We start from the raw sequence: 144179 nt of genomic DNA, 5'->3' as shown, positions 1-144179 counted from the left end.
AAATCTGGAATGTGTTCCCTAACAGTTGGCACAAGTGGCTTAGAAAATTGAAGAGCCAGGAGGGCTGGATGTCTGTCTCAGTCTTCATCAACCCTGGGTGTGTCAGTCCACAAACCAAAGGAATGAGGTACATCAGTGCCAACTGTCATCAATGACCCTCTGTCAAAGTTCCAGGCAGAGGGAGAGGGTGATACAATTTGCAGTGCTCCTTTTCATTCGTGTTTTCCTGTGTCTTGGTGTCATAATAATCAGAAAAGCAGCAAACAAACGAACAAACAAACAAACAAACAAAATACACTCCCTGAGTATTGGTTTGAAAGGGCACAGAGTAGCTAAAACCTTAAGTTTTGAGCAAGGTTACCATTTGCAGCATTGATCGTTTTCTTTTTCATCTGACTGGCAATCACAGAACTATTATATATAAGAATGATAATAATAATAATATTATAATGATAATTTATTGGGAATTCACTGTATTTTAGATATTATTCCTAGTATCTTATAGATAAGCAAAATAAGGTATAAAAAGCTTGTACAGCAAGGTCACACAGCTCTAAAATAGTGGAACTAGGGTTCAAATCCAGGTCCATTTGATATCAGAGTATGTTTTCTTATTTTTGTTGCTGGTATTTCCATCACCTATACTATTTCTTTAAAAAAGTTTTTTTTTTTTAAATGTTTGCTTATATTTTAGAGAGAGAGAGAAAGAGAGAGAGAGACAAAGCATGAGCAGGGGAGGGCATAGAGAGGGGGAGACACGGAATCCAAAGAAGGCTCTAGGCTCTGAGCTGTCAATACAGAACCCAATGTGGGGCTTGAACCCATGAAGTATGAGATCATGACCTGAGCTGAAGTTCGATGGTTAACCAACTGAGCCACCCAGGTGCCCTTTTCACCTATGTTACTTGAATAGGACTTAATGACTATTTCACTATTGCTAGCTTATAGTTCTTTGCAACCACATGGACAGACCATCTATAAATAGGACCGTGGGAGGAATACTACCCTTGGTCTAGATACGTTGTTTTCTTTTCACCTTAATTTCTTTGTCTTTAAGCAGAAAGGGTATCTTAGTTAGTGTTCCCTGAAAGCAGAGCCTGAGATAAGTACTTGGGTAAAAGCCTTTTTTTTTTTTTTTTTTTTTTGGAGGTGAATTTAGGAAGCAGATGTCGAGAAGCAAGGAAGGAAGAAAAGCCAGTATAAGGGAACATTACTGAGGTCATTGCAGCAGGAGGCAGGGTTCAGTTCTCCTGAGCAGAATACCATATGTGGCCCAGTATCATCCACCTGAAAGATGGGAGACTAGTCCCATCCCCTGTTTGCTGAGGGTGCCACCCAGGGACTCTCCTTGCATGTTCAGTGAGCTGACCCCAGCGCAGAATGTGGAAAGGCAGGGCATATGCTTCAGGTGGCAAATTGGCAGTACAAAAGAAGCATAAACTTTCACAGAACTGTATATCATAGTTGCCGCAGAAACCACTTGGTAGGCTTAAGAGAGGTGATGTCTGTCACACAAAATTAGAATAGATGCTCTTTAAGGGGCTCCTGGGTAAGTGTCTGACCCTCGATTTCATCTCAGGTCATGATCTCACAGTTTGTGAGATTGAGCCCTGTGTTGGGCTCCATGCTGACAGCATGGAGCCTGCTTGGGATTCTTTCTCTCCCTCTCTCTGCCTCTCCCCTGTGCATGTGTGCACTCTCTCTCCCTCTCTCAAAATAAATAAATAAACTTAAAAAAATAGATGCTCTCGGGGCTCCTGGGTTGCTCCAACTTCGGCTCAGATCATGATCTCACTGTTGGTGAGTTCAAGCCCCACGATGAGCTCTGTGCTGACAGCTCAGAGCCTGGAGCCTGCTTCAGATTCTGTGTCTGTCTCTCTGCCCTTCCCATGCTCGCACTCTGTCTCTCTCAAATATAAAAAATAAAGCATAAAAATTTTAAATAAAAAAAGATGCTCTTTAAAATGTTTTTCAATATAAAATTTATAAATGCATGCAATTTTTGATCTAGAGTTATATGCAAACACCTAATATAACTCTATTTTTCAGTTAGGAGCCGTGGTCCAAAACATTTATCCAAATCCCGCTCTGAGTTAGTGGATGAACTGAGCCTCAACTTCACATCCCATGAATCCTGGTCACTGCAGCTCTTGGCCCACTTCCTATCTGATACTAATTAATGCATAATTAATGATTGTTGCCTTGTAGTGGGTCTGGAAGTTCTGAATATGGTTATCTCCACTGGCTTTGTAGAGCCTTTTCAGAAGGTATCCCAGCAGGATTGCCTTATCCATGTTGGCTAATTCCTCCTGAGACTCCAGGGTAAGAGGGATCAGGATGGTAATTAGGGAGAGCAATGCAGCTCCTTCCCCAGAACCGTGCATCTCTCATATTGCCTGTCGCTACCCCTTGTAATCCTCTCAGCTGCCATTGCCGGTTGTATTTGCATACATCTATTGTACACAGCAAAGGCTGGGGAGTGATGAAGAGGGGTTGCCAGGATGTGAAATCCAATAAGGATACTGAGTTCCATCTTCTCAACTAAGGAGCATGGTAATTAAAACAGTATTTACAATGCAATAAAGGCAGAGCTAATTACTGGCAAATGAGATTGAGATGATGCTCTTTCCCAGTGAAACTAGACCGGGATCGGCCTTTACTATAAATCCTCCAACTGTCTCCTTTGTTAATTATGATCTTCATAATTCCCTTCTTGGCAATATTTCCCTAATTTATTGCTGCTCAATGGCAATGAATTAATGGAAACTGAGGTAGGAGTGATAGAGAGAGCTCAGGATAGCTGCTTGGGCCCTGGATCACTAACATGGACATAAAGACTTGGAGAACAGGGCTATTGGTAATAATCATAAGGCAAAATGAGGGCATTCTTCTGAATAAGCAGCAAGACTTGATCCTTTGCTAAGTTGCGTGGGACTTTATATTTGATAGCTGTTTCCAGACCACATACAGATGTGGCACATTAGCAGATGCCTATTCATTATCTTAATTATTAAAAATGTATCCTGAGTTGGGCCTTTTGGCACAGTGTTTGAGCAATCAGTGCTATAGAAGCAGAATTGGAGTCACCATCCCTGTTCTAAGAGTGCTTAGTGTTCAAATTATTAATCTAGAGGTCAGCAGACTTTTTCTGTAAAAATATTTTTAGTAACTATTTTAGGTAGTAAATATTTTAGGCTTTGTGGGGCCACATATGATCTTTGTCACATATCCTTGTTCTCCTTCTCTTCTTCCTTTTTATTCTTAACAACTCTTTAAAGATATAAAACACATTCTCAGCCTCCAGGTCATATAAAAACAGGGCATGGATGATTGTGAACTGGCAGGCCATAGTGTGTTGACCCTATAGTACGTTACATACTCTTATCCTTGGCCAAAAACCCCTACAGGTGCAGAACTAGATAATCAAGTAGTGATATCCTATCCATATACTCATGTAAAGGTTAAATTTGAGGATGAAGTAAGATGCAGAATTAAGGGAGGGTGAAAAAGAGTTAATTCTAGGACAGGGGTGAGCACTATTATCTTTTGTATGATGTTCCTTTCTAGGTTGACCCTTATTTTTTTTAGTTGTATTTAAAATCAAGAAATGTGATATATGTACCTTTAAGAATTCTCATATTATTTTCCCTATTTACTCTCTTTACCCTCATTATTTATTGTTTATGGATAAATTTTTAGAAAATACAAAACTTGTACTTATTTCAATACCCGAAGTGATGCTGGTTTTCCACAACACTTTTTGTGTCAGAGGAGTGTGATTGTTTGAGGGATTGAGGGGCAAAGAAATAATCTGAAATCAGCATTTAACCATAAGCTTGGGACCAAAGGACAGTTCTATGGCAGTATTTACCAATAAAGGAATTGGTATCTTCATTTTTTTGTGGGACCATCTCTTGAACCACCTTTTGATTTCTGATCTCTTTCCTGTAAAGGATAGACCTCCAATCCATATGATAAAAGCAACACTTCTCACACCCCACTCACATATCCAAATCCCATCACTACTACTACCTGGGTAATGGACATTGGGCAGTATCTCCCAATGCATGGTTGAGAACCAATGAATTCTTCAGTTCTTAGGTGCTGGGGATGCTATATGAAAGGTTCTCATAGGTCATTGAGAATGTGGCTGCAGTGAGAAGACTTGAAATTGGTGGATGCAAAGCTCTGTGCTAAAGATTATTCCCCTTCTTTAATACCATTCTGTATTATGGCTAGAGGACAATATTCTTGCTGCCAACCTTAGGACAAGAGTAGCATCCATTTTCTTATGTCTGTGTGCCCTATCATCCACACTGTCATATACTAGGTGAGCAAGGTTTGAAAAGTCACATCATTGGTGGCCTGTCCATAGCTTAGTCCAGTGTGGTCCCGGTGGTGTACAGGTGGGAGAACTGCCAGAATCCATGGATGGCTTTCTCAGTGTGTGCGAAGAATGAGAAGATTACATTATGCTGATATATATTTTCAGGTTTATATTTCTGAAAGGTGATTGCATACCCAGAACTAGGTGAGTCACAGGTGGCTATTCTAGGGCATTTGAAATTCTATTTGTGCTTTTGTGTCTCTTGTTCATTGGGAGAGAGCAAATGTGGCTGCGCAATGAGCCTTATATTCGCCATTAGTTATGGCTCAAGGATAAGTGCGAATAAGAGATGGCCATTATGATTCAGTGTCAACAATAGCTCCTTATTTGAAAGTGTTACAGCATGATGTGTTGAAAGAGCATGTGTTTTAGAGTTAGAGAATTATACATTTGAATTCCTTACCTATCATTTGCTAGCAGAGGAACCCTAGGAAAATTACTCGACTTCCTTTAATCTCAGAGATTATAAAGCTTTCTTGCAAGGCACAGGAGAAGATGATTCGCTATGAGTTAAATGTCCAGCGTGAGGCCCAGCCTCTAATAGTTATGCAACACTCCACTGCTGTTGTTAACAATAAGTATAAATCAGATGACCGTATGCACAAGAGCAAGGCCTATTGATTACTCACTATTGACTGATGCTAACTAGTGATAAAATAGGCGTTATGTACATACCTAGGAGTGCAAAGTGAGGGTCACTCTCGTTTTCAGACTAGCATCCTGTTACATGTGATTTTCAGCACAGAGCTGTGTGAGGTGGTGTGGCATTGTAGGTGGGAGATACCTATCTGTGTTCTAATCCTAGGTTTGCCTCTTCCCAATTCTGGCTTTGGAGGGAAGTGTTTCAATCTTAATATAACTTTCCTCCTTCTCTGTAAAATAAACATATCTAAATAGATCTCCCTGGATAATTGTGAGGATTAAATGTGACAACTAATCATTGGCTGTGGCATCTAATTCATACCATATACTAATTACTCAGTACAAGTAGATTGTTTATACCTTCCTGTTTAGGGTTTGTCCTTGTGAAGATTTGCGATAGACATGTTTGTCTTTAACTCGATCCCTTGCTTCTCCATACTTTCTTCTTTCAGAGTATTGAATTTTTTGGTCTCTGAGGCACCCAGCAATAGTCCATTCACATTAAGGTGAAGGTAATTTCTTACTTTTCTCTTTCTTTCCATTTACCACGCAGCAGTTGAACCCTATCTCCGTTACTATTAAAGAGGTATTATACAATTTATGATCACCAAAATAGTGACAATATATCAGGGTCAGGTATGAGAGGTCCCTTTGGCCATTTTGAGCCAATATTGAGCCCCTGGATAAGTCAGCCTCACGTGGGGGGTTGGACTGGAGTTGGCCACATACTAGGTGAGTCAATGAACCGGGGCCACAGTAAGACAACACATCAACCCGCACTGAAGTTGGCATAAGACAGATCTTGAACAGTAAGGCAGAAGGAGATAAAGAAGAAAGTTGATAAGATCTGTGAATTTTATCAGGCTTATTATATTATTATAATTATATTATTTTACAAGTCTATAGTTTCTTATCTGAAACTCTGGGGATAATTGTGTTTTGGAATTCAAAAATGCTCCCAGTTTTAAAAGGTGCCACAGTACTTTTAGTGCATATTATATAAAACCCCCTGTGAGGGCTGGGGCAGCACCCCACTACTGAACACACTATTACTTTCTCAGCAGAAATATGGATATATATTCACAACAAATTAGGGTAAATAAAGATTTAAAATAACCTAACGTCAGTCCAGGTCAGGTTTTTTCACCAAATTAGATAGTCAGGCTGTATTTTGACACCAAATGAATTAGGAAAATACTTCTGTTTTTCAGATGTTTTCGTGTTTTTGGCATTGCTAATAATGAATGGATGGTGAACCTGAATTAGAAAGCAGATAGAAAATTGTTTTTAAATATGAGTTAAGATAACAAAACTTCTCACATCCTTGCACCTGAGTTCATCTATCTGCCCAATAAATACTTATCAGGTGATGGAAACAATATGCCAGGCCGTGGATAAGACCGCAAACAAGATGGATGAAACCTCTGCTTATATGCCTCTTTTACCTCTTCCCTTCCTCTTTCTTTTCCTTTCTCTTAGGTAAGGAAACTGATCTCCTTCATCTGCTTGTACCTTTTCTGTGTGATATCCTGGGCTTATCCAGGAAGAAAAAGCCAGGATGCATATATTTATTGTAGCATGTAGCAGAGTGTGATCTTTTCCTTTCCCATCTGACTCACCAGTGAAAATGTAAACACTTGAGAAAAGAGGGTTTTAAAGCCTGGATGCCTAGTCCAGGGCCTTGTACACAGTAAGTGCTCAGCAAATACTTGGTATATAAATACCTGTTCCTCTGGATGATTGAAACACCTTCATATCTCAATTTTATTGAATTATATGGGGACAAAAAGATAATTTAGTCAATCCCCCTTTTTTTCTGGCTCTCTGATTGATTGGCTATTTTTTCTTCTGAATTGTTAAGTTAGAACCAAGTAAAAATGTGTATTTTTAGCATCACTCACCAGCAGTGAGTTAATTTTATCTTTTTCACTTGTCTTAGCTCTACAACATTATTACCCTTTTGCACTATCAGATATTAAAATCATATTAATAATCAGGAACTGTATTAAACTGTCTAAAAGTTAAATAATATAGTAGCACATTTGAAGGTTAGTGGTACCCGTTGGGTGTAATTCACCAAGAACAAACTTAGCCCCTTGCTTCTCTGGAGATACAACAGACTGTATTGTTTTTTAGGAGATTAATTATCCTTATGATATCTTGGAATATGCAATAAAATCAATGTCATTTTGGCTGACTAGGCTTTTTAAGTTACAAATTAAAAGCTAAGATCATGGAATTGCCTGAGGCCGGGTATAAGGGCTGCTTACTTTAGAGGGAATGTCTTCTTGCCTTCCACATTTCCCTCTTGTTCTTTGATGTGGTTAGGATTAAGAATCTGTGAAGAAGCTCGGATGCTAAGTCTTGAGGTCTCACTTATCTGTATCTAACTGGCTATGCATCTTTGAGCACTTATTTGTATAGGACTTGATTTTTCTATTTATAATGGAGGAGAAACGTGTTTTCCCTTTTCCTCTCCTGATAATACTGTGAAATTGAATGTGGTTATTTCCTGAGAATTTCTTTTCAACTCTTGAAAGGATAGATATGTCCATTCAGATGCAGAGTGGAGAGAATTCAGGGTCTGTTCTGATGCTCATTTATTATGCTGTATTAGGGGAGAGTCTTGATGTCTCTTTCCCCAGTTTAGGTAAGATTAATAAGGGAATAACAATTTTTATCCTCCATTTTGAGGGACTGTTATAACACACAACTGTCTGCAAAAGTATTTTGTAAAGTCAGTTAGTAAAAAAAAATAGTATCTATATTTTTTTTACTGATAATAAGATGGATTTACTTATGTCATTGCTGTTTATGGTTCACCCTCATACACTCAGACTGAGTCTGTTGACTGGTGGAAGCTGACTTTTTCACAAGTGAGGTGACTCTCTGAGTTGTCTTCAAATATGAAGACCACCTGGCTGGCCCCTATGAGAATTCAGATGGGCTTTAAGGACATTGGGTACACACTGTGTTTTCAAGGACACCAATCACATGTGTACTTGAACAAAGACCTGGTTAGCACACTTTCTGGGACTGCTTCTTGCAGCATGAATTGTAGTAGATGACACTAGGAATCGATGACCTAGCTTTCCTTTTTGTGAGCTCAGAAGAGATTTTCCCATTAGGAGGCAGGGGTAGGATTAGCCTATGAGTCTCAGAAAGTAACTAAAGTTCTGAGACTTTGAAGTCAGTCTAACAGGTTGACTCAATAAAAAATAAATCAAGTAAAAAAAAAATTAACAAGTCAAAATAAATTTGACTTGCATCAAGTCAAAATAAATTAACAAAATAAAGAAAGAAGATTTGGGGGAGAAGTCAAAGAGTCTTTCCAAAGATTTATTACTGTGAATCTTAGAATCATCTTGTATCTGTCTATAAAGCCCTAACTTACAGACTTGGATAAATTATCATACACCTAGTCAGAAAGGAGCCTTTTTTTCTGTCAAGATCAAGGTGGATTAGCTTAAATCTTCTGTGGTTTGCCGAAGCTCAACAGTCTTTGAGATGTTGGTGAATCTGGAGGAGGGAGTTCTGTTTCCGGGATTTTCTCTGCCTAGTGTCTTTTTCACACATGATATCTGTGCTGTCTTATTTCACTCCAGGAAACTATTTGTGAACCTGGACTTTATCAAAGATTTGGAGTTCCTTTGTGCATATTTTATAGGCTCTACTGGAATATGTTGTGTCCACTGGGCTAAGACTGGGATCCCCTCACTCTAACCATTATTGGCTCACTAAAAAACAAACAAATGAACAAAAAACAAAACAAAACAAAACACCTTTTTTTGTTACTCAGCAAAGCAAAAGAAAGTAACAGGAAATAAGAGTTTGTCAAAAGAAAAATTACATGGGACTTAGAAGGTGGAAGTGAAGTGGAAACCACTGCTCTCAGAAAGTTGTTATGGTTAGACAGTGACATGTAGATAAAGGGGTGCCCTGAGCATCCCAGCTTGTCTTTCTAACTGCTGGCTCTGGTGGTAACTGTGGCCCCAGGCCCATCACCAGGCCACTGTCCGTGGGCCCACTGAGGAGCCAAGAGCTTCTCCCAGAAGTGATAATGTTCATCAATTCCAGCCATTCATTTAATCAGCTTCTGCCACAATTGTCTGAAATCGAATTCCTGTACTACATCTTTGTTCTTGTATTCTTTAGAGTATCTTGATGGATACACAGCCTTGACTGTAATCTTGGCTTCTCTCTCTCCCCTAACTCCACTCATCTATCACTTCTGTCTCATCTTCCATTCCTTTTCTGGAGCATCAAAAACAGTGTTTCCTCTTTGTTATGCCTAAAGAGCTTGTTGCTGCCTCAGACCTTCAGGGACTCTGCTTTTACTCCAAACCCATATCAAAGTATTGCTAAAATTTAGTTGATTTCTTTCTTTAGAGAAATATGAACCTTAGATATTTATATTTCAGCATTTTACCTGTGGTTCCATGTATTTGGGGGCATGCATTGCCTTATGACTTTTCTTCATTTGTTTGCCTATGGATATTCCTGCTAGATTAGCATACAAGGCATTTCATAAGACTTATATGGTAGGTTGAAAATGGCTCCCCCCAAAGGTATGTCCACATTCTGTTCCCTTGAAACTGTAGATGCTACTGCATTTGGGGGCGAAAAGGGTCTTTGCAGATATGATTAAGTGGAGGATCTTGAGGTGAGGAGATCATCCTGGATTATCCAGGCGGGCCTTAAATATCATCACATGTAGCCTCATAAGAGAAAAGCGGAGTGAGATTAGACCATCATATGAAGATGAGGCTTTGTGACAACTGAGGCAAACATTGGAATGATGTGGACACAAGACTAAGAATGCCAACAACCACCGGAATCTGGAAGAAGCAAGGAATAGCTTAGATTCTCCTCTAGAGCCTCAAGAGGGAATATGGTCCTGCTGACACCTTGACTTCAGTTCGGTGAACTGGTTTCCAAGTTCTGGCCTCAAGAATTGTGAGAAAATAAATTTATTCTGTTTTAAGGCACCAAGTTGGTAGTAATTTGTTACAAAAGCCATAGGAAACGAACCCACTCTAGTGTTGTTTTCTGTGAGTCAACTGCTTGTAAATCCTAAAGCCCGTCCTGCTCACCCACGCCTCTGTGCTCTCACATATGCAGTTCTTCTCCTCACTGGGCTGCCTTCTTCAAACGTGTTCATTTATATAACTTCTCTTTTCCCTTAACAATTCAGCAGAGATACTGCTGTCTCGGCAAAATTGTCACTGAATTTTGATTTGGCTTAGGTGCCCCTCCTTTGCCTTCCAAGGCCATCCGTATTTCTCTGTTAGACACCTCGTCATACTCTACCGTAATTATGATAGTTGACCTTTTCAATCATCCCCATTGAAAGCCCTTGAAGACAGGAACTATGTTCTCTGTGATTCTAGAATCTAACATTAGGCCTGGAATACATTAAAAACACAGCAAATGCTAGCTGAATGAAATAATATAAGAATAAATGAGACTGTGTATAGAGTGAAGGAAGCAACTCCTGTTGAATTTTTTGCTACTTGTAAATTGCTTCAGGAAAAAAAAGATTTGCTAGAGCGGTGTATACTGTGAAGTTGAGGGATTTGTTTGAGATTGTAATCATCTCTGATTAAGCCAATCTTTCATTCACATGGATTATGAGAGATGACTGAGAATGAGCTTGCTCCAAGGATTGATTCACTCTTCAGTGTATTATTCCACTTACCAAACACACAGTGTACATCTAATGTGTGAAAGACACTGTTGGAAAAAAAAAAAGTGAGTGAAAAAATGATTCTTATCATTCACGAGTTTATATGGTAAGGAAATACAGTCTCTTTTGAGGTAACTATGGTAAAATGCTATTTGTTACATGTGATATAGTAGTTCATTGAAAAGAATGAGAATTCATTGTAAAGGAAATAGTTTAATAGCTGATTTTGAAGAATGAATAGAGAAATAGAAACCAACCAGTAGGCAAAACACATATGGAAGGGCATGCAAATGAACAATGCCAAGCATTTTCTGGAAATGGCAAGTAGCACAGTCTTCTGGATTATGTCTTTCAAAATAGGAGACTGGCTGAGGACAATGTTGCAAAGATGGCCTGGGTTAGGTTATGGGAGACACTGAATATTAAATTAAAGAATTTGGATTTTACACTATAAGGTTATAGGACTTATCAAAAGCCCTTGATGAAAGAAGCAACATTAGCAGAATCATGCTTTAAGGTTCTTTGATCTATTAGAAGGGGCAGAAATTGTGTCAGATGGCAAGAATGGGAGGCTAGGAGGTCCGTAAAGAGATCTTTACAGAGAAGTGCAGGTAAAAAAGGATAAATGAACAGAAAGGATAGGGGACGAGGGAAAGGAATGGAGAAAGGTTATAGGATTTGCTGTTTTGACAGGGAGCATGAAGGAGATGCTGTAAGATAAATGTGGTATTTTGATTGTATGAGATTGGTGATTGTTCAAGTCCTGAGGAGAAATAAAGAAGCAAAAGATAAAGATGAGTATAAAAGATAATATTGTATACAATATTGATAAAAGATCAGTCAAACCCAATAAAATTCAGTGCAGTGGACCTGAAGTGACAATTAAAGCCAGTTTCAGACTCATATATTGATCAGCCTTCTTATGCTATTTTCCAGAGGATCCCTGACTGAACTCTGCATTGGCAGCAGAAGCCTGCACTGTATCATAATACTCATTCTTCTTGACTAGGAAGCCTTAAAACCAGGCTTAGCGTCTTCCCAGCTGTGTTGTAAAGAAGCATTGGTTGTAGCCTTTCTACTAACCGCTATTAGTGGCTCCTCCATTGGGAATAACACAATTTTAAAGCCCAGGATGTATCCTTCTCAAACTCAGAGTATCCTCACCATCCACTCATCTTGGGTTTGCCATGGAAATCCTCTTTTGCATAAGTCTCGTCCCCTTTGGTCCATGAAGTTTTAACTCTTCACTCTTGACATTAACTGGAGCACCTCCCTAAGTCTCCCACTGCCTTACACTTAGTTAACTGCCCTATGCATTATTCGACTTATGAGATGTTATCATTTGGACCAGAGGATTTTTGAGGTTCCATTGTTTCTTTTCTTGCATTAATCTCTGACTACAGTCTCTTTTGGAATGATTCTTATATATTCAGTATCCAGCTTACAATTGTATTGTGACAATCAGGAGAGAAACAAAAGCTAAAAGCACAAGGTGACTAAATTGCTTAAGAAGGGCGAGTCAATACACTTATTTTGCATGCTAGCTTTAGTAAAATGGAAGTGGCATTTTGGAGCGTTGGGTTGAGAAGCATTTCTGAACTCAGTGGAAAAGAGTACCATAATTGATTAACTATGTGTTTCTTGTGAACATGAAGACAGAAAGATAACATTCATGTAGAAACATGCCATTCTTGTCTTAGAAAGCTAAGGGTGGACAGAAGTCTGAAAGAACCTTGGGAGGCTTCTTTGTTAATAGGTATGATGGTTAAATTGTATGTCAACTTGGCTAAGCTCTGGTGCCCAGTTGTTTGGTCAAACATTGTCCAGATATTTGTCAAAGCCTTGTCCAGATATTGGTGTGAATATGTTTTATAAATGTCATTAACATCTATAATAAGTTGAATTTGAGTAGATTACTCTCAGTAATGTGAGTTGGTTTCATCCAATCAGTTGAAGACCTTAAGAGCAAACATTAGGTTCTCTCAGAGAAGAAATTTTGTGTTAAATCAGAACATAAAAATCCTGCGTGAATTTCCAGCCTGCTAGCCTGACCTACAAATTTCAGACTCAAGACTTAAACAGCAACTCCTTGTCTGAGTTTTTAGCCTGATGGACTACCCTATGGGTTTCAGATTTGCTAGTTTTCACATTTGCATGAGTCAATTCCTTAATAATTTTTTTATCACACACATACACACACACACACACACACACACACACACACACACACACACACACAGATATACCGCATTGGTTCTGTTTCTCTGGAGAACCCTGAGTAATAGAAGAGGGGTCCATCCTTAAAGAGGAAATCAGGCTAGAGTATGATATGTCTAATACCAGCTATTCCTTTAATAAACTAAAATGTTATATCTGCTACTAGTTTAGACAATGCAAGAAAATTAGCACTTACTATCTAAGAAGCAGCTACATTAAGGGATAAAAGTTCTCCTTCAGATCCCTTGAAACTCAGATGATACCCTGTTTTGGGGAAATAGAATTTATTGAGCCACAGTGGACCTTGGTTCTGCAAAGTACTTCTTGCTGGTGTCCATGCATCCCGCACCAGTAACGCTAGTGATAAAGTTCAGAGGTGTTGATTAGATGAAATATGACAGATAGCAGACTTCCTTTCCCTCCATATTATGCATTCCAAAAGACTTAAATGCCACTTGGATTTCCCAGCCAAGTTTGCCAGTTTCTGTTACTGAACCATATTGTTTCCATGTGACCTGCAACAGCTGTTCTTTCACCAATTATACCATTTCTTCCTGATAAATTAAAAACAGTTCTAATTAAATGGTATAATGAAACTATCAATCTATGTTACTGAGGCAGAACTGTAATGTAATTAGTTATTGATACCACGAAGCATAGCTTTGTTAGGATGTGTGTAGGATGGGTAGCTGGCTCTAGCATTCTCACAAGGCACGTAGTCATTGTTGGAGATATATAAGTTATTCAACTGGTTGTTTTCCCAAAGAACATTTGCTATGTCAATGTGGTCCATGGGAGCAGTATAATAATGCTTTTAAATAGGATGCAATAGTTCTCAGTCCTCCCAATGAGTCCTACAGGGACAGAATAGTTATTTTCCTTGGATAGCCTTAGTAATAAATAATTTTCAAGGAAAGAACAATTGATTTGAGGGATGAATAGAAATTATGGAAGTACAATGAGAACTTCTCATTTGGATACAATTTTTATTCTAGGGAAATGGCAATCGTGTGAGCTACTTGATAACTGGGACTATCTCCTATTACTCATTTTGTGCATTTCATCTTTGCTACCCACTGTACATGGAAAGTCATCAGTAATTGCTCACACAATGTGTGCCTTTCGTGTTTAGAGTAATTGTATTAGGCAGCCCCATTTCATCTTCCTTAGAACCGTATTAAAATGAATCACCAGCAATAAAAACTACCTGTAAACACTCCTTCTTTTAATAACTCAAAAATAGATGCACCAAAAGTATAAACATGAAAAAAAGAAGTGAAAAATCTATTAGCCAACTAATATTGGGTCACCATGTTGCCTGGACTATGTGGCAAATGCTAGTGTTTTAAATATTTGCTTTTTGACTCTCCCTCTTAGAATCTTAGTAACAGTGTTAACGTGTCAACATAAATGAGATTAACTTTTTTTTACATACACGTGTAATATTGTATGATTAATTATTTATTTGTTCAGCAACTATAAAAGTGTTTTGCACTGCAAACAACATGTAGTTTAGCCAGAAAAGGAATTTATAAAAGGTTACTTGTAACTTATGACTTTCCAGGAGGGTATGAGAACTAGTTTCTTGAATCACCAACCAATTGAGGGACTAAGAGAACTCTTAGTCCCACTAAAGGACCTTTAGCAGGGAAAATGCCACCTCATCATCACTCAGCCTATGATGCTCTATGATTGGATGCCAGGAGCTCTGTCACTGTTATCTGTAAGGAACCAAGTGTCTCTCTCACCACAGTTGCCAGAATATCAATTCCTACGTGCTCGGAAGTGTGTCATCTCCTTTGGAACCCAGCTGTGCTCAGGTACATGTGAGTGGCAGAATCCACGTCACATATCTGTACCCTGGTAGCAGTGAAATCTGGTAATGCAAGTTCCCTAGCTCTACCTTGGAACGGCAAGACTCCTAAAAGTAGAAAATGACCAAAATATAAGGAAAGTGCACAAGCCATGTTGCCGATCCACAAATGATGCATTGGTCACTGCACAAAGGCAGTCCAGATGGATGATTTGTACACACTGTTAGAGGCTTATGGGCTGTTGAAATGTTTGAACTATTTTCAAATAAAAGGCAACATTCACTAATCTATAAATCATAGCTTCATCAAGCTATTTATAGTCGTCCCAGATGAGTGCAAGTTTGGATTTTTATTGTAATGAATGTGGGACAAAATGACCAAATCAATAAGAAATTTCTGATATTGTACGATACAAGAGACACACGTAGACATTGTCTGACTTTTAGTGACACTTTCTTTGTGAAAGAATTTATAAACTCTAAAGAAAAATAGCTGAATATATGACATTGGTTTGGAAGGGATTAATTTATTAAGGAGTTTGAAAAGAACTTTATCTGTATGACTTAGAAAGACTTCCAAGACTATAGATGCTGGAGAGGATATGGAGAAATGGGAACCCTCTTACACTGTTGGTGGGAATGCAAACTGGTGCAGCCGCTCTGGAAAACAGTGTGGAGTTTCCTCAAAAAATTAAAAATAGACCTACCCTATGACCCAGCAATAGCACTGCTAGGAATTTACCCAGGGGATACAGGAGTGCTGATGCATAGGGGCACTTGTACCCCAATGTTTATAGCAGCACTCTCAACAATAGCCAAATTATGGAAAGAGCCTAAATGTCCATCAACTGATGAATGGAGAAAGAAATTGTGGTTTATATACACAATGGAATACTATGTGGCAATGAGAAAGAATGAAATATGGCCCTTTGTAGCAATGTGGATGGAACTGGAGAGTGTTATGTTAAGTGAAATAAGTCATACAGTGAAAGACAGATACCATATGTTTTCACTCTTATGTGGATCCTGAGATACTTAACAGAAGTCCATGGGGGAGGGGAAGAAAAAAAAAAGAGGTTAGAGAGGGAGACAGCCAAAGCATAAGAGACTGTTAAAAACTGAGAACAAAGTGAGGGTTGATGGGGGGTGGGAGGGAGGGGAGGGTGGGTGATGGGTATTGAGGAGGGCACCTTTTGGGATGAGCATTGGGGGTTGTATGGAAACCAATTTGACAATAAATTTCAATTAAAAAAAAAAAGAAAGACTTCCAAGGGCAAGGCAAGGATGACCAGTTGTTGATCTTGGATATATTTCATAGAGAGAAAAGTTCAATTTCTAATAGTGAGATCTATTGAAGAAAACAAAGATTTACCCCTAAAGATATTTCAGGGTATATCATGAAGTCTATAGAAGAATATGGCATAGGATAGAAAGCTTTTGTTGCAAGTTTTTCTATTTGAAAGAGTTTCAAAGTTCAGTTCTAGAAGATTGCTTGGAGGCAGAGAGATCAGCAAAATCAGAGTGCTTTATTCTAATTTATGCTAATTTCTTCCACCTGACCTCAACTTTATGCTAATTTTCTTCCATATAACCTCAAAGACATTTTTCCTATTTCCTGGGAAAGTTTGAAACATTAAACAATTTTTTTCCCTCCCCCTTCTGATAATTCCATCCTTCTGAACTTTCTTCTTATTCAAACAGCTAGGGCGTCCTAGGCCATTGCCTCTGGAGAAGGATGTAGCAAGCCAGAAAGAAAAAAAAAATAGCCTGCCAATCTCTTCTTGGCATTGGTTTACAGCCTAAAGCACTTAAGAGAATTGAGAGGGCTCCAAGCCCACAAAAAAATGTTTGGAGAAACATAATGAGACAGAGGAAAAGTGCTCTGCCTCCCCTGCTGACTCTGCACATTCCATAGTCCCATCCTTCCTATTACCGTGACCATCTTTTCTAGAATAGAAACTAAGCTGAACTCTTTGAAGCAGCAGATGCCCAGATGCTTGTTGAGTCAAACCCAATGGGGTCTTTCCAAAGCCTCAGAGAGTACCCCAAAGTGAACTAGAAGCTGAATGGCTTCTCTAACACCAAGCATTGCACTAAAGCAGCAAAGACTGTACCTACAGGGTTCCTGTAAATGGAAGAGAGGCATATCTCTCTGTAGCTACTTGTGTGGACCTACAACCAAAGACAAAAAGGATGATGGATTTATCAATCAATGCCTACATGGAGAAATGACAGCAAGGGACAGAATCCATCACCTTGACTCATGCAGCCTATATAAACCCTATCTGGAACTTGAAAGCTTCCCCAGGGAGAAAAAAGAAGAAACATCAAATTGAGGATTTCAAGATATTATCCAGTTCTTGAAAGATAAATTATGTTAATGTAGAAAAACAGAGAGTTTCTTTTGTATGCCTGGACTGTGGACTGGGATACCACCTAAACAGAAAAATAGAGGAAGTTTTGTTTATTTTTTATTAGAATGAATTTAAAATGCAGTCCTTTTATTGAACACAAATGTATCTACCTGCCATTTATAGAGCTGAGGATTCTGCTTGGATAATATTATGTATTTATTCCTTTACTCTTTATATTTTACTGGGGGATATGTGATTTTATATTTATTTATATGAATGGGAGAAAACTCAAAGGAAATTTTTTTAAACATTTTTTTAATAATTGTATTAGAAAAACTCCCAAAACTTTTGCATAGGTTTTATTTTTATTTTATTTTATTTATTTATTTATTTATTTATTTATTTACTTACTTACTTACTTACTTACTTACTTACTTATTTGAGGTATAGCTGGCAGTAAAGTGTTCTTTATAACTAACTACTCATTGACTAACATTTTAGGATCTCCTATTTGTCTAGCGCTATTATTGGCCTCTTGTTTTATACTTTATTTGAATAATTCCATTATACCTGGATCTAATAATTTCTTTTTGAATGTGAGCAAGGTAAAATAATAAATACCGCCACATTTTCTAGTAGAAAAGTATAGACTTGAAGATATCCATGTATTAAACTATTTATGTATTTTAGAACTAAGTTTGAATGAAACCAATGAACAAGGTAGAACATGTTCCTCACTTCCCACTAATTTTGACTATTTTAATCTAGGATAAATACTAGATTTGAAAGGAATACTTCTTTTGTCCACATGATGTCTTTTGATCCCATGTCAGAAGTCTTTCCAGGACTCACTCTTAATTCTGTCTTTCGTTCTTTGAAAATTTAGAGAACTTTTACTAATCTCTCTCACTTCTTTCTCTCCCTTCAGCCTTTTCTCTTCTTCTTTTAGGTTTTTTTCTGTCTAGATTTCAATTTTCCTACCACAAAAACAAACAAACCAGAAACTCTTTGATTTCCTTTTACAACTTGCTGGGGAAAACCACTTTTTATTTGAAAATTGTCTACTCTTATCCTCCTACCTTTCTCTTACGTCCTAATTAAGCAAGAAGAGTGATAAAATAAATTCCATGATGTCACTGACTGCATAAAGCACTGAGATCTGGGAAAGCAGACCAATTTTCCATCTTTCCATAGAAGTAATCTGCTCTTATTTTCCTTCTATTCTTAACTTTATCAGAAGCTTTTATAGATATTAGTTCAGTTGATGAATGAGGTTATATGTATGAATGAATGATTGAGTGTCTATGGAGAACCAATTTCTTCACTGAAATCTGAGTTGAGCTACAATTCTTTATTTACTTTTATGAGTTCCTTATAACACAGTCTCCTTTAACAAGTGAAAAAAAGCTTTCTGTTTCCATCCAGGTTTATTCTGCTTTTAAAAAATACACTTAAACATTTTTTTTTTCATGTTTCTAATATTTATGGAAGGCTCAGTATCTACAAGCTACCAAGTTATGTCATGTCTGAGATATAAGGATAAAGAAGATCCCTCCCCTCAAGGAGTCTGCATTCTTGTAGAAGAGATAAGACTTATACACATGTAATGCTACTAAAAGTAGCAAATGATAAATTCCATGAGAGAGGTGTAGATAAATTGCTATGGGTGTGACAGGCTATGGAGATTACAGAACATAACAAGGTTTTAAAAATAGATATAAAGTGTTCCCTTCAAAACATAAATGCTTTAAAACAGTGTGTATATTTGAACAGTATGCCTCTTGAATATATCTGACTACATTGTTGTTAATTTTTTTGCTCTAATTTTCAAAGATAGTCTCCTACTTCCTTTGATACAAAGTTTGTTTTTTCATTTGGGAAAGGCTCTGCCATATTTGCCCGTGGCAATGATGCCTGGAAATATCATTGTACTCTGCCTGGGGATGGGGGGTACCATTTTGATGTGCTGGAGGAGTCTGATCTCCACCAGAACATGGAATGCAGTAATAAAAAGGGGTGTTTTATGTGTAAGGTATTCATTAAGCTTGATGAGGACAGGTGGGGAAATAACTTTTTATTGTATTGAACCACAAATCTCTTTTCCAAGGGCAACCACCTCATGAGAGAACTATTATAATCCAGGTGTAAGGTTTTCTTTTCTGATGTTCACCAAAATTTTAGTTTCTATTTGCTTGTTGAACTTGAGGAATTTGAACAACTTTTGGCATTTATAAACTCATGGCACAGAAAGGTATTTGAAACTTACAGAAGGAAGGGCTTTTCTAACAGGAGACAAATGGGATGATTTGTTGTAATACACCATGTGTTCTTGGTTGGCCTAATAAGTCCGAGTATGTTGACTCCCTTTGGCTTATACCAAAAAGGAATTTATTTTGAAGCAAAAGAAAAAAAAGGAGGGCATTGGGACTAAAACTCAAATTTGGTTTCTATGATTTGTGCTTGTAATAGTTAAGATGATTTCTCTTGCCCATAAGCAAAATTTTGCTCACATCAGCTAAATTAAGAACAGGAATTTATTTACTTATGTAATTGAGGAGGCCAGAGTTTACATTGCTCAGATATTTATCTAGGGGTTCAGAAGTTACCATCATTCTTAAGATTTTCACCAACTCTCATCATAACTGCCCTTGTGTTGGTTTCTTTTGTACACACTCAATATGGTGGCCTCAAGTCTGAGAGTGAAGAGGTTAACTCTTAAACTAGTCCTGAGCTTCACTCTGATTGTACTTATGTGGGTCGTACGTCCACTCTTCCTGAACCAGTCGTAGTGGCAAGGGAATTCCTTTTGCTGTTTGGCTGAGACTGGGTAATGTGCTCCCTGTCAGGAAATAGGAGTGATGCCTTACCTGAAGCTCACAGACTAAGAATGGGGAAAGGTTAGTGAGTGGTCAGAAAAATAAATGTTTCCTATAGTGTTCTGAAAGCCTTGCTACTTTTTATTCTGGATCAGATTCTTGCTAATAGCAAGGAGGTCTAAGGATCTATATACATAAGAGTTATTAAGAACCACGAAAGCAGGCAGCTCTAAAATAGAGTATATGGGTATGTTTGTGTGTATGTATATGTATACAGAGAGGGAATACAAAAATATGCATACATATTTGATAGGAAAATTCTGAAAAAAATGTGAATATATCTAAAAGTGATATATATATATCTAAAAGTGATATATGTATCTATAAAAGATAGATATCTTTTATATATATGGCCCCTAAATTATTCAAATAATAGTTTAGTAATACTAAATATAACTGACTACTAACGAGTTTAGTAATACTGAATGCTAAATTGTGACACCAAACTATATATACATCTTCCTTGACTTGATGGGATTATATCCCAATAAACTCATAAATTGAAAATATCTTAAGTCAAAAATGCATTTAATATACCTAGCTTACCACACATCATAACTTAGCCTAGCCTGTTTTATACATGCTCAGAGTGTTTGTAGTAGCCTACAGTCAAGCAAAATCATCTAACACAAGTGACTATCTTGTGTAATGTATTAAATACTGTATTGAAACTGAAAAACAGAATGGTTGTCTGGGTACCAAATGGTTGTAAGTGCAACGCTTGTTTACCCTCCTGATTGTGTGGCTGACGGGGAGCTGCCACGCATTGCCAGTGCCCAGCATCACGAGAGGGGATCCTACCACTTAATTGCTAGCCTGGGAAAAGATCAAAATCAAAACTGGAAGTATGCTTTCTGCTGACTGCATATTGCTTCTTCAACATCATGAAGGTGAAAAATCTTAAGTCTAACCATTGTAAGTCAGGGGCCATCTGTGTATGTATATGTATATGCATATGTATATATGCATACACATATGAAAACATCATTCATATGTGATTTTAATTTTTTTCATCTTATCTGAATTTTCTGAAATTTCTTTTTTTTTTAATTTTCTGAAATTTCTATAATCATCTATTGTAACTAAAATAATAACTAGGGCAGTGGAATTAAACCAAATAATAGTCTACTGAACTATTATTTGAAGTAAATCTTTTTTTCAGTGGACTTGCATGTATAAAACCAATCTAAATCTTATAACGAGTCTTACTCACACCTGGGAGACTCTGAATTACAGCTCTAAGCCATGCTAAATTGTAGTCATCCCTTCCTAAGTCTTTTAGTCACTCTCTTAGGAGGCAGGAAAATGATCTCCCTTTTTTCCTCTATGAATTCTTTCCAATGAGTGGGCTTGCTTTTGGGGCTTTACTGTGTATCTATGTTTTCTCTGTCCCTTAATAATTAGCAATAGCCAAAACCAAAAATGATGTACTAGCAATGAGAATAGTAGTAGCACAGCCGCTATGATTTATCGAGCAGTCTCTATATTCTAGGTACGGAACTAAGTGCTCTGTAGGCTTTATCTAATTTGATCCATTCAACAACTTTAGCATTCATTTAATCCTTAATCAAGAGATACTTATTGAGCAATACCACCTTCCAACAAATGATCTGCAAGGTGGATATTTCCTTACAAAGCTGAATTGGTCAAAAAGGGAAGTCACTAAGTAATGGAGGGTGGTCCATTCCCAGAACAAGATGGGTTCAGGTGCTAAGAACAGTAGTGACCTACACCCAACTGCTTGTAGCCCCTTAGAGGTAGGTAGCTGGAATTCTGATGGAGGAGAGGGGTTATTCATGTTTAGGGACTGAAACATTAGTTCCATGCTGGACTTTTTCCATAGGAGCCTAAGAGAGATTGGCTTTTGCTTTTAAGAGTAAGGTCATGTTGTCTTTTAGTTAAAGCTTTGATCTAAGTTTTGTGCCTTCTTTTTCTTGTAACTTTGTTTTCTCTCTGTGAATCTTGCAGGTTATGATTCTTGCTTAATATTTAAGAGTGAGGGTACTGGTATTTAAGAGACGTGAGTTCAAAATACAGATCTGCCAGTCACTATCTGAGTGACCTTGGTGAAATATCATAACTCTTCTAAGGCTCATTTTCCTAGATTGTAAAATTGGCTTAGTGTAATTGTTAATAACATTTGGAAAATATCCAGCAGAGTGCTATGCAGAAGCAATATAGTTCAGTGGTAAACCGCACGGATTGGAGTCAGATTGCTTGGTTCAAACCTTGGATCTACCTCATACTAACCGTGTGAACTTGGACAATCTACTTAAATTTTCATCGCCTCAGTTTCTTCATCTGTGAAATGAGGATAATAAAATGAAGAGTTTCTTTCTCAAAGTATTGTCATGTGAGTTACATGAGTTTGTGATGTGCTTAGAACAGGCATGGACTTACTACATTCATGTTTATTCTTAATATGTTAGCGCTTTCTTGTAGGGTAGTTGAGAGGACTCAAAAGAGGGACTGTTGATCAAATGGCACTTAGCATAATGCTTCCACACACTAAGTGCTGCGTTTTATATTGAGACTAAGGAACCATAATATTAAACAGGTTGATACAAACATTTGAGGCTAACAAGCACACTCCAGGATTCACCCTCATTTCTGTTTTCAAATTAGGGATTTTATCGTTCTTTTAAGACAGTATTGTTTCCATGATGAGATCCTGCATAAACACTTTCTTTTGTAACCTCTTGAAGTCTGGCAGTTTGTTCCAGGGCATCCCGATCTTCCTATCCAGTATTTGTTTCTGCCACCCTTCCATTCCTTCTCAATATCCATCCCTGGTTCTTCCTCTCCATCTTCCTCTACTTTGTGGGATAAAAATTACATGATTTAGGAAATGAGAGTCCTCAAAATCCCTACCTCTACTGCACTTTGGCTATATGTGAGCAATATAAGTTCAGGACAAAACGTTCACCTTTGAAAAAGCTTTCCTCTCTTATGAAGGCAGTTTGCATGGTGGTTATGCTTAAGCACTTAAATACCAGACTGCCTTTGTTCAAGTTTCCCTTTACCATTTCATAGCTAGGTGATCTTCTACTACTTCCTAAACTTCCTGCCTCAGTTTCTCATTTATAAAATGGAGGCAGTAATTAAAATATCTTCCCTGTGGAGTTGTTCTGAGAATTATATGAGTTAATATACCTGAAGAACTTACAACAGAGCTTGGCACTCAATAAATACCACATGTGTTATGTCTCGTTACATGTGAAAAGAAACTGGTTCTACCTCTTGGTATCTAGGGGATCCTCAGGGAACCTTGGCTACTTGGGGGAGATCTCCCTGATGAAAATCAATCATTGTACAAAAGAGTGAGCTGGGATTGGGATGGTATTTGCATATATACCAGTCATCATCATAACAACAATAAGATGATGATGATGATGATGATGATGATGATGATGATGGGATTCTCAGTGAACAATCTCCCTTCGACTTCTTTTGACTATAGGTCTCAGGTGAGAAAATGGAATACCAGCTGTCACAGGACCAACTTGGAGTCAGAGAATTGAATACACGAAAAAGTGAGTTATGAATTGAAAGCCTTGCATGCCCATCTGCCATTACATCTAAGGGGTATGCAGTGCTCCCACTCCTTTGGTGCTCCTCTGGTCTCACCTTCTTCTGTTGAAATTCCTCTTCCTTCTCTGCCTCTTGGCAGATGGTGAAAATCAATAGGAAATAATAGGTGGGAAATGGCTGTGTTCCTTGGAGGAATTTCTGAGATAAGCAGGAGGCCATGTAGTTATTATATGACTAATGAATGCTGTTTTCCCTCACTGCACTCAAATGTGGGCAGTATTATTGAACCTGGCCTTGGTCAACTGTGGTATTGATTTTCTTTTGTGATTTCAGATTCTCTTTTCAAGTAACCTTAACTAAAGACTTGAAAGAGGAAAACCAATTCAAATTAGACAAAGTGTGTACTGAACTTCAGGCCTAAATTTTAATTGGTAATTTTTGATAAAATCTTAGGTTGACTTCTCTCATATATTTATGTATTTATGTATGTTTATTTTTAATGCTTTTTGATTACTCTTTTTACTATAAAGTGCCCTTTATCAATATCTATATGTAGCAAATCATCTTTCTTTTTTAACAACGTTTATCCAGATATAATTTATATACCATAAAATTCGTCTATTTAAAGTGTATACTTTGATGTTTTGAGTATTTATAAAAGGTCATGCAGCCATCACCATAATATAATTTTAGAATATTTGACACCTTAAAAAGTAACCTTGTGCTCCTTAGCAGTTATTCCTTATCCCCCCACCATACCCTCGGCAAACACTCATCGACTTTCTGGCTCTACAGATTTGCTTATTCTGGAAATTTCCTATAAACGGAGTGACATTTATGTAGTCTTTTGTGTCTGGATTCTTTTACATAGCCTGTCATAAGTCAGCTTTATTAGGATCTCAGCTTTTAAATTGATCATGGCAAAACCCTGAAATCATGACTGATTTTCCATTCCATTTGGGTCACCAGCACTTTGAATTGCTATTTGAAGTCACTTTTCTGATGCCTCATCCTGGTGAATGTTGGAAAAGACTACTATATATGAATATTATTTCCCCTAGATCTCTTCTCAGGTTCTGGTGGAGATTTGTATGTATTTGGAGTCACTCAGAGGAGTTATATTTGGGTTTCAAGGACTCTGGTAACCTGCTAAAAGGTTCAGTAGGTATTAACAACGTTGCCTTGAACTTTTCCTCTTCCCTCTTCTACAGAACTTTCATAGATGTTTGTGAGTCTCACAATGGTTCTGTGCAGTAAAGATCATCTTCCTTGTGAATCCTGGGGTCTTTCTAGGGACCCTTGGGTGTCTGCTTATAGAGGCTGTCAAGTTGACTTCAATCTGGAGGAGAGGACATGGATCATTAAAATCTGGTTTATTGCTAAAAGAGGAGAGTCTTCTGACATTAATCTGATTATATAGCAGTTGGTGAAGACAATATCTGATGACTTCTATAGATTATAGACATGTCTGAACATTCCCAGGTGACTTCTCTGAGCTCTCTATTTCCTTATCAAGGAGACCATGAGACAGAGTGTAAGGGATACAGGCTCAGAGAACAGTCAGACCTAGGACTGAATCCTGGCATGGTGACTTACCTCACTGATTTTTGTCAAGTTTTCTTAGCCTCATTTTTTCATGTGGGAAAAGTAGGCAATAATGTCATGGAGTTGCTGTAAACGTTCGGTTAGGTAATATATGTAAAGAACTCTACACTTGGTAGGTACTGAATAACCACCTACTGTTTTTTTTTGTTTGTTTTTAAGTTTATTTATTTTTGAGAAAGAGACAGAGAGAGTGAGCAGGGGAGGGGCAGAGAGAGAGGGAGAGAGAGAATGTCAAGCAGGCTCCGCACTGCCAGCGTGGAGCCCGGTGTGGGGCTCAAACTCACAAACCATGAGATCATGACCTGAGCTGAAACCAAGAGGCAGACGCTTAACCTAGTGAGCCACCCAGGAACCTCAACCATTTCCTGTTTTTAAAGACAGTGTGATCTAGGAGAAAGAACTAAGGTTGAGGAATCAGATGAATAGTATTTGAACATTAGCTTTCAATTTACCAGCTATGTGACCATGAGCAAGACGTTTTGTCTTTATTGTCCTCCGCTTACTCATCTACAAAAGGGAATAATATATTTTTTGAAGAGTTGATGTAAGAATTAAAGACAGTATTAATAAATTGCTCATTCCTGCACCTGCCATTATAGAAAGTTGTCAATAATTAATAACTATGATCATTTTTATTGTTATCAAGCTGGCCATGGCCAGTGAGCATCTCTCTAAATCAGTGTCATAAAATACCTTCAATAAGGTGCCTACCTAGGTTGCAGTGATATTAGTAATGGTATCCAAACACATTCAATCCTTAGGGTTGGGACACTACTCATGCGTCCACTCTTCTAGCATTCTGGCTGATGGAACATACGTACAAGGGTGCCAGAGAGCAAAGTGCAAAATATATATATATATAGCTAACTCCATTGTGGGACTTTCTCATAAAAGCTGGCTAAGACAAGATAATGGACCCAATGCCAAAGTGGGGCTTTTTATCTTCCATTTTGAATTTACACTTAGGGATCTGCAAAGTCAGGCATGTCCAGGAAGAGAGCAAGAATGAGAGTGAGACAGATTCGGTGATAAGGCTGAGACATAGTAGCATGAGTGAATGTGAGCATGCAGGGCATCCTGAGTCTACTCACCGCACCGCCCCCCCCCCTTATTGTATGGTGGGTATTGCCTCATCTGCCAAGTTAGAGCCATAATCAGGAAAAAATGGCAGGGTGGGCCCAACCCTGTATGCTTATTGCATGGGAACAGAATACAAAGCAGAGTAGGCCATACCTGAGCCCAGAAAGTGAAAAGAAGGAGTGAGTGGGAACCAGCATTTTGCCTATAGGTGACCACATACATGGGCTGGCTGGTGTGGGTTATAAAGGCTAGGCCCACTTGCTCCCATTTGAAACAATTCTGAAGGGCCATCCCAGTTCCAAAACTCCCCATGAGGTCTTTGAAGCCATTTGTTATAACTACGGGTTGGTTCAGCATCACTTCTCAGTCCTGCTTCTTTCACTGCCCCAAAGTGTTGATCCTGAGAGCATCCTTAATAAGCCACCTACATGTAAACCTCCATCTAAGAGAGTGCTCCTCAGATAAGGGGACCTAGGAAACCTTCACAAAGCCTTTCCTCACCCATTCCCAGTGAACCTGGGTTTTCCTTTCTTTAAAATCTTCTAAAACCTTTTAGATACCCCTCTTATAGTGTTGGTATATTTCTGCCTTGAAATTTCTAAAGCTTATTTATTTACTTTTGAGAGAGAGAGAGAGAGAGAGAGAGAGAGAGAGAGAGAGAGAGAAAGCACAAGCATGGGAGGGACAGAGAGGGGTTGGGGGGACACAGAATCCAAAGCAAGCTCCAGGGTCTAAGCTGTCAGTGCAGAGCCCGACACGGGGCTCAAACCCACAAACCATGAGATCATGACCTGAGCTGAAGTGGGACACCTAACCAACTGAGCCATCCAGGTGCCCATTGAAATTTCTATTCAAGTTTTGTCTTCCTCATTAGATCAGTAGCTTTCCAAAGATGGGATTTATATCTGATCTATTTCTATATATTCACCAGACCCAGCCTTTTGCCTTGCATATATAACAAATATTTGCTGAAATAATTAAGTCCAGATTGCAATATGAGTTGTCATCCCAGGGTTATCTCAATAACTAAATTTTAAAGTGTGATTAGGAAGCATGAGGAGAAAAGCAACCTATTTAAAGAAGTAGGATGTCTTCCCAGGTTAAAATTAAGGTTTCAAGCTTGATTACCTCCAAGGTGAGCAGCTAAAGCACATAGGGAAAGTGTAGCAAGTGTAGGAAAAGAAGTCACTGGTGAACTCTGTATCCTCTGACTGATAAAGAAGCTACAACTGGGGAGCCTGGGTGGCGCGGTCTTAATCTTGGCTCAGGTCATGATCTCACATTTCGTGAGTTCAAGCCTTGCATCAGGCTCTGCACTAGGAGTACAGAGCCTGCTTGAAATTCTCTCCCTCACTTTATCTCTCTCTATTCCTCTCTCCTCCCCTCCTTGCTCTCTGTTTCAAAATAAATTAAAAAAAATTAAATTTTAAAAAAATTAAAAAAAAAAAAAAGAAGCTACAACTGCCATAGGGGTTATGGACTCAGTGTTGTCAAATTTCCCCAAGTCTTTCAAGAGAAGATAGAAAGCCAGACTTTATGTGACATTATTTAATCTTTCAAACATGTGCAGGCCAAGCAAATAATATCTATGAATTGGATTTGGTCCTGGAGGGCAACAGGTCTGAAATTCCTAGGAAGGACCTCTTAGGTTTTATATACCTTTGTTTTTCTCAATTGTGTGTATCTGTCCAAAATCGTTGTATTTCATGAGAGAATGATGAACTGTATTTATTGGAGGGCCATTTTTATCCACTGTTATGTACTGTTTTTCTCACTGAGAGGACCAGAGGAGGATGGTTATGTGCTGAGCACAGGATTTGGACCATAATTTCCAGAATGTTTTAAGAGTCTCAGAGGAAAGGTGCAATACAGCTGTAAGATAATTGTTGTGTTTTTTAATGCCTCTTTTTTTCACCTTTAAGATAAGCATGTGAAATGGGTTGGCTAACAGTCCTGCTGTTTATTGAAAAAAGCAGCCAGGTCATTTTGTGCTAGCATTATTGCATTTGTATTGCAAGGATACATAAATAGAAAATCCAGTCCCAAATCTAAGTCCTTTCTTCTGCAATACAGGGAAATATATCTCCTTTGTCTTCCATCTGATCACTCCTGACATCTGTGCAGTAAATATGGATTAGATAAAGACGCAAGTACTAAATTTCTTTTGTTGCTTTTAACTCATAAAATCAGATTATTAGTGCGAGTAAGGAAAGAGCCTTGTTTGTGAACACATGGCAACTTAAGGGTGATCCTGTAAATGAAGGAGGCACGTGTGTGTGTGTGTGTGTGTGTGTGTGTGTGTGTGTGCGCGCGCGTGTGTGTGTATGCGTGTGTGTGAAGTATCCAACCTCAGGATATGTGGGTTGGGGATACAGTACTCTTATGGTGCAAATGATGGGAAATTCAATAGCATATTGTGCGAAAAGGCAGGAAATCCTAGTATCTAACTGGTGGGGAATTCAGATCAAAGAGTTACATTTTGTTTGCTAAGGAGAGAATTACTAGGTTAGAATCTGATTTACTTAATTTGGGATATTAGAGTGGGGCTAAGAAAAAAACCTAATAAATAAATATCAACACTTATGATTTACTGTGCTAAAATGGTCAGTGCAAAATGCACAGAAAATTCCTTATTTAAGGTACATTCTTATTTTGTGCAAAGGGAAATAAATGACACATATTATGAACTGTTGCTATTTATATGGAATTAAAGTCTGACTTATGAACATCAGTCTCAGGTACACAATAAAGATCAGAAGTATAGGACAAGAAAGCCTTGTTTAATTGATTGTAATCATATCCCTGTTTGGATTAAGATGTCTTACTTCCAGTAGAGCAAAATTCAGTAAACAAATTAAATTTAATATAATATTATCCAAAGGTGTTCTTAAGCTTTACATTTTGTTTTACAACATGTGGATTTGGTCTCAGTCGATATTCTTTAAAAATCATTCTTTATAAGTAAAAGCATTAATTCAAGTAACAGAATTTTAACTTGCATGGTAAAGCTATTGATTTGATTGTAGTGACCATGCTAAATGTCCTTACTTGTTTCATTCGCAATTTCATTGATTTTGGGGAAGAGATATATAAATGTCTATGAAATAAATCTATGAAGGTTATTTTAAAGTTGCCTTTTGGAAAGCACCAACCATTTTATCTCAATGGGGTTTTGTTGAATCATAGCCTGCATTTTAGGAAGTGGGGTAACAGGCACAAAGAGAGAATGAAACCAGTGTTTTAGAGTTGAGGAGATAAGAGCCCCTCGGGTTTCTGTGGCCCTCCATTGACACTGGTCAACATCCTTTTTTCCCAGATGATATTTCCAAGCAGCATGGCTGACTGAGTAGTATTCTCATGGAAGGAAAAGTCTGTCTCCTTTGAAAAACAATTTTTTTTCAGCCAGTAGGAGGTGAAGAGTGGGCTGGAACTAGGTGAGGTTATCTCTTGTCAGACCCCTTTATCCGGTCCTTAGAGGTTTGTAGCTATTATAAAGGGAAAGTCGAGGCATTTGGATTCAGTTCTCCAGGTCCCTTCCAGACTAGCCTGTTGCCTTAAAGATGTGACTGTCTGAAGACCCTGACAATAAGGTATACCGGAGAGAGACCAACAGAAGCCTTTCAACTTCTGAAGGTATTGTCAATTGATGTCTACACTTTCTGTATTCAGTGTCAGTAGAAACATGCCAGAAGCGATTACTGTCCCGGATCTCTGTGTAGAGGTTCCTGAATTCAAGGATCTTTGAAGCATGACTACTTACTTAGTAGTCCCTTACTTAAGTGAGTCCTCATGGCTCCTTTAAACAACCTGGACATTTGTTCAGACCTTCCCATGAAGGTTCTTCACCTGCTAAGAACATGTCTGACTTATGCTAAGTAACCATGCTTTATCCTAATCCTAATTCTGAAATACCTTTCCCTCTAACATAATCCTCCTCAAATTTTCTCACCAAAGTATCCTTCAATAAAGAGGAGAGTGAATATATATTTTTAAGTAGGATGGGGAAAGGAAATGGAAGAAATTGTGAGTCCAACATAAAAGGTGATGCTAATGATACCTGAAGGTACATCCCAAAGGTTGATTTTTTACCAGTTGTTGCAATTTGTCTTACAAATTCCTGCCACAGTTTAACATCCTATCCCACAATATACAATGTCAAACTATAAAATACGGTATATAATTTTAATATTTGGCACTATTTAACAATGTGTTAATAAAGAATACATTAATGTTTAAAATAATGAGTCTTACTGGTTTGATATAAAATATTTCCTCTAAATACATGAGTAAAACTGATTATCCAGGATGTTGTGTTAACTTCATCCAGTGGTTTCATCCAAAGACTTTTCCTACTTTTACTGTAGATTCCTCCCCAGCCTGTACCCACCTCTACCTAGAGGTATAAGGGATATGTGATGAGAAATATATTTCATCAGGTATGCTGGCTGGCTAACTAAATATTGTGTTAAATATTTATTCAGAGGCCTGGGATTTTATATTTTGTGCGGTTTTTACTTTTAATGTAGCACATCCCTTACCTCTTGAAATAGGTCTAAAGGGAGCATCCGAGTAAAGTCACAATTAGGATTGTTGTTAAATGTAATTATCCCAGAACTGGCAGCCAGGAAAAAGGCATAGAAGGACCTCAGAAAGGGGTGTTGGAAGTGAGCTACTTTATCTTTTTATAAACTGTATGGAGATTAGAACTTCATGTAAAATAAGAAAGTAAATCTAAAAAATAATAGGATATAGTTAAATCAATATCGATATTTAGAGCGAAAATGCTTTATGGGAGGCAGTAAAATCTTTTAGGATCCTGGAGGAAAAATATGGGTGTAAGAATGGAATAAATTACTACAGTTTAATCACTTAGTAAATAACTAAAATACTGTTGCTGGATTTATGGTGTCAGAGAGCAACCTCCTATTAAATAGAGAGCACGTTAGTGATTCAATGGAGCTAGATTTTAGAGAAATCGTGGAGGGGCCATGGCTGTCTTCACAGCTTACCTTCAGTATTTCTCTTCATTATTCTTCCCTGCATGTGGGTCCATTTTAAAATGTCTTGTGTTGGTAAAACCATAAATTCTCATTTAAAGGGAGTCTGTCAGATTCTGAAACATCCATTTAAGAGCCTTACTTACCTGTGCTACTCACACTGCTGATCATTTTCATCAAAACCGTTTATGACTTCAGTTTACTCTTCTCCATTACAACCAGGGTCAGCCTTTTGGCTTCAACCCTGTGGCTGTATTTGACTCCAAAGTGTTTTGTGATGACTGCTAGCGTTATAATTTTGTGCAAGTTGACACAATGGGTCTTCAGATATTTACCATTTTCTGGCTCCCACTAGCATTATGATGGTAAAGCATTGATCTGAAGAAGCACAGAAACTGGGCTAGTAATAGCACCTCTTATCAAAACTTCGGTAAAGCTAGACATTGCCTCCAGCAACACGCAAGGCAACACATTTCTATTATCCCTCTCCCCGACATACTTTGCCGACGTCTCTCTTTCCTGAGCAATTCTGAAAACTTTTCTTTTTTTTTCTCAAAATTTTTTTTAACATTTATTTATTTTTGAGAGACAGAGAGAGTCAGAGTATGAGCAGGGGAAGGGCAGAGAGAGAGGGAGACACTGAATTTGAAGCAGGCTGCAGGCTCCAAGCTGTCAGCACAGAGCCTGACATGGGGCCTGAACTCACAAACCACGAGATCATGACCTGAGCCGAAGTCGGACGCTCAACTGACTGAGCCACCCAGGTGCCCCTGAAAACGTTTCTTAACCTTAAGGGTATTAATGTATCCTTTGTCCCATTTTTTAATTAATTGACTAGAAAATAGTGACAGATTAAGTCTCACTGAATAATAATTAATAAAATAATGACATTTTAATTATATTTTATATTATGCATATTCAGGTATTTATAGCAAAGTAACAAATATAAGGAAGTACAAAATGTTAACATAATGTACAGAGGAGGTACATTCAATTAAGTATAGCTGTTTTCTCATACCCATTTAAAAATCATTTTCTGATTTTCAGCAAATTGTGTATTTTTTCTTAAATATGATGTTTCTTTGGGCAAATGACCTTATATCACACTGAACCACAGAGATTGCCGAAATTTGAGTGCACTAGTTGGGGTTCAACCCAGAGAAAGAGAACCTATGGGAAGCATAAATTAGGAGATATACTGCAAAAAAATAGACATATGATTGTGTGGACAAGCTAGGAAAGTTTCAAACCCTGGGGCTGGCAACCAGGAAGAACTGGCTGGAACCCTCAGCACAGGCTGAAGCTGCTATCCAAAGGCAAAATTTCTTCATCAGGGAAGCTTCATCCCTGTTCTGAAAGCCTTTCAACTGACTGAATGAGGCCTGCGCTGATAACCTAGGATAATCTCCCTTTCTTAAAACCAACTGATAAGAGGCCCTTGGGTAGCTCTGTTGGTTAAGTGTCCGACTTCAGCTCAGGCCATGATCTTGTGGCTCGTGAGTTCGAACCCTGCATCAGGCTCTGTGCTCACAGCTCAGAGCCTGGAGCCTGCTTCAGATTCTGCGTCTTCCTCTCTCTCTGCCCCTCTGCAGCTCGTGCTCTGTCCCTCTCTCTCAAAAATAGGTAAACATTAAACATTTTTTTAAAAAATCAACTGATGATGAACTTTATTCATATACACCAGATATCTTCCCGGTAACACTTACCTTATTGTTTGATGAAATTACACAGGTGCTGTAACCTAGCCAGGTTGACACATCAAAGGACCTCTATGTGGACCCTTTTTGACTATAGGAAAGGTAACTAAATGTGGTTTGACCTAATATAATAGTGAAACAGTTTCCCAAGTTCTTCCTGTGTCTGTATGACTTAGCTATTTTAGGACGTCAGAAAATCACTCTAAAATTACTATAAACTCATCAATGGGAAAACATTTGATACCTTCTTAGATTTTCTTCAAGCCCCCTGAATCATATTAGAATGTTGTTGTTGTTATTATCATTATCATTCCACATGAAAACCCTCTTATTATTTGAAGGCCTGCTTTTAATGTTCCTTTTTTTTCTGGAAATGACTAGCTTCATTAATTGGGCTTTTTTTTTCTATTTAATTCATGATAAAATAATGAAACAGTGTCTGTTATATGCTTTACAGAATGTACAGTGCATTTTTACTATAGAATTTCTTTGTACTCAGCATAGGAGCACAATAATAAACGAAGCAATAATTCCAATTATATTCTAATCTTGAACCAACCAGATATCATACTGTGTTCACATACACTGAAGGACCAGGGACATATTTCTCTTTTTAAATAAACAATATGCTGACTTGGCAGTGCTCAGAAAAAGAAATTGCAAACCAGATCCTTGACCCAACTTCTGAGAATAGCCTTCCCACAATAGGACAGCTCCCTACTTCTTCCTCAGGGAGCGGGTGAAATAAGAGTATTGTATATTGGGGCACCTGGATGGCTCAGTCGGTTAAGTGTCTGACTGTTGGTTTCATCTCAGGGCATGATCTCTCATGGTTGGTGGGTTCAAGCCCTACATTGGGCTCATGCTGACAAGGCAGAACCTGCTTGGGATTCTCTTTCCCTCCCTCTTTGTCTCTCCCACGTATGTTGCCTCTCTCTCTTGGTCTCTCTCTCAAAATAAACAAACTTCAAAAAAGAGTACTGTATATTGCTCTCTCTACTGTACCCAGAAGCTTTTAAGACCTAGCTGTGCTTTTTGGATCAAATGAGCCAAGGTACCAGTTTAGCGAAGGAGAGCTTGGTAAAAGTGTCATTACGGTCAGTGAGAAATAGCGGTTTTAAACTTCAGACTCTTAAAAAAAGATGTTAGAAAAATGTCAACCCTGTGAACAGTTGACTGCCAGGACATTTTTGCCTTATACGTTTGAGTCAGTTATGTTTCCAGCATGGTTGTAGTTATGAAATTTGGAGTCAGCAAATCTGCATTATTTATGGCGAACGGCACTATATATCCTCACTTTGGTATTCTCTGTTTGCTTTGGTCTCTTAGTGACTTTTGCTAATTGCATAACATGGAGTTAGATGAGCATACAAATTAGTTTTTTGATGATGCTGAACCACAGGCCAAAGAATTTATCAAAGAATTCTCTTTGCTTCTCCATTTCAACTTCTAGTGAAGGCTTTCATGCTTTTATCTTGGCTACTATATATTCTTCTTACCACTGACCTTTCCCGTTTCTTGAGGCTGCCACTGCTAATTCAGCATGAAGGTACAACCCCGATGAATTAGTGTAACAAATCAGACATCTTTATACTGTATAAATTTGGTTAGCATTTATTAATCAATTCATTACTCCAATCAGAGGTGCTGATGCTACAACCCTTGCTGCCACTGCTGGTGAGCCAGCAACATCCTGGGGGCCCGGGGGAAGGCGGGATGGGTTGCTCCATGGAAACTTGGGACATTTTTCAGGGAAGGTCTTTAGCCAGAAACTCTCAGTGGATTAATGCTATGCCATGAAACATCAGATAGCAAGAGCTGTTATTATATATTATGCCTCTGCTTTTAATATAATGTCTTGTTTTACATTTTTATTGCCTTTTCCCTGATTGGGAATTGTTCTTAGAGTCGAAGATGCTTTTCATGAAATTTCATGATAAATATAGAAAAAATATACCTGTAGTCTATAAACACACAAATATCTAAGTACATAAATACATAACACAGATGAAACGGGTTAAAGTTTTTTAGTGTTTCTTTATTTTTGAGAGAGAGATAAAGATAGAGTGCAAGAGGAGGAGGGGGAGACACACACACACACACACACACACACACACACAAATACACACACACACACACACAGAATCTGAAGTAGGCTCCAGGCTCCATGCTGTCAGCACAGAGCCTGATGGGGGGCTCAAACTCACAAACTGTGAGATCATGACCTGAGCTGAAGTTGGACACATAATCGACTGAGCCACCCAAGCACCCAGAAACAAGTTAACTTAAAACCTTCATTGATTTAATGATATTTATAAACTGCATCTAAGATTTTTTTCCTGTGATTGTCAAAACACTTTCATGCAATCTGGTATTTTTTTTTTCAGCATTCAGGGAGTGTTCAGGTTTTAGATGTGCAATTACCATACTGAAGAGCAGGGAAAAACATCTGGAGTGAGGAAAGGGGCAATGGTGCACAGAAATAGAAGCTCATTTATCTTCAAGCTGGAAGGTGGGAAAAGGAAAGTATACCATTCACACCTGGGTGTATAAATCAGTATCTATTACATTCCATTAAAAACGCTAGCAGCCCCTATTATAAGGCTGGTTTGAATGTATAAGGTAGATCTGCTGTCAGTTTTTGGTGTAATTTAATAGCTGTATTATGGAGTGCACCTAGTATCTAGGGCAGATAAGACGGGGGTATAGTGAAGCACTTTTAACAGGATTTTACTATATATGTTTTGAGTCAACTAATAAAATATGATTTCATATCATCCAATCATCATTTCTACTACTGAAAGGATAGCTTCTGCCATGGGAAACACATTCCCAGAATCCACTTCTGGTCTGGTATTTAGGGACCAATGATTGAATTGGGCCTATATTACAGGTAACTATAATTTACAGGTAACTAGATAAAAGTGTTAGTAATGACGCTCATTTGGGACACACATTGCTAAAGGTTGGGGACCTCTGCTGGGAAAAGGAACTGCCAAGCCGCTTGTGTAGTTTTATTAAAAAGTAGTTGTCCAGCACTGAAGGACATCTTTCCTTCCTTTTTCAAAATAAGGTTGATTCTTTCATGATCAATGCTGTACTTGTGTCTCTAGATTTGGCTGTTGTTTAATTATGTATTACCTACATATTATCTTGACAGCATAAATAATATATAGGCAATTGGTCTGGGATATTTATAAAGTCTGGAAAGATAATATTGATCAGTGTTTCCTAGACATGACTGAGTCTCCATGGTTCATAGCTGGGGAACACAGTACAAGTTTTATGTACAAGTACTTGATGAATTCCAGAATAGGAATTGACTTTCTTCTCACTGCTTTCTTGCTAGACTCCTGTATACATCTGTGTGTGTGTGTGTGTGTGTGTGTGTGTGTGTATGTGTGTGTGCCTTGATTGTAAGCAAATATGTTTATTGAAAAAAGTTAGAAAATATGGAAAGTCACATGAAGAAATTTAAACTACCCATAAACTCACTACCCAAATACAAACATTTTATAACTACCACTGAACATACATTCATTCATCAAATATTTACTAAGCCATCATACTACACACAGGTAGACTTCTAGGTGCTGGGAATACATGAGTGGCCAGAACAGAGAAAAAAGCCCTATCCTCTCAGAAATTACATTTTACTGGGGGGAGTCAATATACAAACAAATAAGTAAACTTTGCAGTTGTTGGATACTTTCCACCTGGGTACTTCCACACTGCTCTGTGGAAGGATGGACTTTAAGGACCACATCGACCAGCTCCTTTGTCCTCTGCATGCTGGTTGGCTTCAGAAAGTGGGAGGCACTGGCAGGAGATCAGAAAGTGGAAGGCAAGAGATGCCAGAGTATTTATTCCTGCTGAGCCATGGATTCACAGTGGCTTTGTTCCCGCTCGAAGGCCATAGCTCCTGCCCCGCATCCTCTTGTGCAGGTACCACTTTGTCTCCAGGTTCTGGTAACCGCACTCCCCTCCTGCTCCTTCATTTACAGAGATGGCATTGCCCCTACCGTCTCCCCGCCCCAACTGTTCCTCATCCTGGGATATTTTGCAGTATCTTGCTGATTTTCCTTAACTCTGCTTACACCCTTATAAATACTCCCTGTACTTTTTTTTTCCCAATTATTATACTCTGTGTGCCATCTGTTTCTTTCCAGGACCTTGACAGATACATTTAGTATGCTACAGAGCTATAAATACTAAGGTGGACAAATAAACATGGGTATGGGGATTGAAGTACTTGAGAAGAGTGTGGGTGTGAGAAGGGTATGGGGATTGAGAAGAATTTGGTCTTTTAGGTGTAGTGTGTGCAGGGAAGGCTTCAATGAGAAAGTGATTTTAAGTGAGATCTGTAAGGAAAGAGTGAGCACCTTCTACAAACACACAGAAAGAAAGAGAAGTGGGGAGGGAGAGAGGGAAATTTCTAGGAATATACACATTCCTGTATTGCAAGAATAGAATCGTATTATTGCACACGGTGTTCTGTAACTTAACACTGCAGGAGCGGTTCCCTATACCATCAAATATGCTTTTATTATTCTATTGTAATGATTATATGGAACGTCGTTTTAAAGTTATAGCATACTTTATTTAATTGATCCCCTGCTTTTAGACAATTAGGCTGATTTTACAACTCCATTACTATAAATGAACCTTGTTGACAGTCCTAACTTCCTGAAAGCATTTTAACGGATTTCCAGGGCCTACTGGGTCATCTTGAAGGAATCGCTGTTTTGCTCTTTCGTAAAATGGCAGACTGGGCTCAGTCCTGGGAGCTGTTAGCGTAGAGCTGTTGGCATCAGTCTTTGGGAGAGATTCATCATTGGTGCCCAAGGGTAATTTGCAAATGGGTGTGGGGTGTGTAATTACCGTATTGAACAACAAGAAGCACCATCTAGAATAAGGGGCAAGATTACAAAGGGAGTGATAGTTCTTTCTTTTCCTTAAACTGGAAGCTTATGTGGTGACATGTAAGTACAGTATTCATAACTGCAGCCCTCTTTAACCTGAAGAAACTTCTCATCACCCACGTGGTCACTCTTCCTCAAGCTGATGGAGAAATGAAGAAGTCCTGGAAGAGCTAAGTGGTTTGTTGGGTAAGCTTCTCTCTTTGGATGAGCTGAGCGTACATAGATTGTGTCGGCAGGCATGTGTGTTCATTTGATTGAGTTTGAGGACAGGAGGGTTTTGCTGCTGGCTGTGTCTGGAGTCCTTGGTGAAAGATGAGAACGTGAGAATGGTCCCCTTTGATTGGCTCCATCCCACTGGCTCTGTTGTGCTGCCCCATTCTCCAAGGATATATGTCATCCACAGAATCAGGTTCTCATAAAAGCATAGTTTTGTTAAGACCCTGTATCTTTTGCCTCAATTGTTGTCTGTGGGTAAATTGTACTCTTCACTGGTCTATTTCTAAAAAATAAAAATAATAATCTCAGAAAATAACTTTTTGCACACATTTCATAAATATTCACTGAAATTATATCTGAATATAGTTCATGTTCTTTAAATTTTTTCTTCCTCTCTCTCTCTATTTCTCAGCCAAGATCCCTCTCCTTAGTGAGATGATGTGGAAAGACACCTCAAAAAGTTATTTAGAAGTCAACCCAGAGTGAAAAGGCAAACTCCCGCACTTCTTCTGGCTTTCAAAAAGTTCTGTTTTCTCTTGTCTTTTTTCATATCTCAGGCATACCTCCTGAGACTCCGAATGCCAGTATAAATATAAACACAAGTCACTAAGTTTCTCAGGCGCCAACACAAAATGAATCAACAATGGCAGCCCTGCACTGCTCAGACTGAAGGAGCATTCGTTGTGAAGCCAAGTTTGGATCAGAGGTTTTTCTCTCCGAGGAGATTTGTTGTCTCTTTCTAGCTTTGGAGTGGGTTATAATGACAGCTCTGGGGTATAGAACACAGTAAGAGTCGGTGTAATCCAAGGAATCCCACATTCTCATAAGTGATATCTTTGCAAATATTATTATTGCCTATTCACAAGTGAAGAAACTGGGGCCCAAAGAAACTCAAGACTACAGGGCTAAACCATCAATCTGAGTATGACAGAGCATTCACCATGATGACCAGTGTGTAGGTGTTCCATGTTGTATTGTGATGACTCCAGAGAAAATTGGAGAATTGAACTCATCTTAAATGTCCCACAGGAGATCCAGTAGGCCTGTGTTAGGACTCCCAATTGATCATGAAAAGATTCCAGAACATTTCCAATTTAATATCTCTAGGTCTGGCTTTTGTACACCATAAAACCGAAAAAAAAAAAAAAACGTTTCTCAATATACAGTTTACTTACTTTACTCATAACATTGGATGTTTTTGCCTTTTCATGTTATTTTAGAGCAGCTCTTCAGAGACATATTCTGTCATTACACTAAGTTATTGAAGTACTTTCAGTTTCCTGAATATTCTAATTCTCTCTTTGCTGCTGGACGTTTCATGTGTTTTCTTTTTGAACTGTTCTCCATGCCCCTGATTGCTTTTCCATAACACTCTCTTTTGTATATATGCTTATTCATTTTGCTTGACGAATTCGTATTCATCTATCAATTCTCACTTCAGGTTACCATATTTAAGTTGGGCAGATATTCCTCCTTGGTGTTCTGTTCCCACCACTCCCCAAATTTTATCCGTTGTATTGTGTATCACTTAGTAATATATAGTTCTCTGTATTTTTCTCTATTTCCCATATAATGGGATAGGTAGGGATATTGTATGTCATGTGTGCTGCTGTATCCCTAGCACTTAACAACAGATGTTCAATACATCCTTTTAGAATGAATGGATAGATGAACTCATGAATGGGTGGACAGAATAAGCAGATTAATCCTTCCAGTAGTTAAAAAAGTTCTTTTTATACCCTTTGCATTTAGAGCCACTATGTTTGGGTCACTCAGTTCTTGAAATATTTACTTGATCCAGTTGAACAGCCATCCTTTAAAAAGCTTTTAGGTCCCTGTTTATATTACCAGTAACCATGTTTGGCCATCCGGACTTTAGTGTGTTCCCCATGCTGCCTCCTTGAGATAACTGCCTTTGTAGCCACCACACAGAATGGAATGGACCTCCACCCAAAATTTGGTTCAGAAATTGAGATCAGTGACACACATATACCATATTGCTCACAAAATGAGACTCTCTGGGGAGGCCAAGGTGGATCCTGAGAAGGTCTGAAATGGCTTGAGGTTTCTATGGTGTTTTGGGTGGGGGGGGTCTGGAGTGAGGGTTCTTATGTGTGGCCTTGGGCTTGTGTGGTTTGAACTTCCTGCCAGTGTCAAATGAGGGAGCACCCAGGGGCTTGCCCAGATATGGGGAAGAAGGGAAAGAGTAAGGGGTGAGGCATAAATGTTGTCAGGAAACAAACAAACAAAAAAAAGAATTATTAGGGGAAACTGGCTAGAACCATAAAATCTGGGGGCAAATTAATTTTTTCTCAGGGAAAACTAATGCTAAGTTAGCCTGGGCTGGAGGTCTATTTGTTAAGTAGCATTAATGTAGGAAGGTAATGTAGATCTCCTTTCGAGTCTCTGGGAAGCAGTACATCTCTTTGTTTATCCCTTGTATAATTCATGCAGGCCTTAATTGTATTAGGTAAGGGGTGGAGAATTTAAAACTAAAAAGGTTTCAATGATTCTGGGAACGTACATTTATTACTGTGATGAAAGAGCTGGCTCTCCCAGTCTCTATTTGCTGCAGTGTTTCAGTGCTTCTCATCTCCAATAAATCAGAGGCTGGGATCTGGTCCCTTGGCTGAGAACAGTGCCTGAAATGGATGCTGTAGGTTGCCTAGTAAAGCCTTCAGCTCGGGGCTTCCAGTTTTGATCATGACCTGGAATGTATATCTTCCTGTGGACCGATATCCCTTTTCTGGCCTTGGTCTATCTAGCTTCTACCTTGAACTCAAGAATATATAGGTTTTCCCCAGTATTCTTGGAAATGAGGCATATAAAAGAAGGGCGTCATTCTCATCCTAATAAAAGGTAATGATGATAATGATGATGATAATAACAATGAGAGGAATGCCATTAGAGCAGACACTGCCTAGGATCGCCTTCTGTTTGTTCACACATTCACCCCTTCAGGCTCCCCTCCTGCCCCCCCCATCTTGTCATGTCACTCTGCCCTCAGGGTACTCCAGCTGCTTTGCCTGCAGATGTATACGGAGCCAGAAGGGCCTGTGAGTTTGCGTTGCATCTTTCCTCACCACCCCAGCCATGACTTTTATTCAATGACTGGACGGGGCAGGAGTATGAAGGCCCATGTTCCTTCTTTGCAAAGGAAAGTGGGGAGCATGGAAAACTCTGAGGTATACGTTTTATACTCTAGGCTTCTGCAGGATTAGGCTAGAGCTGGGACTTTTCCTGAGAATGTACCTTTGCTTGACTCTTTTCCCTTCCCTGCCTTGCATCACCCACCCCCTTCTGATATTCTCTTGGGAGCACACATCTTCACTTCATGGTCTGCTTCTGAAGAACCCCACCTCCAGCAATCACCAACTTTTAATTGACGATTTATTGTCACATTAAGTTTTTTAATTCTCAGAAATCTGTTTGTAGTAAATGTCACTAACCCTGAACTACAGAAGAACACATGAACCTACTTTCCCAAGTAGCTAATAAGTTTTGGAGCCCAGATTTGAACACAGATTCACGCAACTCAAAGGACTATTCTTTGAATGTGTGACATGTGCCTCTCAATAGAAGAAGTCTGATGTTAAGAGTCAATAGTTTCTCAATCAACTGATTAGTGCATAAAGACAATGGCTCCACACACACACTGGAATATTATTCACCATCAAAAAAAGAGTGAAATCTTGCCACTTGTGATGATATGGATGGAACTAGCATGTATTATGCTAAGTGAAATAAATCTGTCAAAGAAAGACTAATACCATATGACTCCACTCATGTGGAATTTAAGAAACACAACAGATCAACATAGGGGAAGGGAAGGAAAAATAAGATAAAAACAGAGAGGGAGGCAAACTATAAGAGACTCTTAAATACAGAGAACAAACTGAGGGTTGCTGGAGGGGAAGTGGGGGGGGGATGAGCTAAATGGGTGATGGGCATTAAGGAGGGGACTTTTGATGACCTCTGGGTGTTGTACATAAGTGATGAATCACTAAATTCTACTCCTGAAATCAATACTACAGTATATGTTAACTAACTTGAATCTAAATAAAATTTTGGAAGAAAAAAAAGAGTCAATAGTTTCATCATAAAATAGTAGCTGAGGAACTGATTTACTAGTCAGAACATCTGGATTCGTATCACCCTTTTAATGATGTGTGAACTTAAGCAACTTGCTTCATTTTTCTAAGCGTTAGGAAAGAACATAATCTTTTGATGTGGCTTTGATGCTTGATTTAACAACTAATTAGCAGAGTGGTCTTGGACCAAATCGTCATCTCTGTGAGCAGTGTCTGCTTCTGTAAAATGGGGATAAGCATGCCTTCTTCATGGAGGTGCTTAGAAGGGTGAAGCTGTTTTGTAAATTCTGCTTCGAAAGGTGGCTCTGTCCAGTGTCTGGCACTGGGTAGTTCCTCAATAAATGGTAGCCATGCTCACTCTCTTTTTTATTTCACTTCTTCAGGTAGGTACTTGGACTCAGAAATAACCTAGAATTGTCACTTTTTCCCCTGCCCCTTGCTCACAGAGGGAGATTCTCTTTGTGTGTGTGTCTGTGTGTGTATGTGTGTGTGTGTATACACAGAGGCATATTTTGATTAAGCTTTGCTTTGCTTTTATCAGTTGGTACACTCTCAGTTTTGCTGTCTTTTCATGTATATTTTATTCCCAATCAATGTCAGAAACCTTATGCAAATATCTTGTTTGTTTCTATATTATTCCTTTATCTACCCAGCTCTGTGCTTTTATGAAGATTATTGTTCTCTCACTGACTTCTTTTAATTTTAATGTGTTTTAAATCAGGCACTATGGGGGGTAGGTGGAAATGTGTGTTCAATGCATGCATGTGTGTGTAGGGAGGGGAGGGGGGCACATGCTTCCTGGTGACAGGGCTATGCTCATGCAAGTGGAATCCTGAATATTTGGCTATCAGTCCCCAGTGACCAAGACTTGCTTCCTGGGAAGTATCGTAAACATTCAGAGAGAATGACTTAAAAGACTATTTGAGTTTCTCAATTACAAATAGAAAAATTGAGAGGAGGGGAATGGCTTGTTCAAGACCAGAGTCCAGAACCTCTTACTTCATTTCCAAAGCTTTTTTGCCACACTTGCCTTTGAGACATGTAAGAGGTATAAAGTACCTAGAGAAAGGATTCAGAAAATAGTGATGGTTGTTACTCAGAGTATATTTGTAAAATTTCTTCCTTCTGTTCTCTTGCCAGCTGTTCAGGCTTTCTGACAATACGGTTTTGGTTCAGTTAAAATTCAATCCTTTTGTAGTTCCTGATATCGCCAACTTTGTTAAAGATTAGGCAGACTCCAGGAGAGTTGGACTGGCTTTGAATTGTAGCTCTCTGCCTGTTCCTAGTTGCACAAACTCGGCAGCTTATTTCATCTCCCAGTTTCTTCATCGGTAAATTCGGAATGATAATATGTGTTGAAGGGTTGTTGAGAGGCTGAGATTTTATAATGTAGACAAATTGTCCAATTTAGAGGCACGCACATTAATTACTGATAAACGGATCCAAGAACACTACGAACAGCAGACGTTCTCTCAATTACAGAATAGGTTTGGTTCTCCGTGGAAGTAAGGATGCATACAGTACATTTTGTTGTAAGACGAGTTGGTGGGGGGAAGTTTAAAAAAGTTCCAGTACCCTAGACAGATGCAAAATTGCTGTTTACCTCTTTCTTAGGTAAATAAAAAATGTCAAAAATGGGCTGGTTTACCTTATAGCAGCAATATCAAGATAATGAAGGGCCTCTCCCTGATCTCCTCTCTTTCTGCAGGACATTAAGGTTGTTCATTTTATTTCCTTTGTTCTTTTTAGTCTGGGAGCCGCACGTGGGCACCTTTGCTCCCTGAAGAGTTATATATGTGGCATTGAATTTGTGTATCCCTGTGCCTCCGTACTCCAGCCACCTGAATGCATCCCAGTGCAAAATAACTGGAGAAAAGGAACCCACTCCTTAGTGAGGATGTTGCATGTTTGGAATTGCCCTGGGTGCTATTTATTCAATATTTTATTCAGTTTTCACCACAATTTTATGTTAGTCAGAACTCCTGTGTTGAAAAAATGAACTGAAGAGCCACAATATTTTCTGGAAGAGGCCAGATGATAAAGATTTATGGTTTTGCAGGGGCGCCTGGGTGGCTCAGTCGGTTAAGCATCCGACTTTGGCTCAGGTCATAATTTTGTAGTTTGTGAGTTTGAATCCCACGTCAGACACTGTACTGACAGCTCAGAGCCTGGAGCCTGCTTGGGATTCTCTGTCTCCCTCTCTCTCTCTGCCCCTCCCCAACTTGTGTTCTCTCTCTCCCCCCTCTCTCTCTCAAAAATAAATACACATCAAAAAAATAAATGAATAAAAAAGATTTATGGTTTTGCAGGCCACATGCGTCCTGCCCAGCTCTACTGTTGTACTGTGTGCAGTGGCCATGGATAATATGTCAACAAATGGGTGAGGCCATGTTTCAATACAGCTTTATTTTCAAAAACAGATAGTGGGATGGATTTAGTCCATAGGTTGAAATGTGCCAACCTCTGCTCTACAGTGATTATGAGGTCAAACCAGTATTTGAAATGAGTTTTGTTTGCCTTCAGAGCCCATGTACTTTGCGCTAATCTCTACTCTCTCCTTAACTGATTTTGAGATTAGAAAGGAACTCAAACATATCCTGGTGGTTCTCAGTTTCCAAGGTTTAAGGATAGTCCATAGCTTATAAACTGGCAAAACACCTTGCTCAGGGTAAGTTCCTTGAATTAGAGGCTTTGTATCTGAAAAGAAATACCTGTGTCTCTGAGGTAGGTCTTGCATATTTGGCCCTACTGAGTGAGGACAAGCATGATACCAACAGGCCAGATGCACTCTGATTGTGCCTTGACACTCTGTAGCCTGGACAAATGATCCTGTCAGTGCTTGGGGTTTATGCTGAGGTTTCCAGAAGGGCTTCTCTTTGAATTACTCTAAATTTACCTCCAAGCAGTCAACGAGTCTGACATTATTCAAAGGATAGGTTCTTAGGAAAGAACCTAAAGTAACACCCAGAGCAAGTAAAGAAGAATCTGGATGTGGCCAATGCTTCTCAATAAAGTCACACTCCATTGACTTTGAAAAATAGCCCAATTATCCTCAGTTTCAGCATGCAGACACACGATGTGGCAGAGTGACCTCATACCATACATCCCACACACACAAACACTGCCTATGCGATGGGTTGTTGCTCTAAATTGCTCTCCTCTAAGGGAAAGGAATAGTCACTTCTATCTATCACCCTGGGGAGACTTCAGTGAAGCAGTCACAGAGTCAGACCATTCTCTGCTGTCTCAGTTGTCAAAGAAGAGAAAGGTTGGATTTCTAGTTTAGTGAATGTGCTACCTATCAGAGCACCTGTAATAAAGCACAGCATAGTAATGGAAAGAACACAGCCATTTGTAGTTCATCAGCATGCTTTTACCAGCCAGAAAGGGTGGGAGGAAGGATCCTGGAATTAAAGATCAGGACACCTGGTTTCTGTTTTTATGTGAGATCTTGGGCAACTGTAGAGGGAAGAGTTCTGGGTCTGGAGTCAGATTATTTGCTTTAAAGTCATAGCTCTCACAGTTATCAGCTGGTGGGCCTGGGCAAAGTCCCCTCATGTGGCACAGATGGCTCTTAGTTCGTGCAAAGTCATTCTCTGCTCTTCCTAAGCACACACGTAGGCTGCTTTTCCTAGGCTTCTTCAAGTTGCTTTGGCCATATGGCTGCATTCTGGTTAATGGGATGTGTGTGCAAGGAAGGAAGGCCAGTTCCAAGCCTAGACTGTAAAAAACCTTTCTTCATTCTCTCCCTTTCTTCATCTGTAGGCCAGGTACAGGGTGTCCTTCCAGGGGACCCCAAAGCCCTAGAGGCTAAATGAAGACCCTGCTTCCTTTTTTTTAAATATGAAATTTATTGTCAAATTGGTTTCCATACAACACCCAGTGCTCATCCCAAAAGGTGCCCTCCTCAATACCCATCACCCACCCTCCCCTCTCTCCCACTCCCCATCAACCCTCAGTTTATTCTCAGTTTTTAAGAGTCTCTTATGGTTTGGCTCCCTCCCCTCTCTGACCTTTTTGGTTTTTTTCCTTCCCCTCCCCCATGCTCTTCTGTTAAGTTTCTCAGGATCCACATAAAAGTTGAAACATATGGTATCTGTCTTTCTCTGTATGACTTATTTCACTTAGCATAACACTCTCCAGTTCCATCCACGTTGCTACAAAAGGCCATATTTCATTCTTTCTCATTGCCACGTAGTACTCCATCGTGTATATAAACCACAATTTCTTTCTCCATTCATCAGTTGATGGACATTTAGGCTCTTTCCATAATTTGGCTATTGTTGAGAGTGCTGCTATAAACATTGGGGTACAAGTGCTCCTATGCATCAGTACTCCTGTATCCCTTGGGTAAATTCCTAGCAGTACTATTGCTGGGTCATAGGGTAGATCTATTTTTAATATTTTGAGGCACTGTTGGTGGGAATGCAAACTGGTGCAGCCGCTGTAGAAGACCCTGCTTCCTAAGTGGAGCAAAGCCCATTTAGATCTCCCTACTCCCCCTACCCCCTCAGCCCAACATCTGCACTTTATATAAGCGCATTAAGCCCCTGAACTCCCAGAATTATCTGTGACAGTAGTTAGTGTTAACCTCTTCGTCACAATGGCGATAGTAACTGCTGATCTTTTTGAGCCTTTACACTAAGATAGGCATTGGGCCCCCATGAACTATCTTTTATGATTTTTAAAACAGTAACTTTATAAGTTCTATGAATGTTCCTATTTCAAAGTTAAGCTGAGACACACAGAGGTAAGATGCATTGTCTAATCTCACACAATTAATATGTGGTGGAGCTGTGACTGCTTGAAAACTCAGTTCCTCTGCATAATGAAGATGGTAATATCTGCTCCATCTACCCCAAATGTTGTCATATGTGTCACATGAGTTAAGATATAGAAAGGCACTTGGTGAACTAAAAATATCATATATATGCTAGATATTATTATTATTATTATTATTTATTATTATTATTATTATTATTATTATTATTATTATTGATCTTCCTGCCCCTCAGTTCTTATAACATTGTTCTACTTTACAGCTATTTTAAACACAGTAAACATTTATGTGGTCCATAGAGGCAGGTGATGGTGACATTCTAACATTCCTTGCCACATGAATGGCATTTAGTGGTGATAAGTGTTAGAAGGAGCAGGGAGCATGAGAATAAGTAGAAAGATGAAGTAGAAAGAAGCACTTACAAGGATTCTTATCTCATTCTCCTCTCCTCTATTCCTTCCAACTAAATATTTCCTCCGGTCTGTAATTAGGAATGCTATTACTAACTATAAGATGGCATCGTAAATGACCCCAAATGACCTTATTATTTACCAAGTGGCTTATATAATGGAAGAAAGACCAGGCTTTAGGATATAGGAGAATGGGAAAAAAAATCAGCTTTTATGGGTTTTCTTTTTTCTTTTTTTAGAGAGAGAGAGAGTACATGTCCATGAGTGAGGAAGAGGGGCAGAGAGAGAGAGGCAAAGAAAGAATCTTAAGTAGGCTCTATACTCAGCATGGAGCCCCATGCAGGGCTCAATCCCATGACCCTGGGATGGTGACCTGAGCTGAAATCAAGAGTCAGATGCTCAACCAAGTGAGCCACCCAGGCACCCCTATGGGTTTTCTTTTAAAGAAAAGATAGAAAATTATTATCACACATGCTAGTTGATACCGATATTCAATTCTGGTGTAATTCTCAGTCCAGACCAGATCTTAGGACATAAAGAAATGGGGAAGATCAGGTTTTATGGTTTTTCCTTTAGAAAGGTCAGTTATTATGCCATATACCAATTGATTCTGAAATTTAATTCAAACTGAGAAGGGAAAAATTCACAACAGATTATTGAAGTACATTTTTAGCATGTCTGTCATCTAGGTTTTAATTCAAAGATCACAAGTTATAGGGCTCTGCTAAGTCTCTGACTCACAGGAATATTTTGTTTAACTCAGAGTGAAATTCATAGACTATTAAATTGGTATCAGGAAATTTCTTACATGCACACAATCTGGGTCTGCTTGGCAATGAGAAAGATCTAGAAATTTTGAAGCTATGTTCCTGCATGACAGTTGTCTGAAACAGCAGACTGCTGTACATCTAGATAGACTGTACTCTGCTTTGCACAGTCTTTACCACCCTAATGCCTCTCAACATGGGAGCCAAGTGTCCATTCCCATTTAACCTCTTCCATCTTGACTGTTTGTCTCCTTTACAGTGATTTTCTGCTTGCTATACTAAATACTACCTTTGCTTTAGAATAGAGCTTCTCTGGAAATACAATATTTGGTGTTAATCAAATCAGACCCATCTTCTCCCCATTGCTTCTGGTGCAGAGAGAATATATTACTCACTCTGGTTATTGCCAGTGTCTTTTCAGGTACTGTGCATTTTGCATAAAAATCCTCCCTCACCATCTCTTCTCTCTTTGAATATCCTGTGTTTATCATTCACACTCACCTTTGGTGTCACCTGCTCCAGAAGTCTTCCATAACCTCAACCACCTTAACAGGCTGGGTTGGTTTTTCTTTATATGTTTTCATATGAAATGAGCACCATATGCTCATTTCTGTGAAAGGACTTATCATTGCAGTTGTTGATTTACTTGTTTACCTCTCCCACTAACACATAAACTTGGAGGAATCATTATCCCTCCTAAATACATCATGTTGTATCCAGTCACCATGACTTTGCATATGCTGTTTCTTCTCCCTAGAATGTTTGCTCCTGTCTGCAAGACTCTCCTTGGCATGAGTAAATGCTACTCATCTTTTAGGGCTTCTCAAGAATTGCCTTTTCAGGGAAACGTTCCATGGAACTTTTAACACTAGCTTGGTTCCCATAACCTACACTCGTATAATGTGATTCTAGACCACAGTACCACCTATCACAATGCACTCCACCTCTCACATCATACTGCCATCCTCTTAACATGAGGAAGATCCTTGAAGGAAAGAGAGAGTTTCTACTCTCCATAACTTTAGCATTAAGTAGTATGCCTAGGACATAATAGGTTATATATACAAATATATGGAAGGAAAGAAGGAAGCAGGGGAGGGGAGGGAGGAAAGAAATAATTTATTTGTGACATAATAGACTCTTAACTGTGTTCTTAGTGTTCTCTTCTACTCTCTTCCACTTTGGTTCCAGGAGGGCTTTTGCTCAGTGCTCATTGAATACCACTGATATGACCTGGGCTGGTTTCCTTCCTCTGTTGTCTAATAATTTCTCATGAAACTATTATGCAGCATCTTATTTGGTCAGACAACCTCTCAATGTCTTTCTTTATTGCTTGAGTCTCCCTGTCTTGCCTTTGGAAAGATCCCAGGTAAATATCTATAGTTTTGTAATGTAGTGATTTTTATCACTTTGTTGTGTAATTTAGTGATTTTTATCCCTCCTTGTTCTCCAGGCTCTATCATCTCCTGTATCTTTTGTCAGAATGGTCTTTGCAATAATTAAGACTCTTTTGGAAAAAGAGTGACAAAAATCCATTTTGAGCAAGCTTAAGAAAAAAGGAAAAGATAGGGACAGGTTTGCAACCTAACCTAAAAACTTTGGGGGTCATCATGACAATCTCTTTACATTAATTTTTTCCAATAGCTCTAGCTAATCAACTTGATTCACTGAGTCCCAAGCCCAAAAATCCTAGGAAAGATCTATGTTTAGCAGTTTGATTATGGTTTCTTTCCCTTGGACCCATCAACTCCAGTTAGGAGAAAGTGACACGTCTTATAAAGTGGCTACCTCTGCATTTGCCCCGTGGGAAGTGGAGGAAGGCCAGGAAAACAGGGGCAGGTCAGACAAAGCAGTATGTGCATTACATTCCCTGTCTAAATATTTGGGAATCTATATCCATTTAATTGACAGTCATTTATTGAGTACCTACTCGGTCTAGATACAAAAACAAAACAAACAAACAAAAAAGGCAGCAATGAATAAATTAGATTCGATCATTCCTATTATGAAATTGACAGTTTTTCCATTCACCAAATATTTACTGGGCACCTACTCTATACACAGACTCTACTGGGAACTCTGGTGAAGTGAAAATGAAAGATGCAAAGATATATATGTAACTAAATGGCAAATAGTATGTTGGAGCAAGTAAATGTTACAAGACTGGACAATTAATTTTAGCAGACACACTGTGCGTGCCATTGTGTGAGACACTGAGGATATAAAGATGAATGAGAAACTGTTGTGGTTAATAAGATTTTCATAGTCTAGAACAGGACTTTGGCATATAAACTGTTAATTCCAACCCAGGAAAATTGGGTATTTTCTGACAAAGCCATATAAAAAAGGAGATACCTATATGAAGCAAAATGTTTTAAAAGAACCAAGGAAAAAGAGATCATAGAATTGTCAGAAAAGCCTAAATAGAAAGAATACACCTAAACCCAAATGGAAGTAGCTGAACAAAACTGCAGAAGCAGGAAGGCACAGGATAGATTTAGAAAATGGTGACAACCAGTCAGGAAATCTTAGGGATGTAGAAGATATATCTGGAAATGTAGATGGGGCCAGATTATAACATGTTAATAAGTTCAGAGTTTTCTGTTTAATAATGAGAAGTCACTGGATGATTTTGAACAGGCAGTACCTTGATCAAAATACATTTTTTAACATTTATTTTCGAGAGAGAAAGAGAGACAGAGAGTGAGCGTGAGCAGGGGAAGAACAGAGAAAGAGGAAGACAGAATCTGAAGTAGACTCCAAACTCCAACCTGTCAGCACAGAGCCTGGCATAGGGCTCAAACTCAGGAACCGTGAGATCATGACGTAACTCAACTGACTGAGACACTCAAATGCCTGGACATTTCTAAGTGATTAAAAGATAGGCTACTTCTTGGTGTTCCTGCTGGTGGAGGGAGTGGGGTACTATTTGGGGGATGGAAAAAGGCAAAGGGTCTGCTTAAAAACTACTGTAAAGGAAATTATTTTTCTCCTTTAATTTCTATTACATTTCACATCCCTTGAGGGACTCACCTTATTACAGCTCTGTGTTATCATCTTTCCGAATAAACTGAATGCTCTTTGGAAATAAGAGGTGTTGTTCATTTTCACATCCCCTGGAGCCTTACACAGAGCCCTGTTTAAAACAGGTTCTAAATAAATACTTATTGAATGGATGCAAAAATTGATGGATGGATGAATGGGTAAAAAAAATGAATGTCTCCAGTAGAGGAATTTAAATATCCTCCATCCTGAGTGTCCCTAGTATTTGTTCAAACCTTGAACATCATAGGGAGACAGCACATGATGATGCTAGTCTTGACTGTTACTTTCTCGATGTGTGAACTTATGTAAGTGTCTCTACTCCCCGAGCCTCTAATTACGATTATTATGATTATTATGGTGACAATGACTGAGATGAGGCTAATAATTCACTATTTCACAGTGGTTGCATAAAGATGGAAAGGAACACTGTGTATAAGGCACTTAGCTTGTTACTAGCACAAAGTGATAACTCATGCAATAGTATAGCTTAATTGTTTTTCAGTAACCTACTAGTGCTAGGGCCAGAAATGGCCCATGGCCTTTTCCCATTTCTTCATTTCTTCATTCATGCATTTAACATTCAGTGAAAAATATTAATAAATGCCTGTTATCAGGACTGAAGGTACAAGAGTGAAAAAGACCCAGCACGTCAGGCTCAAAGAACTCACCATGGAAGGCGAATACAGGTGAGTAAACAGGCGTTTACAATACGATGGACCAGGTACAACTAACAGGGAATGCAGATTTTGAGCAAACCTGTGAGATGGGCCCGGCTAGTTCAAAGAACTGGGAGTACACTTGAACCCCTGTGGTTTTGCTTTCTGCCTTCCATGCCTTCCCCTCCCTGTGGTCCACTGCAGTCTGGAAGCAGATGATCCTCCTTCTGAAAAGTGATCGGGTCAGTAGTAGCCTCAGGCTATGTCGCACCGCCTGCCTACCCCTCACCTCACTTCCTCTCATCACTTAAGCATTTTATCATCTCAAATCATCACAAGAGGAAGCGTGAGTACAGTATAATAAGATATTTTGAGACACCCACATTCACATAACTTTTATTGCAGTATTTTATGTCAGCCTAAAATTGTCAGAAGGCAACGATTAAGCGAAAGTGTTTATTTAGGCTCAAAGAATTGCAACTCAGGGTACACAGATTTGGGCACCAACCCAAATCGTGTCCCACTAGGGAGCAGACGTCAGGCGTTTTTCAAAGCAAAGAAAGGGAATGCCTGTGTAGGTTGTTTACAAAGAATTTTGATTGGTGTTGGCAGCAGAAAGCTAATCTTTGCTAAACCTAATTGGTTGCTAAGGCTGTCACTAAGCAAAAGTCTGTTACTGTAACAAGTTGCAGGTGTTCTTGCAGAATTCTTGGAATTTTTGCAATTTGGCCCAGTTCAAAAGTTCATGGTTCCACCTGGCGAGGATGAGGAGGTGCCTGAGGCGCATCTTCTTAATAGACTCTATTAAGTTCTATTTTAAAACTCCTTGACATAAGTGACTCCATTTTATTTCAGTTTTCACAATAGATATGCTTGTTCTGTTTTATTATTAGTTACTGCTGTTAATCTCTTACTGTGCCTACTTTATAAATTAAATTTTATCATAGGTATGCATGTAGAGGGGGAAAAAAACATAATATAGAGAGAGTTCTGTATTATCTGAAATGCAGTTCCTGGCATTCACTGGGGGTGTTGGAACATATCCCCTGTGGATAAATGGGAACTACTGTAATCCATTTGGCTGGAGCTTCAAGGCTACGGAAGTGTCATGAGGCTGGAGAAGTGAGCTAAGTCACGTCATGGTTTTCGTGTCAAAGACTTGTTCATTTTTCATAATGTTGAGAAGAGAATCCTAAATTCCCTCTGGTTTATTTACTTCAACCCCAAATATCTTTTACTTAGGTCTAGCTCTCAGATCCCTTTCTCAACACAGACTAACCTATGTCTTAGGAGGTATAGAGGATTCTCAAAAATCTCCACCGTGCTGGATGGTGGATTGCTCTTTGCTGGAATCCAGCTGCCTCTTTGGGCCTGATTTTTTCAGCAGGAGAAAGGATCCAGCTGGGACTGACTTGAGTCAACTTGCGGAACTCATTCTACACACATGTGTTCTCTGAGAGCTGACTAAGGAGTCCTTAGCTGGGGGTGTTAAAAATCAATATTTGTCAATCTGTTTGAATATGAGAGGTCTGGTGCTGGCTGTGCATGGAGAATCCGAATACAGCAAAAGAATCACAGGCATCAATCGGTTTCACTGAGCACTGAGAGTCTTTAAAAATTAAAGTTGTGTTTTCTCTCCCCCAGGGTTTTTAGTTCCCGAACAAAACCATCATTCTGTGGTAATTAAACACAGGAAAGACAGGGCTGTGTTGCTGTGTTTTACCATCCAACCTTTTACCCTCCCAGATGTTATAGTACAACCGGTTTGACCTTATAGGGCTCTTCTGTTCATGCTTTCTTCCTTTGGAATGCTAGCTGGGAAATTGATTTATTTTTTCTTTTTCTGGGTGAGTGAGGTAAGCAAAACATGATTGGACTGGGGTTAGGGGGGACGGGGAATGACTTCACCAGACTCACCTTCCAACTCTGCTAGAAAGATGAAAAATGAAGTCCAGATTAGGATATATCCATTCTGATACTTACTCTGAGAAATAGGCACCATCATCTGGTTGGTCACACGGATTCTGCTCTGTCCACACTCGTGGTCTTTGCGGAGTGGCATTATTTTCAGAATTGATGGTGTCATTCACCTGTGGCCACCCAGCTTCAGGATTTTGGAATATGCGTGAAATAAGGTTGGGTAAACAAATGCTCAGGTGTTTTTATTCTGGATTATCCACAGCCAAGAGGACAACCCCCCGGCAGCTTGTGATCTGGCTGAGATGTGCCAAATGTGTGTCTTCCAAGGTGGTAACTAGCTAATCTGATAAAAGCTGCTGACATATGTGTTTGGCACTTGACCTGTTCTGGGGCCTTTACCTGTGTGAGGCTATTTGGTCCTCACTGCCATCCACTGAGCCATGTGATATTATTATTCTTTTACCAGATGATAAAAATGGCTCGGGCCAGTGATCTTTCAATGATTACGAGTCTGTACTAGGGGAGTTTGATTTAAATCTGAATTTATTTGATTCCTCAGCTTGTGTTCATTCTACTACACCCGGAGTGCAAAAGGTAGAGAATTTGGTGGGCATTCTTACTCGTACCTTTTTGAGACTGTTGCCCCTCTCTTTGTGTGTCTGTAGGAGTGAAAATTTTAATCTTGAAGAGAAAGGCAATATACTCGTAGGCTGCTGAGTGGGGACCTTGTGCCGGCTAGAACTCCAGGCTGCTCTCTGTCACAAATATTTTTGGAAAGAATCCAGGTTCAAATAAACCAGTAATTTCTCCTCAGTTGTTCACAGACACAGTATGAAGATCCTAGAATCTAATAGCAGCTTGAGACAATTGGAATTAGGATTTTTGGATATAAGAATGAGCTGTAGGGCACAGATTCAGGTTCCATTTCTAGATAAACATTTTACTTGCTGTATTTTCATGGGCAAGTTACTGCATGTCTCTGAGACTCAGATTCCTCACCTAATATAATGGTGCTATGATATTACTTTTTTCTCAGTTATTTTAATGATTTAATGTGCCAATTAACATAAGTACTTAGCACATAATAGGTTGTTCATAAGTGGTAACTATTATTGTTAGCTTAAAGTCAGAATATTTGGGATCTGATTCTGGTTCTGTTAAACCTTTGCTTAGTTACTTAATATTTATGTGGCTACTCTAATGCAAAAACAATGCAAAAAAAAAAAAAAAGACAAAAACTCAAAAGAAAAACAAATAAAAAATACCCCATAAAATAAGGGGTTTGAATTAGTTCCCAATATTTTCACAACCAAGTATTCCTTCTCTTAATCTCCATCTACCACTTGAACTGCATTTATTAATACTTAATTTGTTTTCCTATCATTACTTAATCAAAGTTTATATATACATACATATATGTATGTATATCTATCTATAGATAGATATATGAGCATGCAACATAAACAGTAACTATTAAGCCAATAAAAAGACTAAAGAGAAACAAAGCAATGATAAATCTTATTAATGGATCCATGTTTTCATTAGCACATGAAGCCTTGTGTAAATACTCAATTTCTAACAGTTATTCTTTGAATATCTAAAAAAAATTCAGAGATCCCCATTGATGCTTTCTTAGATCCCTGGAAATATGAGAACTCCAGATTCTGCACTGTTGGTCTTGTTTAACATCCCTTTAGCTATATGGTGTCTTCAAAATCCTGGGCCGGTTCCATAAATGTCCCTAATTTTCTACTTTTTTCCCTTCTAATTTCTGTGAAACTAATACACTGTTGCTAGCATCCATGTTCTCTTGCCTCCCCCCCCCCCCCACTTTTTTGCTATTAGGGCACTGTGGTCACTCTGGATCCTTACTACACAACACTGGTCACTCTGGATGCTTACTACACAACACTGTGGTCTCTCTGGATCCTTAGTACACAACACTGTGGTCTCTCTGGATCCTTACTGCACAAAAGCAAGGTCTGTGGACCAGCAGCATCAGTATCACCTGGCAGCTTGTCAGAAATGCTAAATCTCAGATCCTACTCCAGACATACTAAACCTGAGTCTGTTATTGAACAAGATCCCCAGGTGTTTATATACACATTAAATTTGAGAAGCACTGGATGAGAATCTAGATTAGAACTGAGCATGGAACTGAGCATGATTTCTCTAGTAGATCAAATTCCTGACTTACTGCCTTGCACAAGCCGTTCAACCTTTGTGAGCTTCAATAAAATAAGGATAATTATGTGCCCCCTTATCTTACCTGGAGGTGTTGTTGTTACTGTTAAGAAAATTATCAATAATAAAATATTTCATAAGCCTGTTAACTGATCTATAAACTCAAAGTGTATATTGTTTCTTAATTATTATGTAACGTTTCCCCCACCTAAGAATTAAGATGAAAAACATACTTAAAAAATTCCTTTTTTCATTCAGAATTACATCACCACTCCTCTGTATTTCTCTTGGAGATTGTGAACCTCCTTCTCAGCTTTGTCCAGATATAGTTAGAGTTATCTGTTTACCCATCTGCCTCCTCCTGAGATTTAGTAATTCCTTAAAAACATTGATATGGAGGCCATATTTGACTCACCTCTGCACTCTCCTTCTCTGTGTTCCTCCACCTCCTGCCTTTGCCTAGAACAGAGTTGGCTCTCCATACCCACTTGTCGAATGAACAGTATATACATTGCTACCTGACAGCATCTTTGTGAAAAACAAAATGCGGCCAGTTCAAGTGGGTACCCGCACCACCTGTTTAATAGGGTTGTTAAGAGAATCAAATGAGACTGAGCATGCAGTGGCCCTAGTGAGCTGTAAAACACTGGATAAAAATAAGAGAGTATTATTAGGCATATGCGGTCTGGCAGGGTCTTACAGATGGCAGTCACCTGTCATTATGAAAGCTGTCTTTAACCAAAGCCGAAATGGTAGTGACTTCAGTAGCTCTTGAGGCAGTGAATTATAAGCTGTTGCCTCTGCTCCATCCTTAGCTGGAGATTTCATTTGCCACGTGTATTTGCTTTCAGGCTTTGTGTCTGCTGGTGTGCTGGGATAGCATAGCCACCTTGTTAAGCTGGCGTGCACACCCTGCTTTTGGGAGCTGTGGGTGGCCTTCTGGGGTGCCGCATTTGGTTGACAAGGGCTCTCCTGTGCCATGTGCTTGCTGTGTTTATGTGCTGTGTTGCTTCATTAGGGAGACTTGCTCAGATTGTTTCGCTAAAAAACAACGTCTGCACTGGGATAGAGCAGAGTCAAGTAGACATTTATCTTTTTACAGGACAAATCAAAGAGTAATTTTCTGGTTTGAATGCTATATTTAATACTCTGGGGAAATGCTGTCAACCATGTCCTACTTCAAGGTGGATTTATTAAAAAGATTATAAAAAATTTTATTTAAGATTCCTAGAATATTCTTTTCTTTTGCTTAAACGTTTCCAGGGAGTAGTTGCTTTCCACACCCTGATCCTGATGTGCATTTCTCTTAGAAGTATGCCATGTACTGACAGCATGCAGGTAAGCTTTCTTTGAATGCCATGAAGTAGGAAGGCGGACAGGCTCTTTACTTCATCAAATTCAAAAGCCAAGCTCTCTCCTCTACTGCATGTCAAAGACAAGGATGGAAAGCCACTTCTACCTGTCAATAATTGGCCTACTGCCCAAAGCAAAGGAGAGGAGAAGAGGGTTGGGGGGGAGGTCCACGGATGACCAGTGCCTTGTGTTATAAATGGTTGAATCGTCCACTTGTGGCTTGAATTCCTTTTAGTAACTGCATTACTTCCAATTTGTGACCTAAGTGGCCTCAAGCTTCAGTGTCTTTTTAAAATGTTCAACTTCTATTCCAGCATCCCAAAGCTGAATCCTTTTGATGAGGGAAACAAAGGCAAGAGAAATGTAACATAAATTAAATCTCCTTACAGCTTGCAGCCCACTGACAGACCCCTGAGCATGCAGAGCGTGACCTTGCTCAAGGAACTCATGGCTGCCTTACTTCTTTAATGTTTTTGTTTTACTAAAGACTAAAAGTAACCTTATCTTAACAGTAGCTAGCCCCTCATAGTTCTGAAAGCCTTGCTTTCAAATTCCTTAGAGACTTAGGCTATCCCTAACCCCCACTAACTTAAAAGTATATATAATGAGTCACTCCTCACACCCCAGTGCAGCTTTTTCTGCCCACAGGTCCTATCCCTGTGTTTTAATAAAATCACCTTTTTGCACCAAAGACATCTCAAGAATTCTTTCTTGGCCATTTGCTCCAGAACCCCATTACTTTCACCTAACCCCATCAGTTACAGAGAACAACAACAACAAAAAGGAGGCTTAGAGAGGTCACATGACTTGTTCAGTCACACAGCTAACATAAAGCTGGGACAACATCCTCTGCTGGTAAATTGGCCTCATTGTCCTCACAGAGGAATAGCTAGGTGCACAGAAGCTGGGAGGACAATTATTTTCACTGATAGAACCAAAGTTTGAAAAGTAGTTGTAGCTGTGGGAGAGCTACTTTTGAATTATTCCAAATCAGAGCTACATCTGAATTATTCTAATCTGTAAAATGAGATACCAGTAGTAACTGCTCCGTAGTTTGTGTGCGAATAAGCTCATGTTTGTAAATTTCTTATGATGCTACAGGAATGTTGTACAGGTATAGAGACTCCAAACAGTTCCTTCCATTTCTGACACATTAGAATTAGAGGCTATACAAATACAGAGTTGTCATTCATCATGTATTAGAAAGTATGCCGACGTTACAAATAACGCAACTTGGAGAGTGTGATCATATAACATTAAAACAAATTTCCTTACATTTAGCATGGCAACATAAAGAGATTTTAGCGCTTATTTTAGAAACTCTTCAATACTGTTTTCAAAGAAAGGTCCAACAGCAGTGCAGCGGCCCTCTTTGACTTGGTAAATTTCAAATATGGGAACTGTTTGTTTTTCTCTAGGGAAAAAGGGGTCATTCATATGATTTAATCGGATTCCATTCTTTGTGCCATAGTCACATTGGTACTGACGTAGCCTGATGCAGGACGACGTGCTGTAGGACCAAACACCAAGGAAGGCAGGCTGTGCCATAGAAACCAATGTCGTCCTGCCTCCTTGGCCAGTGCACTTCCTAAAGCTCCTGGATTTGCAAGTGATCCGATTTCTAGGCACTTTGTGGAGCTCAGGGACTCCGTGGGAGCAGTTCTTACAGTCAGCTGTAGATGGCGATGTTGCACCAAGAACTTCCTCCACGGAGGCAGTGGCAGGCGGTGGAGCGAGCATCCAGCTGTGGCCTGCTGAGGCTCAACTCTGAATCCTGTTTCAAGTTCCTCTGGTTGGTCATAAAGCAGCAGTTTCCCTCTTGAGCCCCCTGCTGACCCATCATTCTCACCCCCACTACAAGCCAGGAAGAGGCGCTCTGTCTCCCGTACCTCCTCCCCGCTTTCCTTTCCTTTACGGAAGTCTGTGATTAATGGCAGCGCCCGGGAACAATTGAGAGGGAGAAGGGACTTGCGTAATGGAACAGCAGATAGATTAAATGCAACCGGGTGCCGAACCTCTTTAGCAAGAGCATCCTTGCAAATTTGTTTTCCCTTCCCTCCCACAGCGGCCCCCTCCTCAGAGCAGAGGCAGGCACAGCCACTTCATTAATCAAAGAGCTTTGCAGGGGCCGATGAATTTTAACAGCAAATTGTCACTTACAATCCTTTGCTGTCTCATGTATCCCTGAGCACTGGTTATTTCATCGTCACCCATTAATCACGGCAGCCACAGAAGCCACCTTGGAGTTCATTAGCAGAAAACAGGTTGTATCTTCCCCAGGGACAAGCTTTTTCTGTTATTTCAAACGTGAAGAATACTTTTGCTTTAGTTTTTTGGTTGACAGACACAGCCCGGTTGCATCTTATGTTCCTATCTTTCTAAGTTGATCATTTATCAGACTTTTCCCAAATCTTACTACATTTCCTTGCTGTAAGAACTGGAGCACCTTGAATGCACGGTTGACAGAAACCAACCCAAGACAAGCAACCTTTTTACCAATGATGATCCTCAAGCCTGGCCACATCTGAGAATTATGTAGCGAGCTTTCCAAAAATACCCAGGCCCTTAGGCCACATCAGAGGCAAATTATGACTGAATTTCTGGAGCCATAATCTGGTGGGCATGGTTATTTTAAAGTTGTCTCATGTGATTTGTAGACTGGATTGAGGACTGTTGTATAACCCGTCCTTGCTTACCTGTAATAGGTGTGCTCATTTACAAAGTGAGGGATTTAGATTAGTGATTTTCACAGTAATAGCATAATCCTCTTTAATTCCCAAAATAAATATTTTGAGGTGCTACATTGGCAGAAGCACTAACAAGTGTATGTGTGTGTGTGTGGGGGGGGGGGGTAGGTAGGTTCAGAGCTGCTTTAGTGACATCTCCTGTCCCTTTCCTCATCACCTTTTCCCAAGACAGAACAGCTTTTGTGGCCAGATATTTGCATAATGAATTCCTTCTCTTCTGTTCATTCATTCATTTGTTTCAACAAATATCTTGTGAACATTTTCCTCTGAGCCAGATAAAATCTCCACCATCAAGGATCTTAAAATTCAACAAATACACAAGCTACATTTCGTTACAATTAGAATAAGCACAATGAAGTAAAATTCAGAGTGTTCTGAGAGCATTTGCTGGAGAGACTGAAGGTAGCCTGTGAGTCAGAGAAGGCTCTCCCAGGAAGTGATATTTATAGGGAGACTTGAGAATTGATAGGAATTAGCCTAGTGGGGGTGGAATGAAGATAGGATAAGGGTTCTAGGGGAAGGAATAGTCTGTGCAAAAGGTCAGGGGAAGGTGGTTTATTGTAGGTATTAAAAGGAAGTCTGGGGGAGAATATGGAGTTTGAGGCTAAAAGGGAGGGAGGGACCAGATTACAGACAGCTTTGTAGGTCATTTTGGGGACTTCATCTGAAAGTTCAAGGGAAACTATTGCATAATTTTAAGAAGGGGAGTTAAATAATTAGACTGGTGCTTTTAAAAATATTACTTTAGGAGAAGAGTTTCCAGAACAATGGCTAAGAAAGAGCCACAAAAACTCTCTCCTTCACAAAAGCAACTGTGGCAAGAATTGTTAACACCAACTTTTTCAGAACTCTGGAAATTAAGCAAAGGCTTGCAAAAACTTGTGGGCTGTGGAAGAAAAATGGTTGACGCTCAGTAAGAACCATGAGTGTGCGGTGTTTTAACTTGCCCTATTCCAATCTTCTACTTTCTAGCTCTCCAATGGTCTTAAAAACTAGTAGCTTTGTCAGCATGGTTGCTAGGAAGCCCAGAAGGCCTAACAGCTATGAAGGGGACAGAGAGTTTGGAGCCTCTCAAAAATCCCTATTCCCAGAGAATTGTCACTATTTGACCTGCCTGGCAGCTCCCTGGAGAAAACCGGATCCACAAAGCTTGTTTTTATTTCATCCGACTCAGAGATCACTCAACGGGAAGAGCCCTCTCCCCAGGGTATTTGCTAATAATCATTGGTGATTGTTTAACATCACAACTTCTAAGGCAGTGATGCCAGTTGAGGCAAACAAGAGACTGACCAAAAATTTTAAAGGAAAATCTGAGGAATAAGATGTATCTAGGGGGCTTTGAAAAACTATGGGGATTTTGTAATCTAAGCTCATGTTTAGGGCTGTTCATGTACTCAGAATAGATCGAGGAAGGCCCTAATTTTTCATCTCTGGCTGACTGTTAGGGTCTGTCTAAACAGGAGTGAAGGCTAAGGCACATTTGTAAACTTTTGGAGTGCTGAAGATATGCCCCACTGATGCAGATCTGAAGTGATGGTGGGGGTCTGGAGTCGATGGCCAAGAAAGAATTCTTGAAAGAATACTTGAATTATTACAGTATAAGATTAGAAAGGAAGTATAGTGGGAAAGCTCTCTTTACAGAGAGTGGACATTCAAAAGTGAATGCCCAAGGACTATAGGCAAGGGTTCCTGTTTTATAAGGTTCTGGTCAGCCCTCCACCTCCCCTTCCCTTACCCCTTGTTTCTTCTCAGGCTCTAACCTTAATTGGCTGGATAACTCTGGGTTCTGGGTTGTCCATTCCTGATCGGCTCGTTTCCTTTGTATGAGGGTGGTCTATGGCCATACCATTCCTTGTGGGTCATAGGTTTTATGGTCTACTTATTTTTAGTCAGGTATTTTGTCAAATTCCTGAGGGAACCTGACGGGGAGTAGGTGGTGTCTGTTACATTCTTAAGAGGAACCTTTACGTTTGGGGGGGTTTGCTGTGGTCAGATACTCTCGGCATTGTTCCAAAATATGTCTTTCCCCGCCCAGGGACCTCAGGTCCTAATCCTTTCCCTCTCTGCCTACTTTATCCTTTTTTTTTTTCCTATCATATTTGGTGCAAAATTTGATTTTATGAAATCAGGGGTCAGGACCCTTGGGCAGAAAGAGCTGCACTGGGGTAGTGAGGAGTGACTAATTATTTACTATGGAATTGGGGAAGTAAAGGCAAAGGGAGGGTTCCAAAAGGACTTTCATATGCTGAAGAGGACTCCTAAGATACTGGAGGCCTAGCTATTGTCAAGCTTAGGTTCCTCTAGCAAAGCATTAACGTTAAGAAAGTAGGGAGTTTCTGGAGGAATGTTTTACTCTGCCTCAAGTATTTGTCAATGGGCTGCAGGTTACAGAGAAATTTAATTTTGTCTACATTTTCTTTTTACTTTTGTTCCCCACATCACTCTGGAGGGGAGGGTGATGTTAGGGCTCCCAGAAACTGAGTCTGTCAGTTTCTGGAGATTGCCTTTTTTCTTGTAAATCATTAAAATAGCTACAAACTGTTGGAGACTCACACCCTGCATGACTGTGCCGCTCTATCAGCTAACCATTTGTTTTTCCCTTTCCTTTGTTCTTGGGAAGGGAGGAGAGCCTGAGGAATGTCACATATATCCCCCCCTGGGATGGGGGAGGGGAGTTGCTGGCTTGTGCCTTGGCCTCCACTTGCCTTTGGCTCCCTCATCACTACTACACATACAGAGCCTCACAGCAAAGGATAACAGACTTATTGGTTCAAGATATTTACAAAAATCTGTCCAATCCTTGGCTAACCACTGGGATGCAAGCAGATATGCCAATCAGTGGTTAGACATAACAAAGAACACAGACTTTACAGAATTAGACCAAGAAATTCACTAAATAGGAGGAACGAGAAGAACAACAAAAATGCTACAGGGTGTAAGGGTTCTGATTTCTAGAGTTGCCACAGTGTATTATTTATAATGTCCAGTTTAAAAAAATAAAGTAGGAGACATGCAAAGAAACAGGAAAGTGTGGCTACACACAGGGGAAAAAAGAAAAGCAATCAAAAGAAGTTGTCCTTGAGAGTGTCCAGAAGTTAGACTTACCACAAAGACTTTAAATTAGCTACTTATGAATATGTTCAAAGAACCAAAGGAAACCATGTCTAGGGAATTAAGGAAAGGTTAAGAACAATGCCTTTCCAGATAGAAAATATCAATAAAATGGAAAAAAAAAAAAAAGGAATATACTAAAAAATTTGGAGTTGAAAATCACAGTAACTGAAGTGAAAAAAAAAATCACTAATCGGTTTCACTAACAGATTTGACCTGGTAGGAGAAAGAATCAGTTAACTTAATGGGGTGTCTGGGTGGCTCAGTTGGTTAAGCATCTGACTTCTTTAGCTCAGGTCATGATCTCATGGTTAGTGAGTTTGAGACCCCACATCAGGCTCCTTGCTTACAGTGCAGGACCTGCTTGGGATTCTCTCTCTCTCCCTCTCTCTCTCTCTCTCTCTCTGCACCTCTTCTGCTCTTGCTCTCTCTCTCTCTCAAAATAAATAAACAAACTTAAAAAAATAAAATTGCAAAATGATGTAGTTTTTAAAAATAAAGAATCGGGACACCTGGGTGGCTCAGTCAGTTAAGTGTCCAACTCCAGCTCAGGTCATGATCTCACAGTTTGTGAATTCAAGCCCCATGTCAGGCTCTGTGCTGACAGCTCAGAGCCTGAAGCCTGCTTTGGATTCTGCATCTTCCCCCTCTCTCTGCCCCTCCTCTGTTCATGCTCTGTCTCTCTCTCAAAAATACACAAACATTAAAATAATAATAAAATAAGATAAAAGAATCAATTAAAGGTTAATTGAGATTATGCATTCTGAAGATCAAAGAGAAAAGAGAATGGAGAAAGAATCCCAGAGATGTGTGAGACACAGTCCAACAAAGAAACATGCATAATAGTAGTTGAACAAGAGAAGAGAGACAAAGGGGTCGGTACAAAGGCTAATTGAAGAAATAATTGACAAAAACTTCCTCAATTTGATGAAAAACTTAATTTAGACATCCAAGAAATTCAATGCTCCAAGTAGGGTATGCTCAAAGAGTTGTGCCCTAGGCACATCATATTCAAATTGCTAAAAGCCAAAGACAAGGAGAGAATCTTGAAGCAGCAAAACAGAAAAATAACTCATCACTTAAAAAAGGATCTTCAACAACATTAATAGCGGGCTTCTCATCAGAAACTGAAGGCCAAAAAGCAGTAGAATGACATATTCAAAGTGCTGAAAGAAAAACATTGTCAACCGAAATGCTGTGGGGGATAAGCTTAGGAATCCCCCGGGCTTACACCAATGGGTTAACAAGGCATAAAGAAATACAAAGCCATAAAATTCTCACACCCAAGTTTGGATAAACCAGATTGCACCCCAAGAATAGGGGGATGCAAAGACAGCCCGAGAATAGTGAGGCACAAACGTGCCAGGAATAGGAAGGTGCAGAGCCCCCAAAATAGAGAGGGAGAGGCAAAGGCTTAAAATAGAAACGGCACAAAGGTGCCCAATACATAGGTACATGAAATAAAGAAGATTAGATATTCAGGGTGGAAGCATCCCCAATTTTGTACTATGAAAAGCACCCCCAATTTTTTCCTGTGAAAAGCTGCTTTCACAGGAAAATAGGGCCAGGTTAGGTAAATTGGTGAATTGGACTGTGGACCTCTGTGCTGCAGGCAAAGCAGCCAGGAGATGGTTAACAAAAGAAAAGGTGCCTTGTCAACCCTGAGGTTATTCCCCCTGTCTCATCCCCTAGGCTGGCTGAGATAAACAGAGGTGCTGCCTCCTATCCGCTGTAAACAACCTTCCTCCCCACTGCCCAGTGCCCGGATTTTGTTTTGTATTAACCCAAACACCTAACCACAAGTATCTTCAACACCCCCTTTCCCTCATGCCCACAAGTTAATGATCCCAGATTCATTGTCCCTTTGTGCATGTCCATTGCCATGTTTGTAAGCCTTCTGATCCCAATAAAAATGGGGCAAGGACCCTTCTTTGGGGCTCTTGTCTTTTCCCAGACATTAGTTGCTTTCAATCGTGCATCCTGCTTTATGCTAGACAAGAGAGAACTTTAGACTTAGAGTCCATGACAAATTTCCACATCTAGGAAAACTATGCTTCAAAATGAAAGTGAAGTGAAAGGTGAAGACAGGCCCAGATAAATAAAAAGTGAATTTGATGTCAGTAGATCTGCCCTAGAACAAATACAAAAGAAAGTCCTTCAGGTTAAAATAAAAAGATATTAGGGGCACCTGGGTGGCCCAGTAGGTTAAGCATCCGATTTCAGCTCAGGTCATGATCTTGTGGTTCATTGGTTTGAGCCCTGTGTCGGGCTCTGTGCTGACACCTCAGAGCCTGGAGCCTGGTTCAGATTCTGTGTCTCATTTGCTCTCTTCCCCTGTTCCACTTGTGCTCTGTCTCTCTCTGCCTCTCAAAAATAAATAACGTTAATAAATAAATAAATAGATAGATAGATATTAGGCAATAATTCAAATCCATGTAAATAAATGTATAATACACTGATAATAGTAGTAAGTATACATGACAGTGAATGTATGTTTTTTTAAAATATTTTCTTTTCATATTTAATTTGAGTTATAATGTCATAAAGCAATAATTGATGCTCTAGCAATATACATTAAACACAAAATGCAGTGAAGGATTTGAGGAATAAAAAAATACATAAGACATATAGAAGATAATTAAGAAAATGTTAGACATTTTTAAGTTTTAAATCATCAGAAATTACATTAATGAAAATAGATAGATACTCCAACCAAAAGGCAGAGATTGAAAGGTAGATTAAAGAAATGATCCAGCTGTATGGTTTCTACAAGAGACATTTTAAATTTGAAGACACAAATAGGTTGAATGTAAAATGGTTGTAAAAGATGTTATTACAGTGACAAAGAGAGCTAAGTGCAATAATAATATTAGACAAAATAGACAAATGTTGACAAATATTCAAATGTCCACCTGAAGCAAAGTGGACAGAATTGAAAGACAAAAGTTTTTTTTTTTAATTAAAAAAAAATTTGTTTATTGAGAGAGAGAGAGAGAGAGAGAGAGAGAGAGAATGAGTTGGGGAGGGGCAGAGAGAGAGAGAGAGAGAGAGAGAGAGAGAGAGAGAAACCCAAGCAGGTGCCATGCTCTCAGCCCAGGGCCCAGCATAGTGCTTGACCTCATGAGCTGCAAGATCATGACCTGAGCCAAAATCAAGAGTCAGATGCTTAACCGACTGAGCCACCCACATGCCCCAAATGTTGGTTTTTATTTTTTAAAGTATTTAAAAAAATGTTTATTTATCTTTGAGAGAGGGAGAGAGCAAGTGGGGAAGGGGAAGAGAGAGAGGAAGACAGAATCCCAAGGAGGCTCAATGCTGTCAGTGCACCACCACTGTGGGGCTCAAACTCACAAGCTGTGAGATTATGACCTGAGCTGAAATCAATAGTTGGATGCTTAACCAACTGAGTCATCTAGGTGCCCCCAAAAGTTAGTTTTTATAAAAGACCAATAAATTTGACAAAATTGTAGCTAAACTGACCAGGGAAAAATGAGGAAATAATAATTGAAGACTCAAATACCACTTTTTTTTTTTTTTTGAGAGAGAGTGCAGATGCATGCAGGTGGGGGAGTGGCAGAGAGAGAGAGACGGAGGGAGAGAATCTTAAGGGGCCTGAGTCCAGGACAGTGAGATCATGACCTGAGCTGAAATCAAGATGTGGAAGCTTAACTGACTAAGCCACCCAGGCACCCCAAACACCACACTTTTGATAATGGATATAATAAATAGGCAAAAGATCAACAAGGAAATAGAAGACTTGTAAAACCCTGTAACCTGAATATACCTACTAGATTACAGAGCATTCCACCCAAGAACAGTAGAATACACATTCTTCTCAAGTGCATGAGTGAAATTCTCCAGGATACACTGTATATTGGAACATAACACAAATATTAGTAAATTTAAAAGGACTGAAAGTATACAAAGTATGTTCTAAAACCACAAAGGAATGAAATAAAATACAAACAGAAACTTGGAAAATTCAAAGTATGTGAAAATTTTAAAATAGACTCCTAAATTATCAGAGGAGAAATCACAAGGAAAATTAGAACCCTGAGATTAATGAAAATGAAGATACAACATACCAAAATTTACAGGATGCAACTAAAGTAGTTCTTAGAGGAGAATCTATACCTGTAAATGATATTAAAAAATGATCCCAAATCAATACCCAAATTTCCAGATACCATTGAGAAAGTGAAAACATAACCCACAGAATGGTAGAAAATACTTACAAATAATATATCTGATAAGGTACATTGACCTAGAATATATATAGAATATTTACAAATAACAATAAAGACAGCTAACCAAATTACAAAAAATGGGCAATGATTTGAATAGACATTTCTCTAAAGAAGATAGATGAATGGCCAATAAATTCATAAAAAGATGGTTGATAGCATTAGTTATTAAGGAACTAGAACTCAAATCCACAATTAAATATCACTTCACATTCACTGAGATGGCTAAATTTAAAAAGTTAGTAATTAGAAGTGTTGACAAAAATGTAGGAAAATTAGAACCCTCATACATTTTTGATGGGATTGGAAAATGGCGGTGCCACATTGGAAACCAGTTTGACAGTAACTCAAAATGTTAAACCGAATTCTATCACTGTGAAATTCTACTTTTAACTATATACCTAAGATAAATAAAACCATATGCTTGCATAAAAACTTGTAGATGAATGTCATAGCATCATTATATCTACTAGCCAAAAAAGTGGAAACAACTTAAATATCTGTCAACTGATTAATAAACAAACATGATTTATCTGTATAAGAGAATGTTATTCCAACAATAAAAAGGACTAAAGTATTGATACATACTAAAATATGGATGAATCTTGAAAGCAATATTTTAAGTAAGGAAGCCAGTTAAAAAAGAACACATATTGTACGATTCCATTCAGTCCGGAATAAGCAAATCTATAGAGATAAAAAGTGGGTTAATAGTTGCCAGGGGCTGCATGGAGGGACAATGGGAATGACTACCAACTGGAATAGGGTTTCTTTTTGGGAATGATGAAAATGCTCTAAAATTATATAATAGTGATAGTTGCACAGCTCCATGAATGTACTAAATATATATGTTTAGTATAATATATACTAATATACACTAATTTAATTAGTACTAAGATGTACTAATTTAGTACAATATATACTGAATCGTACAATTTAAAACAGTGGATTTTATGTTATTTGGATTATATTTCAAAAATACTACTTTAGGGGCGCCTGGGTGGCTAGTCGGTTCAGTGTCCAACTTCGGCTTAAGTCATGATCTCACATCTAGTGAGTTCAAACCCCGCATCGGGCTCTGTGCTGACAGCTCGGAGCCTGGAGCCCACTTCGGATTCTGTATCTCCCTCTGTCTCTACCCCTAACCCACTCTCATTCTGTCTCTGTCTCTCTCAAAAATAAACATTACAAACAAACAAATACTACTTTATATGCTTCATGGACATGTTTGGAAAGGCAAGAGCGTATGTACAGAGAGCCAATTTAGAGACCATTACAGCAGTTCAGGTGAGTGATAGTGGTGGCCAGGATTAGGGTGGGAGCATAGAAGTTGATAGAATTGGAAAACTAGCAGATATGAAAACTATTTTAGTGGCATATATAATATAAACAACACTAACCTTGGTTTATTTCTTTTATTTCTTTAATGTGGTACATTCTCTGTAATGTTCCATAATCCATTCATAATCCATCCAGCCTTTGTGGTAGGTGCTGTTTTAACTAACATTCTCCTAATGGGGACACTGCTACACAGAGAGGTGAAGTCAGTGTGTGCTCAGAGTCTCTCTGTGTAAGGAACTTAATAAAATGTTGGTATTATCTCTTAATGGAGCAGAGTTTTAGGAAATGTCAAATGACCCTGATTCCAATTGGGAGTCTGCTTTGCTAGTTATGTTCATATTGTTTCACCTTAGTACTTTAGCACCTCTAAATATATACTCCTAGATTATCTCTTTCCTAGATTTATGCCCCTTCCTTCATGGTCAGTCTGCTGCCTCCCTCCTCTTCCTCACTGAAAAGATTGAGAGAAAAGCCCACCTAGACACCCACAGCTTTGCTTTCACAGTACCCCCACCCTAACACCATCATCTGCTTTCATTTGACCAGCACTGATCTCATTATACACCTTATCCCTTGTTATGTCAGTAATAAAAAGAAGCCATAGACAACCTAATTACTCCTTACCTGTTTTTTTACACCATAAGGTTCTGCAAATCCTCTGTTCTCCTTTCTCTCCTCCTGCCCTAACTGCTGAACCTTTCCCCTCTGTCTTCTAAAATTGTTGTCTGTCACCAGCAAAAGCCTTGAGTTTTAAAATCTCTTCTTTGAGCATTTTCTTCATCTTCTTGCTTTGAATAAAACATTGTTTCTCATTTCTTGCCTTTTCTTCCTTCTTCACTTTCCCTCTTCTCTCTCTAATGATTTCATCTAGACTTGTAGCAACAATTCTATACTCATGACTCCTAAATGTATATAGTTACCTAAGAACTCGCTTCCAAAGTCTAGATGTGTGTATCTCTCTGTCCCCCTCTTTGTCTGTCAGTCTCCTCTGCTTTCAGCATGCTCTGAGATGATCTCTGTGTTGCATACTAGTATCATTACATCTTTGCGGTGTCACCTGCAGTCTATTCCCATCACAGACAAAGAGATCTTTTAAAAACCTAAGTGAAATCTTGTCATTCCTCTGTTCAAAGTCCTGCATTGACTCTCCATTTCAACTGAAGCAAAGGCTAAAGTGCTTGTAATGGCTTTCTACTCATTTATTACCTTTCTGACTTCACCTGTTACTCTTCCCCTTGGTCATTACCCTCTATGTAAAATCTCGAAGTGCGACCCTGTCCCATGACACGTACTGCCTAGAACTATCTTCCCTTAGATATCTGCATGGCTCATTTATATACTGTCTTCAGGGCCTTCCTCAAAGGCCGCATTCTCAGTGAGGTCTACTGTAAGCATCTTATTAAAAATTGGACGTTTCGGGGCATCTGGGTGGTTCAGTCGGTTAAGCATCCCACTTCGGCTGAGGTCATGATCTTGTGGTTTGTGAGTTCGGGCCCCTTGTTGGGCTCTGTGCTGACAGCTCGGAGCCTGCAGCCTGCTTTGAATTCTGTGTGTCCCTCTCTCTCTGCCCCTCCCCTGCTCATACTCTGCCTCCCTCTGTCTTAAAAATAAATAAATGTTTAAAAAAATTAAAAAAAATTGGACGTTTCTTGGCTCCACACATCTGACTCTTGATTCTCTTTACTTTGTTCAATTATTTTCTTTTTTTGTCCAATATGCTCATAATCATTGAATATGCTATTTACTCCAGTCATATACTACCTTTATTGCTTGTTTTTCATCTCTCTCTGCTAGATGATAAGTTCTCTTAGGAAAGAAATTTTTGTGAGGTGTGGTTTGTTCTCCAATGTATCCCAAGTAACAAAAAGAACAGTACCTGGCACAGAGCAGGTGCTTAATATTTTTGAGTGGATATATAAATAATTCTATGTTCAAATATTATTATTTATTGGAGAGTGCAATGAAATGTTTTTTATCCCTTCGAGAACATCCGACTAAACTCTGATTCCAACACATTATGGTTAAAGAAGAAGGAAAATTGGACTTTTTTTTTTTTTTTAACAGACAAGAAATAGCATCCATAAAACTAGCCAGGTAAACCTCAGGATAGGCTGTATCAGACCTAGCGTAACTGAACTCTCCAAAATATTTGCCTGCTTTATGCTTTATTAAATTAGGCCACCTTAGTGAGAAGTTTAGTCTCAATTATCTTTTTAACATGTTTCTTTTCTTATTTTTGTGTGGAATATCATGTTTCCTTGTTGTAATTTTCTTCTTTGTGTTATAGATGCTCTTCATCTTATGGCTTTTTTAAAGTTCTCCTGTTCTGTTAAGTTTCATATTGAAACTTATCTGTGCCCTGTTGGAGTTCCTTCCTCTGATAGTATTAGGTCTTCTGAACTCTGCTTTTCTTCCTGCCTATCACAGAACAATCTAGGGTAATAAATCAGATACTTATGGTTTAGATACCTTGTGTGTATCTACGTCTATCTTAGGTTCTGGGAGACATTCCAAAGGAAATTAAACATGTGATCCATATTTGTTAGGGCTCTCTTAACTGCAAATGGTTGTAACCCAATTTGTGTTGATCATCACACCCAAAGGAAAGTTGAATAATCTGTTGATTGTATAAGGCAGTGCTGGGACTGTGAAATATCTTAAGCAAGGGACTCAAGTTCCATTAGGGTCCTTGGCCCCTTTTTTACTTTTACCTTTTTTTGGGAATTTTGCGTTATTCTCTTCCTCTGCAATTGTACGCTTTTCACATGGCAGGAAACCTAGTTTTTGACAACTCACAAATTTTATGTTTTGGGGTTTGATCACTGAATGGGGACTACTCTGATATTCTCTCCTGCCCAAATGCTGTATACCTGGAGGAAGGGTCTCATCATCCTAGTCAGGATCTGCTGCTTACCTCTGTGAAAAATGTGGTAGGATGATATTGTACGAAATTGCTGCTTCCATGGAAGCCAGTGGCTGTGAGCCTGCATTTCACCTAAAAGCAGTGCTGTTTAGATGAATCAGTGTATCTTCTACCTGAAACCTATAACCACAGACTTTGTGTTTGCAGAGAAAGACTGAACGATAATTGAGAGAAGTATGCATTTAGAGGAAAGTTTATAATCAATCAAACTGCAATGAAGGGTTGCTGAAAGAATGGAGCACCTATTGGCTGATGGCATCAATTTGAAGAATTTTGAGAAGTTAACATTAAACTAGTCTCATGTAAAGTTGAATTTTAGAAAGAGAAAGGGACACAGGATTACTTCAGTGATTCCCATATTAGAGTGTCTGGGCCCTTCAGAATCCTGAAACAGAGAGAGAGTTTTCTATGAACTATTTTCTTTCTTTTTTCTTTTTAAACAGATTTCTTTTTTATTAAATTTCTCTTCCACAGTACAAAACAACATCAACAACAAACCTCTATTTAAGTGAAACTGTAGTTTTACTCTGTAAATAAACAAAATTCATAACCTTCCCCCCTCACCTCATTTTCATTGCTTTCCTTGATCATAGAAAGATATGTAAATATGTAGAGACTCATGGGAATTCTTTCTTTTCACAGAACAGTATCATATTTTACATATTACTTTGAAACTTGATTTCATTCCTTAATAATATGGTATGACTATCCTTTCAAGTTAGAAATTGTAACTCTAAAGCATTATTTCAAGTAGCTGCATAATTTTTCACAGCAGTGAAATACCACACTTTATTTAATCATTCATTTATTGATGTTCAGATTCTTTACCTTTTTTCACCTTTTCAAACAATTATCCAATAACACTTCCCTTAATGCTTTGGTTTGGCAATGTGTAGTTTTATTTTAATAAGATAGAGTCCTAAAACTGTTACTTCTCAATCAAAGGTTCTATCTGTTTGAAATTTTAATGGATATTACTAGATACTTTACAAAGAATTTGCAGGAATTCATTTTCATACCAGCAGTATATATATGAATAACCACTTCTCCACATTCCTAAAGATGTAGTATTGTTTTAAGTGTCAGAATGTAATTTCATTATTGACATAGTTTGTTCTGATGACTATTGAAGTTGAATATATGCTAATATGTTTATTGCCATCTGAAAGTTTTGCTTTCATGAATTTCAAATTCATATTCTTTTCTCATCTGTTAATTAATTTGTCTTTTTTTTCTGGTCAATTTGGAAGAGCTATTTGTATTTTATGGAGTAATTATCTCTTTGTTATATATGTTGCTAATTTTCTCTGGTCATGTGTATGTGGATATGACTTTTTGTTATTTTTCTGTACACACAGTTATTTTGTTGATATATATATATATATATATATATATATATATATATATACACACACACACACACATACACTTTTCCTTTATAATATTTGAGTTTTTACATTTTGAAAAATTTAGCAAGAAAAGAACTCCATGTATCTTATTAGATGTTCTCATTTTGAGAGTACAATTTTGATGAATAAAAATGGTAAAGTGAGATAATTGTGTAATAAAATAGAATTTTCTTAGCAATTTTCATCTTTTAAATATGGAGATTATGGTGACTTCAACAAAAGTCAACCTTGTCTGGAAAGTGTTGAGAGGATTCTGGTCTAATATAAGTGACTCATTTTATGGTAGAAACAAAAAAGATACTATAGTGAAATGGCTTATATCTGCCTCTGCTGTTGAAGATGAGAAAATTTAATGAATCTGTGAAGTAAAATGTTATCTGAAAATACACTTAATGAGGGCAAGATGAAATTGGCTACATACTTTTTCCCACTGACTTCAGTCTTGCTACGTGCTTCTCACTAACTCCAACATTGTAGAAAAGAACTAGCCCAACAAAGTAGTAGAGGGGGGAGAGTTAATCCTTTTCAGGTTTTTAAGGGAATACTTGGGGGTGAAATTACCCTAACCAGATATGGCCAACCTTAAGAACTGATAAGATTTCTCTTAATCTACACTATTTACTGTTATCACCAGAACGATACAGTCCCATTATAAGACAATGGCATTACAATAAAGAGAAAGACTGCATAAAGTGAACTGATGAGCTAACTTGAAAATACATGCAAGATTTCTGGTAACAGGATGGTCCAGAAAAAGGGAAGACAACTTATGAATGGTAGAAGTTGAGAAGGACCACCTACAAATCCTGTTCCTTAAGGATCATGGTTCTTAGCTATAAAAGTCATGTGTTAACAGCATAACAGTATTAATAAACAGAATATTTTTGAAACTTTATTGCTCCTGTCATGTTTGACAAGGCATATCACTATGAAAAAAATCAACAGGGCCTATTCCCATGCCAGCATCCTGAATTTTGAATCAAGCTTCTGTGAGTTCCGCATCTATCAGTTGCACATGTCGGGACAACTCTGCATGTTCCAGAGGAAGTCTTAAGTTTTGAGATCAATAGGGAGCAGAGCTTGAAATAGGATCTAAGAATCTCAAATATTAGTTAAACCCTGATGACCAACTCAGAAGAATCTAGAGCCTGCTCAGAATTATATCTGAATTAAGAATTACTTTTCTATAACACATCCCTTCCTTGACATGATCTACTTGATGTATTCATATAATCTTCAGAGATTCCATTTTTTTAAATGTTTATTTTTGACAGAGAGAGAGAGAGAGAGACAGAGCATGAGCGGGGGAGGGGTAGCGAGAGAGGGAGACACAGAATCCAAAGCAGGCTCCAGGCTCTGAGCTGTCAGCACAGAGCCCTACGCAGGGCTCAAACTCACAGACTGCAAGATCATGACCTGGGCCGAAGTCAGACGCTCCACCGACTAAGCCACCCAGGTGCCCCTCAGAGACTCCATTTTTAAAAGTGGTCCACAGGGTTCAGTATTTTGCATGTTGAGAGGCCATTTCATCTTAAGCTACTTATTGAACTTGCTGTGATTGTTTTGCCAGAATCCAAATCGGTTATGATGTTGAGGCAATGTAACCTAATAATATTTTTTTTCCTACAGAGGTGATCCATCTCTCAAGTTTGTCCCTATATCTCTACACTGTCCCTTCAGAGCCTCCAAGAATTTGTATTCTGGGGCTTCTAATCTCCCTCAGGTCATTGCAGTAGCCAAAATGTCCTCCTCATCTCCTGTCTCATCCCAATGTTATTTTCTCCAGAGTGCAGCCATATTAATAGTTCTGAAATATAAATCTCATCATTCTTAAAATACTTCAAGAATCTTCCATGAACACCTTTTTATATAGTTTATACACTTTGGGGTATCATTCTTTAATAGACTCTGATTTCATTTTTTGATGTTGGACTACTAACAACTTTTAGCCTCATCTTTCCCTCTTCCCCTTTTGTCCATATCTGGGCAAGCTTATAAGAAAGCCTATAAACTACTTCTTTCCGCAACGTGAGACTCAATCCATGTAAGCCCCTTTCCATGTGAAAGAATCCTTACCCCAGCCCCGTATCCTAACCAAAATAAAACCCTCAAGTTCATCTCTTTACTTTAGCCTCTCAAGACAGTTTTTGGGCCAGGTTGGGAAGGCTTCCCTGTTCTTCCCCCAAAGTCTCATTATATAATTAATAAACATTTTCATACCCACTTGGTGTGTATGTGGCATCATCAGTCTTGTCATCTCAACCATATTTTATTTTATTTTATTTTATTTTATTTTATTTTATTTTATTATTTTTTTTAATTTTTTCACGTTTATTTATTTTTGAGAGACAGAAACAGAGTGCAAGTGGCAGAGGGGCAGAGAGAGAGGGAGACACAGAAGCAGAAGCAGGCTCCAGGCTCTGAGTTGTCAGCGCAGGGCCCGACGCGGGGCTCGAACTCAAGAACCGCGAGATCATGACCTGAGCCAGAGTCAGTGCTTAACCGACTGAGCCACCCAGGCGCCCCTCAACCATATTTTAATGAGGGGTCCATTCTATTTATCAGCATAGCTACAATGTATACCAGGCTTTTCTCTCCAGTGCTTGCCAACTTCTGCATTCTTGTTCAGCCAGCAAATACTTATGGAAGACCTACTATAGGCCATGTACTTTCTAGGCATTTGGGAAATGGTGGGAAACAACATAAATCAGATCTTGTATTCTACCTCAGTGAAATGGTAGGTAACAAACTAATAAATGAACTTGTATGGTGATAATTGCCCTTAAAAAAAAAAAAAAGAACTGGATGACATGACATAATGTGACATCCATGGCAGACAGGATTAGACTGGATTGTTAGAGAAGGATTCATTGAGAAGATGATGTGTGACTTGAATATTATAAGCAAGAGGTAAGGAAGGACTGGAGAGCTGGGCAAGGGCTAGATCATAGGATCTAGTAGGTTTTGTCAAGGAATGTGAATTTTATTCCAAGTTCAGTGAAAAGCAAATGAAGTGTTTAAGCATGATCTGATTTGCTTTTTAACCAATAATCCAGGCTGCTAGGAGGAAAATGAATTGCACTAAGCAAGAAGGTAAACACAGGGAACAATTAACATGCAGAAGAAAATAATTTAGGTGAGAGAAGATGGAGGCTCAGACAACAGTGGTACGTGTTAGAGAAGAGAAGTAGATAGGTTTTGAGTATATTTAGGAAGTAGACTAAAGAGGATTTACTGGGTTTTTTTGTTTTTTTGTTTTTTTTGACTGAGGGTGGGCAAGCACCCTTTCCTGGTTGTATGGAACATCATACAGTTCCTGAACACTGCTCTATGATTTATAGTTGATGTGCCCTGTAAATGTCATACTCCTCTGCTGAGAATCCTTTCTTGCCTAGCTCTATCACGTTGGACTCACCGAAAGTCCCTTGAATACTGTTATCACAGCATTTATCACAACATAGAGTAATTGTTGTTTTTCTCCTTAAGTAGGAACTTAACCCAATAATGAACACAGGGAGTGGCAGTGTTGGCCTTTAATAAATCTCTGTCAAATGAAAAAAGTGAGAGGTGCTTGATGAGACCCTGCAGTGAAGGAAGGGTGTTACTAAGGGCTTTGGGCCTTGCAACAGTTGCAGCATTTGACGAGTACTGCCAAAGGTCAGGGACCCATTCAGAGGATTTCTTTTAATTACTTCAGGAACTCTCAAGAAGAATGATCAGAACATCTTAAATGGTAATGATCTGGAAAATGGAAAGGGGCTTACAAATTGGAAAATGAAAATTGGTAACCTTAGATGCTACAAAATTAACTTAAAAGGCAAGCTAACTGGAGGGAGGAAAGTAAGTCACCCTGAGAGAGAAAATTAAATCCACCTGAGCACAGGTCAAGTCCTATTATCTAATACATTAATCTTGCAGGATTTTTCCCCCATTTCCAAAAATTATTTTTTAAGCTCTGACTGATGTCCTATTATTTCAAGGTATATTTTGTACAACAAGAGCCCCATGGGGAAAAAAAAAAAAACAGATTTTTGGAGAGTATGGTAGTGGAAGTCACATAAAACTAGGATTTCTGATTCAGGTCTTGTCTTTACCTTGCCCTAGTGAGTAAGTGGGTCTCTGGGACTCAGTCCCTTCATATATTAAAGAAAAATCACAATACAGAAGTCATATTCTACATTCTTTCCAACTCCAATATCCTATTAGTTCTATGGAATTCATTGCTCTGGCGTTTGTCTTATTGATTTGGCAATGATGTGATAAGGAGTAGAGAACCATCATTCCTCCTAAGAATATAAAAAATGTCAGTGTAAGTATAGTAAGTATACAGATGTAATCATTGAAATTCTGATGAGAACATAGACATTGAGATGTGTGTCAGCTGAATGGTCACTGGGCTTTGCTTGAATAAGTTACTTTGAATTTATGGTTAACACTTAAAGTTTAAAAAGTGCTTCCACATTCATCATTTAAATATAGTATCAAAACCATTGTCTACTGAACAAAGTTGATGCTGTCAGTTGAATTTTAAAGAAGAGTACACTGAGGCTAACTGATGTTCTATCATGAAACTAAATAACTTGGATAAAGCATAACCAAGGCTTGAAACCAGATCTTCTGACTCTTAGTCTAGAGATCTGTCCTTAACTCCAGAAAATTTCTGTGGCCAAGATTTTACATGTAGTACATTATGAAATCCCTGACCAGTTCTGTGATGTAAGTCTTAATCATTCCTATTGTCCAATAAGACAACCATACATCTGGGAAGTAGCTTGCTCAAGATCCCAGAGATATAAAGTGACTGAGTTGAGATTCCATCCAAGATCTAACTCTAAAGACCATCGTAAAGAACTGTCTTCCCCACTGATGTGGGAAACAAGTGTCAAACTCTTTTAAGGAATTATAAAAAACACTGAGTGGGTCAGGTAGGGGCAAAAGAGCAAAAAATCGTAAGGTAAATTGTAAACTCATAATTTTTCATGGGATGGCTTAGATGAGGCCATTTGGGCATGCATTTGACATGGAATCACATCTATTTATCTCAGCATGTCTGTAGAGCAGAGAGATCTAAGCCTAATTTAGTGATACATAAAAGTAATGGCTGTGACATAAGGATCCATAATATTTTATAGTTAGAGAATGCATCATTCCTCCTAGGAAAAATCTGTAGGTATGTATGATTATGAAATATGATGTTCCTCAGTCTAATGTTTCTTATATCCTATTGTTGTACTTTTAATGGTCTATCATATTCTTATGAATAGTCCTTGAACTATATCCCTCAACTATGTAGATGTTCTTATATCCCATTTCCCCCTTTGCTATGTATCAAAATACCTTTTTATAATTAATTGCTAGTATTTTGCTAAGTACATTAATTAAGTTCTTAAAGACTCAACGGGAGCACCTGATGGTTCAGTTAGTTAAGCATCTGACTTCAGTTCAGGTTATGATCTTAAGGTTCGTGAGTTTGAACCCTGTGTCTGGCTTTGTGCTGACAGCTCAGATCCTGGAGCCTTCTTTGGATTCTGTGTCTCCCTCTCTCTCTGCCCCTCCCCCACTCATGCTCACGCACACTCTCTCTCTCACAAAAATAAACATTAATTTTTTTTTTTAAAAAGACTCAGGATCATGTCCTCCAAACCAAGTGGCTTCTAAATTCTATACAGTTTAGTCTTGACATATACAAGCCTAGTCTTCAGTGCTGGCACTGAATTTCAAGGTTTATTATTCTAAACTATCTTTACTATTGTTGTTTTCTTATAAGAAAACAGTTTAGAAACAGCTTTTATCTTAGTAACCTTTCCTTTTGTGGGGTGGCGGGGACTTCTTTACCTTTTTATGTTTTGATTCCTTCTTCAGCCTTTCCAACCATGTTGTCTCTTTGCTTTTGCTGCTTTTCTAGACCTTTTGTCTTCCTTTTAGTCTCTAATGGATTCAGGTTATAGAGTCATTTTCCTTGTATACTTAGTAACCTCTTTCATCATATCCCAGAATATCCTAGAACAAAAATGGCATTGCATAGAGTGAAAAATAATTCTCTACTTTTGCTTTTGGGTTAGATTTACACATTTATTTTATACCTGAAGAGATCACTTAAAGAATGCATGACATTGAGCAATCAAATAGTATATACCCTGAACTTTAGATAATCAGGAAAAAACTTACAAAGTAGTTTTTTTGTGCTTCCAAGAAATGAAAATTCTAAAAGGAAATATGAGTCATATATATGAAACTTAAGAAACACACCTCATTTTGTGCAATTTGGGGAAAATTATAGGTTTTGGAGTTAGTCTTACCTGGATTCACATCATGAGTTGATCAAAGGATGTCCTTGTAACCTTGGACAAATACGTTCTTTGCAACTCAGTTGCCTCCTAATCATGTTCATCACAAAGGGATGAAATAAAATGTGAGGGTAAAATAAAATGTGTATGTTAAAAAATGTCAACTACCGTAGTCCTTATGAGGGACTGTTGATGTTTTTGGTTTTCTGACTATTCAGTAACTAACCTTTGGTCTTAGCTACCTGATCTCCTTTCTGGAAGACTTTCTCTTCATGTGCTTTCTTATTGGGAAAGGACATTCTAGTCACTGCCTCCTCCTGATGACTCACTCTGTGGAAATGGTGGGAAGCTTAATCTTTCTGCTGTGTATTTTACATATTCTATCCAGGGAATGAGAAAAGGACCTAAACTTGGCAAAACAGATTCTTGCTTCAAGGACATTAAACACTGAGTTAGTGAACTTAATGGGAAAAATGTTTGGAGTTTAGATTGAATACAGAGGTCATAATACTCTGTCAAAATTTTTCTATGGCCTGGTGGCAGTTGTGTCTTATTCTAGAAAAAAAAAATAAGTATTAGGGAAATTTCCCAAAAGATGGAAGTTAAATGTCTTCCAAAAGCTTGAATTTAAAAGTCTAGTTTATAATTTTCAAAAAGACTAGTATAGCAAGCAGTGGCTCTGATACCTTGGCAAATCACTTAACTTCTATTTTCTCTTTGAAAGGAGAAATAATAATACATGTCATGTTGATGTTGTAAAATTCAAATAAGAAAAACAGGGATGGATGTGTTTGATATATGCCTGACAGATGTGACCTAGTGCTTATTTTGGTGGTATGGAAATGAGGGTCTAAGAGTTGAGAGGAGTAATGGAGTTTGTCCTATGCGGTTGTAGGAGGTTTATGGAACATGGCAAACCTAAAAATAAGGATCGTACCTGAAATAATGGAAGGAAGTAATTGCTTTTTTGTCTTAGGATGTGAGAAATATATGTAGAAAGAGTAAAAGCATAATGGTATATTTCCCATTACAAGTATAAATAACAGATGCAACTAAAAAGGTAGGTTTTGGATTTTGATAACATCAATTAATACCATATGGTTAGCATGTTAATTTCAGTATTTCTCCTTTCCTCCTGGTTGAAGAACCACATGTCCTCTTTCCAATGTCTTGGCTCATCTCTACAAGCCGACCTCAGTGCTTATTCCTAGTGGAATTCCTCACTACATGTATTTTTGCATACTGATTTATGCCATGTTCTCTCTCACTGGCAAACTTATTGATCAGTGAAATACCACATTCACACCAAATAAGAAAGAGACAACAACAAAAAATTCCTACCTGGTTTTCTTCTCAGGAATTAGGAACAACACTAATGAGATATTTTTCAAGGGTAACAATGAGCTGACAAAAAAATCTGCTTTATATCTCACTAGGCACAATGTGGCTCCCTGTCCTCAGAAGAATGACACTCGGTTCTGTATAGATGGTGGAGTCTGAAGTCACAACTCTTGAAAGGCTTGGGGGAAATTAGAAGCTTCTAAACCGATTTCACTTTGCTGGCCCCAAATAGAAGCCAGATGGAAGAGGGTGAATGAAATCTTCAAAGGTAGAAAAGTTGTTCCATAAATTAGGGTGAGACTAGCCATTTGCCAACAATAACTTTCATTTCCACCCTCAAATACATGTGCAAAAATAAACTTTTATTCCAACAGCAGTCAGCAGTGGCATTTGCAAATATGACCTGCTCCTGTGGATATTCCTGAGGAGTTAACTGCATATGCTTGAATATATACACACCCAAGTTATGTGTGGGAATTTGTGCTTTTTTTTTGGTGAGAAGATTCATAGCCTCTATTAGATTCTCAAAGGGTTGTCACCCATATAAAATTAAGAGCTGTTACTCTTCCTTGTTTTTCTTCCACTTAATAAAATGTATCAAAATTCAAGTGGTAGTTCCCATGATGAATGAGATAAGTTTGAATAAATTGTAAGTATTTTACTCATAGGATGCTTTACTAATCCTAATAAAAGACTTTAAAATTGTTAGCCAATGGTGGGAACTACCAAAATTGAGATTTACTGCTCTACTGAACTACATGTGTAGAATCAGAGAAGTATAGACTTTGAGATTTGGTTTTGAGAGTTTACTTACAACAGATAATTTCCAAATCAGTTTTGTGTAAAAAAAAAGAAAAAAATACTGCACACAATGCAACCATTTTCTCAAAGTGTCATGCACAAATCCCAATATATAAAACACACATGGACAAAAACTGCCATGATCAAATTTGTCTGTGACCTTAGATTGTTCCTGCTGAAACTCTTTCTCACTTACTCCACAGCACAGAGAGCCACCCAAATTTTATCTCCTTTATAATAAGTTATTTTCTGCATTATCTGTTGTGGTTATTTCAATGTTTTGTTAGTGAATTTCTAAAGTATGAATTATGTCATGGAGTTTCTTATGAGAGAGTTAGAAACTAAAGTCTTGTCTGACCCCCTGTCAAGTTTTGCTCACCTTGATTGGAATGCTCTCACTATTGATCTTTGAGTCAAATAGATTAGAGATGGAATCATGGCTCTGTAATTTAGCTGTGTGATCTTAGACAAGTCCCAGAACTGCTTTATGCTTCAGTTTTCTTGTCTGGGAATTGGGATAAAAACTAAAATAATTATGGTGATGATGATAATAATAGCAATAATGATAATAATAATAGTGATGCATGCCCACAGGGTTACTATGAGGTTTAAATGAAAGAGTGTTCATGACAGGTCATTTTCTTAATAGCCTAAATTCATTTCTGATAACCCTGCCTCTAGCTAAAAACTATTAAATATAAATATAGTTCTATTAATTTTAATGGGAAAATTATGATGCTTTTATTCCAATCTGAGGCATGGATTTTCAAATTTTCGAATAAGACAGAAAAAAATATATCAATTACATGATGAAAAAAGTTCATAAAAGTAATGGGCAACTATTTGAAAATAAATTAATATGATTGGTATGTAAAATTGATGTAGCAAAGGCCTGCTTACTCACCGAAGGAGTAAAGGATAGATGAATAATGGAGAGTTGTAAAAGAGGGTGCAAAGAGGTGTTCTTTAGAAGTGTGTTTTATTTATTTGTTTATTTTTCAACTTTACTGAGGTATGATTGGCATACAATATTATAAGATATTCAAAGTGTACATTATGATTTGATATACATGTACATTGTGAAAGGAGTCTCCCATCTAGTTAATTATTACATCCACTACCTCACATATTTGTTGTTGTTGTTGTTGTTGTTGTTGTTGTTGTTTGGCAAGAACGTTTAACTTGTACTCTCTTATCAAATTTCAATTCTATAGTACAGTGTTGTCAACTATAGTCATCCTGTTATGCATGACATCCTCTGACCTTCTTCATCTTGTAGCTGAAAGGTTATATATACCCTTTTACTAGACCTCTCCCTATATCCCCCACCCCCCAGTCTACGAATATGACTTTAAAAAAAAAGATTCACAGATAAGTTATACCATGTAGTATATGTCTTTGTCTGGCTTGTGTCACTTAATTAATGCTCTCAAGTATCCATCTATGTTGTTGCAAATGTCAGGATTTCCTTGTTCTCATATATATACATATATGTATATATATAATTTCTGAGTTCTGATATATGTATATGTGTGTGTGCACATGCATATTTATGAAATCTCTCATCTTCTTTATCCATTCATCGTTGATGCACACTTAGGTTGTTTCCATATCTTGGCCACTGTGAATAATGCGGTGAACACGGGCGTCCAGGTATCTCTTCTAATCCTATTTTCATTTCTTTTGGATAGACCTATATACCCAAGTGCATTTTTTTAAGTTTATTTATTATTTTCGAGAGAGAGAGAGAGAGAGGCAGAAACAGAGAGAGACAGAGAATCCCAGGTAGGCCCTGCACGGTCACCACAGAGCCTGATACGGGGCTCGAACTCACGAACTGTGAGATCATGACCTGAGCTGAAATTAAGAGTCAGATGCTTAATCAACTGAGCCACCAAGGCTCCCCTTTCCAAATACATTATTTTTAAACTGTTTTCTTCAACAAACCTTCAGCCTTTGGGTGCTGTTGGTGATATTACCCTCTAACTATGCTTAATAATTTTATATCACAGAAAAAACTCTTATACCAAAATAAAAACTACAAAAATGGTACTCTGAAACACACGGAAGCAAAATACATGCAAAGCGAACTGGAGAGTCTTAGATAGTGCTGCCCTGTCATCACACTTGCTTGGCATCTATATGCAAAGCAAACTCATTTAAATTCATTCAAAATGTAACTCATTCAAATTTATTCTTTATGATATTTTCTAACTGGAAACTTTGGTGTCAAGTAAATTGGTGAATGTGTCATTGCCTGAAACCATAATGTTGAAATATTACCTTCTATACTGTATTTATTTAATGTGTTTTAAGAAGAAAAAAGTCATCATGCTGAAGGCAAGATAGTCAATGTCCAAAAAGCAGTATGACTTTTCAAGATGATACTTACTCTTTCATTGAACAGTCATCATGTGTGGTTAAGTGTATTCTGCACAGAGTAAGAGATTAACGAATGTAATGATCTCCTTTCAGCACCCGTTCCCTTCCTCTTCCCATTTTTTTTCCATCTCTAGATAGTACATTTAAAACTTCAACTTCACAGAATAACTCAAAAAGGGCTCACAGTTTCTGAGAACTGCGAAACCATGCCCCAAAACCATACAAAACAATGTCTCTCCTTTCTCTCTGCAAAATGTCAAACTGACTTCAAATCTGCATCTAGACTGTGTCTTTTTCCTAAGAATATTGAAATGTTTCACAGGCATGTCATGTTTCCAACATCCCTGTGAGGTATAGTGATAAAAATGTACCGTTTTTCAGGACGAAGAAACTCAGGGAGGCAAAATGAGCTGTCCAGGTTTACAAAAGCTGGATTCCAACAATGTCACTACCTGTCTCTATTACCTTGTTTGCTCATTTATGCTTTTCTCAGTGTGAGCACATTGAATAGAGACAGCAGAGGTTCAAACAAACATCTCTTTCCCTATTGGTATTCCCAGCCTCAAAAGTTAAAATTACTAGAAGCAGTTATTTGATATTCTCCCATTAGAAACTCACAATTTATCGCTCATTCTGCATTCTAGTCATTGCATATTCACAGACTCACTTAAGCAAGTCTCCACACCTAGGCCCCTTCTACTTTTTGTCAACCCTGTACATTTGAGAGCACACCAATCTCTAGTAGTGGTTTGTTGCTGCTGCTGTACTGGATGTGGTAGATGGAGGAGTCCTGAAAGGCTAGGGAGCTCTAGTTTGAAACATGCTGCAGTGTTGTAAGCATGTGCTTTGTAGACTTCAACTTCAGGGAGCATGATTGACTCATAAGGGTCCCCGTTGTGCATGCTGAAATCCATTAATGTGTCTGAATATGCTTTCCTTGGGCTACTCCCAGCCAGTGATAGAGCACAGCATGGTTCCAAAGCAAAGAAGGTTGTCCCTGGGACACAGAGCCTGATGGCAGACTTTCCTTAGACTGTAGGAAGGTGTGGGATGCTCCCACCCATTCTTCCTCCCCTCCCTTTCTTCTTCATGTTGGGACAGACTTCCATCCAGGTGTGATGGTTCTCACAGTCTTGCTGTGTCAAATAAGAAATAAATTCAGATTTAGGTAAGGAGAGACTTTATTCAAAAAGACTATTGCAATGAGGGGAATCACTCCTCAGCCTTTTGGCCAAGATCAAGTGCAACGAGGGGGGAAGACTATTGGATTAAAGAGAGTTCTCTGACCATGAGGGTTGCAAGGTCAGGCAGAAAAAGGCTTTTCTTTTATGGGGAAGAGTAAAGCTAGAAAAAACCAGGTGCGGTCAAGTGGGATGAATGAGTGGTATGATCTGACAATTAACCAGGGAATGTTGTCCTCTGAGGTTAGCTGATTCTTGGAGGGGGGTACTTTTAAGAAGGGATTGTTGTGTGCTCCAATTCTCAAGGGTGGGCCAAAGTTCAGGGGCTTTGGGGTAGATAGTGAAGCCTGACTCACATTTGGTGAAGTTAATGGACAATTACCCAGTTGGAGAGTGGTGATACTAATTTATGAGACAAAAATGGGAGCACGTAGTCTGTGTCTGTCTTTGTCATAAGCAAGGGTTTCATCCACTAGTTTTGTCTGAGTCAAGGGAGAAGGGTGGTTCTTTATAGTAAGCCGTTTCTTGGAACACAAAATTGGGGTGGGTTTCTTGACCACCACGCTTTCCAGAAGCACAGAGCTCAGGTAAAGTACAACATCATCATTTGGCTTCTCCATTTTGGCTGATAGGCTTTCACTGAGTAAAACCTTTTCTACACTGAATCCTTTCTCACTGTCTGCTGCTTAGAGGATCTGAACTAACACACATTTCTTATATACCCCCTCTTTTTTTGCCTTCTCCATTAGAATAACACTCTTTATGCCAGTGGTTCTTAAATTTTAATATGCATAGAAATGATTTGTAGAGCTTGCTACACACAGACTCCTAGGGACCAGTTTGAAGATTTCAGAGATCTGGGGTAGAGCCAGGAATTAAGCATTGAAGTCAGTTGTGAGAGGTCTTCAAACCACACACTGAACGACACTGCTGAAATCAGTCCCTGCAACATAGGAAGGGTTTATACAATTATATATGAATATATATATGTTGATAAAGCTTTACAGTAATTTTCATCTCTCATACGAATGTCTATTTGATACAAGAAATTCTCTGATTTTCCTTGACTGAGTCTATTTTGGCCTTGCTGCTACAAGTGTTATATTTTGGAGCCCAGGCTCTGGACTTTGAGTGCTGGGATTTGAATTCTACTCCATCCTTCCTAATTTTGTAACCTTAGGCACATTGTTTAACTTCTCTGTAAGATACCTATGTCAAAGAATTTTTATGAAGATTAAATTAGTATATGTAAAGTACTTACTATTCTGTCTAGCACTATCATGAGGTTTCAATAAAAGTTCATTGTATCTGGTACAATTATTAACCACAAATTTCACTAGTTAGCATTTATTGAGTTCTCTATGGGTCAGGCACTATGCCAAGTAATTTGCATGAATTGATTCATTGTAGGATAGAGTTTTGGTCTTGTAACAAAGAGGCTCTTCAACCAAAAATGTTCTCTTTTCCTCACCCCTAGTGGTACTTGTTATCATGCTTTGTATTCATATATATACAGATCTATTTCTTCTATCAGTTATGAGGTAGAGAGGCCAGGAAGTAGATATAATGTATTGTTATATTCACAGATCAGTCTATTTTGGTCACTCCCAAGTTCTATTTCTTAAATTGGTAAAAAAATAAACTAAAAGAAAACTACAGGTCATTAAGAATGTGAAAATCTTAGAAAAATGTTTTACAAGAAGATGCCTTTTATTCATCCTCTCTCTTCCTGCTGTCTCCAGTTCTTAAATGCTTTTCATTGTACACTTTGGAACTCATAGTCCTTCATCAGCCTTAAACTTACCCAGAGCTTATTTCTAAGAGCTAATTTTAATGGCTATTTACCTGAACAATACAGTGTTTACACTTCTGTACATAATAGAGAAGTTTACACTTCTCATTTTTGTTTGTTTATTTGAGAGAGAGAGAGACAGACAGACAGAGAATATTAAGCATACTGACTCCACACTCAGCATAGAGCCTGACTTGGGGCTCTGTCCCATGACCCTGGGATCATGACCTGAGCTAAAATCAAGAGTCAGACTCTCAACTGACTGAGCTGCCCACGTGCCCTCTCATTTTTTGATTGTAGACATTTTACCTTAAACATCAAGGAGCTGAGAACTTAATTTTTCTTTTTTTTCCCAGAAATTAAGAGTTTTAGTTTATGTGTCAGCTTGCAGCAACAGATAAAATGAGAAAAATAGCAGCATACCTCTCTTTTTTATTGTTGTAGAAATGTTATTGCAAATATAGGCCATGATTCAACATGTACATTATGAGAGTCCAGAGGAAAAATGTGACCCAGCAAAACTCAGGAGAGGTACAAGGGGTGATAAGGAAGCAAAGACCACTGCTTTGTCTGAAGGACATATTTGTTTTTAGTTTATGTTATGTTTTTAATATGTGTTTTTGATTTTATTTATTCTACGTTCTAGAAATTTACATTATGATTAGTTTAGCTAATGATGGTGAGGAATTTAGTAGTTATATACCAAATTTGATGAATTTGCTGTGTAGAAATATTTCTCTTTCTGGGTTAGGTAAATCTGTTAGATGCTAATTCAAGAAATCCCAGCATTCAGATTAAGATCTAAATCTCAGGAGCAAGAGGAAATGGGCACACATTAATCATAAGTTTGGGAAGGCATTAGACTAAGAGCCAAAGACATTAAGTCTAGAAGGGCAGCTACTCCACACACACACACACGCGTGCACACACACACACACACACACACACACACACAATCACATAAGGAAAGTAATAATCACAATTTATGAGTAAAGGTAGTTATGCTATGTAGCACTTACCATCAAAGCTAGAATGATGTAAATAATGCCTGGGCTTCTCAAAACTTTTGCCTTTCCAGACTGCAGTATCCACTGTAGCCTTGGATACTGAAGGAAAAAGTACAATGCTAAAATCAAACAAAATTAAATATAAATAATTAAACAAATCTACATGTATACATTTACATACATGTGTAAAACCATTAACCTGGATCCTCTATAAAATTTTGGAGAAATTAATTAATGATCTATTTCTCATTGCTCCTCCTATTAAAATTCACCTCTGATATAATTGTATATATTAAATAATACCTAATATCAAATCTGTCCACTTGAAAATCAGAAAGAATGACATGGGTTATTAAGATAGGGCCAGTCTGTCTTTTCTTGATTTCCTCTAACAACCTAAAGTTTACCAGAAGTGCCAACTCGCACCAGCCATCAGTGAAGCTCACTGTTTGAAACTTGACTATAAAAATAGTTCAAAATAGGGGCACCTGTGTGACTCAGTTGGTCAAGTGTCTGACTTCGGCTCAGGTAATGATCTCACAATTCGTGGGTTTGAGCCCAGTGTCAGGCTCTGTGCTGAATGCTTGCTTGGAGCCTGGAGCCTGCTTCAGATTCTGTCTCCTTCTCTCTCTACCCCTGCCCTGTTCACGCTCTGTCTCTCAAAAATAAATAAGTGCAAAAAAAAATTTTTTTTAAAGTTCAAATTAAATTCCTAAATAGGTCTTTTGTTTTAGATTGGTCATTTCTGAGGTTCTTAACCTATTCTTGGCGGTATCCATCTAAATAAAAGGGGGTGGGAGTGTAGGACTTCCTGGCTTAGGTAACGTCTTCTCAAATGTTTGGCCCATCCTAGGAATGCCCACAAGCCACCCAACAACCCTGTACCTCTTGACATGAAGTTAAAGAGAATAGAGTAGATCAAAGCTCCTCCTAGATGGAATTGAGGAATTGGCTTCCTGTGTTTGTTTCAGGAATGGGACATGTCTCACATCCCCATTGAAACTCCTGGAAACAGACTTGTTATTGTTGTTGTTGTTGTTTTTGGATAGTCTCATCTGCCATTTGCAAAAACCATAGATATTCCAGTTTTATATTTTACTTATCTCCCCACAATTATCTTGATAGCCTTTCATCTGTATTGAAACTGAAAAAAAAAAAAAGTAATGGTTGAATCTCAAGTGAAAATCTTACCTTTTGTCTGGTATTGATCTTTGAAATCCACACTTATCACAGAAGGAGCCATTGGATGCCTAACATTCCATCTTGAGTAGCATTGCCCTGAGAGTCTTTCCTGACATCAGGCCATCACCATTATTCCAATATGACAGCACTTCCCTATTTTGTCAAGCTCCTGGGTAGGACTGTTGCTTTAATTTTTTTCCTTTGAAATCTTGAGTTCTCGGAGTAATGCATGCACAGACCTCCACATAATGTTAGGGAATGTTATCTGATAATCTTATGTTAACTACAGTTTTAATTTTGTGAAAAGGATAATGGGTGATTTCCACTCCTAGGAATTCCTCCTTTAGTCGAATCATCTTCCTTGACATATAAATTTATCTCAGGGATTACCATACAACCCAGAGTGATTATATTGTGTCAGCTTTGTCTCTCCTGACATTCTTAACCATTATAGGAGTGCCCCATGACTATAGTTTATCATCTCATTTAAGTTTCATTAGAGAAATGGGTAATATTTTACCCTGAGGATGACTTTCTGATGTAAGTTATCTCTTGGGATAGCCTTGCCCATTACGGGAGTGACCATCAGCAGTACAACCCCTAAAGGTCATTCTACTTTAATCTCATTGAAGGAAGAATTGTGAGAGGACATAACAGGTTTTTATGCCTGATTCCCTAATTTGTAAAATTATCAAAAGAGGTTTGTAAAATACAGTGATCATAGCTGCTTGCTGAATTAATGTTCTCAAGGATGAAATACCTGGAAGTCAGATTGAGGGAAGGGTAAAAACATATATTCCATGCAAAAACTAGCCCATAGCTCTTCTCTCTTGTGAATCTTGACTTGATTTTTATCTTAGGGACATTATTTATTCCCCTGCATTATGATTTTGACCATGTCCATTCCCCTCATAGGTGTAATTTGAATTCAAAGGGAGCTAGGCTGATGTCTCTTATTTCCTAATTTCCACACATGCCCTGGACTCCATGCTTACTTTTGACTATCCCTTTCTTTGCCAGTTTCTAGTGCTCCATCTCCAACATTTTTCTCAGCTCAGTCAAAATAAGATTTCTATTTTGTGGGACACTCCCTTACTTTGGATTTGTATTATTATCTTTTTCAAAAGAATATCAGGACCACGTAGGACACTAGAGCTGTATTCTCCATGGTACCAAAGTGGGAACCTGAAGACAAAACCAATTATGTTTAGGAGTTTTCAACTTTTCCACTTTTATCAACTTTTCCACTTTTTTCATGTTATGTAAAAGCGAATAAATGGCACTTTAATTATGCTTTCAGATGTTACTAAATTGGGAATGTTGCAAACTACAGGAAAGAGAGAGGAATGGCACCACAGGGGCAAATGGGGTTCAGCTCTCTGGGTAGATAAAATGAAGAGAACAAAATCACCCCAGAACAAGTTCTAAGTAATTCAAAACTGTGCTGTATTTATGTGCATATATGTGTGTGTGTGTTTCTGTGTGCATCTGTTTTATTATACTATTTAAGTTTCAATGTGTAAAGCTTCATGGGGAAAGGAAAGCCAGGTCTGGCCATCATGAGCTAGAATACCTAGTGCTTCCTCTCTGCATTGGTTTGACCTTGGGATTGGCTTGTATCAAATAAGAAGCTCTCTTTTCTTATTTATAAAATGAAGGGACTGCATAAAATTTATGATCCCTCCAGTCTTTAAAAGTAAGTGAATAAATATTTGAGACATGGTTTTTATGGAAAGCACAGTATGGGACATGTAGCCATTTGAACATAACTAGAAAATTAACTAAATTTTCTCTGCTGATGCTCTTATTTTTCAAGTGAGTGTCCCTTATGACTTAACTACATTGTCCCACTTTTCATCAGAAATTAACTTTGTTCAGACTCAAGCTATACTGATGACTTCAGCCAAAAGGTTCACATATATTTTGGCCTCATGATACCTATGGGATGGAGGGCATTCTTGGGCATTATTTTAAAAAAATGAGCACCAAAACTAATATCCACAAGTTGACCTAAGGATAATCTGCCTAATTGTACAAAATTTAGCTGAACCCTGGGGAAATTTAATCATTATAAATGTAGGAAGTAGGAAGTACCAGGAGACCAATTACTTGAAACTGATGAGAGCCAAGTATTTAGAAATAAGCAGAGTTTCTAGGACAGTAAGTAAGTTCCCTGATAGAATGATTCACCTGCCCCAGGAGGGTGCTACCCACAATATAGTCTGTCTTTTATCTCCCTCTGAGTTATAGCCTAATAAGGTTAGGCCAGATTATTTAGGAGTCCTAAAGTTCTAATCCCAAACCCGTAGTTACAAACAATAACATCATAGGCAGTCATTCTTTCCCATCATCTCCTTTACCCCAATTTCAGCTTCCTTATCTAAACAGAAGGAAGTTAGTCAAGAGTAGTAGTGATCTGTAACCTCCATGGGCCCATGGTGTTATATAGGAAGGGACTTTAAATTCTGACATTAATGAAGATGCTTGAGGTTTTGCCATTGGATGAGTAGGAGAATAGCTGTGCCTTTAATAGATATAGGGCTGTCAAGAGGAGGAATGAATTCAAGGTTTAAGAGTGGTAGAGGAGGAAAGAGAACTCGATTGGGAAAGAATACTTGAATTTTCATGCTTCCTTAGTACTTTACCACTTATTAGCACTATGATGTATTTGAACCAATGTTTTCTCAAGTGTTATATAAGAATTTTACTATTAGAGGTGCTTGGGGGGCTCACTTGGTTAAATGTCTGACTCTTGTTATCAGGGTCATGAGTTCAAGCCCATGTTGGGCTCTGGGCTGGGCATAAGCCTACTTTAAAAAAAGAATTTTACTATTAATTTTGTTATAAAGGTGAGATTGAAAAAAAAGCCATCATATATCCAAGTGTTATATTTTAGGCTGTTTGAAAATAGGCTAGTAGTGTCTAACAGTACAGAAAAAAAGGAAGAAGGTACATAAGGAAAGGCCATTAGAGTGGGTGCTTAGAAGATCGTTGGTGACTTTCAAGTGTACGTGTGTGTGTGTGTGTTTAATGGCTCAGAATCTCAGCTGATTTTAATGCAACATTATACACAATGGCATTACCTTTTCTTTAAATTAATAGGCTATTTTTTAGCACTTTAGGTTTACAGAAAAATTGAGCATTAAGTATGGATATTTTTAATATACTTCTCCTACCATCCCCCTAATTTCTCCTTTTACTAACGTCTTTCATTGTACAGTCTGAACTAGGTAACACAATTCAGATCTTAAGAAAGTGAGCAGTGAGAGTGGGTACAAAGAGATGTAACAGAGAACAGACTGCTCTTTAAGACTATTGGTGGTTATCAGAAGAAGAGAGAGGAAATAGTAGTCAAAAAGAATAATAAGCTCCAAAGTTTTTCTGTTACTGGTAGCAATTGTTTTGACTTTTTCTTCCTTTTTTATTTTGGTTGTGGAGTAGGAGATTTGTGAATCTGTTTGAAATCTGAAGAGAAATAGCCCCGGAATGGAGCCAGGGCAAAGAAATAAGAGAAAACAAGAAAATAAGAAAGAACACTGCAGAGGTGATCCGAGTTGATACTGGAATTTTGGGAGAGGAAGTCTTCTCAAAGCTGAACAATATACTTGAAACACTTCCACTGACACTTTTACTTAGAGCAAGAGTGAAAAAAAAAAGTAGAGTGGGGAGAGAAGGAGAGTTGAAGGTGTTTAACTCTGTTAGCCTCTATTTTTTCAGCATCACGTGGTTGAGGAGGTGAAGCTGAGGAAGGGGTGTTACATGGGAAGTGTTTGGCTGAGGGGAGGAAGCACGAAGGGGATATGCAGGTGGACTGTTGTATTAAAAGATAAGGGGGTGAGAGATTCTGAGACTGCAGAAAATGAAAGCTTTCTACCAGAGCTGTGTGTGCAGATGGGGACCTGTCTACCAAAGGTACAAGGGTCTTTTAGAAAGAGTTTGGGTTTTGGCCTTTGTCTTAGTAAGTGGTCTACAGAAAAGCTTACTCAGAAGGAGCTACCAATTTCCTCTAGTGCAGGGGATGACAATCAGTTATTGCTGCCTCCTTGGGGCTGAAGAACCTCCACATCTATCATTAGGGCTGGCAGGGGTCTTCAGGATTGAGGGCTTCACAGGTCTCCAAGCCCATTGCCTTCAGTAGGTAGCATTTTGTATTTTTCACAGGCTGAGAGGATGAGGAATGGAACCAGATAGAAGTAGGCTTCTCTTTGTATACTTTTTGCCTTTCTCCCCCAAGTGGGCTCTTGTTGTTAACTCTGTGGGTTTACTCCATCATCTTAGGAATTATTGGTTCTTTTAATCCCTTCTTCGTATTCTAGCACATTTTGAGGTTGGCCTAACTTCTAAAGGTTTGGGGGCACATCAGACCCCTCTGTTCCCATTTTCTTACCATACTTTTGAATATTGCTATAGAATTCCACCCCACCTCCGTGTTTGTCTGTGACTGATAGAGACAGGAGTGAAAAAAAAAATGTTTATTGGTTTATCAGTCTGCAACATTTTTCAAAGCAGATGTAAAATACAAGGATATGATGATTATCATGATGATAACAGATCATTCTTGTGGCTTCATATGATGTGTGAGGCACATCCTCATTTAATACAACAGCAACACACTTTAAATACTATTCTTGTAATACTATTATTTCCATTTTTACAGATTAGGGAACTAATTTGGTTCAAAGAAAGTAGCCAAATTTTCCAAGATCACACTTTTTTTAAAAGTTTTTTAAACACTTATTTATATTTTGAGAGGGGGGGGAAGGGCAGAGAGAGAGAGGGAGACACAAAATCTGAAGTAGGCTCCAGGCTCTGAGCTGTCAGCACAGAGCCTGATGCTGGGCTTGAACTCACAAACTGTGAGATCATGGCCTGAGCTGGAGTTGGACGCTTAACTGACTGAGCCACCCACGTGCCCCCAAGATCACTCTTTCTTATTTGTAAGTGGTGATGCCCATCTCAAACAAGCCTAAACTATGGGAGTGTATTGGCTCACATTACTGAAATATCTATTGGTGGTCCTATCTACAGCCCAAGAGGAATTCAGAGGCATAAATAGTGTAATCAGAATGTACTTTACTTCTCTATCTTGATCTGATTTCCTCTGTGTTGGCTTGTTTTAGCACAGACTCCCTCAATAAGTTGTCAGTAATGGCCAGTTTCGCTGTAAGTTTGTATTGCACTATTTCAGCATGTACTCATGAGAAAAGACAGAGTGCCTCAATCTCTACAGCTTCAGTAAAGGCCTTGGGGATAACTCTGATTGGCCAGGCTTAGGTCATGTGCCCATCCATGATCCAATCACTGTGGTACAAGTAGGGTAGGACTTTGATTTAGTAGGTCATATTTATACACACAACTCTGAAGTACAAGCCTGGGGAAGAATCACCTTCACATGAACTACATGGAATATGTACCTACCAAAAAAGGACTGTTCACAGAGGAAGGGGTAGAGAGAGAGAGAATGCATGTAGACAGTCAAAAATTTATATATTTCAATAAGATGGATTTGGATATAGTTAATCTGTCCCCACATCCAACACTATCCTGAGAAGTCCTTGGCTAGTTGATTTGTGGAACTGATCTAATACTCATCGTAACCCCTGGAAGAAAATATAATTATTCCCACATTGTAGGTAAGGAGCTGCAGTGTAGTGACATAAAGTGACTTGCCTGATTCTATAGAATTTCTATGTGACCAAGCCAGGAACTAAATTTAAGACTATTTGACTTGGTTTTTCGATTCCTGTCACCCAGCTATGGACATCATAACTAGCATCATCTGAGTGGTTTTGAATGTCAGCAGGAGACAGGGGATGTGTCGATATTAATTGATTTTACTATTTAACAAACAACCACTATATCTCAGTGGCCTTCAATATAAATATTTATTTTTATCGTTCATGGTCTGTTGGTCAGCTGGGGCAGCTCTGGTTCAGGCTGGTGGTGAAGTTCAAGTCTGTTCCATCTGTTGCATTCTTGAGCCCAAATGAGAGTAGCAGAAGCTATCCAGAGTAAGCTTTTTTCATGGTGGATCTTTGAAATGTCAGAAAGCATCACCCATCCCTTGCAAGCACATTTAAAGTCTCTGCTTGCATCTTATCTACTAACATTCCATTGGTTAAAGGAAGATACTTGGTCCAGCTCTGCATCGGTGAGCTGGAGAAGTATGCTGTATCCACAGTGGAGCAGGGAAGTGAATAGTCTCTGAATAATCTCAACTCTCATAAGTAGTTTGAAGAAGCTAAAGTGAGGATCCTTATTTATTTCAGAATTGTGCTATTTGTTGTTGTTTTTCAAAATGCAACTTATTTGAAAAGTACTATCCACTGGTAAGCCTAGAAACTTGGAGGTCACAAGTTTAATTTCGAAGGTGTTGGTAGTGGAACTGGTACCATATAATGGTGAAACTGTGAGATAATATTATTTCTACCTGTCTTTGAAACCTGGCTTTTTTTTTTTTCATATTACTCGTTTTCATATTACTTTTCATATCTTTTCATATTACTCTCTGGCATGGATATGATAATCACAATACTCTTTTATGTATTGGAGGGGGGCAATATACTAAACCTTGGAGCAATATTTTAAACTGAAATTGAAGAGGTGCAACTCTTCAGTCATTGCAAAATGACTGTGACCATTGACATTTGGGGAGCTGTATGCACCTGTTTCTTGAGGTGTCAAATAGTAGCTATCAAAGTATTTTTTATTTTTTTATTTTATTTTTTTTTAAATTTTTTTTTCAACGTTTTTTATTTATTTTTGGGACAGAGAGAGACAGAGCATGAACGGGGGAGGGTCAGAGAGAGAGGGAGACACAGAATCGGAAACAGGCTCCAGGCTCCGAGCCATCAGCCCAGAGCCCGACGCGGGGCTCGAACTCACGGACCGCGAGATCGCGACCTGGCTGAAGTCGGACGCTTAACCGACTGCGCCACCCAGGCGCCCTCAAAGTATTTTTTAAACAATGTTCAGGACACTGGAACTTCATAGATTATATTCTACTGGTTGTATTCATACTAGCTTAATAAATAGTAAATTTATTAAATAAATTAGTCACACTAAATAGACTGATAGCATAAATTCATTCCATTCCAAAGTGTTCTCTACTCATGAAGGACTACAACTTGATTTTCCTACGAGTAATATTTCCCCAAAGCCATAGAAAGCCAGTAGGGATAGTTGTGACATTATCTCTGCTCTAGAAAAGGTAATACTATTCCTATAATTGAAACTGCAAACATTATTATTAAGAGGAAAAATGTCAAAATTTCAGGTAGAATTGAAGTTGGTGAACCAGTTTTATTATCGAGGAGAGACATTGAATATTTTGATTTTTGTCCAATAAGAAGTAAACACTTCAGTTTACATACTATGGTTATAGGTACTGTGGAGGAGAAAAAAATAGACAAAATAGAAGATATGCTTTGTAACCACAGTGGCATTAAGAATCAGAAATCTTTGATTTTACCATTAACAAGCTTTGGATTTTGAAGGAATAATAAAAACTTTCTAGGATTTTATCTCCTTTTCTTGAAAATAAGATGGTTTATTTAGATTTATTCCAGTGGCAGCTTGAATTTGCTACCTAATTGGAAAGGCACAAAAAATATGAACATCTCATATGTTTAATAATTATGTGTTGAGTGTCTACTACTTTGTGGTAGGTTTTGCTTTTAGTGTTGGGAATGTAGTCACAGTGGAAGGGAAATAAATCTGGCTCTAGAAAGCTTACATTCTGGTGGGAAACAAATAATTATATGACTTAATTTTAGGTATTAATAAATGTTGTGAAAAATTAAAACAGGTCAAAGAGAGAAAGAAAGTGATGGCAGGAGAGTTTGTTTTAGATAATTAGGAAAGTTCTGTCTGAGGAGATAGCCCTGGAGACTTGAATTAAATTATTGGATTAGTAATTATTTGAGGAAAAAATGACCCCTCTACAAAATGCAATGAGCCTGAGGTCAGAGGTGTTTTGGTATGTTTAAGGAATAGCAAAAACCATAGCTTAATTATACAGTAAAATCTTCATATGACAAAATAAGAGTATAAACTGTATTCTGTGGCATGACATAAAGGTGTGTTGAACTAATCAAAAGAGGAGATTAGCTGAGGAATTTCTGTGATCAGGTACTTTGCTTTATTTCTCTTGCTTCATTGGTCACCCAGTTCTGAGTTTTTATCTTCTTACCTTATGTCTGCTCCTCATTTTCATTCTAGTACCCTGACTCAGACCCAGGTGGACAGTTGCATTGACTTTAAGGCATGTTCTACTAAAAAGTCAACCTGATCACATAATTCACTTCTAAAAAATAGATGTTTTTTATATACCTTCTGATCAACTTCATAAAAAATAGTAAATTCAAACTACTTAGCCTAAGAGTACTTTTATGACTTCTTCCTACTAACTCCTTTAGCCTCTTCAATTTCCAGACTTCCTTTTTTACCCTAATTCTACAGCCACACTAAGCTACTTGCTATTTTCCAGAATGCCGTGCTGTCCCATATCTTCATTTATTACCTTTATGCTGTTGTCTAACTTCCTTCATGTGTTGTAAGAACCAGTTAGGGGGTATCTGTGCTAGGAATTTTCCCTTAACCTCAAGTCTGTTTCTATAGCACCAGCTTGCTATAGTAGAATTGTCTTCTTCATTACCTCTTTGCCCCACTAGACTGTGAGTTCCCCAAGGGTCTGGACAATGTCATTAATCTCTGTATTTCTGGCATTTAGTTCAATGTCTGACTCCAAGTTCAGTAAATGTTTCTAAAAAATAATATATGTGGGACATAACATATGGATTATTTAAGATCTAGGCTGCATATTTTAACCAATTATTTTACTCTATTTGTTTTTCTTTCCTTTCTACCTTACATATCTAAGTTTGTGTTTATACATTAATTCAAGTCACCGTTCCAAAAACTGGTATTTTATGCTAAAGGGAGAGAACAACATACCATATGATAGACGGGTCTTTGCTAAGTAAGGACTGATAACAAATTATTTTTATTTAAACTCTACTCCTGAATATTCCATTGGCCATTATTATTGCATTAGCAGCTCTTTTAGTTATGGCCACTTCATTTGCTTCCAAGAACATGAAGCTTTTTCTTTAGTGTTTTTATCTGCAGTCAGGGTCGCATCAGGGTTATTTTTTTTTCCCTAAAGTAAATAACCCTTAGATTAAGTTAGATTAAGAAACATCTCATTTACTGGTAATCTTTTTAGATTGGTTCTGCATGTCCTTTGATCGGTGAATAGTGTTTTATTCCTTTCCAAGAAGTGAGAAAGAAGGGAATTAAGAGACAGATTGTAGGTCTTTTCTACTGCTTTTCACAACCAGTGAGGTGGGTGGGATTATGTCCATTTTTTGAGCTGACAAACATGAGATTCAAAGAAGTTAAGTGATTCATCTGGACAGCTAACTGGCAGAAGAGTTAGAATTCAACCTAAAACAATTCTCTTTTTACTCTGCCATGTCCCTTCATTAAGGGATGACCTAAGCAAAAGATCTATATGTTCTTTTTTTTTAGTATGAAATTTATTGTCAAATTGGTTTCCATACAACACCCAGTGCTCATCCTAACAGGTGCCCTCCTCAGTGCACATCACCCACCCCCCTCCCCCCATCAACCCTCAGTTTATTCTCAGTTTTTATTTTTTTTTAAAATTTTTTTCAACGTTTTTTATTTATTTTTGGGACAGAGAGAGACAGAGCATGAACGGGGGAGGGGCAGAGAGAGAGGGAGACACAGAATCGGAAACAGGCTCCAGGCTCCGAGCCATCAGCCCAGAGCCCGACGCGGGGCTCAAACTCACGGACCGCGAGATCGTGACCTGGCTGAAGTCGGACGCTTAACCGACTGCACCACCCAGGCGCCCCTATTCTCAGTTTTTAAAAGTCTCTTATGGTTTGGCTCTCTCACTCTCTAACTTTTTTTTCCCTTCCCCTCCCCCATGGTCTTCTGTTAAGTTTCTCAGGATCCACATAAGAGTGAAAACATATGGTATCTGTCTTTCTCTGTATGACTTATTTCACTTAGCATAACACTCTCCAGTTCCATCCATGTGTATGTTCTTTTTTTTTAATGTTTATTTTTGAGAGAGAGAAAGAGACAGAGTGTGAGTGGGGAGGGGCAGAGAAAGAGGGAGACACAGAATAAGAGGCAATCTCCAGGCTCTGAGCTGTCAGCACAGAGCCCAACGTAGGGCTTAAACTCAGGAACCGTGAGATCATGACCTGAGCTGAAGTTGAACGTTTAACTGACTGAGCCACCCAGGTGCCGCAAGATCTATATGTTCTGATGTACAGTGCCACATAAAAATGAACGCACAGACAGCAATTAGCTATATTTCCTAAATGGCAGAAATAGCTTATTGGAAAAGTTTGGAAGACAATTAAGTAGATTTCCTAGTATAAGAGTAGAGGCAAAGTTTCCAAGAACTCCTTCACTAGACATCTTTGATTCTTCTGACCCAAGTAGAATTCATATTTATAACAGAAAGCATATTTAGAAGCATGATGTATGTAGTATCTACAGCTGGAAGGATGAGATTAATGATTTATTTTGAAATAATCTTTCCTGATTCATTACTCATAATAAGAAATGCACATGACAATCTTTGTTCCTTACAGATTCACGGTAGTCAGTGGCATCATCATTAAGATTTCATTCTTGAATATGAAGTTGTTAATGAATATTCTAAAATCTAACAATTACTGAGTCCTACATTGTTCTAGGTAGTGTGTTAAGGTCTTTATTTCTAGTTGTTATTAGTTATGGTCCTTAAAATAGGTGCCATTTTCTAACAAAATAACTGAGGGTTAAAAAAGTTAAATGACTAGTCCAAGGTTATATCTACTGGAAAATGGCTACCAGAAGATTCAAATCCAGTTCACCTGACTAGGAAGTCTGTGCTTTAATTTTTGATTCTGTGTTATAGTTCTTGAGAATGTGTTGGCCTGGAGTCAGGAAAAGTAGCTTTAGTCCCAGGTTTGGTACTAACAAACTATGTGAGTCCAGGCAAGTTAGTTTCCTTCTCTGAATCTGTTTTCTCATTTGATGAAGGGAATGGATGATGAAAACAATGATTTCTGATGTATCTTGCAACTGAGAAATAAAATGATTGAAATGCCAAAAGGAGAAACTGATTAACCCACAACAGGATATAGTAATTCTCTAAGATCATCCTGACATAAATTATCAGTACCTGCTGCACCACAATACTTTTAAAGTTAAATTTTATTTTTGTTTAATATTTAGACTCTGCTCTTTATTGTAATTTGCCAAAGAATTCCATCAGAGTGCTGATCATATTATATTAACCCCAGAGTAGTATACACAACATAGAGTGTGTGATTGTATTTATTGGAAGCCACAGGACAGGATGTTTAAAATGAGAACTGCTCTGTTGAGGAGGGCACCTTTTGGAATGAGCACTGGGTGTTGTATGGAAACCAATTTGACAATAAATTTCATATATTAAAAAAAAAATTAAAAAAACATAAAAAAATAAATAAATAAAATGAGAACTGCTCTTGTGAAGCACGCTTTCTATTCTGTATTTTTTCAATGAAGAGACTACATTTGCAAAAGCTCAAAAGATGGCATATGACATCTATCAAAGGATAATTTGACCACTTACACTGATTCCCCAACTGGACTTGCCATGTTCTAGGAGTATGTTTATTTCTCTGGAGCTTCAGATTCAGCAGCACCTTCTTCTGTGATTTAGGAAAAGAGATTAGCATCTTGTGATGTTTTGTAAGTCTAAGGAGATGAAGTTCGGCAATGGTCATAAGGTTTGGGTGTGCTGAGGTGAGATTTTTTTTTTAAATGTCAACGTCACGATCTCAGTTCCAGTTTCTTGAACCTTATTTTTGCACAATTATAATGCACAATTACATTCATGGGCATTGCATTTGTCACCTGCATTATTCTGCATTTCCAACTTGGACCAAAATTAATGAAAACATGAAAAGGAGTTTCAGAGGGTGTGGGTACAGATAAGGGTTTCTTTAGTAATAGAGTTTACCTGATTACCTATTTAGATGAACTGAAATATCCTCAGCATCTCATCCTTCTTTTCTTCCTCTTCCTCTCCATCATCTTAATGACAATGTGAAAAGGATTGCTTGTGTAATCATTGACTTGTCCTAATCTTTGTTGAGTCCCTCTGTAGGTATGATTTCACTAATTCTTCACTGAACACAGACAGGTAAATATGATTTTCTCCATTTCCCTGCTGAGGAAGCTGATTCTGAGAGAGATTAAGGAATTACCTAAGAACAGATGGCTAGGTAGGCAGTAAAAAATAGACCATTCCTTTTGACTTACAAACTTATAATCTTTCTCTGACACTGTATATTCTGGGAACTGAAACTTTTTGCATCAACATAATAATCTTGCTCTGTTAGGGAAGTCTTTTTTTTCCTAGGCACCCCCAGATTGTATGTCTATCACATATTTAAATATTTTTTTGAAGTAATACCTGTCAACCTACTTACCTACCTACCTATCATGTATCATTTGTCATAATGCACATCAAATACATTATATCGGCAGCTCAGTAAAATTTTATAAACTCAATACATACATGTAAGTAACATTCACATCAATATGTGGAAAGTTACCAGCATCTCTCATAGTCATTACCCTCCCAAAGTTTAGTGTTACCTGTTTTTAAACTTGAAATTCATGGAAACATGGATCCTTATGTACGTGATTCCCTCATTTAGGTCCTTAGATAAGTGCTTAGTTTCCTTCTGGTACCACATCCTACTTGCCTGGAGAAATCTCTTCTCTCTGCGTATATTTTGTAACACAGGTGCATTGGGGGTCATTAAGACCATACACAATTTCAATGATGTGCTAGAAAAACTCACAGAACTCAGAAAAACTGTTAGAAAATACTTATGGTTACAGTTTGTTACAATGAAGAGATATAAATTAAAATCAACAAAGGTGAAAGGCATCCAGCACAAAGTCTAAGAGAGACCAGGTTCAGAGTTCCAGTTGTTCTCACCCAGCAAAGTCATACTGACAATGATTAATTCTCCCAGCAATGATATGGGCCAATATCTACAGAATATTGCCAACCAAGGAAGCTCACCCAATCCCTAGTGGTCTAGGGGTTTTATTGGAGATGAGTCACTAGGCATGGGAGTACTCACGGGACTGGCTTCTGATGCTCAATCTCCAGCCCTGCCAGAGATCAAACTAATACAATGTGGCCCAACGCCCCCACCATAAATCACATTGTTACAATAAACCCTCTGGTGTGGCTTAAGATCCTGGGTATACAAAGACACCCTAGTTAGATAGAGTATTGTAAGGACTTAGATGTTGTCTTCTGGGAGACAGTCCTTTCTTTGACATGTGCAGGATTTGATCACCCAAGCCCACTGAATTAACTGTTGTTGCACAGCGAACACCCACCCCAGACCTGCTGAATTAACCCTTTGCTGCATACCAGGTCTTCTAACAATGAACTTTCTCAGTTTCTATTTATCTGAAAAGTCCTACTTTGTTTTAGTTTTTTGTTTGTTTGTTTTTGTTTTTGTTTTTTGTTTTCTTAAATATCTTTTCACTGGATGCAGAATTCTGGGCTGATAATGTTTTTTTCTCTCTGTACTCCAAACACGTCACCCCTTTGTCTTGCATAGTTTCTAATGAGAAATCTACTATAATTCTTATCATTCTCCTTCTGTAGTTAATATTTCTTTTTTTTTCTGGGTGTTTTCAAGTTTAAAAAAATCTTGCAGCATGACAGTGATGTGTGTGTGTGTGCGTGTGCATGTGCACATGCACACACACACATGCATGCATGTTACTTATTTTGCTTGGAATTTTCTGAAATTCTGAAGTAATATTTCTATTCTTAACCTCCACACTTGATTGCTTTTAAGATTTTCTCTTAAAATATGTCTAAATGTCTTTTGATATGTATTTATACTCTTTCTGGTACACAATACATCTTACATCTGTGGTTTTATCACTACATAGGCATAGTTCAAAGATATTAAGGATTTGGATCCAGACCACCTGAAGTAAAGCAAAGACTTTAATGACGTGAGTCACATAAATTTTTTGGTTTCCCCATGCATATAAAAATTATGTTTACGCTATACTATGGTCTGTTAAGTGTGCAATACCATTATGTCTACAAAATGTAAATACTTTATTTAAAAAATACTTTTTTGCTAAAAAATGCTGGCCATAGTAATTAAAAAGTTTGAAATATTGCAAAACTTACAAAAATAGGACTCAGAGACACAAAGTGAACAAATGCTATTGGAAAAATCTTGCTTGATGCAAGATTGCTACAAATCTTCGGTTTGTTAAAAAAAAAAAAAAAAATCTCTGGACTCCAAAACTCAGTATCTGTGAAGCTCAAAGTGAAATGCAGTAAAACAAGGTATGCCTGTATTTTGTTGCATTTTCATCATGGTGTGCCTTATTGTCTTCTTAGTATTTATCCAAATTAGAGTGTGTTGAGCTTTTTGTAACAGGAGCTCTGAAGGTTGTATCAAAGGTTATAAGTCTTAGTATATTAGTATCAAATATTATTCGCCCATGCCTCTCTTTTGTCTCCTCTACTTCTTGGACTTTCATATTTCAGACTACTTTATACAGGTCATTGAGACTCCTGATTTTTTAGGTTACTGATCTTTCTTCTGCAGAGCCTGTTCTGCCATTAAGCCCATCTGATGAGTTTTCAGTTAACCTAAACAGACAGAAAATATGAAACCTATCATGTTTTTACTTTACATCTTTGCACATATTTACGATAGCTGTTTTAACATTCTTGTCTGCTACCTCCATCGTTTCTGGCATTTGGGGGCCTATTTCTGACAGATTGCTCTTTGTTTATTGTTCATATTTTTTTGGATTCTTTTCACCTTATTTTTTTTTAAATTTTTTATGCTTATTTAATTTTGAGAGAGACAGAAACGGTGCAATGTGGGGCTTGAACTCACGAAACCACAGGATGGTGACCTGAGCCAAAACCGAGTCAAATGCTTAACTGACTGAGCCACCCAGATGTCCCACATCACTTTTTTTTTTTTAATTGAATACTTGACATGGTGCATAGGTGTTGGAATTTGGATATTTTTGGCTTCCCTTATAGATTGTGGGAGTTTGTTTTGACAAGCAGCTTAATTTAACTGCAGTTCAACTTCATATTTTCAAATGCTTCTTTTTGAGCCTTCTGAGTTTGTGTATAAAGTAGGTCTGCCATGTCCCATAAGAACTTTCATGATCTGGTTTATACCTGTGCCTTTGTATTCAAATCCCATATTCATTTGCCTTTGCTTCATCTGTTTCAGGAACATTTGTCTTTTTGCTGTTTTAAAAACACGCCAGCCTTGCTTCAGATAACGGGTCTTTATATGTGCTTCTCCCCTGCCTAGAATGCTCTTGTTCAGTGTGTTTGTGATACTTGTTTCCTCACTTCAAGATTTGTGTGTTGTCACATCTTCAGACAGTACTTCCACGACTGCCATTTTAAGAATGAGATACCTTTTCGGGGCGCCTGGGTGGCGCAGTCGGTTAAGCGTCCGACTTCAGCCAGGTCACGATCTCGCGGTCCGTGAGTTCGAGCCCCGCGTCAGGCTCTGGGCTGATGGCTCGGAGCCTGGAGCCTGTTTCCGATTCTGTGTCTCCCTCTCTCTCTGCCCCTCCCCCGTTCATGCTCTGTCTCTCTCTGTCCCAAAAATAAATAAAAAATGTTGAAAAAAAAATTAAAAAAAAAAAAAAAGAATGAGATACCTTTTCATTTTTCCACCTAATCACTCTTTCCTTACCTCACTTATGTTTTCTTCACAGGTACTATCTGATATAATAAATTCATTTATTGAAAGCACTCTGGCAGCAATAGGCACTCCCGAATTTTGTCTTTTTCACAAGCATCCCAAGTGACTGACGGGAGCCTGGGCACATTCAAAAATTGTTTGTGAAGTGAGTTAATAAATGATTCCTAGTTCCTTATGCATCAGATAGTTATGACAATGCCCGCCCTGGAAATCTCATGTTTATTTTTCCTGAGAATTAAATGAAATATTATCCGTGTTGTACATGTTTGTCATTTTTTAGAATGCTCTTGCTATACTTGGGGAAATCTTTGATTTACGTATTGCAGAGGTATACAAAGACCTACTTACTGCTCTTACGCAAAAGAATCAGATGTTTATTTTTCCATCTCCTTTAGGTGGGGTGATAGTTTGATTTTGGTTTGATTGGGAGTAAGGTTTTCTCAGAGTTGTGGGATTTTAGTGCATGTTTCCTATGCTTGGCAAACCTTATACTACCACCTTAGAGTTTGACTCTGTATTCAGTGATGCAAGAAAGTCAGTGGAGAATCCATTCTAGCCACAGCAGGGATATCCAGGGTCCAAGTGCTGCAGTGGCAGCGGCCATGGTGTCTGGTGTTCAGATAAAACCCATCCTGTATCACATTTTCTTTCTATAAATTAAGTCATCTGGCCCCCTAATCTTCCTTCCCAAACCTTTGTTTTTGGTTAATTCAGTAAAGGGAAGTTTCTCTTGCTTGTAGACAAGAATCCTAGCTGATACACTTTTGAAACAATTTAGAAGAGGGCATATTGTTTAAAAATATAAAAGCATTCTTTATTGTTTTTTTATTAGTGCAGCACAGAACTCAGCTGAACATCTAGACAGCCAGTAGGAAGCACCCGCAAATATAAAAGGTTTTGCTGAAATGGGTATTGCATGTGTTTTAAGCAGCTTGATTATAGGGAATCTCAGGCTGAATAGGAAAATCACTTTATTTTCTTGTTATTATACCTGTTGTGTTATATTCAAATATGCTTCCGTGGTATAATAGGTGGAAACGAATTTAGTTCCCTTGATACATAAAGGTTGTTTAGTCCCCTTAAACCATCCAGTAGTAGCTGATCATGCATGAGCCAATAGAGAAGAAAGTCAACTATATCATAAATGACAAAGGAGCCAGGAACACGAGAGTTAGAGTTGACTCATCAGGTATCTATCTATAGGGTAGAAAAAAGCTCATCATAAAATTTCCCATAAACTGGGGACACTTCCTGTTACGCAGTTTTCTTGTTACTGCTTTGTCATAAAGAAAAACTTGAAGAACATCGTAGAGGGAGTTTAAAAGGGTGTGATTATCAGTTGGCTTTTGATGTATAATGAGCAGCCACATAAGCTCAGTGATGTGTAACAAAGTGTGCATTGCACATGTATATGTTCTCAGCCTGGATGGAATACATGTCCCTGTTGATTTGGGCTGGTTTCTGCTGGAATGACTTGAGTGACAGTGTCCTGTTCCATGTGTCTCTCATCCTCCAACAACAGATATTAGCCTGGGGATATTCTCATGGTGATGGCAGAAATGTAGAAAAGCAAAAGGAAACAGGCATGTCTTCTTGAACCCCAAGTTTGAAACCGGCACATTGTGAATAATGTTGCTGTTAACATGGCTGTACAAATATCTCTTTGAGACACTGCTTTAAGTCTGTTGGGTATATACCCAGAAGGAGAATTGCTGCTTTGTATGGTGACTCTATATACTAACACCAGTATGGAATCCTCCACAATTATATTCTTGTGTAGGATAGAAATCACTTTGCTAATCTTGAGAAACTATTGACCAAAATGGTAGAGGACTTATTCTATAGAGTTTAATGGTATTAAGAGGATGTTTGATTTTAAAAGCATCCATGAAAATAAATGAGGCTATACTTGGGATTAACTTAAGTTATGCATGTTTCACATAGATGTTAAAAAAAAGAGACTCTTATTTTTTAATGATGAAAGTAAGAAATGCATACTTTGGACTCTTTGGAAAATTCATCTTATTTCTTCATATTGATGATTCAAAGCACTTTGATATAAAATGGTCAGCTCTGCTTTCCAAAGTAGCAATGTTACGGATGGCTTGGATGGGGGTTACTTTCCCTTAATCTTCATAGCCCTTTATCTATCCATTATATGAAAAAATGTTTACTCCATTGTGGGTTGCTATACAAACGGAGCAATACATTTCCTTTACTAACCATAGCACCCTGTCTGTATCCTCCTCTTATATAGATATATGTCCATGCATTTTAGTTGTAAATAGTAGGAGGAGTTGGGAAAACTACATATTTTCTATTATGTTGGAAGTGTAAGTTCCAGAATTATTTTTTAAAAATAGGTTTTAATGGTTACCCACCATTATGTGATTTACCACAGTTAAATACACCATTCTTTATTTGCCATGCATTTTGGATGTTTCCAGTTATGCATATTGATTAAGAGCTTCCTTTTGGGGTGCCTGGGTGGCTCAGTCAGTTAAGCATCCGACTTTGGCTCAGGTCATGATCTCATGGTTCATGAGTTTGAGCCCTGCATCAGGCTCTTTACTGACATCTCAGAGCCTGGAGCCTGCTTTGGATTCTCTGTCTCCCTCTCTCTCTGCTTCTCCCCCTCCTGTACTCTATCTCTGTCTCTCTCAAAAATAAATAAACATTTAAAAAATTTTTAAAAAAGATCTTCCTATTACAGATATCAATGGGCAACATATGGTTTAGAGTGCTATTCTTAGCTCCTCTCTAATGATAACTGGTGATTTTCCTTAGTTTGATTAAACAATGCCAAGATAGTGCTGTTTATGGGATCCTGGAAAGTCCATAAAATATTTTACTCAAATGCTTTGGAATTTCACTGAATTTTATTGGTGCCTGGCATACCAATAAATGCCTGAGTTTAACAGGCATTGGTACCTGTTAAAAAGCACTTATCTTCAGAGCACCTGGGTGGCTCAGTCATTTGAGTAGCCAACTTTGGCTCAGTTCATGATCTCATGGTTTGTGAGTTCGAGCCCCGCGTTGGGCTCTGTGTTGATGACTCAGAGCCTGGAGCCTGCTTCTGATTCTGTGTCTCCCTTTCTCTCTGCCCCCCCCCCCCGCTCGCATTCTGTCTCTCAAAAATAAATAAAAAGTTAAAAAATTTAAAAAAGGGGGGGCTTGCCCTAAAAAGCACTTATCTTCTTGAGGGGTAAATCTCAGAACATTACTGGCATTTTCATTTTTATGGAAGCAGGTTTTGATATGTCTAGACTAGCTCTATCCAAGAGAACTTTCTATGGTAATGGGAATATTCTTCTGCTTTGTCTAATATTCAATAGCCATTAGTGACATGTGGCTATTGATCATTTCAAATGTGGTGAGTGATAACTGAAAAGATAAATTTTGAATTTTATTTATTTTTAGTTAATTTAAATTCAAATAGGCACTAATTCCCAGTGGCTACCATAATGGACAGCAGAGGCGTAACATGTAAGGACATCAAACATTGGAGAAACAAAAAGATTGAGATGGAGGGGGGTGCTGCTGTCCTTTTCCACAATTTTGACTTTGGTACATCTCAGGTATCTACATTTCTTTCTGGAGATAGCGCTGTCATTGAGGAGTGTTCAAGACAATGGAAATATTAAGAAATTATTCTTGTGAGCCAGTGTTTTAAAAGAAGTCTCAGTTTAAAGCCTAAAATTACTTTCAGGCCTCAAAAACCACTCTTGCTCTGCATTGAAGGCATCTTTTCTTTACAGAGCCCAAGTCCTGCAGGATCTCAATAGGAGTTTCATTATCGCCATTATATGAATAATAACAGCAACCACAGCATGAATGATTATGGCAGTAAACATTTATTTAGTGAGGGCCATGTGCCGTGTTCTCTCTCATTTTCTTGTTTAATGCAAGAATCTTGTGAGGTTGGTGCCATTATTAACTTGAGTATATGAAATAAAGGTTTAAAATAATTAGGCCACTTAAACAAATTCATGTAGCCATTAAAAGTGAGGGGACTGGGATCCACAGCCAGGCAACTGGGCTCTTTTCTTACTCCTACACACTCCTGCTTCTCTGGTCCTGCCCATCAGAGAGGGGCCATCATCATCATTCAGACTCTGTCTGAGGGAAAAATCAAACTCCAGGGCCAGGGGATGATCTGAACAAGCATGCTATTTAGAGACAGGCAGGCCTTGGACTCCCACTGTGACTGCATTACCATCTAAGTTTGCATTCACTATTTAATTTCCCTGGGCCTCAACTGTATCATCTTTAAAATAGGCATAAAAATCCCTACATGGCAGTATATTTGGGAGGGCTGCACAAGACATTGAATAAGATGACATAAATGAGAGTGGTTTGTGTAACATAAAGAAAAATGCATATTTTGTCTTAGCTATCATTACTATCATTAGGTTCAATACATAGGCAGCTACACAGATTATATAGTTATCTACACCGTCATTACCCAAAGTAACATCTTGGGTTTTGCTGGTTTGTTTTTAACCTTAATCTGTCTGTGGTACTCACTAATACAGAGCTAACAATCTGCTTTGGTTTTCTGGTGTCTTAGCCTCCAAGCTTCACACTATACTCTGGAGTATCCACCTACTGGTTCTTGTTGTCTCACTGTCTTATCATCTGGAGGCAGAAGGTGGGCAAGCAGGGATGGCTGGAGACAAGAAAATGGAGAATATGTTTTATTTGGAGCAGTTTGAGTCAGAAACATGGGAAGGGGGGCTTCAGTTGAGGTCAAGAGGTAGCATTGAAGATGTGCTATTCAGGAAGACTAGAGAGGCAGGGAGTAGGGGAGCTAAGGAAGCAGGAGGATTTGCAACAGGATGTCAGGTGGTCCTACCGGAGTTGTAGGGAGTGAAGGGTGAAGGTAACCGCTATGGGAGCTGCATCCCCTTTTCATTGCGTGGTGTGTGGTGCCAGGATGGAAGGATTATACTTAGTGTGGCTGTGAATGGATTTTGCTTGGCTTTACTGTTCCTGACAGCAGCTTAAAAAGGGGACATTTGAATTTTAAGAGAAAACAAACCTCAAGATAAAGCGATGAAGTGTGAGGATTTCACTTCAGCAACAGGAAGCTCATGTCACTATGGACGGTCTTCTCACCAGTCCTAAAATAGCCCTGGGTTGGCCACCCTGCCCGTGGGCGCCAGCTCTTTGCTTTGCAGGGACTTCCTGAAGTTCTGAGTAAACACTGAGTGTACCTGGATGTTTGGGCAGAAAATTGAAATACCTCTGGGTCTAGTTAGAACTATTCCTACTCTCAGCTCTTACTTTTGCTAAAGCAAACTCAGGATCTCAGAGAGCTAGCCCATCTGCTCAGTTGTATTCAAGCTAAAGACCTTTGAATCTGATTCAGGAGCTGAACCTGTCCTCCCAAATCAGCTGGAATGTGAGAGCTGAAAGCATCCTGGAATGCAAATGGGATTCCTCACTTTTGTTATGTTCATTAGAAGTTTCTGTAAGCAACTGGGGCATCCAAATTAGTTTTTAATGATAAACTCCAATAAGAAAACCTACAAGAGTGGGTGGAAGGAGAATGGAATAAAACCACCTGGATTCCTGCCTGACATCTAGTCGGTCATTTCCTGGAGCTTGAAGCAGGAAGAGATCTATGTGGGAACAAAGTGGAGGGTGGGTTGGTAGAGCAGGAGTGCATATGCTGAGGTCAGATGATTTGGTTGCATCCCGTGCACATTCTGTGTGACCTTGGGCAATTACTTAATTTTCTTTGACCCTATTACTTTAGGTATAACATGGGAATTATAATATGATAGCATGTTTGGAAACTATTAGCTGTGTTAAATGTATAAAGTGTTTAGCCCATTTTCTGGCGTTTAATATGTATTTAATACTTATTATTGATTACTGTTCTTCCTGACTTCTGTTTTCTTTCCAAGTTTATACTAAATTATAAACTTGATATCCCCCCTTCTCCCCTCCCATTCCCCTCCACTACTGTATCATATCTAATCATAGCAAATGGAAACTGTATCCTTATCCATTGTGAGAGATATTTCAGTACTGAGGGTCTAATCAGCATATTTTAGGATATGATAGAAATCCTAGCTAATTCCTCACTCTGATTAAGATTCATATTTTGGGGCTGGAAGTGTGACCTACATCTGTGAAATGTGGATTATGGCTTTAACAGTAGAAGGGATTTGTATAAACCATGCCAAGATAACAGACTCCTCATCACCAAATTGCATGATACACCTCCTTCATTTCTCTAGACATGTTGTTCTCTGAGAAATTAAGGCAAACATTTTTGTTAAATTCTTTTATTCCTTTTCAATGGCAACTGTCTTTTCTGGCTGTCATTATTTTACTTATGCCCTTTGGTTAACATAAGATAAAACTGTCAGAAAGACAAAAGTCACTTTAACATTTTTTCCAAGGTGGTTCACAAAAGGCCTAAAAGACAGCAGTCATTCAAAAATATCTGCCCTCTTGCTTTCTTTTGGTGAGGCACTGTGGGGCTCATGAGGGTTTGAAGTCAGAGAGAACTAGCTTCTAGTTGTTGGGGAGGAAGAAGTTCCTCTGCCCTTCAAGGTCCTTCTAACTGGACTAAGAATCAAATTGATATGAAACAGACTACCTGGAGAAAATCAAATTTCATAGCATGTGTAAGGGAATTCATACAGACATGGAAATTCCAAAGACAGTGAAACAACATTAGGCTTATATGCCCTAAGGAGAAGGGTGGGGGTCTGAGGAAACAAAAAGGAGAAAGACCATTAGCAGGAAAGTGAGAGGAGATATTTGGAAAATAAAAGTTGCCCTCTTATGCAGATAAGTTTCTTAGGTAAAGAGGGATCTCTGTTAATAGTTCTTTTCCTGCTACCACTGGCAGTTGAGGGGGAGCTAAATAGCTTTTTCTGAATCTGCTAAATTTTGTTTGCCTTTTTGTTTTAAAAAACTTTTTTTAATGTTTTTTTATTTATTTTGAGAGAGAGAGAGAGAGGGAGGGAGGGAGGGAGGGAGAGGGGGAGAGAAGGGAGGGACAGAGAGAGGGAAAGAGAGAATCCTAAGCAGGCTCTATGCCATCAGCACAGAACCCAATGCAGGGCTCCATCTCACAAACTGTGAGGTCATGACCTGAGCCAAAATCAAGAGTTGGACACTTAAACAACTGAAACACCCAACTGAAAAGAATATTCATGTCAGAGTGGCCCATTATCAGGCTGCCTGTCTTTTGCTCCTACATAGTCTTACCACTCAGAAATCATATGACCTTAAGCAAATGGTGTAAATTTTTGTTGTGTTTTCATCTGTAAGTGCACAATAATACACCTATGACTAGTAGCTGAGCCAAGAAGAACCTGGCACAGAGTAAAGCAATGATTCTTATCTCCCATGAGCCTAAGTATTTCCTGTAAGTTCTATAAGTGGTTCTGTTTTTTGACTCAGGGTTGGTAAACTGTGTATTGGATGTAAATAATATTAACTCCTTTTACTTTATTCCCATGTAGGCTAAAAAAAGATCTAATGTTGTATTTCACTCTAAGGGATAATTTATTTAAATAGCATCATATAATTTCAGAATTAGAATATGACTTAAAGGTCACTGATTTAGAGTTCTTCTTGATTTATGATTTGTTTTTACAACTTCCCTGACAAGTGATCTTTAAACTTTTCTTTAAATGCCTTCAGTGATTAAAAAATCTACTGTTCTGTTAGAAATATTTTTATTCTTTTCTGTTTTGTAATTTCGTCAGAGCTCCCTTTTCAGCTACTCAGAAAAAGTTGAATCTCATTTCTACAGGTAAACTTTTGTGTATTTCAAGATGGTTATAATGTATTTATGTATTTGAAGATGGCTGTATTGTCCTTGGAGTCATTTCTTGTCCATGAACTAGTAACCAAGAACTGGGTGAGCATCAGACCTGTAAGGAACTTTTAAAATAATACAGCTTTCTGTTCTTATTGAATCAGAATCATCACAGTGGATCACTGGAGTCAAACATGTTCTTCAGGTGATCCTGTGAATATAGGAATCTTGCTTTCCAGGGGTTTTCAACTGGGGGCAGTTTTGCATTCCAGGGGACATTTGACAGTATCTGGAGACGTTTTTGGTTATTACAACCGGTGGACTGTACTACTCGTATCTAGTGAGTAGAAGCCAGGGATGCTGCTGCACATTAAGAAATGCACAGTAAAGAATTATCCAGTCTAGGGGCGCCTGGGTGGCTCAGCCGGTTAAGCGGCCAACTTCGGCTCAGGTCATGATCTCGTGAGTTCGAGCCTCGCGTCGGGCTCTGTGCTGACAGCTCAGAGCCTGGAGCCTGCTTCAGATTCTGTGTCTCCCTCTCCCTGACCCTCCCCCGTTCATGCTTTGTCTCTCTCTGTCTCGAAAATAAATAAACGTTAAAAAAAATATTTAAAAAAAATTAAAAAAAAAAAAAAAGAATTATCCAGTCCAAAATGGCAATGGTACCGAGGTTAAGAAGCTTTTATTCCATTCTAATATGGCATAGATTTGACTCTCCTCAGTACCATGATTGACCTCTTACCTATGGTGTAAATGTCTCCTAACCCTACTAAATGGTAAGGACTGAACACAATAAAGTGCTGACATTTAAAAAAGAGGATGTGAAGAAGCAATGCATCCTATTACAGGATGATTCATTAACAGTAGATTTCAGGAACAATACTAGAAACTGAGATTCCTCAAGATGCCACTGAATATCATATGATTTTAATTCAGCAAATGTGTTCATGGCCTAGGATGCCCATGAAAATTGGAGGAGCTCATTGAATCATCCTGGCACAAAGCTGTCTCCCTGCCACCACCACCACCTTCTCCTTTTTCTCCTTCTCTTCCTTCTTCTCCTTTCCTCCCCTTGGAGAAAACTGCAAAAAGACTTTTCATCCTCAGATATGAGGATTTCCTTGTTCTAAGTAATTTAGGATCACAACTTGATGTGAAGAGGTCTTTTAGAACATAGATATCTTTTTTCTCTCTTTATGGAAGCTAGAATCTAGAGACTATTGTCTCTCAATGAACTTAAAAGAAAAAAATGATTTAAAAAGGAAAGTTGAGCATTGGCCTCATTATTCCAGCCTATATCCACTGTCTCCCTAAAACATTGAAATAGGCTGTGAGATTTGGTGCAGGAGGTCCAGGTAATCCTTTAAAGAAAAATGAAAACTGTAGAAAATTGTAGACAGAATATGCAAACAGACAATGACCAGATCATATATAAAAATAGAACTCTGACTCACGGTCAGCAGCTAGCCTAGGAAATTTATGCATTATCTATCGTAACCAGCCTAGGAAGCCAGCCTGCTATGCGTCAGACTTGTAGGAAATCAAACTATCTCTAGCAACAAGTCCAGGGAACCAAACAATAATCCCTGTGACAACTGGCCTAAAATGGCCAGGACTAGATTAACAACTGACAGCTTCCCTAACTTTTGTCCCTGCTTCCAACTTAGGAACAACTAGAAATAACCAGATATATATCCCTAACTATTCATATAGGATACCCTGCTTCTAGCTAGCCTGCCTATAACTTCCCCATGCCAAGAGCCTCCAATCATAGCATACCTGAAGCCTTCCCTTTTTTTCCATAAACCTTTCCCACCCCTCTGACAGTCGTTCAGTCTCTTCCAAATGCAGGTGATGGTAGCTGACTCCCTTGATAGAGCAAGATCTAAATAAATAACTTGTTGTCATTTGGTTGATCTTCATTTATTTCTAAAGGAGTTTAATATTTTAACCAATATTCTCCCCAATAAGGACCCATTATTTTACTTAATGCTCATCACGACATTAGAGGAAGGTAACACTGAACCCAGTTAAATGATGAAGAAGTAGAGGTTTATCACAGTTAGGAAAATTACATGAAGTCCAATAGTTAGTAGCTGTGCTGAGATTTGAACTCCCAACGTATGAACTCCTCCCTCGCCCAAGTACCTGTCTCACACACTTGATTCACCCAGCTTGCAACTTTGGGTTCCGTATCATGTGTGTGACTCCATTCTTATGGCTAAGATTTGAGGCTTGGCTTTATATACTCTCTAATGATCTTGGATTCTATGCCTCAACCCTATTCTCACCATGACAAAAGTTATGCTATAGCCCAGGCTTGCTTCTTATTATAACAACAGCCTGGATAGTAAGTAACTGTCTATCCTCTAGGACAGGCATGGCAGGGGAGACATGGAACATGTGTGTGTGTGTTCTTTGGTTACTTGAGGCCATGTAGGAAGAGGTAAAACAGTTACCGTGGTCCTGAAGTTATGGTAGAAGCCATGTAGAGCACTCATTTCACAATTTCACTTCAATCACTCTCCATCCACAACAGTTTTGTTGAGGTCTTTTTCCTGTCACATTAAAATTCCTAAATGAAATGTGCATTTGGGAAGCTCTGTATGGGACACAGAGGAAACGAGCAGAATTGAGTTCACAAAGGAAGGGCGAGAGACCTTGCCAGCCAGCAGAGAGTGTGAATCCATCCAGGTGGAAGTCAAAACCAAGAAGTGTCTTGGAATGTCAAAGAAGCAGGCAGTGTGGCCCAAGAAGATGGGAAGGACTTTAACAGAATGACTTCAGACTGGATCTTGAGAGGATTTTTTTTTTCATGCTCTATGCCAATATGGAAATGGATCTGTTTAGTTAGGCTCATGCTGGAGAAGAGAAATGAAATGGGGAACTTTCTGCAAGATCACAAGTCCTTCTGCTTATAGTCAGTCTTAAGGTGCTCCCCAAACTCATTACAATGCAGCATTCTTGCCCTTTAAGATTTTTTTCAACGCTGATGGCTAAACCTGACCTTTCATGTAAGCATATGTGAAACTGCCAGGACTCTGTCGCTGTTGACTACAGGAATGACAGAGATGGGATTAAAAAAAATAGATGTACCTTTAATCATTTTGCATTTTACAAGCTCACACAATAAAAACTGTGATCAATCTTCAGAGGAAGCACACTCTGGAAAAAGAGACTGCATTAAGGAGTAAATATCACTGGTTTTATTGGACTCCAGCTCTTGTTACAACCTGGTTCTAGAATCAGCCTCAAAGACAAGACTTTGTGAAGTACCAGCTAGTAGTGTCTGCAAAAGAAACTCAGCTGCTCTGATGGAATTGAAATGCTGTGGTGCTGTCTGAAGGAATTTTCTTTCACACTTCAGCAGAATTGAGAGGGAAAGGTAACCTTAGGGCATTTAAAAGAGAAATTCAGAGACACAGCAACTGCCCTGCTGTTGAAGATTTGCCTTCTCTGTTTTGACCCTAGATCCATGCTTTTTACCATTTAATGAATGGGTCTGTCAAGGCTTACTGTCATATAGAAAGGTTATGGGGTCAAGATCTCATCTAGGAGAGTATTTTGAGACCATTGAATGCTTGCTTTGAATACTACAAATGACCATCTTGCAACACAAGACAGAGGAAAAATCAAGTTAAAAGAAATAATAGAGAGTTCCTTGTGGTATTCAGCATAGTAATAACTGCCATTTATTGAATACTCACTGTAGGCCAGGTGCCAGGCCAAACACCTTCCATACATTATTAGATTGGTGTCTCTGTGAGTTTATCTAGTAAATCACCATTTAGGAGCATATGTCTATGGCTTCTAAATCTCAGTCATGAGCAGGGAGAAGTGAGCTGGCTGGTATAACCAAGAGAATAAGCTATATAGAGGGAAAAGAATACAATTTAAAAACGAGAGACTCAAATTCTAAACAGTTCCAACAATTCCACAAATCACATTTTTCCTTGCTTGACTGGTTTACTTTAGAGGAGTAAGGAGAGGATATGAATGAGCACATGTAAAAATGCTTTGAAAGCTAAAAGGCTAAACAAATATAAGGTTGGATATTACATTACTAGATATTAATTTAACAAGCCTCCATGCCAACTTATTCTTTTCTCTATCTATTGATTATTGCTGAGTTCTAGGTCTCCAACTATGTCTATGGATTTGTTATTTCCTTCTTGAATTTCCATTGGTGTTTGCTTAATGTATTTTGAAGTTATATCCTTCATGCCTAATGATTCCTGATTTTTGTATCCTTGTAGTTATTGACATTTTACTGTAATATTTATGGGTAACTCCATGATGGTACCAATCTCTGTATGTGTTAGGGTTTTTGGTTTTATTTTGAGAAAATAGAAAACTGGCTATTTTAAGCTGCAATAACAACAACAACAACAACAAAAACAAAAATGGAAAACTTGAAGGTGGCTCACAGAATCAAAGGAAAGCCGTAAAGGACAATGTTTGGGAAAGCTTAAAATAAAGGTGCTTGAGAAGATGTAACTGTTGATGTTGCAGGGTACCAACCTCAGGAGGGATGAAGACCAAATAATTCTCATCCCTGCGTCACTCTTCTCATGATTTAAATTCTGGGGGAAACCATTTCATTGGTCTAGATCAAGTAAAATATCCACCTCTTGGCCAAAAATAGCAAAAGGGTCTTTGGTTGGCAATCCCAGAATACTGCATACAAAGGGAGAAGGATGAGTTCCTAAAGAAAAATCAGTTTGCTATTAACTGAAGGAGAAATGGATACTGAAGAGACCCAAATCACCAGAACTCCTCAACTATGAAACATGATTTACCTGCCAAAAATTATGATGTTATATGTAATCATATAAAATCCCAAAAGTGATGTATTAGCTTAGGCTGCTATAAGAAAACACCCAAGACTGGAAGGATTAAAAAATAGAAATATGTTTTCTCACAATTCTAGAGTCCAAGATCAAAGTGCCAGCCGATTTGGCTTATAGTAAGGGCTCTCTTCTGGCTTGTAGAAGGCTGCCTGTCCTCATATGGTCTTTCCTCTCTGTGTGTAGAGACAACAATCTCTCTTCTTCTTCTTCTTCTTCTTTTAATGTTTATTTTAGAGAGAGGGGGAGTGCACAAGCTGGGGAGGGACAGAGAGAAGGGGGGACAGAGGATCTGAAGCAGGCTCCATGCTGACAGCAGAGAGCCTGATGAAGGGCTCCAACTCACAAATCATGAGATCATGACTTGAGCCAAAATGAAGAGTCAGACACTTTACTGACTGAGCCACCCAGGCACCCCTCTTTCTTCTTCTTATAAAGACGAGTCCTATGGGATTAGGACCCCACCCTTAATGACCTCATTTAAACATTACCTCCTAAAGATCCTATTTCTAAATACAGTCATATTGGGAGTTAGAGCTTCATTATATGAGTTTTGGGGGTGCATAACACATGAATTTTAGCTTTTGAAGGGAAAAACAACAGGCAACAGTACTAAGCAAGGGCATTATTAAGATTTTCCATGAATGTCTTTGCATGTTAAGTCATTTTATTTTATTGTTAGCTTGCATATAAACTGTAAGTACTGCAGTAGAATAAAGATGGAAGCAAAATTCATAGCTTCTCCTTCCTTGTAAGAAAGTATCATTCCCCTGTCCTTGAATCTGGCTGACCTTAATAGCTTGTTTGAACAATGGAATTTGGGAGAAGGACATCTTGGAACTTCTAAGATGCACCTTCTACCAGTCTTTTGGAATACCTGCTCTTGGAGTTTCTATGAAAGAAGTTTATCTACACAGAGGCCATCACGCTCTGAAAAGCCCAAACTAGATGAACAGACTCTGAAGGACAAGTCACTGTGTGAAGTAAGACAAGGTGAATAGCCTTAAATTGCCATAAATGTGCATCAAGAGACCCTTACGGAAGCATATCCTTACCTTTCCGGCTGCCCCCACTATTGGCACATGCCTCACCCATGCCCCAGTCAAGCTGTCCCCCAAGTTCTTACTCACCAAATCACTAGTGAAAATGATGTTTTATTTTTGAAACAAATCAATTTTGGAGTAGTCTCTTATGTGACAATAAATAAATAAAGCAGGAACCAAAAACTTAGGAGAAATATGTGTGTGGAAAAAACAAACAAACCCTTAACATTGTTAATATTCAATTCCTAACCTTTTTTTTTTTTAAGAAAAATGAGGTTAATCTAGAAGAGCTCTTAAAACAGTAGCGTAATGTTAGACTCTCATTGGAGAATTATTAAATCTTCATGATTCTTCAGGTTCCTTGTGTTTATGACTGAGCAAAAAATGGGGGTAAATTTCCCAAGGATATCCAATGACACAGTGGATTGGAAAACCAATAGCCTATGGCTGATGAGATAATTCCCTCAAGGGAGAGTTTTACTTCCACATGAGTAGAAGAACAATGAAAAGAAGCTGGAGGAAAAAAACCAGAACGATTCTATATTCTCTTGATTAAAGGCTGTTTCCTCCCTCTTTATGATGAATTTCTTCACAGAGGTAAAACAAATGATGCCTCTTAGCACTCATTAATGAAGGTTCTACCTGCCTTTCAGACTCTTCCTTGGAACTATAACTACCCATGCATTTCCATTCAGTGAGACAGCAGAGCTAAAAGTTAACAGTTCCATTTTATTAAGAAGTAAGTAGGAATTACCACTATTCTCCAAAAAGGATAACAAACAAATGCATTTGCTTCAAACTGCAGAAAATACAGGGGCTATAAATGTTCTCTTTATTAGGCCTTTCAAATGGAATATTTTGAGGAAAACAAACAGCAATTGTAAGATTGTAAAGAGAAATTAGCATTTTGCTTGAAAGAAATGGCAATTAACAATGATGACAATGTGATTTATACTAATTGAGATTAAGTCAGACAAAATGGCAACATTAGTAATCATTTGAAGTGCTGTATTACTCATTATACTGTGCTTTGTAAACATCTCTCTTGAAATTAAAAAGTAATTAGTAGCATTTTAGTCATTTAATTCAGTCTAATTAGGATTTTCAAAAATCTACAGACCTGCTATTGAAATCCTTTTCCATTTTGAATTGAGAAAACACATTCCTTTTTTAAAAAATCAACTTCTAGTGCTCTTTATTTCTTGATCTCTAGTCTTCACTACAAAAAAAATAAAAAAAGAGGAACATGGTATAAGCAATAGGTAGGAATTTACTTGAATTGGGCTAAATTTAAAAATTCAACTTATAATTCATGGAAGATGCATTTTAATCTTTATTTTTTGCTTTGGGTTGAAAGCATGTTTTGTCAGTTGCTAAAAGGAAAGAAGTACTTATTATTCTTTTACTGGTCTAGTTCAGCCACATGCTCAGAATATGTCTTTAAAGAAAAAAAAAAGCTTTAGTCAGAGTTGTTATTTGGATGGCAGTTGGAATATAGAAAATTAAGTTTCTCACCAGGACTTTACGACTGGTGATAACGTTTGCTGTATGTACTTGATGAAAGAGAAGCACTCGAACTTCTCCCTTCGGGGCAGATGTAAGTTGAATGGCAGGGCCAAGAATGATTGCCTTTTTCTCTATCAGATGTTGTAGCAGGACTGTGCACTTTCAGGCTGGATTTTCTTTTGTCCGTTGATGGTGGTGCTAATGATGGAGGTGTTTGTTAGAAATCAGTAAGTGTAATGGTTTCCGATTGCCACTCTCACAAATTACCATCAAATTGGTGGTGTGAAACAACACAGATTTATTATCTTACACATCTGGGGTTCAGAAGTCTGGAATGGGTCTCACTGGGCTAAAGTCAAGAGATGAGCAGGACTGTGTTCCTTCTGGAGACTCTAGAGGAGAATCGGATTTCTTTTCTTCTCAGTTCTGTAGAGGCCACTGGCAGTCCTTGGTCCACGGCCTCTTTCTTTCTTCAAAGCCAGCATGTGCATTACTCTGATCTCTATTGGCATAGCTTTATCACTTTCTCTGATTCTGACCCTTCCATTATTATGTCTCTTTCTCTACCTCCAATGCTCCTCCTTTCCTCTTTCACTTGTAAGGACTCTTGTAATACCATTGACTCCACCTGGATTCAAATCCAGGGCAGTCTCTCACATCTCAAGTTAGTTAGGAATCTTAATTCCATCTGCAACCTGAATTTCTCCTTGCCATATATCACAACATATTCACAGGTTTCAGGGATTAAGATGTGGCCCTGTTAGGGGACTATTGTTCTGTCTACCACAGTAGAATATGAAGACTATTGGATAGCATGGAGGCTAGGAAAAGTGGAAATTCTTGGATCCTGCCCAGATAAAATCTATGCCTTTCTAGGGGCACCTGAGTGGCTCTGTTGGTTAAGCATCCAACTTTGGCTCAGGTCATGATCTCACAGCTTGGGAGTTCGAGCCCCACATGGGGCTCTGTGCTGACAGCTCAGAGTCTGGAACTTGCTTCAGATTCTGTGTGTCTCTTTCTCTCTCTGCCGCTCCTTCACTCATGCAATGTCTCTCTCTCAAAAATAAATAAACATTTAAAAAAATTAAAGGTATGCCTTTCTGTCTCATAGTTCTCTGAAGATGTGGCACATTCTTTAATTTTTTTTTTAATTAGAGAGAGAGGGGACAAAGGATCCCAAGTGGGCTCCTAGCTGACAGCAGAGAGCCCAATCTGGGAATGGAGGACTAGAACTCATCAACTGTGAGATCATGACCTGAGCCAAAGTTGGCCACTTAACTGACTGAGACACCCAGGCATCCCAACAATGATTTTTATAGGTCGACTTGAGTCTCAACAACCAGTGCTGTGTGCTGTGGTAAAGTGGGCTGAGCCATGGGGAAACATCCCTTTTTTCTTTGTTAGTCTAAAATAGTTTTAGATAAAAGTGTTCCTATTTATTCAGTTACCACCTGACCTATGCCTAAGTGTGCAGCCAATATTACCACACTCATGTATTTATTCATTCCCACTACAAATACTCATTAAATACCTGTGATGTGTCAGGCACTGTTCTAGATTCTAGAGATGTCACATTGAGTAAAACAGACCAACAAATAAATCCTGTTCTCAAAAGCTACTTTCTAGTGTGTACGTAGGGATGGCAGGAGATACAGAGTGCATGAATAGAGAATGTAAATACAAAATTTGTTGTCTGGTGATAAATGAAGCAAGAATGGGGATAGAAACTGCAGAGAGAGGGCATTTACCATTTTTAATGCTGTGTTCAAGGAAACATGTCCTCAAGAACCTGACTTATGAGCAAAGACAATAAGGAAGTGTAGAAGTTGGTCATATGGATAATTAGGGCAAGAACAGTCCAGCAGAGAGAAAATATAAATGCTCTTATAATGGCTCTTGCATGGTATATTTTTAAAAAAATTTTTTTTAACATTTATTTATTTTTGAGACAGAGAGAGACAGAGCATGAACAGGGGAGGGGCAGAGAGAGAGGGAGACACAGAATCTGAAACAGGCTCCAGGCTCTGAGCTGTCAGCACAGAGCCCGACGTGGGGCTCGAACTAACGGACCGTGAGATCATGATCTGAGCCGAAGTCAGACGCTTAACCGACCAAGCCACCCAGGCGCCCCTCTTGCATGGTATATTTAAAAGAGAAGTTAGCATGGGTAGAGTGAGCTAGGAGAAGACTTAAAGGAGATGAGATCAAAGAGATGCCCAGACTACATCAGACATTGTCAGGACTTTGACTTTTATGATGAATGAAATGGATTAGAAGGTAGAGGAGTGATGACATCATCTGACCTAGATGTCAAAAGGTTTACTCTGCCTGGTAGGTTGAGAAAAGGCTGAGGGATATGAGAGCAAAGCACGGAGATAAATTAGGGGCTATTGTGTAATCCAGGAGAGAGACAGTGGTGGCTTGAACCAGTCTGATAGAAGAGGACATGAAGAGAAGTGGTCACAAAGGAAAGACCAGACAGAAGAAAAGAAAGAGAGGTTAGCCTCATGGGCTGAAAGACAAAGCACTGAGCTGGAGCTACACATATTTATGTACTCATCAAAGATGTCCAATCAATGCTCTGGAATCTGACCCATTTTGATTAGTATTTTTCCCTGAGGGTCAATTAAAAGAGGAGATAATATGGAAGTCATGGGGGGAGAAGATTAACATAGTAAATTCCCATTACAAGTTTGTAGAGTTTATTTAGATGCTTTCCTAGTGCAGTCAATCTGCTTGCCCTCAGTTGTACCTCTGTAGGGCCAGACCTTCAGATGTACATGCCAGTGCATGTGCAAGATTAATTGACATTATTTACAAATGACAGAGGTCTGGGAGGCCAGTGAAAGAACAGAAGTTTACAAATCAAAAGCTGTGCATTTCTCTTCTAGTATATTTACTTTTTCTGAAGGTTTTGGCAAATCCTGTCTTCCTATGTGTAGTACCTTGCATCTTCCAAAGATGATTGCAACAATATTTGCCATCCCCCATGTTTTTCCAAAAACCTCTACTTCTCCACTGAGAGGTGAGGTCTAATTTCCTTCTCATTGAATCGGGCAGTCTTGTGATTTGCTGCAACCGGTAGAATGTATCTGTGTGACTTTCAAGAATAGATCACAAAAGGTGATATAGCTTCTACTCGGATCTGTGGTACTCTGAGCTGCTGTATGAGAAGTCCCAGTATCCTGAGACTGCCCTGCTGCAGAGGAAGCCCAGGCTACACAGAGAGAGAACACATATAGGTGTTCTAGCCCTCAGCCCAGCTTAGGTCCCAGGCGGTAGCCAACATCAATCCCCAGGTATGTGAATGAAGGTGCTGCCAGATCCCATTCTCCACCCTTGGAGTCTCCCTGGTTGAGGCTGTAGACCATGTTGAGAAAAGAGACTTCCTGCTGTCCTTTGTCCCAAATCCTTATCCAAACAATCTGTGGGTATTATCAAATGGCATTTATTATGTATATGCTACTACTTTTTGAGGGTGGTTAATGCAGAAATGGTAACTTGACATCTCAGTTTCCTCATACATAAAATAAGGATGTGGGCGCCTGGGTGGCTCAGTGGGTTAAGCATCCAACTCTTGATTTTGGCCCAGGTCATGATCCCAGGGCTGTGAGATAGAGCCCCATGTTGGTCTCTGCACTGAATGTAGAGCTTTGTTAAGATTCTCTCTCTCCCTCTCTCTTTGCCCCTCCATGGCTTGTGCTCATTCTCTAAATAATAAATAAATAAATAAATAAATAAATAAATAAGGATAATTCCACTCACTTCCTTATAAACAGTAAGCTTATATGGATATGTTGATTTTTTTTACTTTATATCAGTAAAGCTTAAAAACCAGAAAACTTCAGGTTTTTTGAGTGTTCATAAGGAACACATTAGAAATGCTTTAAAGCATTTTGTATGTTAATTCCTAATCCTCACCACAGTTCTAGGAGGTAAGTGCTATTATTAAATCCGTGTTACAGATGAGCAAACTGAGACACAAAGAAAAGTTACTTGTCTCATACCTAGCAATTGGATATGCTGGGATTTGAACCCAGATAATGTGGCTCCAGAGTCTGTGCCCTTAATGTGTAGATTATATTGTTTTTCCAGGAGAAACAGGAATGGCTTTTAAAAGTAATAGATTGAGTTATAGTTTTACCCATGCCCTTAGCATGTGATCTAGAGTCACTATACTCTGAGTTTTCATTTCGGAATTCGTTGAATTGGGAAGGGTGATTGCTTGACCTCCTGATGTCTGGGTTTTAGTAAGGATCATAGGAGACAATGCATGTGAGAGCTCTCTGAAGTTTATCTAAGGAGGTAGCTATCCTTAATCACTCCTATTAGAGAACCTGGCATTTGATCTACCTGCAAATAGAACTTGGATCTTTGAAATGCAGCTTTTAATCTGAAGCAATGCTATTCCCACTCTTCTGATGAATAAACTGTCTTGATGAAAATCCAGGGTCTCACCATTTCTTTTAGTTTCTGTTTGTTTGTTTTTTTTTTATTTTGTTTCATTTTGTTTTATATTGTACCAGAGATGGCTTTAGCAACATGCCCTCCAAGATGTACACAGAAGAGGTGGTTCTTTTCTGATTCCCTCCCACACTTCGGGTCTCTGTTTCTCAGCTCTGATCTTACACTTGAAACACAAACCAAGACATCCATTCAACACTTAGACTATGAGAAAGAGGCCTCAGCAGCACAGACCTGCTCACAGCCGAAGTCCTCGTTCTTCTCACCCACTTCTCCAAGCTTGCCCCACAATTTCTGCCTGGCTCTTGCCTTTCTGTCCTTCTTGTTCTCCAGTGCCACCTCTTTCACAGGGCTCCTCCCTTTTTTGATACTGACGGTATATTTTAGGATTGTCGCTTGGTTTTAACCATTCTATGAAGTTCTAGGTGTCTTTCCTGGCCCTTGGAACCCAGCTGTGAACAAGCCAGTGTGGCTGGTTCTGCCCATCCATTCAGATCAGGATCCTCAGGCAGGGCACCGAACGATGGCCTGTGTAGAAGCTAGTCATTCTTATAAGAGTGTGTAGGATGGGTAATGTAATCTCCACTGCTTTCTTTATGGTTTTAGTTTAATAAGACCACACTTGTTAGTTGTAATTAGATGTCAGTTTTATTAACTTCACTGTTGTAACAGCATAGCAAAAAGTGAATATATTCTATAGATGCTAACTTCTATGGTGTGTTGTTTAGATTCCCAAAATAAATTAAGGCTAATATATTGACTTCAATTAGTGAACAGTAGAAATGAGGGAAGGGACAGAGTCAGAGTGAGAGAATTAGAGGGACCTGCAGTTATAGAGGACTGGAGGAGTATAAAGGCAATTTAACCCAGTTAAATTGGATTTTAAGGACCATAAGGAGACAGACTGGGGCCTTGGGGAGCAAAGGAATATAGTCATTGCAACAGCGAGGAACATGAGCACTCTGGATACACAAGGAAAAGGGCTTGGTGGTGCTGTGGCAAAGGAGTGATAGAATTTGAATGGTGAGCACACAGCATGAAAATTGAGGCTTGTAGTGGTTGAGGAGAGGATGGGAAGATTTCTAAGGAATTCTTAGATTGTGTCTTTATGTGCTGTCAGAATGTGTCCTGTAAGTTCCAATGAACTGTCTCAAGACATGAGATACTGGATTTAGGGAATGAAAGAATCCAGCAGGATTTTTCAGTGTTGGCACTGTTGACATTTTGGGCCATCTGATAAGTCCTTGTTGTGGGGACTGTCCTATGCATTGTGGATATTTAGAGGCATCCCTGACCTCTACCCACTAGATGCCAGCATTATATCCTCCACCAATTGTCATAACCAGGCATGTGTCCAGACATTACCTAGAATCCCCCGGGGGACAAAATTGCCCCTGGTAGAGAACCACTTGGACAAAGGAAAAAACATTATTAATGTTACTGATATTTTGGGTGCCTACTTTGTGTCAGTTACTGCTCTAAGCACTTCCCTTACCTTAAACTTTTTAATGCTTAAGTGAAAAATAGGTATTATTGCCACTGTGTTGGAAATAAGGAAATGCAGTTTGAGAAGTTAAGTAACTCAGAGCATATATGCTATTTTAATTGACTACATTTATTTATGTAACTGCAGAAGAATATTTGGATACTAATTTTTTCTTGTCAACTAGATTGTGCTATTGACATTCTGTTTACCAAGATATCTGCTCTTTTTCCTACTGTTTCTGCTCATTTTCCCCCATGCTGCCCACCTACAATGCAGTGGCCATGGACAATAAACTTGATAATCACAATAATCAGTCTGAATAAGGAAAGGGGCTCAGTCTGAAGCATCAACGGTTCTTACTGTAAATGAATATCAAGGCTGCGTGGCTGAAACAGTGATTATCTTGTGGCTCAATCACTTTTCTGATTAATGGGCCACTGTGGAATATACAAAAAAAAATTCCAATCAGTTCAATTCAGTTAGACAGAAGCTGAGTGTTTATTGTCTATTGGGTGTGGTACAAAGCTGAAAAAACAAGACAAAGGAAAAAAACAAGTACAAAAACTACAAAGCTGAAAAAACACGACAAAAAACAAGACAGATAAGACAAAAAGTCTCTGTTTTCTGGAGCCTTACAGTTTAGTGGAAGAACTATTTACAATATTGTAAAATAAGCTGGTTAGCCCCTTCATTTTGCAATTTTGTTGCCCTGCATAGTTTTCTTTCATAATATTCATCACTGTTTTTAAGTGTATATTTTTGGGGGTGCCTGGGTGACTCAGTTGGTTAAGCGTCCGACTTTGTCTCAGGTCATGATCTCATAGCTCATGAATTCAAGCCCTATGTTGGGCTCTGTGCTGACAGCTCAGACCTGCTTCAGATTCTGTGTCTCTTCTCTCTCTCCCCCTCCCCTGCTCTCTCTCTCTCTCTCTCTTCCCAAAATAATAAACATTAAAAAAAAAACCTTTCTAAGTGTATATTTTTAAATTTGATTAGTGTTGGCTTCCACTACTGAACTGTGAGCTTCTAGAAGGCCTGGGCCTCTTGTATTACTTACCATTGTATCTCAAGAACCTCTTTAAGAGTGCGTGGTGAAAGTATGTTGAAGGAATGAAAGTCTGCCTAATGAAATGAAAAAATGAATGGAAAGACCTATACAGAGTTTGGAAAGTGCATATTAAGTGGCATCTCATCCAGCTTGGAGTGAGATAGATGGGTGGGTTGGAGGAAAATCAGAAATACTCCCTAGAGGTAGAGATAATGCATCTAAGTCTTGGTGACTGAATGAAAGTTAATGATGCACTCAAATAAGTCATAATTATTTATATTAGTCAACGTTCAATCCTGAATAATTAGAAACTTGGGTATATTTACTGTGTTTTCGGCTCAGTTCCAAGTGCTTTAATGTTTTTGTAGTACTGGCTTTTAGGACAAGTCAAGGCATTGTTTCCAATTCACCCTTAAACTGCACAAATGTAGTGAGAGGCTAATGTTATCACTATGATCTTGAAAAAGGAAGCTTGGGTCTAGAGAGATAAGAAGATACCCCTGGGTCACCCAAAACTCTTCAGTCATGGTGGCCAGCACAGTGCAGAGATTCAGCTTTAGGACAATATTTATGGTCACATTTTTATATTTTCTGGTGTTGAAATAAAAATAAAATAAGATGCTGTAAAGAGTGTATAACTATACTTAAAAATTATGGTAAAATCCCACCATAATTCCACTTTCAGAGTTAACTACTGATAATAGATCTCCATAGAGATTTTCAGAGTATTAATTTTGGATATTTAATGTTATTTCAAATATTACGTTGTTATAAATTCTGTTCCATAACCTGCTCACATGTTCTTACTTTGACTTTATTTGTATCTTTTATTGATTTTAAAAAACATACATCTTTCTAATAAAAAAATTGAACAAAAATAACCCTAAAATACACAAAGAGTGCTGCCATCCTGTACCCCAAAGGTGACCACTAGTAACATTTTGGTTTGCATCTTTTCAAATATGTGTGTGCGTGTATATATATATACACGCACACACATACAACATACCACACACACACACACACACACACACACATTTGTTTTTTCAAAAAAAACATATTTGTTTTTTCAAAAATGCGATTCAACCTTATTTTAAATTTTCAAGTCGTTTATGTACATATATCTCTGCATCATTTCTAATTGATAATAATAAACATTAAAGAGATTTCCAGTTTTTCTTTACTATTAACATTGCTCTAATAAGTAACTTTTCTCCTATTCAAATATACTTGTGCTGACATATCTTTGGAATAGATTACTAGAATTGAAGATGCTATATGAAACTACAGACCCATGTAAACTTTGGTATTGGAAAACTACCTGGAAAAACATTGTACCAGTTTGTGTCCCTACCAACTTTATGTGAATGCCTTTTGCTCTGTATTTCCATTAACATGCTTCAAAACTGATGCCTGTTTTAATGTCTAGAGAGTTGTTTATTAATGATGTGAAGGATCTTGTGTTTTTGTTATACTTCATCTTCTACCTCTCCTTTGTCCATTTTTTTTTCTTAGGTTTTTATAATGTTCCCTATTATCTTATAGGCATGTTTTACCTTTAATGATGATAACCTTTTGTTTTTCATTTAAATTACAAACATTTTCTCTTTTGTTACTTATTTTACCTTCACATTTTGATTGTCTATGGTTTTATTATGTTATGTAATAATATTAAAAAAATTTATATATCATCCCTAGATTTAATATCACACTAAAATTGACAACACCCACCCTGAGATCACACAATAATTCTCTGATATTTTCTTCCAGGATTTTTAAAGCCTTTTTCCCACCCTTTTAAATCTTACATCTCTGTTGGGGTACCTGGGTGGCTCAGTTGGTTGAGGGTCTGACTTTGGCTCAGGTCATGATCTCACGACTTGCGAGTTTGAGCCCCAGGTCGGGCTCTGTGCTGACAAGAATAAATAAAATAAAACATTATTTATTCTCTCTCTCTCTCTCTCTCTCTCTCTCTCTCTCTCAAGAATAAATAAAACATTAAAAATTTAAATCTTACATCTCTGTGGATTTATCTTTGCTGTAGACTATAAGGTAAACATCTAGTTTTTTCCTCAAATATTGTCATGCCCAAATGTAATATACAGTAACCCCATTTGTTTTTTTTTATTTCATTTTCCCAAACTTTAAAAATTACTATATGTTAGTAGATTTGTTTTTAAAACTGGTAGAGATACTACTAATCCATTATGCCTGTTGTTCAACATTTCAAGTGTATTTTTGAAATTTCTTTGTGGTGTAAGTATGGGAAGGCAGGCTTAGTGAGGCAGATGGAATCAGGAGCCTAAAGTTAAAACTTTACTATTTTTCTTTGGCTGTACCGGATAGGATACATCTGGCTGCAAACATTTGTCTTACTCCCACTTGATAGGATGTATATGATGCAGTGCCATTTCTGTACGATGGTTGATACTAGAAGCCCTGACTGCAGGTCCCCTCAATGCCTAGTCTGAACCTTCATGCAGTAAATGAATATCAGTGAGCAGTCCCAAAGAGTCACATGATGGAGAGTCAAGTTTCAGAGTCATGGCTTTAGGCTGAAATGAAGAGGGAAGTATGGCCAAGGTTTGGTTAAGAGATTCTTTGTAATAGATAAGGCAGAATTAGTGGACTCTCAAGAGTTCAACTAAAACTAGGTGAACAGTCCATATAGGGCAGCTTGGGTTCAAGGCTGATGTACTTTAAATTGGTTTTTGCTCTAACAGAGTGCTTTGGAGGGATTTGCTTTGAAGGACTGGGGACATGTGTGCATATTTTCAGGCTTTTGTTTGTTTAGTTTGGATTGTCTTAAAGGCACAACTTGTTATATGGAGGGTAGACTTTCAATATATGGCCAGGAAACCCTAAGGGAATTTCATATTGAGCCATACCTCATCCTCGTTTAGTCTAGAATTTGACCTGCTGGTTTCTCTTATTGACTTGTGATTTTCCACATAATTTTGAGTGTCTGAGCCAGTGTCTGGCTCCTGTTCTGCTCAATGAACTGACCCCTACAGTACTTGATATCTCAAAGCACCTTTTGAATCAATTTCAGTGCTTTTTATGCCCCTGGTAGAACCATTGGGTTTTGATCACTAGAGGCTCTAAAGAATCAATGGTTATATGTGCAGTGACTGCTTCATCTCAGATGTTACTGAATGATTCTTATTTGCGCTTCAAGTTTTGCAAACCATTTCAGGATCCCTCTGGGCTGAGAAGGGCTAGAGTAATATAAGATATCACTAGCAATGGTAATAACCTTTTATTTATCAAACACCTTGCTTCCAAGGGCTCAAAGTGCCTTATGGATGTTATCTCATGAATCCTCCTGACATCCCTTTGAGGCCAGAAGCAAATACTTTGCTATTCTGGAGTGGAAGGAGAGAAAATGGTAAAGCAGGGAACTAGAACATACAGCAGTCTTCAGTGAGGAATGAGGAGGGTAACTCCTAATTGAGCAGTGATATGTCTTGATAGGCAATGCAAAAGCTCTCTTCCCAGCAATATAATTTCTATGGATGATGATGCTAGCTAATACTTACTGAGTGCTTATTACATGCCAGCTAATTCTTTAAGTACTTTTCTTATATAAACAAATTGAATCCTCTCAACATTCCAGTGAGATTATTAGCATTGTTATACCCATTTTACAGATAAGTAAATTTAAAGAGGAGTTAAATGACTTGCTTGGGGTTACAGAAATAGGATGTTGGAGCCAATAATTGAACCAAGGTAGTTTAACACTAAATCTCAAACTCTTACCTGTTCATTGTCTATGGCAATTATACTATACTAAGATCTGAGGTAAATACAGTTAGAAATAGATTCTTTTGTGTTATGTATGTTCTCTTGTGTATGTATAAGTCTTCTTTCAAAACACAGTCTTAAGAAAATGAAATTTTCTGTAAACACATTACTTATTGAGACCTATTCCTCTTGAAATAATCAAGTAGAAAAGGCGGCAACTATGATTTTGAATACCTTCCACGGTAAGTGGTATAATTTGCAGAAGATTTTAAGGCAGGTATGGACAGAGGAGGGAAGTAAAATGTGTTACACACTTGATGTGTGTAAGCACAGTGTTAGTTACTGCATATAGATTTTATCATTTAATATTTCCAGTAAATCTTTGAATCCTGATTTGCTAATGAAGAAATGGTGAATTAGGCTGTACAGGAGTAAGTAGCAGAAGTCAGATCAAGATCCAGAACTCCCTGGCTATGAAATATCTGCTATTACCTCTGCATCTGTCTCACAAGGGAGAGATATAGTTTTAGAAGACAGTCCAGGCTAGATCTTGGCAAAGTCAGCACTAAGTACAGGAGAAGAAGAAAGAGGAGGAGCTGAGGGTGCCTAGGTGGCTCAGTTGGTTAATGTTAATGTTAAGGTTAAGGTTAAGGTTAAGGTTCCAACTTTGGCTCAGGTCATGATCTCACTGCTCGTGAGTTCGAGCCCTGCATTGGGCTCTGTGCTGACAGGTGGAGCTTGGAGCCTGCTTCAGGTTTTGTCTCCATCTCTCTGCCCCTCTTCTGCTCACACACTGTCTCTCTGTCTCTTAAATATAAAATAAAACATAAAAAAATTATTTAAAAAAAAAGAAAGGAGGAGCTGGAAAGGAAGCAGTTGGTAAAGTTTAAAGGCACAGCATAAGCCTTGGAGGAAGAGGAAAGACTTTCAGCACGGAAATGATCAGTGGTGGTGAATGTGACATCAAGTAGGCTAAGTTCTAAGTAATGTCCTTTTGGCAAGTAAGTAGTCTATGAGCTTAAACAGAGCAGTAGAATGATAGGGAAAAGTCGCATTGCAATGTATATTATACAGAATTGGAATAGAGAAATAGATCAAGCAATTCAAGGTAAAACCTAAAATAGATTAAACAATTCTGTGGATTAGACACTGCTTTACATATATTGTCTCTGATTTACACAGTGGTTCTTTGAGACTATTATTATCACTCTATTTCTGATAAGGAAGCACAAGGCTAAAAATTAGAAATAATTAGTCTGACATAATGTAGTTATTATGTAGTAAAGCCAGAATCAAAAACTAGGTCTTACTGATTCCGGAGCCCATATGTTTTTTCAACTTCTCCCTCCAGAATGCGTAGATTGCTCCTTGGTGAAACTGGCCTGCACTATACTCTTCTATTTCTCACAGATGTTTACTATGCCTCCTTGTAAAAGGATTATACTTCCCTGCCCCATCGGTGTCAGTCCTGCCCATGTAATTTCTTTTGGCCAATTAATGTGAGTGAGAGTGACATGTGTTACTCTGAGTAACACAGAGGTCAGAGTCAAGTCATAGGTCTCTGTGCTCTTTTTCCCTCTGATGTAAGACCAGGAATATTCCAGATGAAAGCTGCTTAGTCAACTTGGATTCCAGAGTGAAAATAATGGGAAGTGAGTGGGAAATAAGCTGTCAGTGTAAGCTACTTATATTTTGGGGTTATTTGTTACTACAGCATAACTTTGCCTATCCTGGCTGATTTATTGTCCAAGACTGGAAAGAGAGGAAAGAGTGGAAGCCAGAAGTAAAGGCAATTATAATGCAAAGAATGTACACCTGTCACCTAATTATTGTCAAATCAACTAGACAGAATATCAGGAGATCAAAACTAACATCCCAATAAAAAACTCACTAGCTTGGTAAAATACCCAACAAGAGAAAAATGTAGCTGAGAATACCCCCAGGATAATTCTAGACTTAAAAAAAAATATTACTCTGATGAGTAGGACAGATACCCGCATCTCATATTAAATATGCTGTTGAAAGTGATTTATTCTGAAAAGAAATAGTCCCTAAGCAATCTCAGAAACTCAACAGCAAATGCATATTTAATGGGACCATTTTTAAAACAGTACACTTGTAGAGAAGGCACTTGCAACCCAGACCTTGGAGGTTGGGAATAGGGAGAAAGCAGTTCATCCTTATTATAAGATGAAACAAAGTGGAAAAAAAAAAAACAAAACCCTAACCTGCATGCGTGTGCATGCTCTGTGTGTGTGTGTGTGTGTGTGTGTGTGTGTGTGCACGTGAGGGCGCACACACATGCATTTGCATGTATGTGGGAGAAAGCGAGGAGGTGCAGGGTTGTGAGATGTTAACTTGAGCATTATAATCCCTCTCTCAGGATTTTTTTTCTTTCTGAAAATGATAACCTTTAACTAGAAAGGTCACTAATTATTTTGGTAAAAATTCTCTAGAGCCCTTAACAAGCCAAGATTCGCTCCAAATAGAGACCAACCACCTCTTCAGAGGATTGTTCCAGTTCTCATCTCTTGTTATCTATTTGCGGTCTTCTTGGGATTATTGGTGAAGAGGTGGTTCTGACCTTAATAATTTACATGTATTGAGCACTCCTCATGCGCTAGCCCCCTCCTTGATGTGGTTTCACGTATATTTTCTCAGTTAACTCTCGTGATATCTTTAGCAGACAGCCCACAAAAACTCTGAATGCTTGTGTCCTTGACTGTATCTCCAAATTTATTTTATGTTACTATCTCTCCTATTCACTACATTGCAATCTTCTTTCATCCCCCTGAGTCTTTTCCCTAGACTCAAGGCATTTGCCTATATGGTTTCATTTGCTCAGAATTCTTTGTCCCATAGATCCTTCTTGACTTTATGTCTCAGTTTCAAGTTACATTCATCAGAGATGGCTCTCCTCATCACTCTGTCTAATGTGGGTACCCCTGGCTAGGCTTTATCTCAGCCCCTGTGTATATGCTTCATCATGCTTATCATAATTGATTTTGTCTATTTACTTGTGTCTTGTCTGTTTCCCCAGTGAGGACATAAGTTCAATGAGTGTATGAGTTATTTCTAAATTTTGACCACTGAATTCCCAGCTGCAAACAGTACTAGAAAGGTGGGCATATTGAATTGTTACTTATTGGGTAAATACATTAATTATTAATTATTTTTAACAATTATTCTTCATTGAATGAAGAAGCAGAGAAGAGTTATCAAATTGACTTCTATCTATTTGACTTGTATTCTAGAAACTAAAGGGATACGCAAAACTAAATAAAAACAAAAATACCACTTTATTTTACTAATTGCTTTTATTTTGGAAAATGTAGTTATTTTTCACAAATATGTTTTTCATATTGACATATAATGAGTTTGTTATTGGTTTATAGTGGATTTATATATAAATATTAAGTGGATTTATATATAAATATTTTTTAAATGTCCTAACTTTAGTTTTTATGTATAGATATATATTTTTTTATATAGATAGGTATTTTATACAATTTTATATATAGATAGGTACAATTCACACAAATGAAAGCCTTTTGGGGGTCCTCAGTAATTTTTAGGAATACAACAGAATCCTGAGGCCAAAAGTTTGAGAACTATAGACAATAAAAATTACTACCCTGACACAAGAGACCATGAGAAATATCTAATTTGATGGAGGAACTTTACTAACAGCTGAAAGAAAAGTTAATATTTAATCTTCCATCACTAAGAGCCAGTCAAGGGTGTTTGATTAATTCAGGGCATGTCTCTAGCCAAAGTGGGTTCTTGCAGAAGCAAAGAATTACATGGTAGTGACTAAATGAATATATTTGTTTGTACCCTGTCTTAATGCCCAAAAGATGAATTGGAGATACTGAGTGCAGTTTTGGTACATGAAACTGTACCAGAGGCAGTGCCTAAATTCATACCTTAAATATAAAGTGATCTGGAGATGTATGTCTTGAATGAAAAAAATAACTTCATGAATACTATAAAAGATATAATTTAGAAAGCTACAATATTGGGTTAATATGAGAAAGTACATGAAGCACGATGATGGGAGGCTTTGTAAATTTACCACAAGGGTATCAGAGCCTCCTGTCTTTGTAAATAAGAGCTGATTCAGACAAAGCTCAGTCGTCAAAAATAAAGTGTGTATCATGATCTTCTTATAGTTACAATAAAGGCAAGCGTTTATCTTGACTTTAGTTTCTTGATAATTTTTAAGGAAAAAAGTATTCATATTTATGTACAACTATACACAAATATACACCTTCAGGACAATTTATTTTTCTTCTCCAGTCTCCTGGAATTTTTGAAATACTGTTATACTTAGTTTTAACTCCTAGTTTAGGAGTTAGGTAGGATTTCTTGGTTGTAGTTTTCATCTTCTGTAAGCCAGAGAGAAATGAAGAAAAATGACAATTAATGGAAGAGGTATGGTGGGAATAGATATTTAAGGACCAAAGACAAGTTCTCTGAAGTGTGGGGTGGTATCATAGGACTAAGGAAAAGTGCTAACATGTCCTTGAAAAGAATTGCTTGTCTTTTATTCTTCATGTGTCATTATAGATCCTCCATGAATGTCTGATGATTTCATATATGATCTCCATGCCTCTCCTCACACTCTTTGCTCTTGCTATTAGGACCCATCATTCACTTGCTACCCCAATCTACTCATATTTCAACACCTGTCTCTTATATCACATCTATGCTAGGAAGGCTTTTTTTATTTTTAATTCTCCAACTTCTTGAATTGACCATTCCTTGCTTAGGGTTTCTGCTGTTCTCTGTACTTGTTCATGTGTCCATTGCTTAAAGTATTCTTTCATTCTGTTGTACACATGCTATATTACAACATGCTGTCTTAAGCAATTCTCAACATGTTGATTTTAATGCTACCCTTTCTTCCACTCAAGAAATTACACCAGAATATAAATTGGTAAAAGCAATGTAATTTTAGATATAAGTTTGTATCTCCAGTACTGAAGTGGTAGCAAAAATTTAATAGGTGGTCAGTTGTGGCGTTTGTTTGCTTATTTAATTTTTTATTAGAGAGAGAGAGAGAGAGAGAGAGAGAGAAGGGGAATATCTTAGGCAGGCTCCATGCTCAGCATGGAGCCAGACACGGGGCTCAATCCCATGACCCTGGGATCATGTGCTGAGTCAAAATATAGAGTCGGACGCTCAGCTGACTGAGTCACCCAGGCACCCCTCAGTTGTGGTTTATTAAATAAATGAACACTTGAGTAACTTCTGGAGATGTTAGCTTAAATCCTGGCTCTGTTACTTGGTTACTTTATGGTTTGAGTAAGTAAGGCATACCTCCCTGTATTTCAGATTCCACAGCCATAAAATAGATACAATATCTTTCTTCTTATCTACATCTCAGGGCTCTTTTCATATTTAATGTCTCTGAAGATCCCTGAACTTTTAATACTAAAATACAAGGTGATTGTAAGACTTTTTTTTTTAAAGGATTCCTTCTTATTTTTACATAAACAGTGAATAATCAGGTGCTTCCCTTTTAAGAATTGATTACTGCTTGAACACTTTTCCACTCTAGGGACTCTGTTGACAGAACTGATTCTCTGAGCCATTCTTCAGGGATATGGAAATAGCTGCATTGCCCAGAAACTTTTATAATAAGGGGGCCTCGTCTATAACTTGGTGCCGCTCTCCTTTCCCCAAAGAAGTGCCTCAGATGAAATGTTAGTGACCAAGAGAGATTTTGTTCACTTGCCACTGGCCTTCCACCGAAGCAATGGGACATGACTGAAGGCAGGTGATTTCCATAAATTGCCTCTGGGAGAGTTTTAAGATACAGACTGGTAAGGGATGTGCTGGGATTCTTTCTTTTTTTCTTTACGTAATCATGATTAAAACAATAAGAACAGCTCCTGGGCACAGCAGTGCTGACAGTGGACACCCAAGCCATCCAGTACACAGTGTCATCCAGTAAGAGAAATGCTGAGGGAAAATGGGGAAAACTTGCATGTAGCGTTGTTTTATGGGAAGCAGGTTCCTCTCCCCTTTCTCACTTTCCTCTCAATTTCTAGAATTGTCAGACTTTGTACAATCCTGATTAACTAGCTCTCCACAAACTTTCACTGTTACCCATGAACATACATATGACACAAATGGATTCACTTACTTCTTGTTTGAATTAATCATTTCTTATTCTTTGCGCCAGTGTTGTTGTTGTTAGATATTATTTTTCTTGTATCTTTCTTATGTACTTTCCATCCATTTCTGTACTTTTTTTCTGAGACGTTTCTTGCACGTATAGGCTCTCATAGTTTCCTGGGTAGCAATTTCAGAGGCTTGGCTGGGAGTGTTTTCTCTTGAGATGTGTCTTGAGTGTGTCATTTCAGGAAATAATACAGTCAGTTCTTGATCAAGCAGGTTAATGCGTGCAGGATAGATGAGGTAGTTACCAATATCCCAAAGCCATGATATATTTGTTAGAAATCATTTGTTGCAAGAGATGGAAACACAATTGAAACTGCATTAGGCATTAAAGGGGATTTATTGGCTCACATAGCTAGAAAGTCCACTGGCACATAAGCTTCAGCCAGGATTGGGTCCAGGGACTTAAATGATATGATCAGGGCACTCTTCTTTCCCTCAACAAGCTCTCTCACAAGTAAAGGGCAAGATGGCTCTAGATTCCTCAGGCTCACATCTTACCAGATTAGTAACCCAATGGGAAAGGACAGTTGTTTTCAGTGAATACTGCAGAGAACTCCTAGAGAGGACTAGCTTTGCATAAGTTGGATCCTAGATCTACTCCCAAACCAATTAGGGGTATGGGACATTCTGATTAGCCAAGCCTCGGTTTTGTGCTCACTCCTACGGGGTTCATCTCTATTCCAACACTAGAGAATGAATTTCCCACTGGAAGTAGAGAGAACAGAAAACAGGATGAATGCTGAATCAGTAAAAGCAACAGGTGTTCTTAACATATGGTAAAAGCAAAATATGATGTAAATATATATGGTAATTATAGCTAATATTTAAAAACACATTTACAGGTCTTTAGTCAGATATCTTATAAAAATGTCATAATGTCAGGATAATTATTTAGGAATACAGAACATCACATAACTTTATTGTAAAAATTATGGCAAAAGAGTACATCTTTGAAATAGTCTTCTCCCGAGTTAGGTGCCCTTACACTTCTCCATTTGAGAATGGGATGTTAATAGGGCAAAACTCAGCCACTGTGGCACTAGGGCTCTCCCTCTCACCCCTCTTTTCCTAATGCCTTCACCCTGGCATCCTTACACCCTACTGTTATTATCTGTAGCTACAAAATCTGTTCCAGTCTTGTCCTTCTGAAAAGACCATTGGGAGAGGAAATGACTGGTCCGGGATGGTTTGGCTGAGTTAACTTTCCTGTACTCTACGTTTTTGCCAGCTTCCAGCCAGCTAGCTTTGGCACAGGTGGAACCCAGAAGGTGCTGTGCAAGTCCTCTTGAAGTCTACTCTTGCACTATCACATCTTCATTTTGTCATATCAATGGCTAAAGCAAGCAATAAACCCAACCCAGATTAAGAGACAAAGAAATGCAACCAACATTTTTTATGAGAGGCGCTTCAAGGTCTTATTGAAAGGGTAAGGATACACTGAAATGTAGAGAATTACCACACATTCTCCAAAAGGAATGCCTTCCCCATGTGTTTTCTTCATGATGGTTTCTTCAAATAAACCATTATGTATTTTTTTATTAAAAGTGTATTGTTGGAGGAAATTCTGGTTTCTGCATGTAAGTCACCCTTCTTTCCTAACAAGAAAGAAGAAGCAGAACAGACTTGAAAGTCAGTATCTCCTTTTGTATCCTTAAGAGAAGGGAGGACACAGGGCAGGCCAAGATTGGAGAGACATGTGAATACAGGGAGTTGCTGCTTATCACAACATAGACTCATAGGCGGAAAGTGCTGTAGAAATAACCATGGGATCCAGTGCCTTGACAGGGAAACCAGACCAGTAATTGGTGAACTGCTGGAGGCTCAGTGTGGACATCTTTGAGAGTTAAAAACTCCAGGAGGACACAGTCATAGAAAGACCCCCACAATATTATGTGATTTACCTCTGAGAGCTCAACCAGAATTCTATCTTAGATATCTGAGAAAAATTCCCTGGTGCTTTTGGCCAAAGGAGGGGGAAAGGAACCATTTTGAAATAAGCCAGAACTCTCTGTTCTTCTTAACAAGGCTTGCCTTCAGGGAAACTATTTAACCAGATTCTAACTGATCTAGGGAAGGGAATACCCAACTTCAACTCACTCTAGCCATCTTGTCCCACTTAAGAAGGGAGAAAAATATCTGAGAAACACTTATGAAGTTCACAGACAGGGACAGGGCTACTAGAAGACCTACTCATAGGACATAGGACACTTCTTTTTCCTTATACCTCACCACCACATTACTGAAGGCTGATTTACTGCAATTCCTTTTACTCAGTACATCATGTTTGGCTATCAAGAAAAAAAAATTATATGGCATATCAAAAACGAAAAACACAATTTGAAGAGAGCAGGCATCAGAACTGAACATGGTAGGGATGTTGGAATTAGCAGGCACATAATTTAAAACCACTATGTTTATAGTTAAGCATTCTAATAGATAAAGTTAGACAGCATGAAAAACAGATGGGCAGTGCAAGCAGAGAGAAATCCTAAGAAAGAACTGAAAAGAATTTCTAGAGATTAAAAAAAAATGAATGTAACAGAACTGAAAAAACGAATGTCTTTGATGGGCTTATTAGGAGACTAGAGATGGTTGGAGAAACTCTGAACTAGAGATGTATCAATAGAATCCTCAACCACCAAAAAGTAAAGAGAAAAAAAAAAGACTGTAAAAATGAAAGAACATCCCAGAACAGAATATTCAATGACTATGGAACGACTACAAAAGGTGTAACATACACAAAACGGGAATATCAGAAGAAAGAAAATGAAACAGAAGAGGTATTTGACACAATAATGCCTGCGAATTTACCCCAAATAAATGTCAGACACCAAACAATAGATCTGGGAAACTCAGAGAATACAAAGCAGGATAAATGTCAAACAGAACAACAGGCCTAGGTATATCATTTTCAAACTACAGAAAATCAAAGCTAAAAAAATCCTGAAAGGTGGCAGAAAATTAGTGAAAGACAAAAATAGAAACGAAGCAGAAGGGTGGCAAATATAAAACAGTAATGAATATGGTAGATATTAATTCAACTATATCAATAATTACTTTCAATGTCATTGGTCTAAATGCATGAATTAAAAGACAGATTATCAGAGTGGATCCAAAAACATGACCTAACTATATGCTGCCTACACAAAACCCACGATAAATATTAAGACACATATGGATTAAAAGTAAATAGATGAAGGAAAATGTATCATACTAACATTGATCAAAAGAAAACAGGTGTAGCTATATTAATTTCAGAAACAGCAGACTTCAAAATAAGGAAAGATATCAAGGAAAAAGAAGGGAATTACATAATGATGAAGGGGTTAGTTACTTCTTCAAGAAGATATAACAGTTCTTTTTTTGAGTTTATTTATTTTTTAAACTAATTTTTTTAAAGTTTATTTATTTATTTGAAGAGAGAAGGTGCGAGCAGGGGAGGGGCAAATGGAAAGGGAAAGAGAGAAAGAATCCCAAGCAGGCTCCACATTGTCAGCGTGGAGCCCAATGCAGGGCTTGAATTCGTGAGCTATGAGATCATGACCTGAGCCAACATTGAGAGTCACACAGTCAACCGACTGACATACATAATAATTTTTAACGTGTATGCATTTAACAACAGAGCGTCAAACTGCGTGGGGCAAAAACTGGAAGAACTACAAGGGGAAATAGAAGAATTTACTATCATAGTTGGGAACTTCAACACCCCTCTATGAGAAGTGGAAGGATTTAACAGGCAGAAAATCAGCAAGGACATATTTGAACTCCATACCATCAGTCAACTGGATATAACTGACATCTATTGAGTACTTCATTCAACAATAGCAGAATACATATCTTTCTCAAGTTAGGGAGACAGAATATATTTTGAGCCATAAAATTCACCTTAACACATTCTCAAGAATAGAAATTATACGATATCTGCTCTCAGACCACAAAGGAATTAAGCTAGAAATTAATAGCAGAAAGATAACTAGAATCTCAACATATGCAAAGATTAAACAACACACTTCTAAATAACACTTGGGTCAAAGAAGAAATCCCAAGAGAAATTAAGAAAAAAATTGAATGAAATGAAAATGAAAACACACCTTATAAAAATATGTGGGATGCAGCAAAAAACAGGTCTTAGAGGGAAATTTATAGCATTGAATGCATATACTAGAGAAGAGGAAAGATCTGAGGCACCTAGGTGGCTCACTTGGTTGAGTGGCTGACTCTTGATTTTGGGTCACATCATGACCTCGCAGTTGTGAGATCAAGCCTGGCGTTGGACTCTGTACTGAGTTGGAGCCTGCTTGGGAGTCTCTCTCTACCCCGACCCCCCTCAAAATACATAAACTTTAGGAAAAGAGAAAAGAGGAAGGATCTAAAATCAAAAATCTAAATTTCCACTTTAGGAAACTGGGAAAAAAAAAGAGCAAATTAAATTGAAGTAAGCAGAAGAAAAGTAAAAATAAGAGACAACAATGAAATTGAAAACAGAAAATCAATAGAGAAAATCAATGAAACCAATAGCTAGCTTACTGAAAAGATCAACAGATAAAATTGATAAGCCTCTAACCATACTAAGAAAAAAAGAGAGAAGATGCAAATTATTAGCATCTGAAAAAAAAGAGGGGACATCATTATAAATCCTATTGTCATTAAAATGATAATAAAAGAATACTATGAACATCTTTACATCAACAAATTTAATAACTTAGAGGAAATGGACCCATTCCTTGAAAGACATGAGCTTCCAAAATTCATACAAGAAGAAATAGAGAATTCAAAGAGGCTTATATCTTTTAAAGAAATTGAGTAATAATTAATTACCTTCCCAAACAGAAAGCACCAGGTTTAGGTAGGTTCACCAATGAATTATACCAAAAATTTAAGGGAAAATTTTTACCAATTCTCTACAATCTCTTTCAGAAGATAAAAGCAGAAGGGATATTTCCTAACTCATTCTCTGAAGTCAGTCTTACCATAATATCAAAACCGGACAAAACAAAAAAGAAAAAATGAAAGACTGATTTGTCTCATGAACATAGATGCAAAAATACTCAAGAAAATTGTAGTAAATTGAATCCAACAGTGTATAAAAAGAATTATACACCACAACTTAGTGGGATTCATTTCAGATATGCGTCCATCACATTAATAGGATAAAAAAGAAAAGATCACAGAAAAAAGCAATTTTACAAAATCTAATACCATTCATGATCAAAAACTTGCAGTCTATAGAGGGGAACTTCCTCAAATTGATAAAGAATATTTACAAAAAATCTATAGCTATTATAATACTTAGTAGTGAGAAACTTAAAGTTATCCTACTAAGATCAGGTACAAGACAAGGGTATCCCCTCTTACCACTCCTTTACAATATTGTACTAGAAGTTCTAGCTTATGTGATAAGACAAGAAAATGAAAAAGTATACATATGGGGAAGGGAGGAGTAAAACTATCTTTGTTTACAGATAACATGATCACCCATGTAGAAAACCCAAAAGAGTTGACAAAAAACTCCTGGAGCTACTAAGTGATTAGAGCAATATGGCAGGATACAAGGTTAATATACACAAGTCAATGGGTTTCCTGTATACCAGCAATGAGTATATTGAATTTGAGTTAAATGTATGGAACACCATGTCAAAAGAGGAAATGCTTAGGTATAAATCTAACAGATATGTAGATCTATATGAGGAAAGCTACAAATCTCTGGTGAATAAAGTCAAACAAGAAGTAAATAAATGGAGAGATAATCCATGTTCATGAATAGGAAGACTCAATATTGTAAAGATACCAGTTCTTCCCAACTTGATTTATAAATTCAATGCAATCCCAATCAGAATCATAGGAAATTATTTTATGGATATCAAAAAACTGATTCTAAAGTTTAGATGGAGAAGCAAAAGATTCAGAATAGTCAACACAATATTGAAAGAAAAGAACAAAGTTGGAGGATGGATACTATGGAACTGACAGAAGAACAAAGACAATACACGGAAACAAAGAATGTCTTTTTCCACAAATGATGCTGGAACGAGAGGATATCTACACACAAAAAATCAGTCTAGACACAGATCTTACACCCTTCACAAAAATTAACTAAAAAGTGCCACAGACCTAAGTATAAAATGCAAAACTCTAAAACTTCTGAAATATAGGAGAAAACCTAAATAACCTTGGATATGGATCTGACTTTTTGGATATAAAGCCAAAGGTACGATGCATGAAAGAAATAATTGATAAGGTTGATTTAATTAAAAACTTCTGATCTATGGGTGCCTGGGTGGCTCAGTCAGTTAAGTGTCTGACTCTTGGTTTCAGCTCAGGTCATGATCTTGCAGTTTTGTGAGTTTGAGCCCAACATTGGGCTCTTTGCTGGCAGCACAGATCCTGCTTGGGATTCTCTCTCTGCCCCTCCCCTAATCATACTGTCTCTGTCTCTCCCAAAATAAATAAACTTTTAAAAATATAAAAAAAATAAAACTTCTTATCTGCAAAAGATAATATCAAGAGACCAAGAAAGCAAGCTACAGACTGGGAGAAAATATTTGCAGAAGACACATCTGATAAATGACTGTTATCCAAAATATATAAAAAAGTCTTAAAACTCAACATTAAGAAAACAACCTGATTCAAAAATGGGCCAAAGACCTTAACAGACACCTCACAAAAGAAGACAAACGGATCACAAAAGTCATATGAAAAGATGTTCCAGAGGTGCCTAGGTGGCTCAGTTGGTTAAGTGTCCTACTTTGGCTTGGGTCATGATCTCACAGTTCATGAGTTCAAGTTTGAGCCCTGCGTCAGACTCTGTGCTGACAGCTCAGAGCCTGGAGCCTACTTCAGATTCTGTCTCCCTCTCTCTCTCCTCCTCCCCTGCTTGTGCTCTCTCTTTCTCTCAAAAATAAATAAACATTAAAAAAAAAAAAGGAAAGATGTTCCACATCATATGTCATCAGGGAAATATAAATTAGAACAACAATAAAGTACAAGTACACCTATTAGAATGCCCCAAATCCATAATACGATCCATGAGAATACTAAATGCTGTTGAGGATCTGGAGCAACAGGAACTCATACCATGCTGAGAGAAATGCAAAATGACACAGCCACGTTGGTAGACGGTTTGGAGATCTTTTATAAAACTGAACATGCTCTTAACATTTGATATAGCAGTCATGCTCCTTGGTATTTACCCACAGTAGCTGAAAACTTACGTCCACATAAAAACCCACACACAGATGTTTGTAGCAGGTTTATTCATGATAGGCAATCCTTGA

Source organism: Panthera tigris, chromosome D1 (assembly GCF_018350195.1).
Source record: "Panthera tigris isolate Pti1 chromosome D1, P.tigris_Pti1_mat1.1, whole genome shotgun sequence".
NCBI classification, from domain to species: domain Eukaryota; kingdom Metazoa; phylum Chordata; class Mammalia; order Carnivora; family Felidae; genus Panthera; species Panthera tigris.
Note: the sequence above shows the minus strand (reverse complement) of the source record.